Raw genomic sequence first — 144,179 nt, 5'->3', positions numbered from 1 at the left:
ATTTATACAACAGTGATTGTTATTTGTTATATAGATTAGATACACTTAATATACTATGTATCTTGATGATCATCAAAATCAAATGGAACCGAATCTTCATTATCTTCTACACTAGCTCCTGCTCCGGAACTTCCGGAAGCTCAGAGTTTGGTCCTTGCTAGGCTTGCTTAAACTTTGCGATCTTTGGTATTCATTTACCACATTTTCGATTTTGTAATCGATTGTTCTCAGGTTATAATAAAGGAACACCAATTTTTCGGAATTTTCTGGTAGCAGTCGATTTCTAGTATCAGTTATAGTTCGTTTACCAATTTTAAATTCTCTCTCACTGGCCACGCTGCTGAGTGGAGCTGTTAGATATTGATGGTCCAGCTTCGACAAATCTGGGTTTATAGTTGTCTTTGTTTTCCAATATTGTAATGGATCTTCATCCGGATCTAAAACAATATCGTGCATGTAACCATCTATTTGACGCGTTGTCTCAATTTCTATTGAGTGGTCTGAAATTGTCAGAGACTGGTTTTCAGTTGAAGTTGGATCATTTTGATTTTGAGTTGAAAGTCTTTCGATAGCCTCTATGGAATTCTTCCAGTAGGAACCACCAGTACTATTTGTTGCACGTGCGCTGGAACTGCCTGAAACTGAGCCTATCGAGATACGCTGAACTTTGTTCGGAATATCTTCATTTAATCGAATTTCGCACTTCTCATAGGTTAGAGATTTCAAACGATCCAATGCATCCGAATAAAGATTTTCCTCCCTAAACCACATTTTATTTTTAAATCTGGGGTCCAGAAGAGTTGAGATTCTATACGAATCGCTCTCCTCAATGTTGCAATATTGAACCCTTGTATCTTTGCCATAGAGATATTTCTCTAAAAATGTCATAAGACTATCTGGTGTAGTCTTTACGAAGCGCGCATCTAACTGTTTCATGCGTGAAAATAGTGCCTTTGTATGTGGAATCACTTCGCTAATGCAACTTGGTTCTTTTTCTGCCATGAGAGTAGTTTCGTAAATGCAACCCAATAATTCACAAAGCGGTTCAATTAGCAACCAATCGTTAGGTTTGAGCTTACTATTGCCAATAGATACTCCATCTGACTCAAGCATCCCTGTTTGCGGGAACTATTTCATCTTTAATTTCTATAATTCTTTTCAACATATAATGCGTGCTGTTCCAACCAGTTGGTTGATTTTTAATAGGTTGAAGTCTTTTCTTTCCTTTGTCCTTAAAAGCTTTTTTAGAGCTATTTGGAAATGCACTTTGTATGTGAAATCATGAGAGACTAATACGACTCTCGCCATTATATCCTTCACTGCTCGTTTATCTAATATTCCCTTCGTGGCAACTAGATTGAGGAGATGTAGGAAACAGTTGGCATTATCTATTTGACCGATTCGCATTGCTGCAACCATGTTTATCCCCGAATCCCGAAGGGCCAAGTGCAAAGATTCTCTTTTGAAACCCCACTTATTTTGAATGTGTTCAAGTGCTTCATTAATACTTTGGCTGTCATTTCGAGTGTACACTGGCTTACACTCCAGCACTGCCATTTTTCTAACCCACGTCGGTTTTTCGATGTAGCGTACCACGAAGCTCAGATATGAATGGTGACTTGCCGACATCCACATGTCGGTATCGAAACAATACCACTCCACATGTCGGTATCGAAACAATGCCACTCCACATTTTCAAAAATTTGCTTAATTTCCCATTTAATCTCATTGTAAAGCAAGGGCATGGTAGACAACCTTAGCTTCCCTTCATGGGGCATAGAATAACGATGAGGATACTGATTAAGAACTTCAATAAAATGTCTGAATCTGGGAGTGTCAAATGTTAGAAATGGCAGTGAAGCGTCAGCCAACCATGAAACCAATAGTCTATCAAGAACGGGACTTTGTCTTGGTTTACTGTAATAACGATTAATAGTTCCAAAGTCATGTCTTACAAATTAAGTAGTAGTAGAAGAACACTGAGAAGAGCACGGGGAAGGTGCTGGTGATATAGTTGAACCTGGATTTTCATTTGGATCATCGTCAGCAGCGTCGGCTGAATCAAATTGTATTTCTTTGAAATCTGATTCATTCTGAATTTGTTGTAAGCTACTTAATCTGCCGACACAGCCACTTCTATTAGGTACATTAATTTCTTGTCCTTGACTTGTAGATTTGCCACAAGAACTTGAAGTAGGACTACCAGTAAATAGATTGTAAACTGACTTGCTTTTTTGCAGTGTTCTTTCTTTTTCCTTTTTCTGATTGTCTGAAGCTTCCCTAGCAGTCTTTTCATGATGTGGATGAAGTCGTTTTAAATGGTCCCAAAGAGATTTAGTTGATGAATGTGTTATTGCCAGAGTCTTACTACAGTGCATACATTTTGCCCAATTTTTGTTGTTAGGTATACTCTCAAAATTATACAAAATTACAGATAATTTAGGCGCCATGGTATTATAAACCGTGCCGATGTTCCTTAAAGATAATTTTAAAAAAAAGTCCAAAAACAGTTGCACCCGACGGTCCCGACGTGTCGACTGCCAATAACTACAATAATTTAAAGATAACCGGAGTGAACGGTTGTGCCGGCGACAATCATATACCTATCCTACCCTAAAAATAATGAGTATTGCCCAGACTCCTTTTCGAGCAGGCGCAACGAACACTGGCTATCTGCGTCAGTTTCTTTTATTAGTCTAGACGTTTAGAAAACGATATTTGTTTTTTCAAAAAAATAAACCCCGACTTTTCTAAAAACCCCGACTCAAAGATTTCCCATCCCAAGCCGATCGGGGACAGGGATGAAAACCCGGGGATCCCCGACTGTCGGGGTCTGGGTCGGGGTCCCCGTACGATTCCTAGGCCAACTGAATATGTTGTTACGTTGGGGTGGACGGATTTGTACTTTGTAGTTGCGACTGCTTCATTTTTAAAACCAGCTTTTACATACTTATTCTTGGAAATATCAGTGCTATGAAATATTGCTTTTAATAAAGTTTCATTTGCTTCTTTCCTCCTTTTATATCTGTCCAAACTTAGATTCTGTGATTCTATCCTCGCGCTCAGACCTCCACAGTAGACAGTTTGATTGTTCCAGAGTCTCAAACTCCAACGTTATGGCATTTTCTAATGTCAGTTTAAACTTATCAGATGTTTTGGTCAAAGTGTGTGCAATGAGCGCCGTAAGATCTTCGTTTTCCGGGATTTCAAGTAGCCCTCTTGGAAGAGGAATTTGTACTACCGTAGCAACCGTAACTTTAGGAGTTACTTGTTGAGTGCGAAGAATACCAGGTCACCAGCAGGAGTGAAATTGTTTTCTCTTGAATTCGAGACAAAAATGAGTGTTTGTTCTGCGATTTAAATCTTGAAGTTAAGCTTTCAATGCGCAAGGCAATGGTACGATTGTCTTCAATAGCTTCATTTTCATCTAACTCTTTCAAACAGCAGTAATTTTGTTGGTTTATTGATCTTTCTTTAAGCGCATCACTAGACTTCCCAGGAGTATGCCTAACAAAGTCAAGCTCGTTAAAGGTTTTCTTACTGAGACTCCCTTGGGTTGTTGGAGCACTCCATGTACGTGCTTTTTGGGTGCAGGCTTGGTCTTCCGGAACAAATGTTTTTCCAGCCCTTTTGCAGTCTAAAATAAACCATAATGCAGCTCCTACGTGTTTACACACTCCTCCAAATCCGGCTTTACAACCACACCAAGCTGAATCTACCACACCCGTGTGTGTATTTATTTTAATTTGAACTTTCAATGTATAGTAAAAGACCCTTCTACTCGAGGGGCAATAACAATTTGGTACTAGATAAATTATGCTTTTTGCTTAAAACGAGGGACTCTTAGAAAGTCTGTAAATCGATTACGCCAGATTACGCTTAGATTAGCACTGCCAAAGGCAGGGACTTACAAGATTAAGCGTTATCCTATTAGTACAGTCAAAGGTACAGCTCTGTACACCGATTACGCGGAGTGATCAGCCCCTCGCTTCTACTTTGCTCTTGATGTATATACTTGTAGGAGGAGGATGTGTAATGCTTGTACTAGGTAGATCAGCACCCAACCCTGTGCTTAATAGTACATTAGACACTTTACTAGCTTGGAACATTTTATAGGCTAACGTTAAATGATTTTGGGATTTCGAATTTCTATGATGTTTCGTAATGGTTTTCTTTAAACATCTTGGGCACTATTTTCAGCTGCTTGGTCCAATTTCCAATAGCTATCACAAACTTGGTGTTGATTGCCTTGGGTTTATCACATTGTTTCTTTTGCCTTAGTTAAATATAATAAGCATTTTAAAAATAACTTTAAAAAACATTTCGGAAGAATCTTACTTTTTAGTAAGTCAATTTTATAAGTAGCCGTGCAGAAACCAATAGATAATTTTTAAAAAAACTATGACTAGGATTTACTTTCTTGACTAGGTAGCACTAAATGCAAGCGGCGAGGCACGTGTGGCTAAACTGCTTAAGGTTTAAAAGTTTTTATTTTGCTACGGATACCACGGCCAAAAATAATGATAAAAGTTGGCCGTGATATGACGATTTTGTGACGTCGAAGTACCCATGTTAGACAAGTTGAGTAAGCCCCAAAAATTTATAGAAAGAACTATTCGCGGCGTTTTAAGGTGTTCCAATATTATGTTAGAAATTTTTAATTTTTAGGTAAATGGATAATTTTAAATTTAAACAATACTAAAACAGGCATTTTTTACTCGTAATTAAAATTCCCCAAAAATAGTCGCGTGTTGCTTGAAATATTTCGTCGCGTAATTTTATGTAGCTCTTTGAAATTGGTATGACTGTACGTGAAATGATGTTTGTAGGATCTGAGAACTTACATAAGTTTGTAATAATATTATTAAAAAAACACCATTATAAAACGTGTGTACTGTACTACTGTTGCTACTTTCGTTACACCAATTTATGAGAGAAGATGTCGTTGCTTGAAATAAAGCACCGATTATTTAAATTATAAATGTGTTTAAAAATAATTATAATTATTTTAAAAAAATTGAGACTTTATAGCTTTGGTATCAAATAAGCAGTGTCAGGGGAATCAGTTGTTTCACACAACCCCTATGTATATAGGGATTGTAGTGTATTAGGTTCACTGACAGTGTAGTCCGCCGCCGCCGTTCGTTCGATTACTCTCGAACCGTTTTCAGTACAAAATCAAACGATACGTCAGTCGATTAGACTTAGAAAACCCTCGTCGCCAATTATTTTTGAATCGGGTGCTAAGAAGTTGGTCATTTGCCCAATTTAGTGGAGCCCCACGCTTCTTGGCGATTAAAATTTGAACGGATTTAACGTTATTACTCTTAAACCGTTAGCGTTACAAAAACACCAAATAGGCCAATCGATGGGGATTATTAAAACCTAGCTGCCACTGTTAACAATTTTGAAATTGAAAAAAATTTGCACTTTCCAATGGGACGGATCCAAATTTCATTGAATTTCGAATTTCCCGCAACACCCAAGATAAACCAGATAGCTTTTAAAGAGGTATCAATTAGGTGTTACTAGACTCTTATTTATTTTACGTGTTCCTGTTAATTATTTTATCTGTTCACGTTTTGCTTCTATTTTTGTTTTTGCTATACACGGTGGTTGTTGGTGAATAAGAAGGGCGTTGTAATGATTTTTTTTCTTTCAATTAAATAGTCGGATTTGATACCATTTTTTTGCACAGGGTGAATATTTTATATCGGGCTGTGATTATTTACTGTGTTGGACATTTTCTGGTGCGAATCTTCATACAGGGTGAATTTTTTATTCGGACTGTGATTTTTGAAATCTGGGACACGGTGAATGTTTTATATCGGACTGTGGATTTGGAAATCTGGGACATTTAATAGTCTGATTCGATACAATTTTTTTGCACAGGGTGAATGTTTTATATCGGGCTGTAAATATTTACTGTGTTGTGGACTTTATGGAAATTCTGGTGTTAATTTTGATCAGGGTGAATGTTTTATGTCGGTCTGTGATTATTTACTATGTAAGACGCTTTCTGGTGCGAAATTTGATACAGGGTGAGTGTTTTATGTCGGACTGTGATTATTGGCTTTGTTGGGAATTTTATGGTGCGAATTTTGATACAGGATGCATGTTTTATTCGGACTGTGATTTTTAAATCTGGGACAAGGGTGAATGTTTTATTCAGACTGTGAGGAGTTACACATCAGCAGGATTGTGTGTACGGAAATGTCTTGGACATCTTGTTTATTACTTGAACACTTACATTACAGCTACATTCCACTAAACCGGGAACTCCCAGTAATGAGGGGAATAATCTACACAATATCATATATGTTAAAAAATTCAGTACCGCCCACCTTTTAAATGTATTAACTTGTTCGTCCTTCTTCACAACGCGAGGTAGAATTGGATCATCTTCCTACTTTTTTATAAAAATGTTTGATACAGAGATACTAAGGACAACTAAAATGTTCAAATAGACCTATTTAAATAATGATTCTATCATTTTTTGATTGTTATAATTAAATTTACTTTAATCGTAGGCGTGTTTTTTCAAGGGCAAACGGATTTTGTTAGAGTAAAATAAGTTGACATTTATACCAATTATTTAAAATGACAATCATAATATGAAATACTTTTATATTTATACTATTACAAATTCATTTAAAGCATTATATAAAGATACTGCTGTCTTTAAAAGTTGTCAAAGGCTTTTTCAAATTGTGATTTACCGTTTTGTGAAGATTACACATATATCTCTTTTTAATTCATTATTGCCTCAGTAGAATTAAAATCTTTTATTCAATAATCTATTGAACAAATTTACTTCTACAGTTTTTACACTGAAAAGTGTCACTAACGAGGAACTAAATTTTGACAGCGCAACTCGTCATTTTTTTTTATTCAAAGAAGAAAAGGCTGATTGAGTCTGAGAAGACCGCGAGCCCGGCGAAAACACCAACTGATTAATCAGGGCGAGATATGTGGAACGGCCACGCCAACGGGGGGATACGTGGGGACAGGGGTGGGGACACCCGTGGCGGAAGTATTCCGACCACCCGTTGGGGGATTGGTGGTCGTCCTCACACGGCCATCCACAAACTCTGCGCCCGAACGCCTGGGATTACATGAGTGAGCCACTACTCCCGGCAGCGCAACACCGCGAAAGCAGTTCTTCCCTCAGTGACGATATTATTTGTGTGGCCGGTACAACGAAGACCAATTACTACGAGACAGTCTATGAACTAACTTCACAAAGGAGGCGAGAGGAAAATCATGCCGTCCAGGGAAAATTGCGCAAATTACTATAATAATATTTTAGGTGGCAAGGCTCTATTATTTAATTTTTATTTAAACAGATTTAGTAACACACCGAAAGGTACAAAAATTTGGTTTCATACAGTTCAGTTTCTCAATACACGAGCCATTTCTCCATTGACATTATCTATATTATTATGATAGTAATTTAAAGAACTCTCCAGCGTAAAATACTCCTAGCAAACAAGTATGGAAATTTAACGGTCATTGCTTACAAAGAAAGTTAATAAAATGTTTTGAATTTGTGGTATGGATTCCAAGGGACTTTTCTATTAAATTTCCCGTAACCATTTATCTATCTTGGCCAAGTTGATCCATTATTGAAATTTTAATGGATCCCATAGCTGCCTATTAACCGATTCAACTTCCAAGTTTAATATTTAAAAAATGAATGTAACATCGAAATGTTGACCATGAAGAACCATTTTTATCGTGTCAAGGGAAAGAACACGGTTCCTCTTTGAATTTGTATTTAAAATGACAAATTTTTTGACCTGCAATGAACCTTATGGTTTTCTTTTCAATGAAAATAGGTATTATTCTGACAGCCTTTACAATAGAGAAGCATCCAGATATGCGCTCGGGTGAAATATTAGAAAGGTCATTCAACGTGTATTTACCGAAAAGCTAAATTTTAAAAGCTACTCCCAGTTAAATTATAAAAGTTATTAATCGGAAGCCGCATTAATTTACAAAAAAAATAGTTTCGAGCCTGTTTAGTGCAGATTTTCCTAAAATATATTGCAATTTTAAAATAAAATTTTATGTTTTTAAAGAATACATTTAATTATTTGTAATATTAAAATAAGCATATCAAGGACTTTTGAAAATTAAATTTTATGTTTTTTAAGAATAAATTTAATTATTTGTAATATTAAAATAAAAATTTTATTTCTGGTGTCAGAAGTTGGTAAAATAATTTATTTCTTAGATAATGTATTCCATAATTGTCTCACGGCTTCGTTACTTATACTAAAACTAAAATAATTTTTTCAATTTCAACTAAACTAATCACAATCATATAACTATCAAAACTAAATGTAAACTAGGTTATTATGCAGGATGTCTCAAATTGATCGACCAGGCCATTTTTTCAAAAACTATTTAATGAAAAATATTTAAAATTTCAGGGTTTTGAATTGGTAAGGGAACTCTTTCATTTGTAAATTTCAGCAAAATTTGACCGCTTTAAAGAAATAATTGTTTCAACAGGAAGCGTTGGACAAAAAGGTTCAACGAGAGAAAGTTGTAGAGACAACTGAAAAGTAAGGAAATAGAGTGGCTTCGACCAAAAATTGAAAATTTTCATTAAATTTAGAGGTCAGGGTAATATTTGAAATAGTGTTATGTGGTTTTTTCCAAAAAACATTGTTTATTTTAATTCATAGGTTCCAGTAAAATAAAGAAACACATGTTTTAAACTATTCTATGTATGGTTTCTACCTGAACGCCACCGGAATAGTCAACAAACACTTTCCGTTTAAAAGACATAAAATAATTAAATTTCCTTAAAAAATATGGTTTTAAAGAATCTGTTTCCCACTGTTAAATTCTTTTTAATTGATACTTGGCTCAAGAGTCAGTAATATAATGTGTCTTTAAAGTGTAACGTATCATTTATCCAATAATTACCAGATATTTCTTCAAAATCAAGTCGCCTTATTCTGGTGAACATAGTGTCAACCCAATTGTGTACTTGAAATTAATATTATAGTATTATGTTAAAATTATTTTTTCCCGAATGTAATCGTAATACCACTCTAATAAGTCAGATGTTCTCCAAATGCTATTTAAAGAGTAGAATTACTCGCAGCACCATTCACCGAGTTGTACGAAACTTCAACAACACTGGAAAAATTGACCCAGGTATTGTCGACAGGGGTTTAATAGCTTATCTGAAGTACATCGGTATTTACTGCTATTAATTTTAGCACCCGATGAATGTTCTTTTGTTAAGAGATGGCCCGTTAATCATATGGGCAATGATGTAAATCCACACTTTGCATTTCCTTACTAAACCTTTGTGCAGGTTTGTTCGGGCTTGGAGGAATAAAACAAGTATACAGGAGTTGCAGAGAGCTGCGAAATCAGTTTCATCAGTGACCGTGAACTCGCGCAAGACGGAGGGGTTCAAACGCGACTAGCGCCAACTGCATACGGAATTTGGCAGCTATTTATAGCATTGTTTTCGCGTCGTCTGGTTTCGCACGGAAGTCTCGATAATAATGAAATACTGAATTATAAAGGAGCATAACTATTCCAAAATAGGTAAGTATTTAATTCATTTTATAAATTCATATTCTTTAGATTTATTTATTTCGTTTTTTTAAGGATGTATTCAATCCACAATATTGATTGTAAAGCCCAAGAAAAATGAACAACCTAAATCAGTCTCAGACCAAGTTGTTCCAGAATCTTTCTTCCTTGAAAATTTTGATACGCTATTTGAAAAAGCAAAGGAAAAGATGAATTCAGTTGTTTTATTAGCGTCAAGTCCTCAATTTAAAGTATAGTGTTGTACTGTTTTTTTAGGTTTTTTAAATTATTTTGTTTAATGTCATAATTGTATTTTTTAGCAATGTGTAGGAAAAATATTGGAGGACAAAACAAAAATTCAATTCAGTTCAAAATGTTTGGAGTATCTGAAGATGTTTCATCAGAAGAATGTTAAAGATTGTACAAGTTACATGACTTGTGTATTAGATTTGATGTTGAATCACAACTTTGTGGAGTCACTTTCAGATTCTTTCCTAAGCATTCAGGTATAAACAAAGGAACAAATTTTCACCACTAATGTTATATTTCCACTATTTTTTTAAATTGCTTAATTTAGGAATTTTTAATATTAAATGAAAAAGAGAAATATCAAATATGTCAGTGTTTTTTGAGGCGCTTTTTTGATGAAGGTTTGATCAGAATGGTTTCAGATTTATGTAACAAAAATCCCAAAACATCTACGCTCACTACTACTAAACCTCCCAAATTAATGACAAAAGAAGCTGAAGTTGCTAAAGAAAGAAACCAAGTTCACCATATTGGTGGTTACATAATTCATCAATTAACAAAGCGCTATGGGAAAATATGTGATGGACTAATAAGCAGCTGTGTTATAAAAAAGGACTGTTTAGGTGAAATTAAAAACTATCAGAATTGGACAAACATGCAGAACAGAAAAAGGCTAGTTTTCTTAAGTGAACCAGGATTTTTTCTATTTTGGGAAATAAACAATGTTGCAAAAAAATATTATGATGGAGAATGTTCGATGTTTGAGCGTGAAAGAGTTCAGAAAGTACTCAATGCACTACAAAATAATAAAACTGTTAATGATTTGTGGGTGAAATCTTGGGGAGGTGAAAACTTAGAAAGCAGGGAGAAAGTATTAATAGTAGCATGCACAATTTTTGCTCATGTTTTAACAGCTGGTTATGTTAACTGGTTAAAAATAAAATATCAAACTGCAAAAAATCCCAATTATCTTCAACTAGTCTACGAAAGAGCCTCAAAAGTACAAAAGCATGTAAAAAATGCAAGAAAGATGAACCAAAATCAAAAAGGAAACGTATCACTAAAAAAGGTTTTATTTATTCAAATTGAAGTACGTGAAAACATGTGTACCTGTATATATATTTTTTTAATTCTTAAGAAACTGTGATATTTAATTTAATTTAAGGCTTATGTGTGATATTTGCTATTATCCTAAAAACATATGTTACTTCCCAGAATCTTAAAAAACTTGTGATATTTTAAATGACACTAGATCAACTGAAATGTTTTAATAAAAACCATAAAGAAACCATTTGCTGATGGCTTGATGTCATTGATTTAAAGAGGAAGCAGCCTGCGTCGATTTTGAATTTTATCTCGTTTTGATTTTGCAACTGTATTGCCTTTAATCGAGTGAAATACTAATTTTCCCACTGATTTGAGTTTGCACACATTTTGTTTATAATGGAAAACTGTTGGATTGTCATTGGATCCCGTTGCTGCCCTATGCTTACCAAAATATCTTTCAAGTGGATCTTGAGAAAATCTTTCAGTGAAAACAAAATTGGCACCCTTTTGTAGAAGAAATGGTACAATTTCTATAACAGAAAGAGCTAGAAGAGAAAAGTAAACAATTAATCGTATTCAATAAATCGTTGGCTTGGTTTAATCTAGGAGCAACAACCCTCCAAGGTTTAATAAAGTAGTAACTCTAATGTAATCGTAATGAGAGTTACCACTTTATTAAACCAAGCCATCAAAATGGTAATATATTTTTAATACAAGCACCTACTGGTTATTTTAAAACCATCTCGGGTTTCTTTGCTTAGTAACATTTTGCATTTATCAAACCCCTCTTCCTCTTCCATATCTTCAACTTCTTTTTCCCATCCCTCAAGATACCCCAGAAATTCTTCTCGAAGCCACTAACAAAATAAAAATACATAAATACGATTAACAATAGAAAAAATTAAAAAATTTACTTTTAAACGCCAGTCGTCAACATTTCGGTAAGGATTCAAATCGCAGTTTTGCTTATATTTCCCCTCTGTCAAGTTTCTTGTATTCATTAGGTCAAAGAAACGATTAAACATTCGAATGAATGTGACCGTCTCGGATGCCGCCTCTCCTAGTAAACTGCTCATGGCATTTGCAACGCTGGAACTCAACACCTGCATTACAAAATCTTAAAATAACGAAATATGTTTACACAAACTTCACTTATACCTGTACTGCATAGTTTACTTTCATTCGAGAAAATGAATTTAAATGTATGCGGTCCCATTTTAATTTATGCGCAAGCCTCAGGTTAGACTCCGAATCCTTTCAAAAGTTAGCCGAAAGTGATCCCATAATATATGCTTTCCATTTTTCATCAGGAGTCTTGTATTTTTCTCATTACCACTATTCTCAACATTATTACGTCCACTTTTCATAAGATGTGAAGGGTCTGATAAAAATTAGATGGGGTCTCCTTTACTAAAAATATTTTTGGTCTTATATGGAACCCCAGCTTCAACACTATCCGGCTCTCTACCAGCAAACATCTTCATTAGCTTCTGATTGACCCCTGCCTTGTCACACACAATTACTAAAACTTTGAAGCCTGCCATTTGCAAATTTTCAATCGCTTCCAATATGATAGCATTTTTAAAAATAAACTTCTGCACTTTTCTTTGCAATTGTATGGATTTTCTCTTCAGAGCAGAATTCTTTTTCTTGAGAGCTGCAAATTTCAGTCTTGTTTGATCTTCATTTAAATACTTGAACTTGGATTTATTAATGTTAATTCCATTTTTCCTACGCTTTATTTTTTTCTTAAGAGTTTGATGGAACGCAGAGCAGCATTTACACTTCTTTTTAGACCACTTGAAAAATCGCTCACCCTTTCTAGATCGAAGACTGTCGGAATTCCTGCAGTAAAATGCTGCAGAATGCTTTACATGCTTCATGTCTTCTTCTTTAACACCCCAACAAACATTAAACTTTTCAAAATGACTCAAACATTCAAGAACATCAGTGAAATTCTTTACATGAGAGAAACTTAAATTCAAATTAACTTCAAAGTTAAAGACAAAAAACTTCACTGCTTTCGATTGTAAAATTTCTACTCGCTTTGTCTCAAATTCACTTTCTTTTTGTAAGAAAGTCAAATTTTCATCTACCAAAATAGACCAATGGAAAGTTTCAGTGTAGTTTTTGTAATAATCCAAAGCATGATTGAGAATATTCTCAAAAGGTATTTCCAGAGTTTCATTTTGGTCGAGGGGAATTAAATTTTCTTGAATACCATTATTATATTTATCCTCCTGCAATTAAACCAACCAAGAAAGGTTTCTCTTATGAGGGGTTATTATAATATTGTAAAAAGTATATAAAAGTATACTTACATGAATAATATGTGTAATATTTCCAGAGCTAAATGTTTCGTCATTAAGTGGTTCACAAATGGGATTGAGTGAGATGACACACTGTTCATTTTAATTTAGTAAGTAGTTTGAGACCTGTTAATGTGTAATACTTTTGGAGAAACTGGATTCAATTCTTGATGGTAAGTATACTAGAAAACAGTGGATATCAGAAATACATATAGATTATTTTAAATTAAAAAACTCACATCTTGAATGGGATCTGGGCATTCATCACTTGGTCCTTTACCATTTAAAAAATGTAGGGAACAAACATAATGGTGTCGTTTGACAGTATTTTCAGTTATTGTTTCCCTATTAATAGATTGAATCCATCTTTGCAATTTAAATTGATTGTTAACTTTTTTTGGTAAAGCATAGAACTTAACATTTGTCATATGTGGTTTTCTCCGAGCTCTTGTATCGCTACGACATTTGTTATAGCAACAAATACGAGTCATTTTGCTAAAAGGCGCGAAGAATTTAGAAATGTTTCAAAACAAACCAGACGACGCGAGAACAATGCTATAAATAGCTGCCAAATTCCGTATGCAGTTGGCGCTAGTCACGTTTGAACCCCTCCGTCTTGCGCGAGTTCACGGTCACTGACGAAACTGATTTCGCAGCTCTCCGCAACTCCTGTATACTTGTTTTATTCCTCCAAGGTTCGGGGGTCTTGTTTTGGGCCGAACTTTTCTTTCAAATCGTTTTGATAGACAGAAAAACTAAATTTCCTTCTGATGTGGCATTGAATGTGATAATGTAGTTGGACCTTATTTTCTACCACCCAGGCTAAATGGTGAGGCATACTTACGTTTAAAAAAATTCGATTTTGTACGCGTTTGGAAACGGCGGCGTAATTCGCCAATGCCGAAACATGTCACGCGCCCCTTTTAAGGCAAATTAAAGTTTTATAGTGTACGAAAAAACGTTGTTTTTGAGTGATTTTTATTAATTTATTAGTATTCAGTAAATGTTTCATCGACGGAATTTCCGAAAGCTGAAATATTTATTTTTTAGAAATTTTTTATTTCTTATCAACATGTTCATTTGAAAGACAGGAGCAGTAAACATTCACATAATAAAGAGATAAAAACGGCAATGTGAATATTACAAATGTAAATGGAAAATAAACTGATAAACCATATTTGTTAAAGATTTATTCCTAGTAGCATTTCTGAGAAAAGGTTAATTATTATGGTTCTGCTACTACAACATGGCCTATCTTGCTTAAGCCTAAGACTATTTTATAAAGTAATTTTCTTTAAGCGAATTAATTTAAAATAATAATAAAAAATATGCCCAAGTTACCATAAAATAAAACTTAGCTATAAACAAATTTTTTGATTTCGAAACAAATAAATGTTTTAAGATTTGAAATTTATTAAATTAATTTAAATTTTAGATTACGCCAGCCAACAGCTCGCCACGATGACTATATCCGTTAACCACACCACGTTTCTATGAAATAAACCACCGAAGAACTCAATCGAAAAAACCTTCAAAGTAATTGCTTAGAGCGACTTAGGCCTCTCGCTTCATCAAAGCCACACTGGACGGAGTAGCTTTTAAACCAGTTCCACTAAAATGGGTGTACGGAATCGCATTTAAAAGCAATCGTTTAATTTGAGACAATTTCAGACATATTCCATCGAAATGCCCACTCAACACAATTTTTGCAAAATATACTAAAGACCAAGACATTTTTAGCACGAGGAAGATTTCTTATACTTACAGTTAGTAACAGACAGAGCAATTATCCCGCTTGTAGAAATCTATGGAATTTAAAGCTTATTCGTGAGTTTTCTTAATTTACTCGTCAAGGCTCTTTGTTAGTGTTTTGAAAAAATGGTCTAATTTTTAATAAAAGAAAACGTCAACAAAAAGTATTTTTAAATTTTAAATATGACTTTGACATTAAGCTTACTAATTTTATGGTGAAAAAAATATAATCTTAAAAACTGAAATTTTTTCCATGTTTAGAAAATATATTTCGTCGTGTCGCACAGCAATCTATATCATTTTTTCTTTCACATTATTTTTCATGCAACAGCAATTGAAATTGTAGCAATGCCTTATGCAATATATTTTATTTTATTATATAATTACATCATTTAGTTTAATCGAATGAGTTTTGATATTGCAAACCTTGACTACCAAAACCTATTTTTTACAAGAACATTCTTCAATATTTTTTATATAATTAGGGTTATTTTTAATAAATAACAAAATAAAACTTTACTTAAACCAAAAGTAACAAAGCTCTATTAAGTAAATCAATATTGCAACGGCACAGCCATAATAACAAATTCTAAATACGGGTTCTACAAATCCAATTTTCATCGGCTCTACATTGTTTAAATTATCCATTGTAACTCCCAAAGAGTGTCTGATTTTCCAAGCATCCAAAAGCATTTTACGTTTCGACTGCGCAGTTTCTACAAATCTCAACACTCTGAAAATAAAAATGTTTGATTTTTTATAGCCAGATAACATTCTTTTCGAAGAAGGATAATCAAATTGGATTCCAAAATTATATTTAGTGCGGAGAATAGCCAAATTTTAATCGAATTTGTTTTATATTTGATTATAAAAATGTATGAATTTAAACTTTAAACCAAGTTAAACGAGTAACAGTAGGAGGAAAACAAGAGTGCTACTTCGGCTTTTAGGTCTTCTGGGCGAAAACCAAATTTAAGACTAACGACCAGTTGTTTATGGAAATGAAAATTTCTTCTGCAAACTTGGATTTTCGGGAGAGCTATTTTGTCTCCGCGTTGACCGGACTGAAAGTAATTACGCATTTTTAATTAACGTAACTAATATTTATTTAATCCTTGAAAGTTGGTCCTTTCGGGACCGGCGAAAAATTACCCGCTACGGCAGGAGACCCCCTTTTATGGGGCCTGTGCGTTTCAACTTTTTGGTGACAATTGACCGGATGGCAGAGGTATTTAAAGGGGAGAAGCTACCCAGATTTCTCGACGGGTGCTTTCGCGAAATTTCGAGACGCTGGGTAAATTTCAAGGGTTGCGTCATTGCATGTGTGCTTAATTTATTTGCCAAGGAGTGGTTCTTTCAATTTAATTTTTTTAAAAGGTCTAAATATTTGTGAAAACTATATAAAAATATTAACAACTAATTCTAAGGTGAAAAGGCAATCGCTTTAGGGAAGCACCGGCCTGCTGAATGGCGATAGCGATATATTGGAACTGCCCGGGGACGCAATTTATACAATCAGATTGAAATTATCCTCATGTTAAAAAGGAAAGAAAACAGATTGGCTTTAAATAAAAAAATTAAATTTAATTAATTTATCATTAGGCAGTGTAGCCACGTTTTTTTCTACACAGTTGCCCTAAATTTGGACATTAGGTACACTCTGTTTGAAAAGTCTTCGACAGCTGAAATTTTTGCCCTCTTTTTAATTCTGCTAGAAAACTATAATAGATAGCTCGATGAAACCAATTGCAACTTTTATTTATTTTCCAATACCTTTCGTTATTTATCGGTTTCGTCCGCAAAAAAATAATAGTTTGGCGGGAACCGTCAAAACTCATTTTTGACAACTTTTTAAATATTGGTTCTACGGCACTGACTCACACGTTTTTGAATTCACAATGGTCGGTTCATATTTAGAAAGTGGAAAAATTATCCCTCTACCAACAACGGTTGAGAAGTTATCGCGTTTCCAAATTGTCGTCGAAGTTGCGTTATTTATAATCGCTTGATGCATTTTAGGTGTTTCCTTGTTTCGACGAAAGTTTGGAAACGCGATAACTTCTCAACCATTGGTTGTAGAGGGATAATTTTTCCACTTTCTAAATATGAACCGACCATTGTGAATTCAAAAACGCGCGAAACAGTGCCGTAGAACCAATATTTAAAAAGTTGTCAAAAATGAGTTTTGATGGTTCCCGCCAAACTATTAATTTGTGGCGGACGAAACCGATAAATAACGAAAGGTATTGGAAAATAAATAAAAGTTGCAATTGGTTTCATCGAGCTATCTATTATAGTTTTCTAGCAGAATTAAAAAGAAGGCAAATATTTTAACTGTCGAAGACTTTTCAAACAGAGTGTACTATACTTATTAACAAAATTATTGGTTGATCTATTGATAATTTAATAAAACTTTTTTAAAAAAAAGGTATTTATTGTGCGCAATCAAATTTTAAAAATCAGAGACCGATTTTAGTTACAATTCTCATGTTGTAATGCTTTATTGATGTTGGCATTAATTTCGTAATTATTGGAAATAGTTTCCCAAATGTTAGCTCTTTAAACATTCAGTTTCTTGATTATTCCACATTACTTCCTACACTAATGAAATGAATGCAGCTCTGTTAAAATGGGTCTTCTCCCGAGTTCCTCGGTTTACCCTGGCCATAAGATCTGGTCAATGTAGGAGGCTGTTGGCTAGCGTGGCACGAAAGGCTTTCCACCACCCTCCTACGCATTGTAACCCAGCCACCTGAATTAATGGCTTTAAAAGTCGCTTGATGACTTAGGCCTAAGATGGTGCCTTGGGTATTTGCAATGTCCTGGTTTTTATTCAAATTGTCATTATTTGCAATTTTCTGCACAATTTTGATTTCTATTTTTCATAAAACATTTAAGCTTATTAAAGACAAATTAATGTTAGGGGCCACACTAGTTCAAAAATATTCTTATTGAAATTATTTTATAATATAAAAAAAAATTACAGGTAGTTAAGTTTTTCCACAACATCTAGAGGTATTTTTCGGTTTAAAAGCAAATGAGTTGTTCCACTATCGTATCCCTTTTTTCCGATGTAGAGTTTCTTGTTTTGGTTGCGTAGTTGGTTGCGGAAATAAGTCGCAAATTTGCCGATGATGTTAGCCGATGACAGAAAAATGGCCGCTTTCCCGTCAAAGAATATTTCGGCGGCCTCGCCGATCCTATCGACGTATTGTCCGTCGTTTTCCATCCTATCCAAGAGTTGGCCGTAATAGTTATCCAAGTTATTCTAAATCAATTCAAGACATTCAGTGGAAGTTGTTTTAATTAGTAAGCAAAATAGACGCAAAAATCCCATTAAAAATCAGAAAAATTTATATAATGAAGATGTATTTTAGGGGATCAAATCCTTTTTGACTTAATACCAATTCAACAGAACTTCACGTATACTCCAATTCTAGTGTTCAGAATTGTTTATTCATTATCCACAAATGTTCCTATTTATTTAAAAAACGTTTATAAAGAGAATATCATTTTAACTTATTTAATTATGTTTTTTACTCAACCAAGCATTTATTTGAATAAAAGTGGTATTTATTTAAATAATTGTTGGTTTTATTTAAATAATAGGCTTATTCACTTTCAATTATTTAAATATTTTACAATCTTTATTCAACTATTGGTTATTTAAATAAATATTATTTAAATATAGCCGAGCTTATTTTATTCATGGATAAAAATTAATCGACTGCCGAACACTACCCAATTCGCGGAAGTTGATCTTTTGGTAAATTTCTATTGCATTTTGAGACCAGAAACGTATAAAATTATATTACAAATATTAGATTAATACGGCTTTAAGATAATAATTTTTTATAATAATAATCAGCTAGGCTAATACCTTAGGCCTAAGTCATCGAGTGACTTTTAAAGCCTTTAATTCAGGTGGCCGGGTTACAATCCGTAGGAGAGTGGGGGCAAGCCCTGCGAACCAACAGCTCCCTACACTAACTATTTACGTTAACCTCAACAAGTTTTAATGGATGGAGAAACCAAAGAACTCGGGGAAAAACCCCTTAAACCAGTGGGGAGATAACTTGCAAACTCAACGCGGAAGGAGTTGCTCCGAGTTTTCACCCAGTGCCACAAGCTGGGATCAAACCCGGCTCCTCTTGCTGCGAGGCGAAAGTGCTAACCACTCCGCCACCCCAAAGGATCACCGTAGTGGAGGACATTATTTTTATAAACAAGGGGTTAATAATTTACTCTAAACCGGACTAGGTACATTTCAAATAATAAATATATGAATAACATAAACAATTCTTGGTCGTATTAAGATTTTAATAGTGACTCTACGACAACAAGATAAATCTTGAGTTGAACCACTGTAAAAGTTCATTTCAATATTGGACGGCGAAAAATAAATTATGATAAATTTGTAAAATCTAAAACAAAAAATTCTAACTAATTAGATTGGGCAAATTGAAGGAAAAAGCAAGATTTTAAATCTATTTTCTTCCTTATCCTAACTTAAAGAAGGTTTGCACTTTCAAACTATATCGATTTATTGTTTTAAATTTCATTTTTAAGTTGGTTTTTCATTATACACATTTGAAATTGTGCTTTGATTCGAGGGATTCTAGAGCCTTTTACGATTTGGATTCAAGAAAACGTTTAAAAGATTTCGTTTCTTTTCAAAAACACGGTTTGAATTACCGTGATGCTTCCGAAAAATGATGTCGGAGTGATGACGATTGGCGCAAAATCACGCGTTTTCAATAAATCCTCGATTGAATCAATGAACGAGGACTGTGCAATCAAAATTTCGCTGTTTAAATTTCCGCAAAATGATTTCATTAAGACCATCGATGACAACATCCAAGAAGCAATAAGAACTGTTGTAGACGTAGTTCCGGCTCTAATAGAATTTGCTAAAATTGCAATTCAAAATTGATTTTAAAAGATATACACAATAACGTTATTAATTTTTAGGGATTTTGACTATATAAAGAATACTTTAACGATAACACGATTGTTCCAATCTGAAATTAATAATTTCAGCTAATCCGCTGTCTGTCTTTTTAAAACCAGTTGGTTGTTCTCTATCTTTATTTCGAAATTCACGGGTCCAAAAAGTTGAAAAATAACAACCCTGGTGACCACTTTAAACAAAATTATTCTGACCAACTTTAATCGATCAAAAAGGTTTACATTTTGTTGGTCTCACATCACCACTAAAACTAACCACATGTAACTTTCCGCTAAACAATTGAATAATATTTCTATAACCATGAGCTGCAGGATCAAAATTATAATTCATTCAAGAACTGATGACCAATCGAATGTTCTAAGATTTTAAAATTCGGGTCAGAGTAGTTAATTTTGGTTTTAAGATGAAGCTGATTCGTGAAGTGCTTTTTGTGTTAGTTGTTTCGGTTAAGTTATGAAAATATAATCGTGTGAAAGACTTAATTTGGTTTTGTGAGGTAAGTCAGGTAACGGAGCATGTGTGATGAAGGCTGAATTATGATGAATTATTAAAATCTGAATAATGTGAGGGGATTAATTTTTAAAATAAAGTTATATTGAAATTAAGAGTAAGTATTTAGTTGATATATCTAAATAACAGTAAAAATTAAAATATTTAGTTTAATAATCCTTTAACAACTTTTTCAAGTGTAGGTTTAAATATTTTACGACAAAGATCCTTTCTTAACTACTTATTACAAATGTAATTGTTGTTTCTTTGCACAGTATCCTGATACCTTTTTTCGTGAAATTTACTATATTTTTGCATATACAACTTATTGGTTGGCAATCCTCAAATACAAATCAATTAATTAATTAATTAATGAAATTAATTAACAACAATTGTTGGCCCGCTTATAATTTATCACAAGGGCATTTAGTATTTAGGAAAATAATGTTAATATTTTTGGCTTTGATTTTGCAGCAAGAGGAGCCGGTTTCGATCCCAACTTATGGCACTGGGTGAAAACTCGGAACAACTCCTGAGTTGAGTTTGCAAGTTCTCTCCCCACTGCAGGTTAAAGGGGGTTTTTCCCGAGTTCTTCGGTTTACCCTTCCATAAAAACTTGTTGAGGTTAACGGTAATAGTGAGTGTAGGGAGCTGTTGGCTCGCGTCATGCAGGGCTTGCCACCACCCTCCTACGCATTGTAACCCGGCCACCTGATTAAAGGCTCAAAAAGTCGCTCGATGACTTAGGCCTAAGGTGGTGCCTTGGGTATTAGCCTAGCTGATTATTATTATTATTATTATTATTATTAAAATACTTTTTGTCCTTTTTAAAAGAGTAGTTTTAATAATCGTAGCTTTTCTATCCATATTTACCAGGAGAGTCACTGGGCTTACCTAATCTGTATTATTAACGTGGACCGTGGTGTATCGTATTATACTGGTACTCCGAAAATTAAAAAGGCCGGTGAAAATAGTATTTCAAACTATTATGAACAATTTTTACCATTTTGTAGAATTTCTGATACGAAGTACCAAAGGCATTCAGATATATGACAATAGTTAATTTTTATAAGTTTTTTCATGAAAAACAGAACTATCGAGACAAACACTAGAAACACGCTGGTGAACATCCAGACTGATTGACTTAGCCCCAAAATATTGTAGTGATTACTCGTAGCGCCATGGTTATCTATGAAAGTTACTATCACTGTCGATGACGTATCAATCCATGGTGACAAAGTCAAAGCCTTCGAAAACGCTCCAGTGCTCATGCTACGTAGAAAAGTGTCCAAAATCTACAAACAAATACAAATTCCTCTGATATTACCCAAAAATATGTTTTATAAAAAAGAATGACTGTGTTGAGACATAATTTATTAGGTAGCACCTATAAATTTTTCGATTGTTTCTATTAAGGTTAAAATAGTATTTTCAATAACAATGTTTTTATTTATATTTAAGGAGAATGGTTATGTTGAGGTAAGTTATATAATTTCCCGCAACCCCTTTACGGTCGAAAAGTTGATTCCTTTATCCAAAAGAATAGAATCAGCTCGGTTTCTTATTGGTTTTCTCAAACTTGTCTACACTCAGTCATTATCTTTAAGTTTAAATAAATTAATTCGCAATAAAATATAATAAAACATTATCAATAACACTTTCATAGAGTTAAAACAAATGACACCAAAACATTAATTTTTGAGGAAAATCTAACTATAAACACTTGAAACCATTTATATATTTTTTAAATTAATGAAATGAAGAAAAACAAAACTTACATTTAACTATTACAAAGATAACATTTAAAACGCAAAATTCGTAGGTTAAAATTAAATTACGTTTTTGATCAAAATTATAGTATTGGTGTTAGTTATTTTATCTTTAACCATAGTGTCCATTGTTTGTCTTGTATTGAGGATTTTATCAAAAAGCACTGATTCTTTGGGTAAGATTGATGAAAAACTCAGAACTTCAAATAATATTATGCGTGATAGTAAAGATATTTTAGTTTTAAACTTATTGGGACTCTAAAAGTGGTGCTGAACTCTGCCTTCTATAAATTAAAATGCTCTTGCTAAAAGTATTTTGTGGAGACTATGTTATACCTCATTTTCTACAGCATGTACGAAATTCCACTCTTGATTACCGCTATCTGTCAGGTTCTTTTTCAAAAGTAGTTTCCCAATATCCAAAGGGTTTATCAGAGTTATTCTGTAAAACCAAATATTTTAACTTTAATTTTCTGTAAAATACCAACATTTTGTATAAAAAAAACGAAATAATTTACGGAAAATATACTACCGAAGTTTCTAAACATTGTAGCTTTAGATGATATTCAAATTAATGTCACCTAATTTTGACGAAAGAATAGAAAACTGCATTCCTAATATTTGTATCCTCAAATATAGTATATTTCGGTAAAGATCACCCAAAAAATGGACATACCAATTCAATAAGTTTAGGTACAGAAAAGTCTTATTACTGGGCGATTGATTTTTATTTCATATTTTTCTGAGCGCCAACGGCTTTGCCACCATACCTGTTACTACTGAGTACCACTGAAGGCTTAAAGACCCTTTACGTTATTACTCTTCGAGTCAAGGCTTTGGTATTTGACTTTGATATTTATGTAAAAACACACCACTACCTTTTTCACACATTAAATAACTAACGCTATACATCTAGTAAATACTCAAAATATATATTTACTGGCTACACATTGGCGGGAAAATGGAAGTAATTTTCAGTTGATTTCAACCAACGTTATTGGAATATGACAAACCTACCTCCTTTTTTGGGCTTCTAAAACTTTACTATTATTTAAAAAAGTTTTTCAAAAGTAAAAAAAAACAAAAACAAATTTGAGAGTATAACTATTAAAACTTTGAGTCATGGTTAATTATGAAAATAAAATCTGCTACTTCATGGCTTTAAATAACTTTTATTTAAATCGGAGAAGAGAAAGCTTTAGTGTCTGCTGCCGTCGGAAGGGGAAATTCGGAAATTGTATTCCCTCTTTTCGTAAAATGTTCATCGTTAAAGGGATGCTGAAGACGATAAATAACTTACTCTTATTCGATTCCCCATCTATAATTAAGAATATTTAAATATTTCATTCGTTAAAATACTTTAAATCCATTTTTTAAAAAAATAAAAACTTTACGAAATTCGGGCCTAACGCGTCGACCCAAAAAGTTCTCGGAAATTTGTGTATTTCGCGGCTGTACGAGCGTCCAATGAGAAGCCTCTTTCAACTTTTATAACACCAACCAATGAGAGAGCGAATTTAGGCGCGCGCTCAGAGCCACTGCATTTTGCGATTTTTCGCCTACTGTTTGTTATGACACTTTTCTTCATAAATAAATTCGGATGACTAATTTATATAAACGTTTTGATCGGTTATTCTACTGTAGAAATATTTTTTTACATCTATTCGTTAGGCCAGCAGTCAACGCACGCGATTTTATAAGGTAAACAATCATTTTCACCACGATTTATAATATACGAGGCCAAGACTTATTTTGGTTAATGAAACTTAGTTAAATTTAGAAAGGGTCCTGGCGGAAATTATGGCTGAAGAATTGGAGAATCTAGGTACCGTTCCGAATAAATTTGAGCCTCTACTTGTTGACCACCCCGAGTATTTAACAAATGAAGATGAATAAGAACAGCCAGTAGTAGCGGGAAATAATGAACGTATTGGAAATACAAATTGGTAAAAATGAATTCTGAATATTTTTCACGAATCATTATACTAATTTAAGCATAAACAATTTCTTTTAGGTGTACTTGCGGTAATTGCAGGTCAATGCCTACAGTGAGAAAAAAAATATATATTTATTGCCTAAATCTGTGATTGGAAATAAAGGGAAGAAAAAAATGCATAGACACTGAAGGAAATGATGGGGGAAATTGTGGCGAAAACGGCGGCGAAAATTTACTGTAGGACCGGCGTAAACTTGCAAAATTACAACCTAAAATAGGTGAAAATCTCGACCGCAGAGTAAAACCCCTGTGTGGCTCTCTTGAAAACCCTGATTGCAAAGCCTCCTCGTGGCGAGAGCCGGGCAACGTATGGCTAATAACCTGCGGCTGATTTGCACAGGTGTCACTGTCCCTATCCGGATTGTCCTTAATGGGGTCACTGGTGTCGTTCGCGGCTGCCGGGCCTGATTTCTGGGCTTGCGCGCCAGTTCGCATCACCCCCTTCGCCGCCAGCCGGAGGGGGGACGGGTGTGTTCGTGGTTGCTGGGCTCGGACTTTGGGTTCGCGCGATGGTTCGCTCCATACCTGTCATTTGATAACCTTATCGGGGTAATTGCAGTGAATGAGAAAGTCTCTCTAGCCCTCAGCTGTGCGAGGATGGGTTCTCGGGCAGGCCCATGGTGTCGCCTTTTGTTGGGCCGTGATGAGGGCGTTTGTTTGCCATATGTGAGCCGGTTTTTATAGCTGTCTCACTGGCCGAACGTTTGTTTCGCAAAGCGCATTTTTGTCCGGACCTGGTTGAGTGTTGTGGGCCACCGTAGTGCCTAGCGGAACGGCGGGGTACAAATACATAACTTCATGTGTGGACTGTCCCTATCTAGTGGGGTGATGGGGTCACTGGAGCCTGTGGGGGGCTCCATACCCGGCTCTCAAGGTCATGTGATCGGGGCGCTGGGTCACTGGAACCTCATGGGTGTTCCACACTCGTCATTCTGTGACCTACTAAGGAGGGTAGTTTGCAGTGGAAGAGGAAGCCACTCTAGTCCTCAGCTGTGCGAGGGTGGGTCTCGGGCAGCCCATGGTGTCGCCTTTTGTTGGGCCGTGATGAGGGCGTTTGTTTGCTATATGTGAGGTGGTCAAAATGGCTGTCTCACTGGCCGAACGTTGTTTCGCAAAGCGCACTTTTGTCCAGGGCTGGTTGTTTAAGGTGGCCGCTGTAGTGCTTAAGGCGGAGCAGCGGGGTACAAATACATATACTTATGTGTGGACCATCTTAAGAACGAGTTCCCTTAACGTTGGTTTGGCAGGAACGGTCACGTTCGATGGCCTGCGAGGTCTCCGGACCTAACTCCGATGGACTCTTTCTTGTGGGGCTTCATCAAAGCACAAGTTTACGTGACGCCCGTTGGGAACATCGAAGATTTCCGTCACCGAATCATTGCAGCCTTCGAACTTGTCACTCCTGATATGATCAGACGCTCGTTTCAAAACTTGCTTCATCGTGCCCAAACATGTATCGCGGCAAATGTACCATAGAAGCTCACTTGTAAAATTCTTATATTTATGCGAATTAAATGTCCAATTAAATCTTTCAGACATTTCTATCATTCACGTAAAAAAATTCGAAGAGCAGTTCAAAACACCCTGTATATGTTTCTTCAATTACAATCTATTGCGTAAATAACCCTCGTTTTTTTATGGTCCTTAACTAGTGGTTTTTTTTTCATAATTTTTGTTTTCAACGTGTTTACAGCTCTATTGACGAGTGTCACGTCGTGTTTCTTTGGTTGAAATCTAGTTTTTTCACTGATATTTGTTATGTATCGTAAACTAAGTACATTATTTGAAGCTTCTTGTTTTATTTTAATTTTAAAATTATCATTGAATATGGAACTTATTAAGTGTTTTGGATAACCCTTGTTAACTAACTGACATCTCTTTATCCTGAACAATGTGATTCGAAATGTATTCTTTTTAAGGTTTTGATTAAACCAACTTTTATGTTTATATGGTGGCCAAAATTTAAATTTAAAAACGATTTTGCATGTGTGGGTTTCAGGTACACGATCCGAAAGCTCCGATTTAAATAAAAGTTTTTTTTAAAGCCCTGAAGAATAATAATTCATAATCAACCATGGCTCAAAGTTTTAACATTTATAGTTCTAAAACTTTGTTTGATTGGTAGGGCTTCTTAGAAATATCTGTTAAATTTTAAACTAGAACTATACCGATGTCATTGGCCTGCCTTTTCGTCTAGATTTACGGCGGGAAAGTCGATTAGTTGGAGGGCCAAGGAAATTAAAACCATGCGTTCTTGTATCAGGGTGCTCTTCACATTTTTGGACAACGATGAACTGTCCTGTTTATTTTTGCATTTTAGAAATTTTAGCTTAATTTTAGACAAAATAAAATTGACCCTACAAAATTTCAAATATAAGCAATATTTGTTCAAATCTAATAACGTACTGCAGATCAGCAACTAACCGAAAGCTTTACGTTTTCTCGACAGGGTGTAGTTTATCATTTTAAGTCCTTTAAATCATCAATTGTGTTTAATTCAAAAGAAAGGTTGGAAGAAGCAATAACTTTCAAGGAAATTTTTTCGATCCTTGTCAAAGAGATAAGGTTGAAAAAGCAATTTTATTTTTAAATTAGTGACGATAACGATGGCCGATGAGAAATGTGTAACAATATAATAGGTTTTTTTTGGGTGGTGTGTTGTTTTGTTATTGTCTCAATCTTTAAATTTGGGTCAAATAAAAAGGTTTTACCTCAGGTTAAGATTTTCAAAAACAAATTTCCCCAACTTTGGTATTGAATCTCGGTATGTGTTGTAGGGGCAGTCGAATAAAATACATTTTCCACGATAGTAGTTCTGCAAATTAAAAACAAAGTTAAAGCAACTCTCTCTATTTCTATCTTTGCCTCCTTTATTATGATGATACCCTTGCTATTAGAGATGGCAATGCCACGTCGTCCGAAGACCAATGTAGAGTACTTTAATTAGACAACTTGTACTCTATTTAGTGGACCTTATGTATCTCAAATAACATTTATTGTTTAAAATAACTATAATTTAAGTTATTGTCCAATTTACAAGAGAGCTAATCAACGCAAGAGTTACTTTTATAATCCGAATTTTGGGTTAGAATGTAGCTTAAGTATCTTGTTTCCGCGCTAGCGACATCTCTTGAACAAAGAGCTACTTCACGTTGAGCTGACACTGGCTTTCACACATGTATTAACCGTATTTCCCAACATATGGGATATTTGTTTTTACACTTAACTTAATTTTATGCAAAATCTAACGAAAGGCTTCTCTTAGAGAAGTACGATTAGCTCCATTAGTATCAGTCATGCTTTAAACAACTATTAAATTAAACAACTATTAAATTAGCTCCATTATATCCTTTACTAAACGTTCGACTTTGTGTAAATGATTATTTGCTGCAAGGAGAGCTGTTGAATGACTTTTAGTTCAGGTTTCCAAATTTCATTCTAGCTCAGGCGAAGATTACGCTTTCAATGAAAATCCTGCGAAGCCTCTCATTGTGAAAAGTCATGTCGCGTTTAAAAATGAGTGGTTATTTGGATAAATGTGGAAATTATTTAATTGCGCCAAAATCCTAAACGCAATATTGAAATAAATTCGTACTAACTTTAAACCGTTGGAATTGCGTCTTTTATAATAACTTACGATTTCCTATTTTTACAAAAAAAAATAAACTCAAATATTATATATCAAATTTATTAAAAGCTAAAATCAGTTTTTAAAGCCTGTTTCTTTCAATTTGATGGGTCAAATCTTGAAATCAACCATCTTAAACCATAAGATTTACGTTATAACATTAGCTCTTCTCAATAAATCCGATGCCACCCAGTCATTGCGACAAAAGCGTAACACTTTTTTTAAAATTAGCACAGGTCTCGGGATTATCTTAAAAATTGTCTGCTAAATGATCAAGACAAAGTGGAAGGATAAATAACAAATTTCCTTTACTATGAATAAATTTTGTTTTTTAAATGGGTGGTATATTTGTTAAAACTTTGGCATTGGTACCAGCTTGTTATATTTCTGTTAGGCGAAATTTTGTTCACCATTACAAGTAAATACCTAACATTGGATTTATAAGCTCCAGGTTAAAGATTGTAAAAAATAATGCATTTATGTACTCGTTCAATTCTTGCATATGAAAAATATTTTTAGAAATGTACTTACAATGGGTAAAGCCATTTTAAATGTGGTGTTTAGTTTATAATCGAATTCTTCCGACATATTATAAAAATGATAAAAACGTTCCATTGCGGCCTAAAAATCAAACGAACATATAATATAATTAATTAAATCGTCATTTAAATTAACTAAATATCATCCAGGGTTGTATTATATCACTTATTTTATGGAATTCAATAAAAAATATTGAAATGGAAAATAGTATCACAAATTGCTTACAGCAAAAAGCGCTAATGTTGTGGACTAAATATAATACATTTGTAGGTAATTTTACTCACCTAACAAAGCCCTGGATTAAAAATTGGAATTATCGTTTATGATTAATTGAAAAACCATTTTTGTTTCAGTGTTAGTTTGCTTTATCGGTTTGAATATGACGTTACTAAAATTTTTCAAAACTGAAAACGGAAATCTATTTTGGAGCCGTCTGGCCTGTCTCGGGACAACGGAAAACGGCCAGATGGTTTGTCTTTAATCCCGTGGACCGGAAGGAAATCCTTGGTATGGGATTTCACATGTACCGATCCTCTCGCTCCTTCGTATTTGAGTTCTTCTTCAACAGCCCCTCTCTGGGCCGCTACCCAGGCTGAAACGAAGAAGAACTGCAAATACTCGGCGCTTGCGCACCGCTATATGTTTAAAACGGTGGCCATTGAGTTCCTTGGCTCCTTCGGCCGCGAGGGTTTGGCGCTGATCCACGCCATAGGCCGTAGGATTCGTTCCGTCACTGGTGAACCGCGCTCCGTTTTATACTTGATCCAGCGCATCGCGGTCGCCGTTCAACGCGGTAATGCCGCTTCGGTGTTGCACACCTTCCCGCCGGGTGCTTCCCTGGAAGACTATTTGGTCCACCTTTAGTTTTTTTTCTTTCCTTTTTTTGTAAATTTCAATTAAATAAATACAAATGTTTACACTCAAGATAAACTAACTTTTTATTCTCATTCTAAAGGTTCTTGTAATACATAAAAAAATATTATTCAAAAAACTATGCCAAATTTTCGTAAATATTTTGATAGTAATAATTATTATAATACTACACGCTAAAAAAGGTTGGGTTAAATATTCTGGGTAAAATTAATTTTTACCCAATTTGAGTTAATTTTAACCCATTTTGGGTTGTTCTAAAACTTCTGGGTTATTGTGAAAGGGTTATGTGTTTGGGTTATTTGCCGGATTTGTCTTATTGCCCAACTTAGGTAAAATGTACCCAAAAACTGGTAAAAGTACTCCATTGTGTCGTCTGCTAAACGTTCTGATTGTTTGAATGTTGAGTTTTTATTGGTTCATTATTTTAACATTTAGCCGGGAGTAGTGGCTCACTCCTGTAATCCCAGGCGTCCGGGAGGCAGAGATTGTGGATGGCCGTGTGAGGACGACCACTAATCCCACAACGGGTGGTTGTCATACTTCCGCCACGGGTGTCCCAACCCTATCCCCAAGTATCCCCCCGTTGGCGTGGCCGTAACACATATCTCGCACCTGATTAATTAAATGGACGAGCGGACTGTATTGTCCCACCCGTTACAATGGCTCATAACGAGCACAAAACAAATTAACGTTTACTTGCCAAATAGTCGAAACTTAAACTTTGTTGGCAAATGTCAGGAACTTTTTATGTTCCAGGAACGGTTTAGTTATAGTTTTAAATTCCACAAAACAACCATTGGATTGTACGGTAATTTTAAATGATTCTTAATTTAGTTATAAGCAGTATGAACTTACATACTTTAAAACATTGCATAATGTTCTAAACTACTTCTTATGCATTTCCTATACGTAATAAAGCTTAAACTAATTAACGTAATTACGGTTATTAGTTCATGGCTTAAAGTTATTTTTTTCAAGTGTTTAGGTCTTGTTTGATTATTGTGTGGAAATGTTTTTTACATCCAAACATCAGTAAAGTTTTACTCAGGTCTAGTTGTTTAAAAATATAAGCTTATATGAATACAAAATGTGAACTGGTTGGAAGTTCTTGAAATTAGTGACAGGAATTGCTCTTAAATAAAGGCAAACACTATGTTGTAATATCACCAATGTCATTAATGTGTTCAGTTTACAGGCAATAACTTACTCAATGAGTTTCTTGCTATAAGCATTTGAAACTCTGAATTGACAAACCAAGTTCTTGTAAACGGAGAGTAACGTTTGATTTTTTCACATTTCGTGCATTTGGCAAGCTAAATATTTGAGGAAAAGGTGAAACTGATATTTTTTCTGGACAGAAATGTGGTTCTGTATTTTGGAGAGTACGAGTGGAACTGGTGGAATTTTGACCTTTACGAGTCAATATTTAACAGATTTTGGTAAAAATTTCAACTTATTTTAGCGAAACAGAAATATAGCTAATTTTTAAAACATATTTGGTTGTTTTCTTGAAGTTATGGATAGGATGAGTACAAGTTGTGGAATTTTGACCTTTTCGCGCTGGCCTTTTCGAGTCAATATTTAACAGATTTTTGTAAAAATTTCAATTTATTTTAGTGAAACAGAGAAATATAGCTAATTTTCTAAACATATTTGGTTGTTTTCTTGAAGTTATGGACATGATGAGTACAATTGGTGGAATTTTGACCTTTACGGGTCAATATTTAACAGATTTTGGTAAAAATTTTAACTTATTTTAGCGAAACAGAAATGTACATGTAGCTAATTTGCTAAATATATAATATATAACATTCCAAGAATATTTTCTTTTCGTCTAAGACATGTCCACCTTTATGTTAGGTGATAATAGTAACAGACCACGTATACTCTATTTCCACTGTAATAAATTTCCTAATTTTGAGATTAATCTTTCCGTATAAATGTTTTTGTTATTTAGCTTAAGACCAAAATTTCGGACTCGTGTAAAACAATCTGTGATAAGAAGATTTTCATAGTTTTAAAAACTGTTTGTAAAAATTTCGAGTTTAAAATCAAATTCCATAAGTTTGTGAATTATTATTGTATATTTAAAGTACTAAAATAAAGTGTTTTTAACGGTTTATTTTCGAAAGTTAATGGGTACTTTTTAGATGCACGATGCAATTTTAGTGCTTAAAAACGTTATTTGACAAGGCCGTAACTGTTGCAGGGGACTATACATATATTATAAATACCCAGATAGTAGGCTTAATTGTAGATCTTGCCCAATTAATTGGTTCAAATGTACAATTTTAACCATATAAATTGGGTATTTTCAACTACCCAAATCTTGGGGTAAAATGAAATTTTTAACAATAAAATTGGGCAAAAGTCGCATTCGACGAATATTTTTGGGTTAGTAAACTATACCTTACTTTTGGGTTAAATAAAAAAACAACTATTAATTTTGGGTTATTAAATAAGTGACCCATTTCTTGGGTTATTAAATAAGTGACCCAATATTTGGGTTATTAAATAAGTGACCCATTTTTTGGGTTATTAAAATGCTACCCAACCGCTTGGGTAGTTTTCCATTGACCCAAGCATGAGTAATTTTTTAACCCCATCTTGGGTTGTTTCAAGTTTACCCAAGTTTCTTGGTAGGTGCAATACTTACCCAGATTTTGGTTAAAAATTAACCCAATTTGGGTAATTTTTAACCCAACCTTTTTTAGCGTGTAATTATAATACTAATAATAAAACACAATTTAAAAGTAAATTATTTCGAATTTGTTCTCGCCTGGGGGAAATATTTATTCACATCTCATTCGCTAATCTAATGCTCATCCTTATGAAGTCAGAAGATAAAAAGGATAATTATTTAACTTCGACCTATAGTAACTGGAAATAATTATGGAAAAAATCCCAGTACTGTCAAATATTAGAGTGGAACGAAAAATGGCATCGAGAATATAACAATTACTTTCTTATTCATAATTAGCTAGGCTAATACCCAAGGCACCACATTAGGCCTAAGTCATCAAGCGACTTTTGAAGTCTTTAATTCAGGTGGCCGGGTTACAATGCGTAGGAGGGTGGTGGCAAGCCCTGCATGCCACGCGAGCCAACACTAACTATTACCGTTAACCTCAACAACTTTTTTGGAAGGGGAAACCGAAGAACTCGGGGGAAACCCCTTAAACCAGTGGGGAGAGAACTTGCAAACTCAAAGTGGAAGGAGTTGCTCCGAGTTTTCACCCAGTGCCACAAGCTGGGATCAAACCCGGCCCCTCTTGCTGCGAGGCGAAAGTGCTAACCACTCCGCCACCCCAAAGGATCACCGTAGTGGAGGACATTATTTTTATAAACTAGGGGTTAATAATTTACTCTAAACCGGACTAGGTACATTTCAAATAATAAATATATGAATAACATAAACAATTCTTGAAAAAAAGTGCTTAGTAATCGCTGTTACTATGGAAATTTGCAGATTAAAGTTTAATTTTGAAAGATCAAGATTTTATTAAGATATATAATAAAATAATACGATACCGTTCAGCTAAAAGTTCAAATAATTGATAATAAAACTAAACCCATGAACTTTCCTTCACTAGATTCCTTTGACCTGTGTGTTTGCTTGGGTAGTAGCTCCGCTTATTGTTCCATCAAAACGAAATAGATACAATTTGATAATTTTAAAAATATTCATTTTAAGATTAAAGATATTAATTTATTTCAAAACTCAATTGAATTAGAGATTGAGCTAAAAACAATAATAATCGGGTACAAAAAAACAAAATATCCAATTTTTAGTTTCCCTAAATGTTGGTCTCCTCTTAGTTTTTAGCGTTTAATTTAAAAGATTTACCCTTTTTATGAAAATAAATAATCTGTAGATAGATAATGTAAAACAAAGCTCACTTCAATATGAACCGCGGCAATCCAGTCTAATGTGGTAAAAATTAAAAATATTTTGACAAATCATCCCGATCAGCAACGAAAGGGTTCTAAGAGAGAAAAAGTACATTTTGCAATTTTGAACCAGTTCAATAAGTTGAAGGTGGCGTTGCTCGAGGTACTTGCACTTTTCAGACGAACACCAAACAAATAGCAAACCCTCAACAAAAGAACCGTTCAAATATCGACAGTTAAAGCTAATTCGCATATCTTCAAATCTTTATAAGAATTACAAATAAGATTTTTGAAGAATAGAGGAATACACATTTGTAGCATACCTTCGAAAATTGTAAGCGTTGATACCAGCTGTTGATCATTGTCCTTGCTACGTCAACTCACGGTTTGACAGAAAATAATTCAAAAAATTAAATTTGGATTTCCCATCAAAAGATCACTCTAAATATAAACTTACCGAATATCACGCGAACTCAAATATTATCGTTCTAATTTTGCAGTTAATTGGTTCTTAATATTGAAATTTATCAGAATTTAGAAGTCTTTTCTTATAACAACTTTGAAATCTCGAATAAAGAAATTGTCGCATCAAACGAATGTAAAATTTCTGGACAATACATGTTATATCAATGTACTTGCGTAACTACTTTAACGTTACATGCATAAATATAATGGATAATAAACAAAACAGTAAGAACTATTAACCATAATGGTTTGACGCTTACTCAGATAATAAAGTATACCTTAAGAGTTTTAACCTATCTCAATTACCGATACACTAAATAATAAATACAATGCCCATAAATCAGGGAAAAGGCTTTTATTGTATATAGAGTGCATGCTCTGAAGATAAGAGCATTAATCATAAGAATATGTTATTTAAGAAAATTATTCTTTGAATAAAACACGCGGATTCCTAAGAGTGTTGTACTGAATGATAAATCAATAAATTTACCATTGCCTCCATACATGGGCTACACATTTAACTGGAAATTTAAAAATGAAAACATCATTTATCTATGATGTTTTTGCATAATAGTATTTAGAATTTATGGAAATAGTTTAAATGAATATTTGTCAAAAAATCAGGAGATATCATACAAGCCAAAGTAAATCATCTGTAATTACCAGTAATCGGGTTAAAGGCATTAAGGGTCACTAGATGACTTGGGTATTAGCCTAGCTGATTATTATTATTTATTGTTAGCACACTGCGAAGCATTTGTTTTCAAAACATCAAATTAGCCATATTATTTGTTTTTTCTTTCAAGATTTAACCCGGAAGCGAGTTCAAAACTTTGGAACGATAATATATTTCACTCTATTACAACTAACCCCAAAGACACAACTTTCCAAATTGAACTTTTTGCGCCTTATTATCAAACGTAAGCCCATCAAATTGTACTAAAACTTTAACTCCTTCTACGATAAATAAACCTTTACGTGCAAACAAGTTAGATAGTTCTAGAAAACTATTAGTAGTGGCACTTACAAGTGTTTAAAGGAAGGCTGATAGTTTTTGACCGAAATTTCTTTTAATTTTTTATTTGCATTTCATGATGTCTACTCTTTGACTTAACGATATGGAAATTTAATAAAAATGTAAAACTTGTTACAGTACTTTCATTAAATGTTTTTAATTTTTGATTTTATTTTAATGAATCAATGCAAATCTATGGTCATTTCGCTACTGAATCTTTTTTTCCTATTTATCCTCAACATTAGTATTCTTAGAACTTTCTTTTTGTTTCGTTGAACTTAGAATTTAAATGTTTTTCTCAACTTGTTCTACTAAACAGTCAAACGAAACTAAAAATTCAAAATGAACAACAATATATCAACCTGGGAAAGTTTTTGTGCTATTAAAATCAATATCAATTTATTTTAAAAATCGCAATCATTTATTAAGTGTTATTTCTTTGATACAACTTGCCGAATAATTTTCTCAAGCTTAATTACAGGAGCTTCGCACGTGATCGACGTAATCAGTGCCAGTCCGTAAGTTAACACGGTAAAACCCAGGAAGTGAACAGCCTAAAAAAAATGATAATTAGAAATAGTTCAAATAAAAATTAATATTTATCTTACGTACCACCATTGAGTTCGAAAACTTAATAGGAGTTCGTAACGTTTCAAAGTAAAAATTCAGAATTATCGGATGAACCAAATAAGCGCAATATGTGAGCCGACTGAAGGGAAACCAACATTTCCACGATAGAAACTTGTCAACGACACCTTGATTAAAAGAATTTAACATCAATTTTTTTATTTTTAGTTCAGGGGAATGATTATTATGAGACGAAGGATCAGAGAAAAAAAGTCACATACTGGGCCGATTGATTTTAACTAAGAAGAGGAACTTCAATTTCGAGATTGAGTTTTACCAATCGTCGTATACTAATCATTCTATTTAAAAGAATACTCGACATTAGCACAATTAAAAATAATTTATTACAATAAAGCACTACATGTTTCGACGTGCTCTCACGTCGTCGTCAAGTGCATACAAAATGCAATTGAACTTATTATTCGCGAATCAATAGAGAAAATTAAAAAAACATAATTTATGCATAAACAAAGAAGATGGCCCGAATTCGGTCAACGCTAAACAATATCTAACATGTCTGTTTTAATTAATTTTTTTAATTTTGTTAAACACGTGGTTTCATCCAACATCGACGGCGCGGCTCGACAATAAAAATCAGTTATGCACCTGTGCTTTATTGTAATAAAGTATTTTTAATTGTGTAAAAGTCGATTATTCTTTTAAATATCTATATACACAAGAAAAAATGCCATTTTCAATTTAACTAATCATTCTAAGTATTATTTAATACACGTTTGACCATAGTTGAAGTACTATTAAACTTAAAAGCAATTTCCACTAGATTATAGCATCAGTTAAGCGGCTCTAAATTTTTAGGGTTGATTGAAACGTTGTTTTCGACATCCTCATCTCTTGCATAAAATTCACTTTTCTTCGATTAAAAAACCGACAAAATTTTATACAATAGTTTTCAAATTCAATAATACTTTACAAAGTTACAAAAAGTAAAATTTTTAATTTACAAATCACTAAATCGATATAATTTTATGAAATGAAAAATTGGTTTTACTTACCTCCGTAGCCAGTAAGACATGAAAATATGACCCACCCAACTGCCAACGACCAGGCGGATCTAGATAACGCGTTATAAAATGCGCTCGTTGTAACGTCAAGTTTCTGATTGTAAAGCCCGTATACGACAGTCAAAGCAAGAGCGGCTGCGGCCAACCAGAAAATAATCGATCGAATCTGTCATATAGCATTTAAATATTAAATTTAACCAACCAAATGCTAACGTTTTCGTTTTAAGGCAAAATACGTGCATCGAAACTAAAGCGGTCGCCAATAATCATTTAAAAACCTACATTATTTGATCAGTAGATGGCGTAGGACGCCTGTCGTTTTATATTACTTTCGTTTTTATCAATACAGGTTTTACGAACTAGCTAAGATGGCTCAGAAACGGTTTCCCGCATTAAATCGTTTTACACGATTTTTAGTAGCGAATTTCACGACCATAAATTTAGTAATATACATTATCAGAGCTCTAACAATTGTAAATGCAATACAAACATAAATATTGGATTTTGGGTACAATTTGTACTATAATAAATTGGGTTTTCAACGATATGATTGGGATTCTGGATACCCTTCCACGCACGAGCATTTTTGGCTCATGTGGAAAGGATGATCGATGTAATATAGAGTTGATGTAAATTTAAAACTAAAGGCATCAATAAATTAATTAATTAATTCAAAAAATTAATTTTGAATAAAGGTGCCTGCTAAAATGAATCCCGGTTGCAGTTTATCAGAAGTAAAATGCTTGTGTCTAGAATGGCTGCTTTACTGGTTTTTTGAAACAAGGGGCTATTGCAAATTTTACTAAAAGACGTTATTGAAATAGAAAAGGGTGAAAGTCTAACCCGAAACAAAATCAACACTGTATTAAAATAGTTCTATAAAACCATAATATTGCAAACATACAGGATTCATTATTCTTTGAGCGTTTCCAACATATATGAATGCGGCACCTGTGAGGCATCCGATTAAGTACGGTCCAATTCTAGTCCAAGGTTTATCGTACAAAGAGTCAAACATTCCACCCAATACCCTAGAAATAGAAATAACGATAAATTGGAATTCTTGAATATTACGGAATTTGAAAATATTGGTGTCAAAACTTAAAATATTATTTTGACTACTGTTGTGTGTGTTGTCATGACCACTTGGTTCCAGGGAATTCTTTAGAAAATAAAGTACCTAAGAACAATTTATTCTCAGGAGACTATGAATTTCCTTGATATTATATTTTAATATTTATAGTTATTAGTATTTTTCATAACTGTTTATTATCAGAGACTTTGACATTCCAACTTTTTATCGGTTTTCCTGGAGACCAATTTTTATTTCGGACAAAGATAATCCCTGACCCAAATTGTTATCTGCGATAATGATATTCCCAGATATTTTTTTATCTCCGATAATGGTATTCACAGATACTTTTTATCTGCGATAATGATATTCACAGATAAATTCATTTTAACTGCTATAATGATATTCCCAAAAAAATGTTTAGCTGTGATAATGTTATTCCCAGATAATTTTTTTTATCTGCGATCATGAAATTCCCAATGACAAAGTTACGCTAGGATAAGGGGCATTTTAGTGACCCATATTCATATCAAATAATATGCTTAAAATTGCTATCTTAGACTCGCGCCTAAGACGGTTCACCTATTCATCAGTCCCTATCGAAAATTCTGGATACTAAACAATTTAGGTACACATTACTCTTGTTCCGCTTTCTGAAATTCGCTGACATCTCCAAAGCCGTGAAGCAAAGTTGGATAGTTGTTAGATTCGCTTATTATCCCGCTTGCAATCCAGGAAGCCAGAAGAATAGTTAGTAAAATTGAGAAGCCAATCCATCGCTTTCGTGTGCTGGAACTAAAACAACGAAGTAATTTTTTAACTTAATAGTTAACCAACTAGGATATCTGAGCTTGTGGCTCTCATTTCTAACTGTTTAAGGACCACCTTGATATTGCTTATCATACAACTATTTTATACTTTGTACAAAACAAACGCTTACCCCACTTTTTATTATACAATCAAATAAAATCTATTTGCCTTTCATAAATCTGATTTTTCATTAAACATTCATTCATCAACCGACTTTCGGTCGCAGATTTACAAACCAAATTTTGAAAAGTTTTTTAATTTAATGCTTAAGTCACTATTTTTTAATCATTATCACACGTGCTATATTACGCCGTAAATGAAGTGATTTAACACTGGGTACGGTGTATCTCCCTTAAGGAAGTAGTTAAACACTAAAGGGAGTAGTTAATTATCCTAAAGGGAGTAGTTAATTATCCTAAAGGGAGTAGTTAATTATCATTAAAGGGAGTGGTTAATTATCCTAAAGGGAGTAGTTAATTATCCTAAAGGGAGTAGTTAATTATCCTAAAGGGAGAAGTTAATTATCCTAAAGGGAGTAGTTTAACAATAAAAGGAGAAGTTACTTAAGTACTGTACTTGTAAATAAAACTACCACTCTTGCATAGAAACTTGTTAAAATGCAAGAGTGCTAGTTTTATTTATATAGGTAGTTTAATGCATAGGGTTGGACCAACCACCAAAGGAGTAGTCTCTTACCCTAAAGGGAATAGTTTAGCAATATATGGATTAGTTAATTACCCAAAAGGGAAACGATTATTACTAAAGGGAGTTTTTAATTACCAAACTGGAGTACTTTAACACTAAAGGGAGTAGTTTATTATCCTTAAGGAGGTAGTTAAGTACCCTAAAGGGGTAGTTTATTACGCTAAATAATTTAACAATAAAGGGAGTAATGTAATACCACACAATAAAGGGAGTCGTTCAGTAGCCGAAAGGAAGTAATTTAATACTACAATTTTCTAATAATGGAACCAAAAGGGAGGACAAAAGCACCCCAAACAGTGTAAATAAAAACCCTCAAAGGAAAAGTGTTATTTACGGTTTAAACTAACAACCTATATAGACCAGTTAATGTGTGAAATTTGGGACCAGAATTAAACATTTAAATGTTGGAGAATAAACGTTTTTAAGATTGTACGGTTCGGTTTCTTCAGGATAAAATTATAAATTATTATAGAAGTGCCGGTGTAGTAGATTTTTCATAATAATAAAAAGGAATTTTATAATTTAAAAACGTGAAGCTTGTAAAATACTGAATGTTTCGGATTTTTATATTATAGGTTCTATGGGTAATCTTTGGGGTAGACTAAATCAATGTCAAATAAGCAGGAGTCCAAAAGTGCTTGATCACAAATTTAAGGGCCACCGATTATCATCCCACAAAATAACACACGTAAAAACATGACTGTAAAATTTTTCTATTTAAATTAATAGAAGTATTGTAATCCAATAGTAATTTTAAAGTTATTTAAAAAGTACTTTTAAATTATCTTAAATGAATATTCTACGAAGCAGGGTTTGAACCATATGGATTTTAATTATTACCTTAAATTTATTACTTAAATAATATGATTTAAGGTTAACATGGTAGGAAATTTAAGTTATAAAATTTAAATATGTTAATTATAATTATTATTGTTGAAATTGTGACTTTGTCTCAACGTAAGTAAGATGTATCACTGTTTGTAAACATGCTCATAAAGACATCCGCTAAATCTGTGTACTCCCGGATGAGGATTACAGAATATTATACTTCAAATAGCATTTAATAGTCATAGATGTTCGAAATGCGCACGATAGAATTCAAATTCAAATTCAAATTCAAAAAATGTTTTATTTCGAGCTTTTTTTTTCATTTAGTTAAGAGAAAAGCAACTGAACATTACACGGAAACAATTTATTTCGAAAAACTAAATTCACCAATTTGGTTAGTTCGTAGTTTTAGAACCGGAGTTTCTGAGACTTATTTCACATGTATCAGCTTTTTCCGCATTGAATTAATAACATTCTTATACACCCTGTAAATGCTTATTATTGTATGTTATCATATAATTTCCATCAAAAACCTGCGGGAGGTTTGATCGAACATTTTTAAATACATGTTCTATGCTTATAGAGGAAGAAATCCAATAAAATTATTAGATGGAAATAAGGTAATTGTTCTAACCGATATCGTTAACAAATTAACTTATCCTTTGCCGGTTTTTATTAAATATACAACGTTTTGGATCTGTGGAGAGGATTTAACCTAAGAGCAATGCATTTTTATTATTGAAACCTAGTCCCGCAATAAAAACAATTTATTTGAAAAGCGGATAGAAAATGCAATTTCATTTTAAGCATTTTACTTTATAGATAGTTGATTTATTTCCCCACTTTGAATTGTTTTATAGTTTAACCCCCGTGGCGCGATTCTGCTTACCCGACTGGAAGTGCTGTATTAGATAAGAAGCTTCGGACTTGATAAGAAATATAAAATTAGTAAATCGCTCACCTTTTAAAGAGAGCAAGAAAAATGGGACTAATAGCAAAAAATTGCATGTCATTTGCGAGATACCATGACCATCCCATACACTAGAAACAAAGAAATAGAACTATCAGCTATAAATCCCTTAATAAGGAAATACAATAAATATAACCATCTAAGAACTGCTAAATCAAGCGTAAAATAACCTATTAATAACGCCGTGTGCTATTAAATTAACATCACATGGTATCGTTCGTACATAAAGAAATTCCAACCCTCATGTCATAATTAGCAACACCGATGCTTGTATAATTTTTTTAATTCCTTCTGGTCAATAAAGTTTGGAAATAATTGGGATAACATTTTAAAGCTAAGATTTATGGTGTATTACTAATAAACCAAACTTTTTCAAATATTCGACATAAATAGGTGGTAAAATTAATTGCAAAGTTTTCCTGGCTTCGGTAAGGTTTTTTAAGTTGGAGGATGAAAAAGGGAATAATTTCTTGGCAGCGTGACTACCATCTTCACGGCTTCACTTCGGTAAATCCTACCAATTTACAATTCTATGGTGCTTTATTAAAATTAAAAAAATTACATTTTAATTTAAAGATTTCAAAGTAATAGCTTAATTTATAGTTAAACAAGCAATTTGTGATTTGTTTATTGACCCGTGCTCCACGAGTAATCATGATTTACGTCTCCATAGTTATTTGTTTGCTATATTTTATTTGTCTCAGCTTCAGCAGAAAACCTCGCAAAATTGAGTCAAAAGTAGCACTTACCATATCTGCGCTTGGAAATAAGTTATTGATATAAAGTATGTTTCTCCACCAATAATGGGTACATTGATTTTCTTCTTGACTGGCGTAGTTCCAATACGGACCGTCACCGATAAAATTGAACATTGTTCCGAATGCGAAAAGTACCACCATGTAAACTGGTGTTAATCTATAAAAATAAAGTTTTAATAATTAAAAATAAAAAGCAATAACTAACAAAGTAATAGTTTTTAACACACAAAATATACTGTTGTGACAGTTGTTAAGATAACACTGCGTATTTTATTTCAATCAGCCAAGCTATTAGCACGGACCAATAACTGTATACACTTTGAATTCCCTGTAAAATAAACTCACTTTATTTTTGTATAGGGACTTGGCAGTGCTACGTCACAGTTTTTTTTCAATAGTTTTTATCGTGGGGAGAAAATTTTTTACCACAATGGCGGCCATGGCCAAAGCTACGGAGTGCCAAGTCTCTATTGCTTAGGTTTGGCCTTTTATATTTTTTTAATTTATTTGTTAAGTATTCAATAAAGATCCGGCCATATTAAAAGAGGCAACATATGTCATTAGCCCAGGGGTGCATGATGGCTAAATACGGCCCAGACCGTAGTAGGCAGTTGTAGTCATTTTTCTGGTCATCACGGATGGTTTGGTCTTATTTGTATCTATCATCAACAGTCTTGATCTTATTTTGTACATAATGACAAGCCCCAGGTACGATTATTCTAATATTGAAGTTGTTGTTAAATGACATCGATATATTGAACACATAATTCAGGATAAAATTATGTTTAATTTAAGAGCAGGTTTTACGTGACCATGAACACAAACATCAGATAAGAGGGGCGGTGGAGTGGTTATCATTTTGCCTCACAGCCAGAGGAGCCGGGTTCGATCCAAGCTTGAAAACGTTGAGTTTGAAAGTTCTCTCATCACTTGTCAGAGGGGTTTTCCCGAATTCTTAGCTTTCCCCTTCCCATAAAAACTTGTAGAGTTTACCGGTTATAGTAAGCGTAGGGAGCTGTTGTCTCGCGTGGTATCAAGAGCTTGCCACCACCGTTCAACGCATTGTAACCTGACCACCTGAATTAAACGCATTAAAAATCGCTCTATGACTTGGACCTAAGGTGGTACCTTGGGTATTATCGTAGCTGTTTATTGTTATTATTTGAAGTGTGAACCTTAAATCAATCATGAAAGTATTATAAGAAAGGCTAGGTTCAGAATAACGCCTAGTTTTACCTTGTCATAAGAAAGAGGGGAAGTTTCAATCGCGTCGTAAGACGTAGGAATTAAAGAACCAATGAGATATCAGTTCTGATTTGAAGAGGAGCTGCATATGGGACTTGCAGACCGCTGGATAAAATGAGGGTAGGCGAACACTCATTTCAGTATGATAATTTTTTTAAGTATTAATACATTTTTACATTATTTTACGCTTACCTTATAAATCTGTGGGTATACATTGAAATTAGTTTTTTGGAACTAAAATCCGATTTCTCTTTTAGAAATAGGTATGTTACCAGGAAACCACTACAAATGCAAGACAATATTATCAAAATTTTCCCAAACGTTTAGCTTGTATTTCGATATTTATACCTAAGAAGAAAAAATGTGTCCACGGAAAGAGTGGCGTTGGTTATAGCTTGAAAAGGCCACGTGTTAAATTGATTGATAACATCTACTATGTTTCCTAAAAGGGTAAAATAAAATATGATTAGCAATATTAATACGATGTGTGTAATTTAAAAAATAAAGCAATTAAATATCATATTGAGTTCTAAATAAAATATATAAGTCAATGAATAACGCAAATTATGAGAGTCCTGAAAAAATAAATAATTCTTCTCGATTGTTTTACAGTAGACAGCAAGGGGCGAACATTTACTTTTATTAGCTACGAGTTTTCGGACATTTGAAAATCCTGGATTTTTTTTTATGGTTTGGTCATATAAAGTCTATGGGAGATAAATTCTTGGATTTAGGATTTGTGGATTTTATCCAATTTTTTTAAGGGATTTGGCCCCTTGGTAGACCAGCTAATAAAATCGTCTCTGGCGCCAAAACATCTCGCGATGGCCCTGGTGAGTGTCTCCGCTGGTGTAAAAAAAGGGAAACTGTCAATCACATATTTACATATTTTACTGACGTCAAAAATATGTAACCATCTGCAAAATTAAATTCTCACGCACGTTTTCACCCCACCCTACAATTTTCTTTATAGCCGTGCGTCATCTACGGAATTCTATGTAATTTTACGCTTTAAATTACTTTAATTCGAAACGGTCACCTCGCAATGCAGTGCAGCTTTTACAGCCAATCCCATTTTTGTTGTTATTAATATATATTTTAAATAATAAAATATCATTTTTCGTAAATACGGGTTTTACTCAAAATATAAATACTTTGTATTGTCTAATTTAATGCTTCAAACCAGTTATGAGATAACAGCTACACACCTAGAAAATAGCTAGGATAGATCAATTATCCGATTATATGCACCCACATGTGTTATTAGATCAATTTATATGGTTCAAAATGGAAAACATATAGTTTAACCCAAACTGATCTGAATACATCTTAAACGAACAGAGAATATGAGCGGATTTCTGATGCCTTCAAAATTTTAATAACGGTTATTTTTTTATTTTTAATAAGTTAGATAACCTCTCATCTTCTGAAATTAATAATAGCAGGACAGTTCAGAACGCTTTCTTGATATAATTCATTAGATACAATTTGATATAAGATTACTTTGTGAGCAAATATAAAAGGTCAACTGATTACCTTACGTTATCTAAAACGTATGTCCTGAATAAACTGATCAGTTGGCATTTAAAGCATTATGTTAAGTTAAAAGGAACCACCTATGGACTGCATTGTAAAGGATTATATAATAAGCGAATAAGTAGATTAGTTCATTAAGAAAAGGGATAATATAGCTAAACCCTAAACAAATTTGAAGACATTTAAAAACTTACTAATAGCTCGTACCGATAGGTCTTCGAGCGAACAAAAATTACAATGCATTCCATAGGTGGTTCCTTTTAACTTAAAATTGCGTATATACTAATCTCCACCACTCTCCCCCTATTCGGCTTTCCGTTTCTACGCAACTCGTTTTGAAATTTTTAATATTTAGGTTTAGTTTCTCTATACGGTGTTATAGTCGCTAGCCAGATTTCCCGCACGGTTCTGACGAGTCCCAAATAGGACGAAACCAGTCTGCCGTTGGAATTTCTGGCTATTTAATTTAGTTTAGTTTTTCACTCGATGATCTATTTGGTCCGTGTTTTGCGTCTTTTTGTTCGCTCGAAGACCTATCTGTACGAGCTATTAGTAAGTTTTTAAATGTCTTCAAATTTGTTTAGGGTTTAGCTTTATTTTCCCTTTTCATAATGGACTAATCTACTTATTCGCTTATTATATAATCATTTAAAGCACTAGTCTAAATTTGCAAAAATGGATTAAAATAATGACAATAGAATATTCTTTTAACACCTAACAGCGCACCATTTCTTTTGAGTTACGTTATTTGTGAACAGCTCCTTGCATTAGCCGTTTTTTTCTCCTAGTTGAAATATTTTAATTTAACTGTACCCTACTACTGTCTCGGAAGTTTAGCAGAATAAAGGATACAGAAGAAATTCGTGAAATAGAATCGATGTGCAACTGGCTAATTTTCGTAAAATACTAAAAAAACAAAATTGGAAAAACAAACCAAAAACCCAGTTACAAAAAAATTACACAAATAGTGTATCCTACAAACAATAACGGGTTTTATGTAATCGTTCCTTAAACTTTTGATTTGGTAAAACGATGTTGTGATAATTCTCAATCTGTTTTCTCTGATAAGGAAAGCTACTATCCACATATGTAAATAATTTAAAAAAACGCTTACATCTTACCTGCTTCAGCCATTCCGAAATAGTAAGTGTGACCCAAAATGACCCATGTTATGCTAATGACGCGAATTCCATGAAGACAATTAAGTTGTCCTGGTCTTTCAGAAGTGTCAAGAACTGCTTTACAATTTTTCAGAGCGGAAAAACACAAGAAAATTTCTCCAACTAAAAAAAGAAATTTTGTTGTTTAAATTATCCTAATAGAAACCTTCATTAATAAATATGTTTTTAGGTGATAACTGCGAAGGATAATTACTTAAAGTTATGATATATTAATGATACTATGATTAACATTTAAACAGCAACAAAAGTAGCGTGGGTTGAACTACATTGCAGAACCTGGCGACTATGGCACTGAATCAAGAACCTTGGCCGTTTAAGGTCAGCGCCATGGGTGTACTTTCCTTCAACTACAGTAGCACACTCTGTTATGCAATGTTTACCACGACACTTAAAGAATAACTATCCGATCTCTTAACATTTGAAATATTAAATTTGAAATGACGTTCTTCCATAAACAAAAACCGCTTTCAATAAATACCACAATTCGGCCTTTAATCTATGGAAAATATTTCCACAAAAATTCCAGCATCAAAAAAGGAACAAACTGTGATTTTTTAAAATCGTGTAATTGTTAATTATTGCTTTAATAATTTTACCGATGTTTCTCTTTTTTTGATTTTCAGGAACCAAGCCAATATGTTCGTTGTTCTCCTGTTTCGAGCTCGCTTCACTTTCATTCACTGAGTTTACTGTTGAACTATTTTCTTGTTCTTTTTCTTCTCTCCTTGAATTTGAACTAGTGACGGGCAGCAACTCTTTCGGTTTATAATAAGTCTCAAAGATGTCATACAAGGTAGCACCTAAAGTTAATCCAAACAAGACCACTAGAAACGCACTAGCAAAATGCAATCATGAATTAGTCACATTTGTACACATTTTAAGTAAAGAATCAACTTACATACACCCTATTGCTGGCGAGCTCAGTTGAACGCTCTCTGGTAAACAAATGAATGATATTTGGGGCAAATACTTAACAAATTCATTCAAAATCCAAATTTTATCTGAAAAAGTAATGTGCATGATGAATATTAATTGGTCTTTAGTCATATTCACATTTGACCCTATTTCAGATCATTTTCATTCCGATCTATTTAAAGCTAAAAGAGGTGAGGTTAGTACAACTAAATGAAAGTAGATACAAAAATTCAGCCTTAACAAAGTTAGATCGAATTGTTGTCTAGGATATAAAAAGTGAAAGTAAATGTACTTAAAAAGTTGATGAATCCTGAGTAGTCTCCGTTCAACTCCTCTGTGCCGCAGCTGCTCGGGACACAAATTCCAGTTTTAAGAGAGGATTTCTTAGATAAATTAAATAAAGAACATTTTAAGTTTCAGAAAATAAAATTAGCAGTTGTTCAAATGACATTTTATTTGACAAATAGTTTCACAGCATAGACGACAGAATACCATAAGGACCACTCTTCATTCAGTTTCGTCACCTTTATTCAATTAATCTTTTTAAGCGAAATGTTATTAGTCTTCGGGGCCTCTAACTAAACCGATAGATAGGCTCAAAGTAATTGAAAATGTAATCCTTTTCAAAAATTAAATCAATTGAATACGAACATTGATAGGTGTAGTCGTTCGCTTAGATGTCCATATTCGTACACTTGTTGAAGGATTAGACTTACCTCACCAAGGCTCATAATGCAGTATCTAGTTTTAAGTCCATTTGTAAATCGCTTAGTTCTTGGGGAAACGAAAGTGGTGCACTCATCAAAATCCCCGGTCCAGAATAGCGCTCCTTTGGCAATTCCACTAGGTGGCTTTCCAAATGAATCAATCACTGCGTAAAGTAAAACATGATTGTTAGTTAAGGAAATTTCCACATTCATTTTAGAATTAGTAAGTTCATTCTAAGTGAAACAAATTTATTTTGACACTGCTTTTATTCATATCGATGTATTGTCACTTCATATGAAAATTTGAAGTACCTATAAAATATCTTATATCAAAATTTTAATAGATACTGGTTTTATTAAAAGTGATGATCACGTTCATCGAGAGTCTGTCATTCCTTTTGCCGTAATTTTCTGCAATAAATCATTTCTGAAATAATACCAATTCATAACGCGTACCACAAATCAATACAGCTCAAAATGTAATATAATGGTGAACGCACTCTTCATATTTTAAACCATAAATTTTACGTAAATCGTGGTTTTTGAAGACTGATAAACTAAAAGAATTAAGAATAAATTGCAAAGACATTTGCTTAACTTACGCACACGTGTCCAATTTTGAGACAAAGACTCTGTTAAATCCTTAAGATCAGTGTTGCACTGGTCGGCATTGCTTGAAGGAATGTGGTGGTATTTTGAATTTGTAAATTTCGAACGAAATGTCTGCCACATTTCAGGAACACTTTTTCTTAATTTTGAGAGTGCTTGTTCTTTTTTGCGGGCTATTTCTAAAAGATTCGGATGAATATCTGCTTTCGAGTCGTGTAACCTGTCGCTTCCATCCACTTGCGAGTTTTCTTTTCCGGGGACTAATGCTTCAGCAATGGAATTGGCTAAAAGGCCGATCAAGAACACTAGTAAAACTAGCATCGCGAATCTTCCATTATTTTCCCGAATTTCCATGTTTTTTGAGAGATCTAAATAGGAAATTATTAAAAAAAATTATAGCAAAGCCACATCAAAATAAGATTTCAATCAGATTGGTAATAAAATAAAAATTCGAACTATTATAAAAAATTTAGTTGATGCAATATTCCTAGAATTTGAATCGTAGATAATGGTTTAAAAGACAAGTATTCATTTCCAAATCGGATTAGGATGAACTCGTGTGGAAGTTAAACGAGAGATACCGGTAGAGATAAACAAAAAAGATTGCTCATTAAAGTTAACTCAGTCTGGATTTAAGAAGGTTAAAAACTTTTATTTTCAAAATCACGCCAATCATTTTGTAGCAAGGTATTTAAATAAAAACATATTTTTGAAATATGTTTAAAATTACTTTCTGGTTAGTTTTCTTACTCAAATGATTTTTCTGACTCACTTGTATATTTATAATTAGAAATTTAAAAACACCACTGCAGAAATAATAGCTGATAGTTATTAAAAACACAACCGACGTTACAAGACGACCCGCGCGTCTCATCGTCCGGTGTCCTTTTCATTATCAGAAAAAGTTCAAAATAAATTGTTGGTTAAAGAAAAGTTTACAAATAATAGAAAACAGATAAGCAAGAAGGTGTTTAAGGTATCTCAAATGAAGATCGCTACATAACAGAAATAAACTTATAAAACCTTATTTCAATTAAAATTCTGTTTGATATCTCTGAATAGGAATATCTGTGTCTCTATCGAGTCAAAAAAGTTCCTGAACGGCGATCAATATCTGCCATGCAATAGAAACAAATGAGTGCCAAATAATGCGGAATAAAGGTATACAAGAGCACTATGGTATTGATTAGCCGAAGTGATAAATAATATTTTAAATATTTTATTTATAAAAACATTTCAAGAGAAGTATGTCAGCAAATGAATGTCACATTTTGATAACTGTTTTTGTTTTGTTCTTTGGCTAAACGTATTCTATTTATATATTTGTAAATTAGTTGCTTAATAAATTAGATTCTTTAAATAAATAGCCAACTATAAGGAAAACCTAAAATATTCTGTATCCGGTGTATTTAACTTTTTTTCCAATTATGGCGTTCATGACCTTTCAAGTAAGATATCTCGCCCGCATTGCAATAGATCATCTGTAGATTGTGAACAAATGAATTTGAGCTGTTGGAAATTTTTCAACGTCTCACTAGCTGATTAATGTTAAGATTTTTTTGCAATACAAACTAATAATTGGCCGATTATAATTGAAAGCTAGATATGCCTTCTGAACTTAGATCATTTTCAACTTCATTGTGTAACAACTTAATGAACGGTTTTTGTTTTTTTCCACATTTTCTTATACTACTGGTGTTTTTTATGCTATATTAATTTTCATTATTTCATATATTACATAAAAATTTGGTAAGTATTAATGAACCGAGTTTGTGAATTGTTTGTAAAACCAAAGTTCATCCTTGATTTAGTAGTGACACCGTTGTATGGGGAACAAATAACAATTATAATTATTATTATTTAAAGTTTAGACATTGGTTTTTATACTCTGTCAAAGAAAAATAAATTAATTTTTCATCTTTCGAAATTCAGTAGTTTAGCAGTAGCGTTTTCCAGACTTCCAAAAAGGTTTGAGGTCAAAGTAACCTGGGCAAACTAATACCGCCTCGCGTAAATTGCATTCGAAACGAAAAATTACTTAATGAAAATCGAAATGTTACCAACCTTTTCAGCGTCCTAACGAGGCCGAACCGTGATTTTAAAGGAACTTTTATCTTCGCTCGCAACGATGAGGAAAACAATCGATTATCCGATTAAAAGATAACGCCTTAAAATTAGTTGGTGAAATAAGCAACGATCACGTGGTTTCTTTCCTAATAGTTGTCCGGGAAACTCCCCTTTTAAGTATATTGTTAAATCATACAGGCTGTATCATACAATCGATCAAATACCGAGTGTTTCTGACATGAAAATAATGACTCAGATTAATTGTTTTGCTTAGTGGAGCAAAGAAAGGATAATATGTTAATGGCCATCAACCCTCTAAGGCTGTGATATTTGCGGGTCTGTGACTTAAATTTCAAAACAATATAGTTTCATAAACATATAAAATTACTTTTTTTAAAAGAAAAATATTAATTTGGAATTTTCTTAAATTTAAATTTGAATCAGATACATAAGACAAAGATATTTTTTATTTATTTATATTGTTTGGTTTATTTAATTTAAATTTAGATAATTCCAATTAAAATTAAATATTGTAATTAAAAATATAATAATTTAAAATACTTGCCGTAATCGTTTTGTTTGTATTAGGAGTTAAGGTCTTGACAAAATGAAACAGATTTTTGGCCAAAACAATTTTAATACCGATATTTTTAAGATAAGAAATTTGATTACAAAACATAACTTTCTTCGTTTAAACCTGAATTTGTTTGTGCTTAAATTATGTTACTTGTAAAGAACCACAGGATGGATGAAACCCACAGAGAAAAATCAATTAAAAATAAATAATATTTAATTTTTAAATATTATATGATTCTACGCCTGAATTGTTTTGGTCACAAATGACATTTTTCTGGGAAAAGTTGATAATTTTCCGGATTTACTTTTGGTTAGGTTAAGGAAGGTTAGGTTGGGTTAGGTGACCAAAAACGGATACATTTCTGACCAATGCCTAATTCTGGTACATTTTGTTTTTTGTCGGTATAAAGGTGGCTCCAAATTTTCTGAGGAATCGAATTGTGAAAATACAGCTCAATGTCGGTCTGACTATTCCAGAATAGCTAAAACATTTATACTTTTTTGCCAAGGAACATTAGAAATTATCCAACTACGAAACGAACCGTGATCTGTATCTCTTTCATGATAGGTAGTTTTAGTAAGATCTGATGGATATCGTAATTGTTTCTATACGATAACAATTGTGTTCAGTAATATTTCAATAATACAAAGTCTTCAGAAATACCAATATTTATTTTATTATTCGTTCGTTTTCTATAAAATATTCACCAACTTTATGGTGTGAGATCTCAACCAGGCACAAGCAATATTTTGGGTTTTAATATAACATGTAACAAACATTTATTGTAACTTAAAGCTCCACAATAATTTAAACACAAAATTATATTTTAAAAGTCAGATATCAATTATCCTTTACCCGTGTTATAGAACATGTTATGGTGCACTTTTCAAATCTGCTAAAGGTACTATCTTGATAATCTTTGACGAACCAATTTTTCGAGTTTGATCACGGGAGCTTCGAATGTGACGGACGTCACAAGTGCCAGTGCGTATGTTAACAGAGTAAATCCCAGATAATGGACAGTCTAAAAGCAAACAATGAAATAAATGAATGATACCAAAAAATACAAGTTGGAATGTTAAATCATTAACTAGAATCGGTCTTTCAGAAACATAAATTGTTTACTACTGTTCAAATTGGGCAGTAAATTTATTTATTGTGGAAGCCAGACTTTTACAATATTTTTCATTTTATTGGCACAAGCATTATTCGCCCTGCCAACATTGCTTAGACCCTTTCCCGCGTTAACTTCGGTCCCTAAGACTTTCTCCTTGATAACCCTTTACCACTCTAAAAAAAAGAGTATGGAGGAAATAGAGATAAAAACCCGGGAGAGGTCCGCAACGAAACGTTGACCACCGAGGGGGTTGACAATGGGGGAAAACCTTTGTAAACCGAGCTTCAAAATAGCTACCACAGCGCCATTTCGGGACTCTTGTCCTGCTTTTCGTTTTGATTTGAATTTTTTGGTAGATTTAACTTTGCCATATTTATGATCTAAATTCATTTTCAAATTTAAAAGGTCCTCTAAGAAAATACCAAGCGCTATCAAAGAATTCTCTTTGGCGCTATTGTTGCAATTAAATTCGCACCTTTTCGATTTCGAAGAATCCCGAAATGGCGCTGCGGTAGCTATTTTGAAGCTCGGTTTACAGAGGTTTTCCCCCATTGTCAACCCCCTCGGTGGTGAACGTTTCGTTGCGGACCTCTACCGGTTGTTTTATCTCTATTTCCTCCATACTCTTTGCTAAAAACCCATGGATGTAAATCACAATGCAATATTTCATATTATTACAACATTAAGATGTAACACCCTATTTTATTTTTTTTTAAAGGCTGAAAACATCAGCTTTTGATTTTTTGAAATAACGCACGCGCGCATCTGACTAAGCGTGCAATAATTGAAAATAATTGGTACGGCATACAATCGCAAAATAATACTCAGTCGCCTATTGATTAACGCCATCTTTTTGTCGAAAAACACTTCAAGAAGATCAAATGGTAGCGTCCATTTGATTTAATATCGTGTCAAACCATTTAAATTAAATTGAGATAGTTGTAACGATTTTATATAAATAATTACTTTTTTAATTGAATGGATAGTATTACACGCACATTTAAAATATAGTAACTTTATAAAATCAATATTTACACTCAAAATAAGAATGAGTATTTAAAATAATGGTTTATATAAAAACATTAATTAAAATATGAGTGTTTTCAATTCCTATCTTAAAATTGAATCAATCAATTCGGTTATTTCGCTCTCCCTGGTAAAAAAAATAAGCGAAACCATCTTCCCTTCAGACTTAAATAGGTAAAGCAATAGCAGATATATTTCTTAAATGGTCGATTTCGTAGTTTTACCTAGACCTACTATGATTATATTGAATTTTGAAAAATATTTATCTTACTGTATTCGAAGTGGATAGTAAAGGCGGCATCCGCAGCGATTGGTAATAGAAAAGCATGATCAACGGGTGGACCAAATAAGCGCAGTAAGTGAGACGACTCAACGGAAACCATAACCTCCACGACAACAACTTGTTAATAAAACCTAAAACATCAAATAAAGAACACTTCAAATAATATACGGTAGAACACCTGGAAAAGATAATAAATTACGCATTTTTCAATGAATCACACAATCTACAACCTACCAAAGAAATCAGAAGCTGGCGTTAACAGCGTGAAACATGCTATATTAATGCAGTTATTTATACTAATGAAAATAGACAACATTAAGACGATACTTGGTCACAAAAGGGAGAAGAAAATACGACTTGGAAGCGTTGGTTGAAAGACATCGGTTTAAATTATTTATAAGGGGAAATCTGTGGTTGATTCAACTACTCCTCAGGTACCTAGGCTTAAGCTTTATTAGTGCCCTTGACCTCAGGCCAGTACCTCTTCTTGCGGCCCTCTACCTTTGGGCTTGCTCAGAGCCACTAGCCTTAAGCCTACACATCCTATCCGATAATCCACCACTGGGCCAAGAGATTTACTCTTCGAGCATGAGGGGGATTAGAAGCAACACTAGAAATATATCAACATAACAATAAGTATTAATAAATACGTTCTTAGTATATGTATTTTGCTATAACGTATGTTTATAATACTTAAAGCTGGAAAACAGAGTCTTGTTTTACTTAGTATACTTAAAATATAATTATATTATCTTTTGCATCAAAAATAGTTTGAAACACAGCTGCACAGTTAAAATCTTTCGAAAATCTTATATTTGTCAGAAGTATAACTACTTTAGGCCAAAATAATCCCGGATGCGATCCAGAATCGAAAAAAATAACCCTGAACCCCTGAGGTGAGGCCGCCATTGTTCCAAGATATGTCATATCTTTTCACCTCCATCTATTATTGCACGTGTCTTAGAAATATCCACGCCGTTAAGTTACCCTATTTTATGACTGACAGTGGAAAACGGGTACTATAAGTAAATGTTTGGACTAAGATTTGTTGTTGTGTCTTCTCGTCGGGTAGAGTTTGTTTTTCCCAATCGATTTTACTTGTGGTACGTTAGTCTTATATTCGTTAACATCCAAAAAGGGCCCATTGTTCCGCAATACGCTGCTTTAAATACAGTTTGTGGAGCCGGAAATGTAAGCTTGGTGTAACACGCGAGCTTCGTCCGTTGACATTGAAAAAAATGTGAACACGTTTGGTGATTGATTAACTTTGATATTATCACATGAATTGAGTTTGATAAAAAAAAAGCTCAAGAGAGAGAAGCGAGAGCGGTAGTGTGGGTTGAGGAAAAACGAAACTGTGCACCAGGAATTTATATCATCCATCCCGAATATAAGTGACTGGGCAATGGCTAGCGACTGTCATCAGCGCACCCAGTTTTCCTGTTAACGTTTTTATCTTAACACTCACGCTTCTGCCGGTTTGACATTTATTCGGCTGGTCTCACCAAACCAAACTTCAAACAATCTCATCACTGCCATGATCTGCAAAGAGCCAGCACCAACACATTGCTCTACGTTTTCGTATTCCAAAAGGTTTCATGATTTGTATATAATATTTTGTATAGATCTCGGGTTGCCTGCGTTCAATATGTTTTATATTTCATAAATTTATAATCTAAGTCATTTAAAATGATAAGAATACTTCCGCTGTAGTGTAGTTTTATTATGTATATTTGTTTGTAATTTGTTTTAATCGTATCACTTAATGTTTTCCATATTTAATAACATTTCACCAATTTGGTTGTCTCGGATCTTCGTTGTCAGTTTATTCTAAGAAGAAATTTATTCATAAAAACGTAAATAAAAGTTGAACTACGTTAAAGAATTCTTAACTAACTCCAATGTCATTGGTTGTTACGCGAAATCAACATAGATAAAAAATGCATTTAAATATTTTAGAACGAGGCCTTGTATGTTTGGGTGAATCAGACATTCGCAATCTGTTGGATTGGAGTTAAGGACTTAAATCGCAACAAATACCCTGTTAAAAGGCCATGCATTTTCTCATATTTTTCTTGTATTGTAATTTTAAATTTTGTGTTCTACAAAGCTGCAATTAATTGCTAGACGTCTTCATTAGTTGAAATAACACGAAAAATTAATTAAATTATATTATATTATTTTCTTTTGCTGTGACATTTATATATCTCTAACAGAAGCAGTTTCCATCTCCCAATACCACCAATGTTTGCCCGTTGAAATTTTTAAAATATACTATCCTCATGCAGTTAATTATATTTACCATTTTTAACACTCAGTAAAGTTGTGTTATATATATGTAATAATCTTCTAAGTATAAATTAAAGATTTAAAAATTGATACTTGACCTCCTTTTCCATCAAGACAAGCAAAAATGACCCAAGCAACAGCCACGGCCCAACATGATCTCGATAACGAATTGTAAAATGCACTAGATATCAATCCAAGTGGGTTATGGTAGAGTCCGTAAACGACACTCAAGCTGAGGGCTGCAGCAACGCACCATCCACCCAAAGCAAAAGTCTATAAGTAAAACAATTAGTTTATTAGTTGATAACACCACTTCGGTATTTAATGTGGCGTCATCTACGTTGGGGTAAAAGGATATGAAAACCTCAGCTCGTTGGGCCAATTTGAGGAAAGATTAATATCGGTGTACACCAAATCGATTTTTATCAAATTCTTTAGATGGCTATTCTGATCCACAAACACGAAGTATCAATTTCCATAAACAACCATTTAGCAGTTTACGATATACAGTGTGGGGGTACTCATATAGGTATTGACAATCTACGTCAGAATAGGGTTATGAAATCAATGACTTGAAAAGAAAGATTTGGCCATATTAAAAAAATTACGAATAACTTAGAGATCAACATCCAAAACTCACTCTTCTAACAAGTCTTGAACCTCTCCCAAGACGCACAACGACAATACCCAGGAGGCAACCAGTTAGATAGGGTCCAATCCTTGACCATGGCTTGTTGTAAATTTCGTCGTTAATATCTTGCTCACTGTTATTATAAATAAAATTACTCTCATTAGGTAGGGTAACACACTTGGGCATTGCTAGTCGTAAAAGACCAAAAAAGCAGATAAAAACATCGAAGTGAGGATGAAATGGGTTTGATCTCACTTTCTGGCACTTAGTGAAAACTCGGAACCACTCCTGAGTTGGCTTAACAATTTATTACCCCCCCCCCTATTTAAAGATGTTTTCCCTCGAGTTATTCGGTTGCTCATTTCCTAAAACTCATGTTGTGGTACAACTCGGCCATCTGAATTAATAGTAGTAACAGTAAGTTAAAATTTACTCCAGCAGGTGGTTAAAGTAAAAGTATAAAACCCAACCAGCCAACTGCAGCCTATGGTTGTTTTTACTTATAAAATTGTAATAACATAAAAAATCGCTTTAGTTCGGTTGAACACCAATTACTATTAATACAACCATTGAGAAATATCGAAAAACTTTTGTCGTCTTTTTTCCCCATAACTGTTACGCACCCAAACTATTTTTAAATAAATAAATAAATATATAAATAAATGTATAAATAAAACTTACATGGCCATAGCTTTTTCAAGATCTTTAGAGCCTACAATATGATACAATGAAACTGGAAAATGCTTTAATACGCTAATTACTCCAGTAGATACCCAGGAAACCAAAAGAAGAAACAACAGCACTGATAAACCAATCCTACGCCTAGTTCGTTGAGTGCTGAATATAAAAAATAACATGAAATAAATAAGGGTACATTTTCATGTTAAACGTTACATTTTCATTTTCGCGAATCCTCGGCTTGGATTAAGCATTCTAAGCTATCCGTGAACCAAACTCATATAACATTAAGTCCTAAAAACAGATAAACAATATATCTTACCTTTTTAGAAGAATGAGGAAAATGGGACTTATAAGAAAGAACTGCATGTCGTTGGCCAGGTACCAGGACCAAGGCACACACTGAAATGAAAATAAAAGAACTATGCATTTTCCAATAACCTAATAGTGAACTTTCCACATTTAAGCCCAGTTACGAACACCAACAGAGATTTAGTATACCAAGCGCATCTACATTATTTCTGTATACACACCATTTCAACAGTCGGGAACAAGTTTTGAATATAAAGTACATTTCGCCACCAGTATTGGGTACACAGATTTTCAGTTTGGTCCGCGTACCTCCAGAAAGGTCCGTCGCCGAGAAAAGTAAACAGCGTTCCATGAAAGAACACCACAGCCATGTACACGGGAGTTAATCTATAAATAATTTTTCAAATTTGGATAGTTAGTTACTTCTTTTTATTTTACGTAACTATTCTTTTTGCATTCGCGTTAGTCACCAGGTCACTTGAAGTAGAGCCGCTTTGCCATTCCTAATAAAACTTTACTTAAATAAGTTGAAAGAGAGCACATGTAGAGACAAAAATAAAGTATATTTTTCACTTCAGCCGGATTTAATTTCATTCAAGAGCCTGATTATTTAAATTTACGTTAAAGTATGATAAGAGTAGAGTAGAGCCTCTAAAGTTAAAATTTATAGAAATTACAACGATGGTTTTCTATTTTAAAATTGGAGTAAATTAGTAACGAATAATAAAGGACTGTATTGAACTGCAATTTTTATAACTGAAATTATCATTGTCTAATTGTATTTTTTGTAGAACTACTCCAGATGATGAGATTAGCGAAACCCCTTGCACCCATACGTGCTCCTTACCTAATATATCTGTGCAAATAAAAAGGCCCCAGTTTCTTTATGTTGAAAGCAGATCTTTCTTTGAGAAATAAGTAAGTGATCAAAAATCCACTGTGGAAACCGGAAAACCAAAAATTGTGGTTTAAAATGTTTTCAAGTTGGAAATCGAAAAAAATTAATACCTTAGTAAGAAAAAAGTGTCGACGGCAAACTGGCCGTTAGTTACAACGTTGAATGACCAAGAAGATTCCAAAAGGGTCAAAAATTCTTTTATATTTGCTGTATAAATTTAAAACGTTAGCCTTAAACAGAAGGGAAAATATTGCTAGAATACTTTTACTAAGGATTGATAAATTATTTTCCGATAAATTCAGAATCCTTTTGATCAATTGTTTTCCGATAAATTAATAAAGTAGTAAACGGTCGAATTTCTGTATTTACCAAACTCATTCATTCCGAAATCATAGGTGTGTCCAAGAATGATCCAAGTCATGCTTATGACTCTGATTCCATGAAGACAATTCAACTGCCCTTTCCGTTCTGAAGTGTCGAGAACAGCTCTAATGTTTCTGATAGCAGAAAAGCAAAGCAGGAAGTCTTCAACTAAAAACAGTTAACGTTTAAATAGAAAGAGTCACCGATGTGAAAGGTTCCGTATAGGTCAAGATTAGATTATTTTTCATGCAAGAATTTTTCGACCAATGATATTTCAAAATGCATTTCAATAATGTATTCATACGAAACATTAACACAAGAGAAAAAAGTGAAACAATCAAAGCTGTTGTCGTCTTATATTTAAGCAAATTCGCCAATCGGTATCTTTAAAGTGCGTCTGGACAAATATGTGCAAATATATTATTGATGAATTACGTTTAAAGTTTTATATTAAATTGATATAGATTTCTAATTTTAAAATTAAGTTTCTGGTATTTGCATTTAAAGAAACTGTCGATAGTGAAGATTAGTCGTCTCTAAAAAATCAGTTGGAGAAAGTGCATTACATCTCCTTAGTTGATATGCTCCAATTTTAATTTTCCAAGGGGACCATAGACTGAAGTACCTTTAGAATAAGGCAAAATTCATCTTAAATCGGTCATTTAGAAAGAAAAAAACACAAAGAACTCGATAATCAGGACAAATTTCCCATTCATTAGAGTTATGTCCTTTGAAACTAAGGACCAAAAATCCATAAAATAGGATAGACAAAATATTCACAACAGACAAGCGCAATCCAAATATTAGTGTTCGTTTATTTTTTCCCAACTTTTAACCTTTTCAATTTGAGAACCACAAACACTGGTGTTGTACATGGTTTATGCCGTGGTTTAATAACCAGCAACGTAAAATGGGCTTTCTAAAAGTTTTCTTACGGACTTACCAATATTTAAAGTAACTGATATATTTTTGATTGCTATCACCTCTTTACTTCCATTTTCAGCGGTAAGGATATCATTATTTGCATCTTTGTTGGCCGCCAATTCTAATGAAGGAACGTTTACGTGTGGCGAATCGTGTGAATTTTTAAGGTCGTACAAGGTTCCAATTGCCGTTAATCCAAAGACTAAGGCTAGAAAAACACTAAAAACGACAAAATTTCAACGAATCTCATTAACAATAACGTCCCTAGATATTTTCGTGAAAATTAGTCAAAAGTAATGCTTGACTGCATTCCAATTTTATATTATATTTTTTTTAAAAACAAAGGCAGATTATGTATAACCTAAGTTTTATAGTAACCTTGTGTAATATAAACTTGAAATTACCCAAACAAAATCAAATAAAACACTTCAAAAATATACGCAGCAATCAATTCGCGAAATTCAACGAAATCGAAAAGCGTTGCTTTGTTTAATTGTTCCTTGATAGTAGACCCAAAATGAAAAATTAATAAAAGGTTTAGCAACTATGCGAAATCCAGTTGTTTAACTTACATGCAAGTAATTGCCGAAGAGCTTAAGTATAACGTTGCTGGTAAGCAATCGAAAGATATTTTTGGAGGTTTGTTGCCGAATATTTTTATATTCTCAATTTCACCTAAAAATCAATTAAAAGCATTTCATTCAAGTACTAAAATAAAAATACATTAATGATTCTTAATAATAATCAACTAAGCAACACCCTTGGCCCAAGTTATCTAGCGACATTTATTGCCTTTAGTTCTCCTAGCGTATCTCTAACTAGAGAAGTATTCTTTATTCTATGTTACTAAAATCATGTTGGAAGAAAAAGTGCGAGGAAATACATCATTACTAATGCATATCTAAATATTTTTCAATAATAAAATATCTATAGGATGTACGATGTAGAGTTTGTACATTCCATCCGTGATGCAGTGCACTTAGTCACCGTTTTAAAACTTGGAAGGTATGTGATAGTTCTCAAGTTAGAGATAGAGGATGACTGAGTTTGCTCTACCAGGCCATTTTTCTAAAAACTATAATAAGTAGGGTTCTTAAATTTTCTGTGGTTACGTATGAAGTTGGGAATTTTAATTAGATTGTTTTTGACTGGTAGATGAGAGACGAAAACTTTTTCAGGGAAAGTCATAGATCATACTTCATGCTGTACAAATAACGTAAGATGGGTTGAAAAAGACCCATTTTTCACAAAGATAAAAATAGAAAATTGCTCATATGAGTCATAAGCTTTTTCTGGCACATTAATGAAAAACATTTTTAGCATAACATAAATGTATCAGAGGTTTATTTTTTTCTCATTCAAGAACAGAAACAAAAAACAACAACCAAAAATAAGTGTGGTTCACATCGACCTACAGTAGATGCCATTTTTATGGGCTATTTTGTTGCATACCCACGACGCAGTATCAGGAGTGCAAGTAATGATATAAGCTAAACCAGGAACTAAGTCTGGAGGACTTCCATCAGTCTTAAGCAACTCTCAACCCAGCACTTCGCGATGGAGACACAGATCGTCGCTATCACTTCTGTAACTGGCTGAGCATCTTGACGAAAGAGAACCCGGATTTTCTAAATCTACTCGTGAAGTTCGATGATGAATGTTTTTTCCAGAGATAACTTTTTCAATAAAAAAAGTTACACGTGCAGGACGATGTTATATCTCATTGTAGATTCGCTCACCATCATCGAGTCCAATTTTGACTTAACGTACAGGCAGGTGAGGTCAAAGATCGAATTATTGACATGAGCTATTGTAAACCGAAATAGCAATGTGTTGGACGGCATTCCTCTGGCGAAATACACGCGACTATTGTTTCAGCATGATGGTGCACTACCACATTAAAATCAAGTTGTTGTAGCTCAATTTAAGGCTGCATTCCTTAAGCGATGCACTGACAACAGCGGTATCCGTTTTGTGGCCTCCAAGATCACCAGAACTATATAACCGCTCAATCTTTTTTATCCGGGCTTCATTTAAGAGACGACTATTTCGACCTCAAAGATCTGCGCCAGAGAATCATTCATGCCTTCCAAATAGTCACTATCAATATGATACATCGTTCATTTTGAGACCTTCTTCAAGGCGAGTGAAAATATTGAAGCAAACGAACGTATAACTGAGTCTCACCTATAATTTGTAGGTAATGTTGTTTATGATTAAATGAAATATTAACAATTGGAAAATTTGTGTTATGCCTAAATTAAGCTTTATTTAATTGGAAGACTAACTAACTAACTTGTTTTTTCACGACCTGAATTTTTTCCAAAATATTTATATTTGCCGACCGTACCAACTCTATTTGTACGTTTTCCAGTATGCTCTACAACCTTCTCTTTGAAAGTTTTTGTACATCAACATGAAAATCTTTATGAAAATACGTATGTCCTGAAAACTTCAAACGGTACATATTATAGTTTGAGAAAAGTGCCCAGTCTGATCAAATAAAGACACGCTGTATATGTTTGCTATACAAGGCGAAAACTATTTGCCCCTCCACCTGGTACAGTTTTGCGGCAATTTTAATTGAATAATCTGCGGAAACGATAGGGACAGAATAATAATTTCCGATTAGCCAACATTTCCTGCAGTCTGTCAAAATAATTTGGGCAGGTGAAAAATATCTGATTTGACAAGATTTGTGGCACAGTCTAGGGAAAAGAGATTCAGAATAACAATTTACGTTTTAACTACTTTTGCTTACCACTCTTAGGAATAACAGGATATAATTTCAAAAACTATTAAATTGCAGTATTTGCAAAACTTTATTTTCAAAGTAACTCAAATATGTTCCTTTTTAGGTTAAAATTTGAATATCTTGTTTTTAGACTTTTCTTCATATTTTCTTTAGTATATAACTAGAGTAAGTCACTTACTTAAAAGGTTTGCCAAAGTGGCTTGGTTTTCATTTAGTTCGGCATTTCCGCAGCTATTAGGAACACATATTCCAGATACCAGTGAAGTGAATATCTTGGAATAAATAAAACGTGAACATATTTAAATGATAAATAAATAACAAAATTCCTATAACAACTATATTTAGTTTACTTAGTCTCTTTTGACCAAAAATGTCATTTGAAGTAAATATTCTTTTAAATTAGGGCTAAATTACATTGTTCTAGAGAGCCCCTCGTGGAAGGGTATCAGAACAAATCATGCATTATCTCGCTAGTCGGCGATCGCTATTTGCTTCATTAAGTAGTTCAAGTAACGCGTATCACTCATCGATTTTTGAAAGCTATGCCGTAAATTGGAGTCATACTATTGCGTTCGACGGAACCAAGAGTTTCAGTGACCACGCCAAAATAAAAAGAATTATTTCCCCCAAAAGACTGTTGCAATGGTAGAGTTGTATTTAGGATAATTTTTAAATGTTTAAACAACACACTTATATATTGATTTATACACTTTAAAAACGAGATTGACTTAAATTCCAAATTTTCAATATTATCCGACTTTTAAACTTTAATTCTAGTACGAGATTGACTTAATTTCAAAATTTTCAATATTATCCGACTTTTAAACTACAATTCTAGTACGAGATTGACTTAAATTCCAAATTTTCAATATTACCCGACTTTTAAACTTAAATTCTAGTACGAGATTGACTTAAATTCAAAATTTTCAATAGTATCCGACTTTTAAACTTTAATTCTAGTACGAGATTTACTTAAATTCCAAATTTTCAATATTATCCGTTTTTTAAACTACAATTCTAGTAGCAGTGGTGCACCCGGATTTTTTTTTATAATTGTGTGGTTTGTGGGAAGCTCGAATTAAAAGTATTAAGTTAAAAAATAAAAGTAAATATAACATTGTACTTCATTTTTGTAATCCGCAACGGAATGGAAGGGAAACAACATGTTTCAATGAATTTTATTTTGAGCTAACAATTTATTCTGGGTTTGCGGCTTCCTGAAATTTCACTTTCATAATTTTTAGCAATACCGGAATCCTAATAATAATATTATAATAATAATAATAATAATCAGCTAAGCTAATACCCAAGGCACCACCTTAGGCCTAAGTCAGCAAGCGACCTTTAAAGCCATAAATTTAGGTGGCCGGGTGGTAATAAGAAAAATCAAGAAATGTACGGGAGTGGGAAAAATAAGGTCGATTAAAATAGTTATGGATGGGCCAACAACATTTAAAAGGAAATAAAATGTAAATGTAGTTTTTTTAAACGGAAATTATAACGTTTCTGCTTCAAACTGCCATGGAATTTGTTTATATATGAAAAATAAATTTACGACTTGTATTCCGAAGTTCATAAGGCAATATTGTCCTTTAAATCCATTTGGGAATAAATCGGTCTTAGGTGATCTGATACTTTGGCATTGGTCGAAGTCACCTGGCCAGAAAACTGCTCCCTTGGAAATTCCACTGCTAGGCTTTCCAAAGGAGTCAATTACTGTAATAAAGAATTATTTTCCGGTATATATACTTATGGAAATAATAGTGACTTTCAACTTTCTAGAAAACATAGTTTTTGAATAAAATCACTTTTTCGAGGAAAAAAAACATCCTTTTTAACATATGTCTAACTAGTGAGCCAAGAAGGCGATAATATTATTTCGTATTTCGAAGCCCATGTACCATTTAAACTCGACAATTGAATCATAAGGCACTATATTTCCCGTTCAAGAGCGACCCTTAAAGGAAGGTAGAATTCTAGATTCTCAGTCATCTAAATACCTTACTACCTCTTGGAGATTTAGAAGTTTATAAAGTATTAAACAAACCCTGGAAAGATTAACCATTACCAAATACACTTTTATCAAAAGCGCTTCAAAATTTTCATTTCGAACGCATAACCTTTGCCAATGCAATACGATTTTTAGTAAGCGTTCTAAATAACGGACCTAGCAAATAAACAGTTACTAGGAGGAATTAACGCCAGAGCTCCCAGGTATTTTGACGTCCCATCGCTCAAATTAAAATGAATGTATCCGCAAACCAAATCTCAACTGTTACGCGAATTCCAGACCATTATACACGATATAAATACTTTTTTCTATTTTTTTTACATAAGCTGCATTGTACTATGAAAATGAGAACAATAGGGGCGCCAAATCTCCCAAATGGCCCCTCTGACTAACGAGTCTGTGATCTTCGAAGCATTATGGTCAACCCCCGCCCCGCGTCCCTCCCGATTTTGGTCGGCAACGGAATGAAAATTGAAACGCGAACACTCCCAGACTCAAGACGGTTTTCAAAGAGTGCGATTTTCCTGCCAAGCCGCGAAGTTGTACTACACTTCAGGATTACCGTCCGTATAACCCCAGGTGCTGGGGAGGTTAAATATCAAAATTAAAATTTTAAGTGATATTTAAATAGTAAGCCACTATAATCTGTAAATATATTTCGCAACGCCTTTTCATTCTAAAACAAGGTGTTTTAAAAATCAGCGAGAACCTTTGAGGGTAGATGTTGTACGAGAATTAGAGGAAAATAAGTATTTAACAGAATCAGAACCAATCACACTACACACTCTTGTTATTAAATCCTTGATAAGACCGGTTTAACCACAGTTCTTCGCAACACCAACTCGCAATTTTTAACTTAATAGCGCAAATTATTGAAATAAAATTTATTTAGTTTTATACAAGGCGTTAACAATAAGATTACCGAAACGTTTAAGGCGAATTCTATGGGTCTCCATGAGATAAAACTGTCTTGTGAACCATGGATTTTAAGTGACACGTTTCAGAGTTAATAAGCCTTTAATAATCGGCCTAAAATATCGATTTCACCGTAAAAGTGAAGTCAGTTTTCTTCCTTAAACCCAATTGTTTCCATTAAATGATCGCTGTTTCTTGGCAATAAAATGATAAAAACAATGTCGGATATCAAAAGATCATAAAGTTTGTTCGGAAGTATGCGATATTGATGGCACGTTTTTCTAACGCTGAATACGCGGATATACACTTGTTGTACGGACGAGCCGAAGGAAGAGGAGAAGTGGCCTGGAGATTGTACCAAGAAAACTTCCCTCTAAGAAGGGTACCTAATAGAGTAAAGCTTGAAGCTGTGGACTGGCGCTTACGAGAGAGTGGGCAACTTCAACCTTCTCGGGAGATAGTGCAAAACCTTCATCTTGACATGGCAGAACAGGTAATTAAATAAATTCTAACTACGTTTAAGTTGTTTTTTAAAACTTTCAGCTGCTTCCACTTTTTGTGAATGAACAATTTCAAAAAGTAGGACTTAAACGATGCCGGCTATCCACGCCTAAACAACTTCTCTGTCAGTGTTTTGTGGATAAAGTACAGAACGATCCAAAGTTTCTTTTTTTCTTTATTTTTGCTAGGCTAATACCCAAGGCACCACGTTAAGCCTAAGTCATTAATACAGGTGGCCGGGTTACAATGCGTAGGAGGGTGGTGGCAAACCATGCATGCCACGCGAGCCAAAAGTGCTCAAGTATCATCCTAACAGCCGATGAGGGCAATTTTTATTGCGTGACGGAATACTCAATTTCCCAAATCATCACCAATGGTGCCAAAATAACCATCGTGGAACTATTGTCGCAACTGTCTTAGACCAATTTAGTGGGACCCTATTTTTATCCACGTAGGCTAATTGGTGAGTCGTACGTATGATTTCATGAAGAATTAGCTAAATAACTAATTAGCAAAAAATAAAATTTCAATAATAAAAATAATTTCTTTGGTTGAGCCAAACTTAAATCTTTCGAAATTAAAAAAAATTCGGTTTACTGTTGGTCTGTCTGGCTGAAATGTTTACTTTAGTAGCACAATGATCATGTAAAAGTTTTACAAAATCACTTAAAAGTCGGTACCGAATAGACGCAGAGCGTTTTTTCTAAAAATAAACTACGTCAAATTTGATTATTGTAATAAGTTTGCTTACATGGAAGAAACCATTTCTCAGAACTTGATGCCAATAGATTCTGCAGATCGGTGGTGCACTGAGTGACATTCTTCACTTCGGTTCGATGGGAGATATCCATTCCATTTTTGTTTCTTTGAAAAAGAGGCAATGTGCCTCCTAAATATCTAATTCTCGAAACTAACTTCTCAACAACAATATGTTAATTTAATAAAAGTTCCGTATAATCTTGCTCATTTTCTAGGATGCTATTTTGCAACGCAATGTTTTTGTCAGTTTCTAAATTGACACTGTTGGCATCGAAAGCTTCGACGGATATCTTTTGTAAAAGTCCTAATATTTTCACAAATATGAGCACAAAGCATGGGAGTCCCCTACGAATAATCATAATCCTAGTTTCTTATACCAAACGAACCTGCAAATTAAAAGTATTATGTTTAAGGCCTTTAAATAAATTTGCCTATAAGGTACGAAACACTAAATTTAAAAAAATAATGTTTGAATTTCAGATAGCTCTACGTCTTTTGAGGTTTTAACAGTTTCGAAGGGCTAAATATAAATTAAACCAAACATGTTATTACCAAAGCAATGTAAAGGCAGATAAAAGGTAGGTGGACTAACAAGGAGACGACCCGAGGTGGTTCTCACCGATTTTGTTCAAAGTTGGGGGATTGTTAGACCTAGATGTAACATGAAACCAGTTAAAGGGAAAAGTTACGCTGGGCTTCCGTTTTGCCATGACAACCAAAAATGTTTTTGACAACATAAAATGGGAAAAATCTATGTAAAATAACACATGCGAAAATGATAAATTCTTAGGGTCCCCCCTGTGCAAAACTTCAATAAATCAAAAATAAAAATATTATTAAAAAAATTAACAAATAGTAAATTTTACATTTTTGGATTACTTTGGACAAATAGGGGGAATAAAAACCATTTTGGGCGAGCTAATTTGAATAAATAGGTGGAAATTTTAGGTATAATACAAAATATTTGCAAAACTTATGTCGTGATAACTGCCATATATTTTCGCTGATAAATCTTAAAATTTCTAAATTACATTATTTGAACGATGTTAACAGATTTTTAGATTTCGAAAGAAAAACAACGCCATTTTATAAAATGGCGGATACAAATATAAATCATGGTGCAATAAGTTAGGTAATTTGTATCCGATTAACCTGAGATTTTCTACGTTACATTATCTGCCCGAATGAATTCGTACTATAGATTTTAATAGAAATCGGACACCATTTTGTAAAATGGCGGATATCAATAAAACTCATCGTGCGATAAGTCCCGTAAATATTCGTCGATTAATCAGAAATTTTCTACGTTTCATTATCTGCCCGAGCTAATTAGACCTATGGGTTTTCCAATAATAATCCGACGCCATTTTGAAATATGGTGGATATAAATGTAACTTACGATGCGGTAACTGCCGAAATTATATGTCGATTTACGTGAAATTTTCAACATTACATTATCTGACCGAATAAATAAACCCTTTACACTGTGATAGAAATCTGACGCTATTTTACAAAATGGCAAATATCATAATGCGATAACTGCCAAAATTATTTGTCCAATTACTTGAAATTTTCTACTTTACATTACCAATTAAAGATAATTAATCCTATAAATTTTTATATAATTCGAGGCCATTTTGCAAAATGGCGGATGTCAAAATGTCTCACGGTCATATAAGTTCCGTAATTATTCGACGATAAATCTGAATTTTTCTGTCTTATTAAATGATCGAATAAATAAGTCCTTTCTATTTTGAAAGAATTCCGAAGCTATTTTGCAAAATGGCGCATGTCTGAGAAGTTCCGTAATTATTCGTCAACTATTCTGATTTCTGAAATTTTCTTTTTCAGACCTAGTAAATCAGTCCTATTTCTTTTGAGAGAAATACGCCGTTTTTCCAAATAACGCACATCACTGTATCCATTGGTGCGATAAATTTCGTATTGTTATAAAAAAATTATAAGAAACTTCATATATAATAGGTAAATTTTAATACATTTCGGCAAAATCCAATAATATTGGGTAAGTTCTTATATCATCGGATTAATATAAAATAATTATGGTTAAATTCATCATTTAGGCATAATTTGGGTAAATTTAAATATTATTAAATTAGTTCAATTGGCATTGTAGAATTATTGGTAATTCGGGAAATGTTTGGTAAATCAGAAAATGGTTGTAATTTGGGATATTATGGGTAACTCGGGAAATTATGGGTAACTCGGGAAGTTATTGGTAACTCGGGAAATTATTGGTAACTCGGGAAATTATTGGTAACTCGGGAAATTATTGGTAACTCGGGATATGATTCGTAACTAGGGAAATTATTGGTAACTAGGGAAATATATATTTACTAATTTGATTAAAGAGTAGTAAGGTTATGTGTAGACCCCTGAAATAGCCAATCACTTTATCTTCTCCTTCCCACAATTCCCTAGGAAAATCGTTGCAAAAATTTAAAAGCTGATTTCTTTACTCGTCTATTTACAAAATATAATATACCCTTTTTTCGATATTTATATTAACCAAATAATATATTATAATATAAACTTACCAAAATTATTATAAGTCGCCCAATGGTAAATGAACTTACACTATATAAATTGGATTTAGTGAAAATTAATAGACTGTAAACAAAATTATATGAATTTTCTCAATATATTCAAAAATACACAATATTATTTCAATTTACCAATGTTATATAAATAAACACAATACTATTATTTCAATTAACCAAATATTATTTGAATTTACTCAAAATTGTTCCAATGTAATCAAAATTACTCAATATTATTAAAAACACCAAATATACTTTGTATTTCTCCCAATCTATATGAATGTCGACAATGTAATTCCATTCTATCCAAATAATAAGTATTTACCTAAATGTATTCCTTTCCAAGTTTAATGTAAAATTAACCTTAATTATTTCAGTTAACCCAATGATATAAGAACTTATCCAATATTATTTGAATTTGCCGAAATATACCCATTTTAAATAAATTTTCCGAAAATTTTTCTAATAACAATCAAGAGATACATTGTTATGCGCTATTTTGCAAACGGCAGATTTCAAATTAATGGACAAATAATTTCGGCAGTTATCGCATTTTGAGATATTGATATCTGCCATTTTGTAAAATGGCGTCAGATTTCTATCACAGTGTAAGGGGCATATTTATTCGGTCAGATAATGTAATGTTGAAAATTTCACGTAAATCGACAAATAATTTCGACAGTTATCGCATTGTAAATTATATTTATATCCACCATATTTCAAAATGGCGTCGGATAGTTATTGGAAAACCCATAGGTCTAATTAGCTCGGGCAGATAATGAAATGTAGAAAATTTCTGATTAATCGACGAATATTTACGGAACTTATCGCACGATGAGTTTTATTGATATCCGCCATTTTCCAAAATGGTGTCGGATTTCTATTAAAATCTATAGTACGAATTCATTCGGGCAGATAATGTAACGTAGAAAATCTCAGGCTAATCGGATACAAATTACCTAACTTATTGCACCATGATTTATATTTGTATCCGCCATTTTATAAAATGGTGTTGTTTTTCTATCGAAATTTAAAAATCTGTTAATATCGTTCAGATAATGTAATGTAGAAATTTTATGATTTATCGGCGAAAATATATGGCAGTTATCACGACATAAGTTTTACAAATATTTTGTATTATACCTAAAATTTCCACCTATTTATTCAAATTAGCTCGAGTTCATCCAAAATGGTTTTTATTCCCCCTATTTGTCCAAAGTAATCCAAAAATGTAAAATTTACTATTTTTTAATTTTTTTTAAAATAATTTTATTTTTGATTTATTGAAGTTTTGCACAGGGGGGACCCTTAGGATTTATCATTTTTGCATGTTATTTTACATAGACATTTTCTCATTTTATGTTGTCAAAAACATTTTTGGTTGCCATGGCAAAACGGAAGCCCAGCGTAACCTTTCCCTTTAACTGGTTTCATGTTACATCTAGGTCTAACAATCCCCCAACTTTGAACCAAATCGGTGAGAACCACCTCGGGTCGTCTCCTCGTAAGTTGTGACCTTTCAACGATCGAATATTAATGAATACACATTCAGAGCGCCCTATATGCGAGTTCCTACACAGTACTGATGAGCCGCAAAAGGGCGGAACCGGTCTACTGTTGGAATCTCTGGCCTAATTTTGACTTTTGATTTAAATATTAATGATATTTTAGATTTAGATTTTTTGGGAATAATTGAAAAATAATGTATATTTTAGGTTCTTTCATAAATGTTTGAAAATAGTTGTATTAAATTTTTTAACTTTTTCGTAAATAGATGTACATATTTATCAGATAGAAATGTTAACCCTTTTCTGTAATTTGAGCCTTGAAACCGTAAATTGATAAAATATTAAATTTTAAAGTAGTGCGTGTGTACGTCGGGGGTTGATATTTTTTAGGGATTTAGATCTAAATTTCAACAAAAATTACCAAAAATCAAAGGAATATTCCTTCTGTGAAGTGAAAAAAACACGGTACACTCGATTAAAGTGGGAAAAAAATAGATAACTCTGGCCGAAAATTGTTAACATTTTTTATTAAATTATCGTTTGTAAAGTTTAAAAAAGCACTGTAGAATATTTTTTATTATCAATTGTATATTATTAAAATTGTGTCGCCTTGATAATATCGTATTTGTACTAAAATTACTGATTGCAGCAATAACATACGTTTTAGATAATTGTATTAAATTATTATTAAAATTTAATATTTTTAACTGATAAAATTGTTGAAAATCCCCCTTTTACGTTACATGCTTTTTTTGTTCTTCGAGAGTTCTAATGTATATACAAATATCATTTTATAAACAATTTTTGGATTTGACGGTCTGCCGTCTTTCCGCGAAATATTTATCAACAAAAAGATTTTTGTGATATGGTAAAACTCGCGACGCAAATATAAATATATAAAAAGATAGTGGACGTAGCCATAAAAAGTTCAACAATCATAGATGGCGAAAGCTGCTTCATAAAATAAATTATTTTCTACAATATCTTTATAAAATCATTATTGAAATAAACAAAGGCTATAATCATACGTAAATGAACATGGGTTATGGAAATTGGCTTGAAAACTGGAAGGCATTTTCTTAAAGGAAATCTAGTTAAGACGAAGCTATATCTCACATAATACATTTCGTACATCATTTTACTTTAATAATTAGAACTTGATTTATGACTATTTTAGTATCATCAAAATTATTAGCCCCATATTTAACGCGTCATATCTCGTTATCCACCAGGTAGACCACTCTGAGTTATTCGTATGGTTGTCTACTCTAGTAACTCAAATTATTGCAAAAATAATTAGCCAGAGACAAACAATTGTCAGGCTTAAATTTTTGAAGTCCAAATAAAAATTTAAATACACTATGTCAGTTAAACTTCGTCAAGTTATGAAATTTCTAGGGGGATTCCCGTTGATGTTGTTAGTAAGAACAATTGTGAATAGGACTTCTGAATCTTTGGTGAGAAAAATGCTTAATAAAAAATTAAAAGTCTTAATTTTTTATCGGTCCGACTATTAACTTTCCTGCTTTTGGTTTTACTAATTTTACAAATAGAAAAGTTTGTTGAGACCTTATGTAACTCAGCCCTACCAGGCTGATTTAATTATAAGATAGCCTATGTGCACCGCGTGGAGTACAAATATAACCGCCTCACTTCTTGAGATTGGTCAATAGGCGCTTTAATAATTATTTTCCAGCAATACTTGCCGCTTGAGCTTAAAACTTTAGAAGTCCACAGAATAGTTTTAAAATTTCTGGTAGCAGCTCTTTCCCTGACTGGACTCAGGCATATCTTACCGAATCCCAAAACTTATGTAGTCCCACCCTTAAAATTCAAACGATTCCGTGGTCACTAGAAATGCTGGTTTTTTAAATACCGTTATCACGAAAAATGCATTAGACCTAAAATAAGATGGTTTTCTCTACACGCTAGCCGTCGCGCTGTTTTTGCCTTCCTAAGAAATGAAAACCTTTTAGAAAATAGTTGCGCCTATTTAGGGAATTTCGAATCTAGTGTACTTAATTGTAGTTTGTCTTATCTGGTAATCGAACAACTTAAAATATTTTATTCTTTAACTTCATGCACATCTAAGAGATAGAGAAATAATTATTTTTAATGAAGCTACAATTTCAAAGAATACTGATGTCATTGCTCTGTGCATGATCATTATTAGACTTAATTTTCCAAGTGCATTCATCAAAGCAGCAATCTCAATTCTGAGAAACACGGGAAGACGCTTCCAGCAGAGCAAGATTGTTGTCTCAGCTGATCTAAGGAACTGCTAAGCGTAAATTCAGTCTATCAAATTGTTACATCGTTATTAAATAAAATTTAAGTAATATAAAAAGATAAAAAATGAGTTAGGATAGAGCAAGTTAAACGCGATAGTAAAATAAAATTAGAAAAAATATAATAAAAGGATACATTTATATATAATTTAGTTGTTATTAATTTAAATCTAAACCAAATTCTACAGTACCGGTCTACTGATGGTATTTCTGGCTAAACTTTGTACTTTGGTATAAGACTGATTAAATTAAATAGATACCAAAAATTATAAGAAATAACATTACCTGAGCAGGATACAAAAGTGATGTACTCTATTATTAAACGTTTTAAATTGTATAGTAAAAAAATTATTGATTAAACATATCAAAAGGTTTATCTTCATTGTTGAGGCTTCTGTGATAAAATGATCTTATCGTATTTCGAGTTCCTCCCTACTGTCTCTCACATACTTCAACCGAAGAAGCTTCAGATATTGACTGTGAAAGAGAATAATACAACAATGACCATGAAACATTTCGGAAAAAAGCGGGAATAACGTCGGTACATTGCGAAATGATGTGAAATTCCTCTCATATATCTTTTTATATGATCAGCTGGGTAACTGCGCAAGGAAAGCTGTTATGGGGAAGGCCAGTCACTAATGAATACTAACTGCATAAGCAACATAATTTGCATGAGTATGACACTGAATGATTTAAAATATGAGTATATCGTGGAGTGATCGGAAGTAACAGAAATTGAAACTTGTTACTGACAAATTTATATCCGGGCTATTGTGAAGAGCGTCAATACGAGCAAATAACGCGTTAAGGTCTCAAATCATAAAATAACTATCTACAGATATTACATGTTCTGATTCTGTAAAAAGTAAAGCCATCCCTCAAAAATGTGTATGTGAATTTTGATGGAGTGTAGATGTAGCTTAATTGTGTACATTCTTAACTTTTACAAGTTCAATTTATCATAATTGTCAAAAAAAAACAGATCTTTACTTTTTAAAGCTTTTCCATTTTCAACAAGCCTTAGTTAATTCGTCAAAAAAGGCATCACAACCTGGCAGTTCTAAAGACTAGTAACAACTTACTGACAGTTGTTAGTCCTAAGCCACGTAACGAGTTATATATACATCCCGTCGGTGAATATATAATTTTATTTTTTTCACGTTTTAAATAATAATCATGTTACATTAACATGATCAAAATGAAATTCGAAAAATTGTATTGTAATAAAGGGTGCATCAGCAGCAAAACTAGAGATCGCAGTAGTGTAATGAAAAAAAAATCCGAGCTCCGACTATTTTGAGTCTCTAGTATATTTTTATGTTCAGTGGTCTTTTATACAATATTTGATTTACGGAATATTGGTTTTATACACTATTTGATTTACACAATATTTGATATATACAATATTTTATTTTTCTTTTAAAAAATTAAATGTTACAAAGATCTCTGGCAAATATCTTCTTAAACCTCCGACAAGCGGGTCTACAAGATTTTGAAAATTTATAATAATCTGCGTTACAACATGGAATCGATCAGGTATAAAGTTGCCTCGCATTGTAGAAGATTCTAACAAAATAATTTATTTTCACTAAAGGAGTTTACTAAATCGTGCTACAATCTATAATTAGAAAACTAAAAGCCCAATATTACTCGTTTTATTTTGGCTTTTACGTGCCGTTGAAAATAACCTCCATGTTTGGCTAAAACTTGCATGCTTAACTTTTATTAACTTAATGGAAGCAGTTGGCCGGAGCGTTAATATAATTTTTTTAAAGTGTGTCCTTTTGTTTAAAATTAAACAAAACACATTTGTTTCTCAAAAATATTTCACGTTATGCTCAATAAAATCTGAGCCTTTACACGACATAAAGCGGGAGATTTAGAAAGTGTTGAAATTAAGCTGAAAAGTTTCATATGCTATGGCATTAGAATTTGTAATCCTCGGCTTGAAAAGGGACCACGGTCCGAAAGCTCGCCCATGTAAATAAATAAATTTTAGCCATGAAGTATCTAGTCTTTGTATTACGGAATTTTATTTTATTTTAATGTTTTTAAAGTTTAAAAATATGCTACAAATAAGATCGCTTGAAATAAGCTTTTTTACAATCCAGTTTGACTGAATTTTTCGACTGTTGGGGATAAATTCGACCATAATGCCCGCTACTTGTTTAAACAAAGTCGTTCTTCCCAAACATAAATACACACATTCTTGATGTATCAAAATGCAATTGTATCCGATATGAATGATTTTTAACTCAATAGTGTCTTAACAATTTTGATCGCAAAAACCTTGTAGACGCAAACTGATTTGGGCAGCGATGAAACTATTGTATGTGATAAAACTGCTGCGATACCAGATTAATTTAGTTGTTATGTTTTAAAAACCTAAAATAAATAATTTTGGAAAAAGGACAATAGTTCATTAATTTCGAAAAACCCAAATTATCTAGCCAACTACCTTTGTAACATATGTAGGAAGAAAATTACAGTTACAAATATATCGTTCATTATTTAAAAGATGAAATTTTTTAAATACAGTTTCCTTCTTAAAATACAAAATTTACAGTTTTTTAAAAGTTCTGTTTTTGATTAGGTTTTTAAATTACGATGTTGATCTGTTTTTAAAAACTTATATTTTGATCTGTATTTATTTAACACAGCAAAAATTCGGTTGACGTCTCTTTAAAAATACTTTAATTGGAGAGTTTTTCCCGTATTAGTTTTTCTAGTTTAATTACAGGAGCTTCCAACGTAATTGATGTAATAAACGCCAGTCCATAACTAAGCACAACAAATCCAATGTAGTGTATCGCCTGAAACATAAGATTTCAGGGTTAAGAGAAAGCCATTAAATATTTTCCGTATGTGTATCTAAATTAATAATTAAATGAAAATACACTGTACACTTCGCTCATCCTTCCTTAACTGCGATCAAGATTCCCTGACACGGGCACACAATCGATTTAAGAAACTTACCAAAGGTCTAGACACATTGCCTCCTGAAATTCGTAATGAGAAACTAAATGTTGATACACCTACGCTACGCCACGCTGTTAATGACCTTGCGCAATTGTGGTCCATGTGGTCAGGTTACTTGGCACTAGACCCAAAAACGTTTTTTACGTGTGATACCCTACGCAAAACTAGAGGCCATAGTGCCAAAATTATTAAACCGCGGGTGAAAACGAAGATCCACCAATGGCATTTCACATTCAGAACTATTGCCAGATGGAATTCACTCCCTGAGAACGCCCTAAAATGTGAGAGACGCCAGTCATTCCGTCAATGTGTGCGCGATTACTTTCGAGCGATCCCTGATGTATAAACCGTATTATTCTATATATTCTACATTTTTATTATCCTTATATATTATATCATTTGTCAAACTCCTGCAAAACTGCCTATCAGCTCTAAAGCTTAGTGGTTTGTAATATGTTAACTAAATAAATAAATAAATAAATAAATAATCTATTTAAATAAAATCCTCAACGATTTTATTGAGAACGTTAATTATTAAAAAAATGTGTTGTATTCGATATAAATAAAATACCAAAAGTGACAGTTACCAAAACTGCTAAAGATTTAATAAATGATGCTGTCGAGATAGATAACATATAAGATAAGAATAGGAGGGACCAGCGGTTCCTAAAAGGTGTTCCTGCACGGAAGGGTCATAAATCTATGTATTTGTACCCCGCTGTTCCACATTAGCACTACGGCGGCCTACGAGACTAAACAGGCCGGGACAGAAAATACGCCTGCGAAACAACGTTCGGCCAGCGAGACAGCCATCATGACTGCCTAACATATAGCAAACAAACGCCCTCATCATGGCCCACCAGAAGGAGACACCGTGGGCTGCCTGAGACCCTCGCTCACTTAACTGTGGACTAGAGTGACTTATTCTTCCACCGCAAACAACTACTAGCCTCCTTAGTAGTTCATAGAATGCCGAGTCCGGAACACCCCTGAGGTTCCAGTGACCCAGCGCCACGAGCACAGGACGCCCCAAAGACTCCAGTGACCCAGTAAACAGGGTGTGGATCGCCCCCCATGAGCCCTGCAACCCAGAACGCCAGGTGTGGAGCCCCCCAAGGACCCCAGTGACCGCATTCAATCACTAGATAGGGACCGTGGGAACCGTGGAAGGGTCATGTTGTCAGAATTTATAGCCCGGTGTACCGGTAAGAAAAGAACCAAACCACCGGAGGCCTATCATCAGAATGCCCTACGCCAGCGTCCACAAGCCCGGACAACCCAGCAGAAGGTGCAACAATGGGATGACCAGCCCCCACTTCGCACACAGCAGTGGGATAGAGAACGGATGCTCTAGCAACTCCGGCCGACACCCTACCTAGGAAGGCAGGGAGCCAAGCCCATTGGAAAGAGCTCCTAAAGGGGAACGGCGGGCACACAGCAGCCCGCATAACCCGGCACAGCTGGCACCGGAGATCCCGGTGTGAGTCCAAAAGGCCGGGAGATGGGTCCACCGTGCCCTCATACGGAGGCCCGCAGCCCCACAGCAGGCTACCCAATCCGCCGAGGCGGCCAGTTTGCCCGGCCCCTCTCCATTAGCCTGGGCCGAAGCCCAGTATCCAGCCCACACCTGACCGAAGTCGGAGGTTGGAGATAGGACCCTTTGGACGGAGCTAACATCTCCCGTTGCGCCACCGCCCGTACGGGTTACAAGAGCCGGACCCCGACTCCCCGGTAAAGCCACCAGTGATTGCACACTCCGACCCCTTGTCCACGGGGGTTCCGAGAATTCGAAGCGCGGCCATCTTTCTCCGTGTCAAAAGTATTTTAAGATAAGTAAAAAATTAATTGGTTTTCCGCCAGAATAAGGTACATAATTTAGGGTTCCTTAGAAAAAAAAATGGGAACCGCTGGGATAGAAATTCACTTTATAGTTCATTCTTTCATGTTTTGAACTTGAATGTAGATACATGGCGGTAACGTTTCGAGTGGCTTAAAATCAAGAAGCACACTAACCTTCTCTAGTGCCACCTTAGTTCTCAAACCTCACACACGGCGACACTTTTTCTAATTATTAAATTTATTATCTCCTCAATGTATTTCAAACTCTCTTCCCCTTCAAACTTTTACTTCGCGAGTAACAATCATTTCAAAACGCTTTCATTGTCACACTTTTGATAATAATTATTTGCCGCCTAAGGAAAATGACTTGATCCAATTCCCAATTTCAATCCAACTAAGAGCCAAACCCATCCAGTTTAAATCCAAAATCCATTGGATTAAATAATGTTGATCAGTTGGAATAATGTTGATTTTCATACATTCTAACGAGAACAAATTTAAATATAACACATTTGAGTCACAGTCGAGTTTCGATTTGCTCAATTTTAAATATAAATTTGGAATCAAATATCATCCACCAATTTCGTAATAATCAACAGTATCAACATGTAATACAATTACTTACCAATACTACGTTTGACATATAAATCGGAGCTCTTAATGATTGATAGTAAAAGTATATGACAAGAGGATGCGTCAAGTAAGCGCAATAGGTGAGCCGACTCAAAGGAAACCATAACTTCCATGACAAAAACCTGTCTATGATGCCTGCGCGAAAAAGAAATACATGTAAAGTACAGTTTGATTACTTAACGTAAGTTTATAAGTAAATTGATTAGGGGCAAAACAAACATTGAGTGCTTATCCATTAGTGGTTCGATTGCAATGCACATAATGTATGGAGCTAACATACAAGTTTTCGCGGTTATGGAAAAACTTTCTCGATTGATTATCATGACACCTTTTAACACAATGTTATATAAAATTTTTAAAAGTATAACTCAAACAATTTCGGCATCATAAGTAACCATAAACATAATATTTTTAGTGGCTTTCAAATAAATTGAAAATGTCTACAATTGAGATTGTTATAGAAATATGGTAAGATTTCGGATAATTACAAATCGGTCAATTATTTCGGTTCATTGGGTAGTCGAAATAAATACTGATAGCTACTCATAGAGTGATGCAGATTTCACGTCATACCCCAAATAATTTAGACCTTTATCGTGAAAAATATTCATCTAAAAACACAGTTTTACGCCTTGGCACGGATCTTTCCACGAGCTCATTCTCACGAGAAGTCAAAGAGCAGGCATTAGGCCTAACAATTTAATCTAAAGCTCAGAAACGTTTTCTTGTCATCCTACGAAAGGGCTGTTCACTGATGACGTATTGCAATAAATTAATTTTTCACATCCCTTCCCCTTGCAACGGTTAGTAAAATTTAAAGGGCCCTACCCCTATACACGCGGAAGCCTTCCATTGTATTTTAAGTATTTTGAGATATTGGCCAATGAAACCAGAAAAGAAAGTTGATATTAGGAAACTACTTTTCCTATGTTCTTTTAAGAAAATATGTATTTATTCTTAAGGATAATGACTTTGCAGATACGATTCATGGACATGATGGTCTAATTTGTCCCCAGCACGAGAGGGGGAAAGGGGAAACTTCATAGGCGTGCACATTAATCAGAAGACGACAGTTTTAATGAAATGGGCTGATTTGATTTGGGGGGTGGGACAACGCAAAAAATCGCTACATCCTACCTATAAATAAAAACATTCTTGGTGTTTTATAATAGACAATGGGGCTGAAGGTTCCATGGTCAATGTCTATATCTTTTATCTTAGTAATATTCGATCAACAAGCAAAGCACTAATGATATCAATTGGTTTACCTCCGTTTCCAGTTAAACATGCTAGAATAACCCAGGCGACCGCTAGAGACCATGCTGATCTGGATAAAGCTGTGTAAAACGCGTTCATGGCTATTGTTAAATTTGCATTGTAAAGTCCATACACGTCAACCAGAGCCAGTGCAATTGCCCCACACCAACACACTATTACTGTAATCTGAAATAATGGTTTTTTATTTAACAGTATTGTTTGATTGCAAAAATAAGGGTAATTAAACTAATTATTTATTTTGCACGAAGTGGTGGTAGCCTCAATCTTTCGTATGATGCACTACCCTGATTTTAACCTTTTCTATTATGCACTCCCCTATACTTAACCTTTCATAAGGAACATGTGTATCAATCCTTAACCTTTACTTTTTTATCAAACATTTACCTCCATACTTAACCATAATAATTGTAACAGTGTTTGTAGCTGTTGGCATTGTAACCTGGCCACCTGATATAAGAACATTTAAAGTCGCTAGCTTACTTGGGCCTATGAAGTGTCTTTTTAAATAATTATTATTATCATTATTTTTAAACCCTTATCTAGGAATATGAATTAAAAGACTAAAATTTTAGGTAGTTGATTTGACTAAGCCGTTAATGATCAGACCCAGATAAAATGTATCTTACGGGTGCCAAAATCCTTCGAGAGTTTCCTAAATAAATAAAAACAAAAGCGGTAAGACTTCCGATCAGGTAAGGTCCAATTCTTGTCCACGGTTTTTCATAAATTTCGTCGAATATAGCTCCTTGTCTAAAAAATCAAAAAGGAGCTTAAATATTTTCTTGAAATACATAACACTAAACAAAAAATTGACCACATAATCATTCGGGGTTTTGAGACAATTAGCATGTATAATTTTGATTTTAACTGGAAACAAGACACATTCAGTTGCAATTAGATTCTGTTTTGATCAAGTAGAAATAAAGTTGAATTGCATACATTGTAAATGGATAATATACAAAACATTTGTTTTTCAAAAAATTCCAAAATTTGGAATTCAACCCGTTAAACGAAATAATTTTGGAATCTAATTCGATCCATTATTTTCGTAAGGATTGGTACTGAGATGGCTGAATTGGGGAAGCGACTCGAATATCCCTCAAAACCTTTGAAATGTTCGTCTGTGGCATGATGGGACCAGGAATCCATAACGCTACTTATAGTAGCGTTATGGATTCCTGATGGGACATAATTACTCATCCATCGCAACTTGAGCATCTGTGCCTTCTCCGATATCATTGAGCAGTATTGGAAAGTTTTTCACTTTAACAAGTACCCCTGTGTAAATCCAGCAAATTAGAAGAAGAACTGCAATAATCGAAAATCCAATCCCTCGTTTTAGGCTTTTAGAGCTAGAAAATCATTTATCGGTATTAAGATCTAGTTTGATTTGCTATCGTTATTTAAGTGAAACACTGCGAAAATGGAGTTGTCTGATATTTTGGAATCCATTTTGTAGGCACTTAAATCATGATACGTTTGTTAGTTTGAACAACAACATGCACTATAGGTTACAGGTGGATTGAGTATTTTTATTAATTTCTTAATCATTTTGTTCAAAAATCCTAAATATGGTAGCGAAATAATAAAACCCAAAATATTAGGGAATTTTCTAGAAACCTTTGGGTGAAACTGCTCTGAAATAGAAGGTAGAAGTATCGTTTATTTCGTTAAATAGATATTAGACTTAATAATTTTTTATCAAATATTTTATTTAAGCATTTCAATGGTGAACTTACATGGTTTTGATATGTATGCCCTTAAAATAAAATTATTTAATGTTCCCAATCACTCTTTCGACACTATATCATTTAAATTTACATTCTTTACGAAGGAAATGGTAAATATTTAAAAGTTGAGATTTTAGTAGGGTACTAACTTGCCTAACAAGGAAATACAGAGTGTAGGTGTGGGTGCGCATACCCTTTCTAGTGTGAGACACCAGAACAAACTAAGGCTTTCACCTTAACAAAAATTGCTCACCTTTTTAAAAAAACTAAAAACAGTGGACTAATTAGAAAAAACTGCATATCGTTTGCCAAATACCAAGACCACGCCATACACTAAAAGCCAAAAAATAAAATAATGTCAATACCAAGTTACTTCAATTGATACCAAAACATAAAATTCTACCATATCAGCAGTGCCAGTGAGATTACTAATGTACAGGAGGTTACGCCACCAGTATTTCGTGCATTGGTTAACTTGCTGAAACGCGTAACTCCAGTAGGGGCCGTCACCAATGAAATTAAACAGAGTCGCATAAACAAACAGAACCGCCATAAAGACAGGTGTTAATCTAATTAATGAAAAAAAAAATTAAAAAGTTAAAGACACGTCCAACAAAATGTCAATTATTATTAATTAATTATGATAATTGCTGTTGGTCGATATCGTAGTTTAACCGAATCTATATCGTTATCGAGTTTTATTTTCAACCAAAAATTTGTTACGTCAAATTTCAAAATTTCCATTTTCTATTGCGTCTTTAGGTAAATCAGTTAAACATTATCTGAAAAAATCGGTATGTGGGCCACGAAACGATTAATCAATAAAATCAACATATCGGTGACCGATACCAATATCATATCGTTTTGTGCTCAACATTACTAATTATATACGTCCCAGGAATAAGATATGTTAACGATTCAGTGTAAATAATAGACCGTTCTATAAAATCATCAGTGAGAACTTTCCTCGTTCAATCATGGTTGCTACGTTACGGGCTCTTCACCAGTTACACACAATATCCCCCCCCCTCAAAATAAAAATTAATAATAATAATAATCAGATCGGCTAATACCCAAGGCACCACCTTAGGCCTAATTCCTCGAGCGACTTATATTGCCTTAAACAGGTGGCTGGGTTACAATGCGTAGGAGGGTGGTGGCAAGCCCTTCATGCCACGCGAGCCAACGGGCTCCCTAAGGGACACTAACTATTACCGTTAGCCTCTACAAGTTTCTATGGATAGGGGAAACCGAAGAACTCGGGGGAAAACCACTTTAACCAGTGGGGAGCAGTGGGAAGAGAACTTGCAAACTCTACGCAGAAGGAGTGGTTTCGAGTTTCCACCCAATGTCAAAATCTGAAATAGAACCAAACTCCTCTTGCTGCGAGGCGAAAGTGCTAACCACTCCTCCACCCCACTCAATTAACAATGATAAGGACCACACCTTCTAAATTACGAAACAAAATGTCTATTTGAAGAACTCCATCAACCTTAAATTATTAAATTTATTTCCAAATGAAGTCTATCCATAACAATGACATATGACGTTACCTTTGGGCGGACCCTCTACCTCCCCTTGGCCTTGTAACACTTACGAGGAGACTACCCGAGGTGATAATCACCGATTTTGTTGAAACTAGGTGGGTATGAAGACCTTATGGTAAAATTAAATTTCACCAAGGGAAAAGTTGCAATGGGCATTAGTTTCGCCATGGCAACCGAAAATGTTTTTGACAACACAGTACGTATATTTTATCTTTGAAAATATCATGGGAATCTGAGCGCTTCTAAGGGTCCCCCCAGTGAAAATTTTCAAAACCAAAAAAATAGATCAAAATTGACAAATGAAATTAATTTTATGATATTTTGATGAATTTTGGTCAATATGATCAAATTTTATCAGAATCGGTAAAAATGGAGAAAAGCGTAATATAAAAATAAAAAGTTGTATTTACCAACTAATCGCCAAATCGACGGTGCTAAATGAATTTTATCAAAATTAATAAAATATAATTTAGTTGTTTGAATTTGATCAAAATTATTAATTTTAATTAGAATTATTATTATTATTTTTTAGAAGTGCTCAGATTCCCATGTCATTTTCAATGGGAAAATATACATACTGTGTTGTCAAAAACATTTTCGGTTGCCATGACAAAACTAATGCCCATTGCAACTTTTCCCTTGGTAAAATTTTTTGTTACCATAAGGTCTACGTACCCACCTATAGTTTCAACAAAATCGGTGATTATCACCTCGGGTAGTCTCCTCGTTAATAAAACTAATTCAGCCTACACTTTCCTTAACTGCGTTAACGCAGTTAAGGAAAGTGTAGTAGCGTAATAGTTATTAATACGAAACTTTAAAAAAAATTGCTAAATTGTTTTAAACAAACTCCTTTATACAGTGCATTAACGAAAGCTCATGCATTGGGTAAATATTCTATTAACAATATTGTTTTATTTTCAAATTCGTTATCTGCACCTAGAGTACCATAGCTATAACCATCACCTTAAAGCTTTAGAAATTAAGGTACCAACTAAATGAGAATGAACGTTAGTTTTATTGGTAAAACCAAAACTTTACCGAATCGCAGTTACTATTGAAATTGAGCTAGTAAAAGTGTCCAATTTATCTAGCAAGATAGGCCTAATAATCTTCTACATGTCATTGTAACGATACTGTAATCGTATCAAACCTCACCTTATATATCTGTGCAAGTAAAAATATCCCAGTTTCTTTAAGTTAAATGTAGAAGAGTCTTTCAGGAAAAGGTACGCGACCAAAAAGCCACTAAAATAAAAAATATATAATTATTAAAATGAACAACGTTTAATTGGTAATAACATTACCTCAACAAGAAAAACGTATCAACTGAAAATGTTGCATTTTCAACGGCTTGAAAAGGCCATGTTTTCAACTGATTAAAAACGTCTAGTAGATTTGCTAAAGAACAAAAATTCGATATCAATGTAATTTTAAGAAAATTAAAATGAAATGTTTAATTAATAACCTTTATAATACAACCAATAATACATTTATTTATATTTAGGGGGAATGACTAGGATTCCACAATTTTTAGCGTGTTTCGTACTCCTACTCATACTATGCTAATCGTCTCCTTCAGATAACTCTCAGACAAATCGATCCGGTATATCATTGATTGCCTAAAACTTCCGGCTTCCGAGGTCGGAGAACACACGTTTCAGGTTCCAGTGTTAAACTACACAATGGTGACCGATGCAAGTCATTCTTCTTGGTAAGTATAAATATATACATTCCGGTTGCAATTAAAAATCATAAACTGATAAAGTATTTAAATACGCTGTTGCTATATGCAAACCTATTTGTCCGATTCCAAAAACGTAGGTGTGTCCGAGGATGACCCAGGTCATACTGATGAACCGAATTCCGTGGATGCAGTTTAACTGACCAGGTCGGTCTGACGTGTCCAAAATAGCTTGTACACTCTTTATTGCCGAGAAACACATAAGAACTTCTCCAACTAAAAAAAAAGTAACTTTTAAAGTTTTAGGTTATAGGAAAATCTGAAGTCAGAATACATTAAAGTCATTTATGAAGTCATGTTTGCTGAGAATATATGTCTACCTCATATTTGATGAAAGAAAAAAAAACACGCTGCTTATTTTACAAAAATAGTTTCGTAATAAAAATTACTTAAAGAGAGGGTAGTTACAATGTAAAAAAACTTAAACAATTAAATACTGAAAATATCGTTTCAATAAGTGCATATTTATTTTGCATCGTTTGACGGTTTATTAAGAGCCGTGATGCAGCGTAAATTAGCTTCCACTTAAATGGGTTGGTTGCATACTCTTTTCGTACGAGAAAAAACTTCTGTAAGGATCATGCACTATTTTACTAATAAGGGATTTTACTGGATCAATCGCTTTGTTACTTAACTATTAAGTAACCCACCAGGAAGGATGATAAAATTAGTTATTTGAAAATATCTCGAACATGCAAAGTTAGATGTTTCACTTTAGGGTGCTAAAAAATTAGTACTTTCGTAAGATAAAAATTAAATTCTTCTAACCAAACAAAGTTTCAGCACTGATCAAACTTTAAAATTACCAAAACATTAAAAATAGCGAACAAAGGACATCGCACTTCTTCTATGGGATTTGGCTTTCGATCGATTTTTTTCAAATTGAAACATGTTGTTGGGCTTGATCAAAGGAGCAAAATGGTCTATTGCCATTTTTCCCTAGCTCCTATAGTTTGTATAGTATCAGCGGTAAAAAGTGGACGAAACTTAATACAGTCTTGATGTTAAAAGAAGTCACGGCCCATCGGTTAGCGCTTTACGCCCGCGCGTCGCTAGTCCGGGCTCACTATCAATAGAGTTTTCTTGCCGAGACTTGGGGTGCTTCCCAAGACAGAGCGCGGACAGAGCGTCGGATTTGGTTTCGTTCTGATCGCACTATGAACAAACTCAGTAAATAAATAATTAAATATTGAGTTTTAACTGTCGTGTGACCGTGACTTTAACCGACTGTGTGACTAAAATCGATAAATAAGTGTTTGATCTGTTGTGGTGTGACTGTTTCTTTCGTATCAGCGAGTGTTGAATGTGGGATTCAACGAAACGGTTAATCATATAAAGAAATACTTTAGAAATCAGAATATATATATCTTTTATTTTATTACTGCTCATAAAATATTGAATAATAAATAATTCCACGTACGAAAATTCATCGAATAATAATTTTCGAGAAAAGAAATAATAAATATTGAAGTAGAGGTGTAAGAATCTTGTTAATAAAACTCTATTGATAGTGAGCCCGGACTAGCGACGCACGAGCGAAGAGCGCTAAACGATGGGACGAAACTTCTTTTAACAAATAGTCACTAACTAAGTTTCGTCCACTTTTGACCGCTGATACTAGACCAACTAATGAAGCTAGGGAAAAATCTCATAAAAAAAAGTGCGATGTCCTTTAGCTAACACGGTCGGTATAGATAAGGTCAAGAACAGATCGAGGCAACAAGAAACAAATACAAGCATTGGGGTTTTCTGGTCAGATCTACTACTTATTTTTCTAAACTAGACAACTATACATTTTGGGGGGCCTTTTCTTGTCTGAAAAAAGAAACCAGTTTTTTTTTCAAATTTAAAGTATAATATTAAAATATATTTAAATGTATTAAATAATTTCAATGTTACACTTTAATATAAATGCTGATTATTGGTTATATTATCTTAAATATAAAGATTAATTATTATTTACATACTAACTATAAAAAATTATTAATTTGAATAATACTATAAAATAGTATATTATAATTATTACGGAGTGTCTATTTTGGCCCGTTTTTCGGGCTAAATTAGCTTGCCGTCAAATGCTTAGCTATTTTAGCCCGAAAAACGGGCCAAAATAGTCTTCACCGCGCGGCGAACATTATTTTGGCCTGTCTCTCAAATCGGGGGAAAATAATGTGTGACTGAGTTACCACTATTTTGGCCTGTTTTTCAGGCTTCGACTTTTTTCCGGCGAAATTAGTCCTGACCGCGCGGCGTACACTATTTTAGCCTGTTTTTCGCGGCAACGAATTTTATGGCTTATTTAATTCTTATAGAGTGGAATCACTATTTTGACCCTGGTAAAACGGCGAAAAACAAAAACAGGCCGTGACTATTCCCCCCCCCCGCTACTTTTTTATTCATAACTGTTTTTTTGTTGCGGGTTATCTACAAAGAACGTCAAACATCTTGTTAAACAACCTAACCTATAGAGCGTGGGTGGTTCTAACACGAGCTGCTAATTTTCCGACAGGTTCGAACCGCTTATGTGGTGAAATCGTTTATCTTTGTTCTTAGCTAATTTATCTCATTTTTAGTTCCACATCGATATATATCGAAGGGGGACTATTGCTATGGTCGGAATGTCGTTAATTAGTTCCACATCGATATATATCGAAGTGGCGTACGCGGGGAGGTGGGGGGATATCAAAATTTTTATTTAGCTCATCCACTTTTCAAGTTAGAACGACCAAATTGTCCACACTTGTTCTCATTTCTCTAGCGAGTAGCACTATTACTCCAGTGGCACACCCGCTAATGAAGGTAAAAGATATGAAGTGAGACCATTTTTAAGGTTTGAAGGCTGTAAAGTGGTGAAATCGTTGTCATCGTCGTCCAAAATCTGCAATATCTCTCATAAAAGTAGGTGGGGTTGGACATGAAATTCATTTCAAAGGCCTGGGTTTACTTCTGCCTGTCACCCTTTAAATTTACTTACATGCGAAGCAAAAATCCTGGTGGTAGGCCAACGTATTCTGCGGTTGGCATGCCACCATTGTACTCGTTCAGCGGGAAGTAAACTTAAAGGGCGACCAGTGCCGACCTTAGGGTTTGCGAGGCCTGGTGCAAAGTCAGCTTGCGACGAATTCCTGGCTACGCCACTGGGGCATATAGACCGATGAAACGCAATACGATCGAAATCGATGTAGTCAATTTACAGTAGTCATGTTTGCGACCTTAATTCATTGCAGATACGTGCAGCCAATTGTAGCTTTATTCCAGACCGATAGTCACAAAGCATCCAAATTTCAGTCAAATTACAGCGTTTTATTTTTACACTCTTAGAAAAAGGCTCCATAAAGGTCGGATTAGATATGCAAAAACTAAATTTCCGAGCTCGCACTCTTCTCTTTCCCAGTGAGTAGTTCGAGCCCGCGCTCGCGCTCTTCTCTTTAAATACAAGAGGGGGAGCCCGCGCTCGCGCTCTTTTAAGGGGAAGAGCTAGAGCTCGTGGTCTGCTCGTAATGAGAAGCGCCCTCTCTCAGAGACCGATAGATTCTGGGAAATTCACATTCCGAAAAAGCACCACGTGATGGGATTCGTGAAGAAAGGCGGGAATCAATTGTTTTAAATTTCACTCTCCTCTCTAAGGGCGGCGTTGAATTTCGCACTCGAGCTCTTCTCTTTTATTCTTAGCGGCTGAGCCCACGCTCGCGCTCTTCTCTTTTCTCCGGAAGAGTGGAGCTCGCGCTCTCGCTCGCGCTCTTTTCTCCCGAAGAGTCGAGCTCGCGCTCGCGCTCTTCTCTTTTATCCGGAAGAGTGGAGCTCGCGCTCTTGCTCGCGCTCTTTTCTCCCGAAGAGTCGAGCTCGCGCTCGCGCTCTTCTCTTTTATCCGGAAGAGTGGAGCTCGCGCTCACGCTCGCGCTCTTTTCTCCCGAAGAGTCGAGCTCGCACCCAAAAATAGCTCTCCGACTCTTTAGAGCCCAGAGTCCGCCGATCTCTGGGTCGGAAAAAGGGTTTTTAAAAATGTCCCTTATTTCGAACCCTTTTTTGTTCTACTTAGATCCCAATTTTAAAGGTTTCATTTGGCATCACCAAGGGTTTTTATCTAGTTCCCTTACGGTTTTATTTAGCACTGTGCCACTGTCAGGGGTTCTACCTGACGCCGTCTTGGGTTTTATTTTACACCCATCACGGTTCCATATAACAACAAAATGAGTTCTTCTTCAAAACCTTCACGGTTCTATTTAGCACTGTCATGGGCTCTTCTTCAAAACTCCATATTTCTATCTAGCACCATCAGGGGTTCTTCGTCAAACCACTGTTGTTCTACCTAACACCATCAGGGACTCAATTTTAAACCTCTCACGGTTTTGTCAAGCGCGTTCAGGGATCCCCCTTCAAACCCCTTCGGCTCTATATACCTATCACCGCTTGGTTTTCGATTTTAAACCCACCACGGTTCTATCAAGCACCGTCAAGGTAATAATATATTAGATATTTGAAATTTTTATTACCACAACTACATATAATATATGTTCACTATAAGTTATAATTTAAAATGTTATTTATAATATAATATTAACGGAATACCCACAATCAATGGTCTACCTAAGATAAAAATGTAGATTTCTAAAGCGGGCAACCATTCCACCGTACCCAATATTACCAACTGGTTAATGACAATTTTATCCATTTGCCTTTTATTATAGTGTCTATATAGAAGATTGCTTTTAAGAAAAATTTCATATTTTAAGTTTTTTCGTGTGTATGCCTTTAGAATTAAGAATTTAGGTCTTTTGGCAAAGATCAACGTAGAGTATCTAATATATAGCGGATATACCTAAGTATTAAATGAATTCAATTAATTAAAAAAGTTTTCCGAACTTAACCGTCGAAAACTCAGTCAGGGTAGATAGTAGAGACGAGTTGAGCCCCCGATTTTGTCGGGCGTTTTCGGCCCGACCCGCGCCGCCCCGAGCCCGTTTCGCGTCGCTTGGGGTAGAAAAAAAATCAGATTTTTATGGATCGGGTCGGGTAGGGTAAAAATAATTTTCTACCACTTTACGGCCTTTAAACCATAAAAATGGTCTCACTTCATATCTTTTACCTTTATTAGCAACTCTAGTGGTGTTCAATGAGCACAAATCCCCCGCCCCCGCCACCTAGTGCGCCACTGGAGCAATTGTAGTACTCGCTAACTTAGAGAAATGAGAACAAATATGGAAAATTAAGGTTTTCTAACTAGAAAAGTGCAAGTTGAAAACCATAAAATTCAATTAAAGGGGCTCCAAAGTTCGGTGGCAAAAAGAGAAAATTGAGCATGCTTTTCATCCCCCCCCCCCCCCAACCGTCACTCGGCCTTGGCAGAGGCGGGCAGAGTCAACCGTAAATTTCGCACTTTACTGACTTTACACACATTTTGCCACCGAACTTTGGAGCCCCTTTAACTCAATACTCCTTTCCCTCCCCCTCCCTCCCGACCGCTAGAAATGAGAACAAGTCTGGCAAATTTGGTCGTTCTAATTTGAAAAGTCGTTGAGCTAAATAAAAATTAAGTTACCCCCCCTCCCCACTTCGATATATATCGATGTGGAACTAATTAACGACATTCTGTCCATAGCAATAGTCCCCCTTCGATATATATCGATGTGGAACTAAAAATGAGATAAATTAGCTAAGAACAAAGATAAACGATTTCACCACATAAGCGGTTCGAACCTGTCGGAAAATTAGCAGCTCGTGTTACGACCACCCACGCTCTATAGGTTAGGTTGTTTAACAAGATGTTTGACGTTCTTTGTAGAAAACCCGCAACAAAAGAACAGTTATGAATAAAAAAGTAGCGGGGGGGGGAAATAGTCACGGCCGCGCGGCGAGCACTATTTTAGCCTGTTTTTGTTTTTCGCCGTTTTACCAGGGTCAAAATAGTGATTCCACTCTATAAGAATTAAATAAGCCATAAAATTCGTTGTCGCGAAAAACAGGCTAAAATAGTGTACGCCGCGCGGTCAGGACTAATTTCGCCTGAAAAAAGTCGAAGCCCGAAAAACAGGCCAAAATAGTGGTAACTCAGTCACACACTATTTTCACCCCATTTGAGGAACAGGCCAAAATAGTGTTCGCCGCGCGGTGAATACTATTTTGGCCCATTTTTCGGGCTAAAATAGCTAAGCATTTGACGGCAAGCCCGAAAAACAGGCCAAAATAGACACGGCCTAATTATTATACATGTATAAACAAATCTTAAAAAGCAATATACTATATTAAGGTGCAATATAATAATTTTTACTATTTATCATAAGTGGATCATTCTCTCTAAGTATACAAAACGCTATGCTACCTATGACGTCGTTGTCGGGGTCGGTCTGGCAGCCCTTTACAACTGCCCTATACTGTGTATCACCTCAACTTCTTACATCTCTTATGGTACGTTTCACGTCTGAAACGTGTCTCGAGCGCCCGAGAGAGAGAAATTTTGGGGGCTGGCTCCTCGAATTTTTACCCCAAAAAACCTATACCATATTTGTTCAAGGTCAGTTTCAGATCCAATGGTAGAGTTTTGTTCAATAAACGCCCCTTTAGTTGCCGTATTGACCACTCGGTGCAGTCGGTGGCGCCTCAGCCGAAATATTTTCAAATTTTTTCTCTCTGGAGTTTGCTCTCTATAAAAGCTCTGACGTCACGAAACCCAGACTAAGATACCCGACCGAGACCCGGAATTTGTATACTTAGAGAGAATGATCCACTTATGGTATTATTGATCCACATATGGCGTTTACGACATATTGCCCAAATAAACTCCACCAACAAAATTTGAAAAGAGTGCGCCGTGGAAACGTGTAGATATCGGTTTGATTGTTCTCAGTTGCTTCGATCCGAACCCAAAATATAACAAACCATAGAATCATACATAAACCTAATATAGGGTAAAGGATTATAAATATTAACAAATTACCCATATTTGATTTTGATGACATATCCGGAACGAGTGTAGTTTGGTCGTCGTCATTAATGGAATTATCAGCGATTCCGTTAGTAAAATTGTCTTCGGCAGAAGCATCGACTTTAATTGATTCCGATTCTTCAACCGGTACGTCGATCACAATTAGAGACTTTTTGGATTTTGCGAATCTTCCGTAAAGGTCAAAGAGTGTACCAGCTGCGGTTAATCCAAACACAATAACCAGAAAAACGCTATAGGATTAATAGTTGTTTTAATATTTTGAACTAATAAATTAAACCAAAACTATATGAAATGATAAGCTAAAACATTGAAAAGGCCTTTGTTGCACAACAATGTTTAACAATTTAGACTAACAATTGTAAGTGTTATCAGAGGAGGTCTTCGTCATTATGCCCTACGCCAGCGTCCACAGTCAGGACAGGTGACAAAAAATGCCATGGTAGCAAGATGAACCTACTACTGACGGTCTCACCTTAAACGCAAGCCGTTCAACCCATCAAAAGGCGCAGCAATAGGTTGAACCACTTCGCGCACAGCTGTGGTAATAAGAGCGGATGCTCTAGCATCTACAGCCGACACTTAAACTTTATGGGTAGAGTAGCTAGCCCTTAAGAAAAGGCTCCTAAAGAGGAACGACGGGCACACTGGAACCCAGTGTAACCTGGCACAATCGACACCGGAGAAGTTGATGGGCTCCAAAAGGCCGGGAAAAAGGTTCACAGCGCCTCATACGGAGACCTGCCGCCCCACAGGAGGCGGCCAGTATGCCCGGACCCTCTATGTTAGCCTGAGCCGAAGTCCAGTTTCCAGCCCATACCTGACCCAAGTCAGAGGTGGAGATAGGACCATTTGATGATGTGCAGCTAACATCTCCTAAAGCGCCACCGCCCTTTGGGGTTACAAAAGCCGGAACCCGACTCCCCGGTAAAGCCACTAGTTATTGCACTTTGGGACCCATTAATTGACAGTGTGGATGGACAGTCTGACACTCCTGTACAATCCTAGGTTGTCTATCTCTTTGTTAAATTGGATCAGTAAAAGTTTATTATGATTAAAGTAATTGTTAGTATTATTATAGCATCTGTGCAGGTGAAGAATATCTTTCGTCAATTAAAAAAACCAAACTTATATTCAAAGTGCATTTTGAATGTCTTCGGCCTTAAAATATTATTAGGGCTGTGAGATGATTTTGAATCAATAACAATGAATAACCGTTACTAATTACGCTTATTACATGTATGTGCAAGTGTGGATGTACAGGAGTGTCTTCCCCTTAGCAGGAGAAAAGGGGAAAGAATACAAAGCAAAACGCGAAGGGCCGTTGTTTTTCTTCCGGAAATCGCGAGGCGAAGAGTGTACTTTCCAAATATTATCTCTTAATCTGAAACCATTTTAGTAGTAACTTAACTTGACTTATCCTTAACCTAATCCTAAATTGAAAACCACACCTCTAGTTTAATTTTACAAAATTTTATCTAAAATAGTCAACGTTAGCACTTACACACATCCAATTGCTGCTGAATTCAGAGGCACATTTTCTGGTAAACAATTGAAGGTTACATTGGGTAGTTTGGCGAAGTACTTTTCTAACGGTGAAACTCTCCCTAAATAAAGAAAAAATATTGGAACTTAACTAATATAATTAACTGAATTTTTGGGATCAAGAGTCTTTCTCACAGACTAGGTTTACTGTAAGTGTCTAAAATGCAAACGACCATATTCAATGAAGTAAGATAACATGACATATTCTAAGAACTATGCGATGGTAATGCCAAATGATAATACCCAATATTCAAAGTACGTGAAAGCATTTTTCATATAACCTAATATTAAAATAAAATTACTAGAACTAAAAAAAAAACACAGAAACGATTAAAATTCAGAAATATTATTTATAAAATGACAAATCATCATTTGTTTTATCGGCTATCACGAAGTATCGAAAGGAAGGAGTTACCGGAAATTCAGGCCGAATATTCAAATCCTCCTTCGACATTAATATAAACCATACGCCTTTTGGCTCGTAATTGTACGAAAACGATTTAGTCTTCGCCTCTACTACTACTCAGAGCAGAAGTCAATCAAATAGTGATACTTAATTTTTGGGAAACAAATAGAGAACTAGAAGCCTCAAGTATTTTAAGTTTACAATTACATATTGGGTTTGCACAGTTTCTTTAAATTCAAATTCCCTGACTGTTGAAGGTCTTCCTTGCCTGTTTATAGAATTTTACCCTGACTTTTTAAGCCGAAATTAAAAATAAAATACTAATAATTTAGCAAAATGTGTTTCATTTCAACCAAAATTTACTGCCCGTTCCCCGACGGTTTTACTAATTCTTCATATTCCTCGACTTTTAGACTTATTTTAAAATTCCCTGACTTTTTCAGGTATAGTGGCTACCTCACATATAACTTAATTTTTTTAATTAATTTTAACCTTATTTAAGGACACTTACATTATTTTACTTTATAGCTATTATGGTAAATATAAAGCAAACAAGAAAAGCGGATTACTCGAGTTGGGCTTAAATTTTGTTCTCGTCTACCGATTATGTAAAATAATTACTGATAAGTTTGGAAAGTGATGAAAAATCCCCGTTCAGCTCATTTGTTCCACAACTTTTGGGCACACAAATTCCTGCGGTGATTGATGTCAGTCCCTTAAAGTGAAATGTGGATTGTGATCAGTGAAAGTTCGTCTAGACGGTAAAGCGTAACTTACATTTCCTATTCCCAAACTCATGAGGCAGTATCGACCTTGTAGTCCATTCGGAAACAATTTGGTTTTGGGTGACACGAAACTCTGACATTCGTCGTAGTCGCCGGGCCAAAAAAGGTCACCCTTTAATATTCCACTTGGTATTTTTCCAAACGAATCAAATACTGAAACGAGAGTTTTCGTTTATAAGTAATAACCTAATCAGGGAAAAAAGGCTTAGTGCGAAATACATTCAACCATAGAGTTATATAAATCTCAAATTGGAGATTTTGAGATTCCCTGTTTGGACCATGACCTTTTTTTTCTAAAAAAATTTTTGTAAATGTTTTACATTTGCTACCAAAGTAAAAGATATTATTACAGTTTTTTTGTCTTTCATAAAATGAAGGTTACATTAATTTAAAAATTCCTGACATATCCCTTACGCGTAGATTTACTTTTTTAGATTGTATTGCGACCGCCCTGTTATAGAAGAACACGTATACACGGATTGTGTTGACGTTCAAACTTTCGGGATCTCACTTTAGAATTAATATCCCAGACGATGGTTTACCAAAAGAATTTTGAATACACACGTATTTAACTAAACATTCGAATTTCCCAGAAAAAAATTATTGTTGCAGTTTGCGTTGGTGAAATTTTTATACTGCACTATACCACTTTACCAACGAAATTTATGGCACATAGTTTGGTATACTGACGTCAATCTGCCAGAACGAAAATTGGAAAAGTTCATTTTTGGCTACGGTAGAGTACGCGAAGGTAGAAAAAGAATGTTGGACTAAACTAAAGAAACATAAGTTTAACTGTTATATCCCATTTCTACTAAGAAAATGACGAAGGGAGAATTAATAAATAAATAAATAAAAACCTTGATTCTCATTAAGGCAAAGATTTATATAAATATGGAGTGCGTGTGGTATATTGACGAGAATTTTGATGGCAAATATAACAAATCTTTGTATGATCGGAGTGCCTTGATTTTTTAAATAAAAGTAGACAGCAATTTTAAATACACAATTAAATATAACGAGATAAAAATAATTTTAAACCACCTTTGTACAATAATTGTTTTTTATTTACATTCGTAGCGAATTTAAATAAAAAAATTATTGTACAAAGGTTGTTTTATGTACAAGACTGTCTCCATCACTTATAAATATAACCAATTTATATCTATTTAAAATCATATTAATTTTTCCGTATTTCTTTTAAATTATAATTTTCAACGCGGCACATTTAATTGTTGCTAAAATTTATAAAACTTTAATTATCGCCTATAAATATTTCGAAACATTCTTACGGTTGAAAGTCCAATTTTGTGTAATTGAAAGTGTCAGATCGAAAAGATTCGTGTTGCACTGGTTGAGCAGTTTCGTTCCATAATTAAACTTTTGGTACGAGTGCCTTTGGTTATTCCTCGTATGAGACAGTATCCACCCCACCTCAGGAATCTTCAAAACCAATTCCTTGAGCCCTTCATCTTTGCTCAGCATAACTTCGGATATGTACGATGGCACAACATTTTCTTCATCGAGATCTATGACATAGTCGGTTTCATTGTCGGCAGTTGATGAAGAAAAAGTACACGCAAAGATGAAAACCAAAGCAAAGATAGATTTAACAAACACGTTTCCAATAGACATGATTTCACTACAAAAGAAAAATATCATTAATAATAAATGAATTGGAAAGGTTGTATCGTGTTTTTATATTGATGCATTTATGTAATTATTTTAACCAAATTGCTTAAATAAAAATATTGGTTTCGTGGATCCGTTCACGAATTACCTCAATGAGTTTGAAAATTCTCTATATTTTAGTATTAGAACAAACGGCGATTTTTCATTCGTATCAATATTTTCCGAGTTAGTTATGGGTTGTGGCTAGTATTTAAATATATCAATAAATTATCAGGTTTCAAACTGCTTTGTTTATAATCTCAACATGGGTCGCATAGACTCTCTTTAAACGATACAATAGAAAGTGGCTTTAAAGTAAAAATACACATAGCAGTTGGAAACCAGGTTTTTTAATTACATATTATACACTTCAGGTTAGTTGATTTTAGATTAAGTAGCCACAACCCATAACTAACTCGCAAAATATTGATGAAGATTAAAAAATCACCGTTGGTTCTATGGCCAAAATATAGGGAATTTTCAAACTAATTGAGCTACCTCTAAACTTTGCTCAATTTATCCGAGATTTCTTACAAAGTATGTTTCAAACCAATTTAGTAGGTCAGACTTCAACATTTCAGAAATAAATAAAATAACGAAAACCCTCTCCTCTGTAATATTTGGTAGTGTTTGTACGAGACTCATCCCCCCTTACTGAGTTACATAATTTGTGGACAGCCCCAATAGCGAGGGGTTACTCAAATGTTACGTATAAAACGTCATATTTACAAGGGAAACCAAATAATCAAAACGATTTACAGACTTGTTGAACTCATTTACAATAGTTTTATTAGTTCTCTATAGGAAAAACAATAAATAAATGGGCTAGTTAAAATTTAATAATTTTAAGGGGAATGGAACTATTATCACATCAATTGTTACTCTTCGTTACGAAAGTTGGTTTTTAGCTTTACAAACCATATGGTAAAATTGTAATAACAAATTCGGTTTAGATTAATCTAAATATTTTATTAGATGCTATTAAATAAAAATACGCAATTAATAGATTTATTAATCGTATTATTTATAAAATTTTCATAATTTTCCATTACTTTTGGTGTAATGTACACATTAACACCACACGTCTAGTATAGTTTTAAACATTTTATAAATTTTTTACTCGGGTGTCCCGCTTTATTACAATTTGATAAAATGGAAAATTGGTTTTCCTTAAGCTCATGGAGGCAGCGGTTATTTCCTAAAAGTATTTGAACGTATAATACTTACATTATAACAAGTATTAAATATTTAACTATGATAATTTAATTTTTGAAGAGAAGCCATACAAAAATTAAAATAGTTACAAAAGAAGGATAACACGAAAGATTGAAACGAGCAATTTATAGAACGTTGCGACCGAGACATTGTAACACGAGAACTGGCGGTATGAAACGAACTGGTAAAGTAGGCGATAGTAAGATCTGAAATTCGTAGTTTTGATGGAAAGACCACAACAAAAAGTTCAATGTTATTTTCTTTTATCTACGGAATTTAGTAATATTTCATACTATTTTTTAAATGGTCGATTTCATTTTTATAGTGATAGCAAATTACATTTGTAGCATCATAGTAAAGCGTTAACGGAGAAACCCAACAACTTGCTAAAATTAATATATCAAATCGTAATGAAACTAACCAACAAACAAACACGATAAACTTGGAAGCTACATTTATTTTAGACTAGTCCTTGATCGGGACCAGTAAACCCTGATGCATCCAATTATTTAAATATTCCTTATAACCATGCCTTATTTATTTATATAATGATCTCATTAAACCATTTAGATGTTGTCCCAAGGTTTAATTAATCGATTGAGTTTCAGGTGGTATTGAATTCTTTAAATATATCTACGTTCACTGTAAGAAATAGGGGCGGTACACAAATTACGTAACTCAATAACCGGGAGGAGGGTTTCTATAAGGATAGCTAATGTTAAAGGGGGAGGCGTCACATAAAATGTTTATACCGGAAACTAAATTATCAAAAATTTTACTTTTAATTTAATACTTCTTTTTCACATTTATGTGTGATTGGTTTCCAGGGGTCAAATTGTAAATAATTAAGCAAATAAAAAATTAAGAAAATATATAAAAGAGATTAATACATTTTAGGGTTTACAGTGCTATTTTAAATCAGGGGGTAAAGTTACGTTATTTAGGGGGTGGTGATCTTTCCAATTGTTTCTCTTCAGGCAAAAGCAGTGTTAATTAAAATTCGAAGTGGAAGTTAACAAGGAATACAGAAGTCCATATACAGCCAAATCGGTGAATTTTCATTTTCATAGTTTAAATTAACAAATAATAAACTGCTTCCGGGGTCAGTCATTTTGGATAAAGAGCTTTCCCGTACAAGTGAGTGGTTTTTAAGTAGTAAAACTTCCTTATGATATTTTATTGAAACTAATCATTAAAAATATTGGTCGATCGTTGTTTTTAATACATATTTTTCAAATAATTATTTACGGAACTGGTTATGAGAAAGGTACCAGATGTTGCTTGTCATTTGATATAATTTTTTATCCAAATAATTAATGTCTGATTGAAAACACATTAATAAAAATAATTATTTGCATAACTACGATATATTTCCAAGTTCCTTCGTTCTTGACATTTACTAAAACAATTACCTTTACAACAATTAAGCCTTGGAATGTCAATAGAAAAACCGATGTTCTACGTTGGCATTATTAATCAGATGTATTAAATAAACCTGATGCCATAATATTGTGGTATATTAAAAAGGAAGAGACTTACATTTGGAACAACACTTTATGAAAATACTCGCAATTCTTTCCGTAAATGAGCTTAAAGCTACAGCGAAGAACAAAGAATTATTTTTCCATAATTGGTACTAAAAATAACGAGAAGATAAAGCGTTTATCTGCGAGTTTTATTACTTTAAGATAAAACGCGTCAATGCAGGCGAAACGAGGAAAGTTTGTACGAAGTGTAGATGCTCTGCGGCCACTCTTAAACGCTTCAAGGCTTCTGTCTCCCTACAATTCGCGCTTACATTTTCTATTGCAATCGCAGCACGAGGAGAGCCGTTTTTATCGTTTTAGGTTAACTATTGTACAACGTTACGAAACATCAAGCCGGTTAAACAGCTGAGACTGTAGAAATCGCCAATCGCTTTACTGATTCATTCTGCGTTGTTTGAACAGGCATCTATACTTTTTGAAATCAAAAATGAATGACGTTATACCGAAATGATGACTCAGTTGCCTGTGATGATATAGAGTTTGCTGTTGGTATTTTCCATACTATACCTCGCCAGGAATGTATTTATAGTTATGGAGAATGACTTAATTGAGTTGAACGACATGAGGGGTGTGGAAGCAATGGCGTCGGAAGACGTTAGTTTGAGGTAACCAATGAGATATCGGACTGATTTGGTTGTTTGTCGGGGGAAGGAGTTTTCTTAGAAACTCATGTATAAACATATACATTCTCCACCTCACAACAGACTTCTTAAGAAGATTTTAAAGCAAGAAATACCATCTATAAAGGTATGCTATTAATTGTTTATTTAAATCAATTAAAAATCCGATAAAAAATTATTAAAATTTTGGTCATGGTTTAAAACGAAATATTATTATATTGTGACCTACATGTACGATTCAGTTGTGGGAATTCATTTCATATGTAGCGTTCTGGCCTTTCTCGAGTGCCGTTAAAATATTTCCCTATTTAATTACAATTTCACCATGTAAGAAGATACCATAGAAATCTCATAGAATGCTGCCGTCTAAGGGGGGGGGCTGTTTACCAGGGGCCGTTCAGCCAATGAGAGGCGATAGAGCGACGACGCTACGCCCGACGCGTCATTTTGCAGATGATGATTTCGATAGCCCCACTCATAAATTCCCATAGGATTATGCTGGGTATTTCGATTTTGAGATCGTTATGGAAAAATAACGTAATTATAACGAAAATAAATCAAGTTTATTATTATGTTTTAATGGATAAAAAAATAAGGAACATTTGGAGCCATTTGGAAGAATAAAGCTCCGTTTCAAGCAGTGGCGTAGACAAGGGGGGGTTTCCGTGTCCAAACCCCCCCTTCCTTCGGTCTACCTTTGACTGTACTAAATTTCCATCCCCTTATCGACCCCCCTCTTAACATTCGCATACTTCGACCCTTGAGGAATTTCTATCTACGCCACTGGTTTCAAGGGTTTATTTCATTGCTGCGCTTTGTAAACACTAGGCCTAAGTCAATCTGCCTTCCTGGCAAAACGATCTTTTATCGGGAAAATAGTCAATATCTGTTTCATAGATTTTTCAAACAAATATGTAAATTTTTATAAAATAAAGCAAAATATGCAAATCTTTTGATCATTATATTGTTATTGTTATGGTCTACATTCTTGCACTTTTTGGTTAAATATGAGATCTGAAAAAGTGGTATTTAAACTTGGTACGGTACCGAATAAATGCAGCATTTAAATTGGCTAGATACCACCACATTTGCCTGTTTTGATTATAGAGATGGAATCAGAATGTTTAAAGAAGATTTGTTTTCTGTATGCAATTATAATTAGTTGAACACACCATCACAATAAACAGATAAATTATTAATTTTGCTTTTAATAATTTATATAAATACATTTTCTCGTATTATCAAACCAAACAAGTTTGCAAAAAATGAATTTAGAAATCAGAAAAGACTGTGTAAAGGGGAAACAATTTCGCGCCCTAATTAAAGGACTAAACTTCAACCATTTTAATATTCTTTGAATTTCGGGCCAATGGTGGTTATTTACACTGAGATTGAGAAAATGTTAGGGATAAGGGCTGCCTAACAAGAATGCGTTGAGATTTGTATGATATATACAATTATAATTAGTAGAATAGAACACAACCTCACAATAAAACAGGTAAGAAATAATTTAGTTTTAAACAATTACTGTAAATACAATTTTTCTTAATATCACATCCAAAAAATTTGTATAACCTGCGATACAGTCCCGTTTATGAGACAGTTTAGTGCTACGTTGCTTATTATAGCTACACTACGTTTTACATAGAGGAAGTTTCTCATTATGTATTTATGGTTTAACAATTCCCATCTGCTTGCCAGGCACACAGATAAAAATTTCTATATGTGCCATCAAATTCCAAAGACATTTATGGAATCTATTCCAGTTGGGTTTACTGAGTCTTCTCTCCAACGCACCAAAATCACAACAATTATAAGGATCATTTTTCTTTCAGCAATACCAGCTTTGGGCATTTATTTTGTAATTAAATTTAAAAAAATTTAAATCGTTCTGCGTCACTTAAATTGAACTCCGTATAAATCACCCGCCGTTTCCAACCCAAGTACTATATCACTATATTATGATATTACCTGTGCAAGAAACATTCGCACCCTATATATTTTTTGCACGTTGGAATTATAAATGAATGAAAGTTAAAATTATTGAATAAATAGTTTTTTTTTATCTTATCGCCTCGTCGGAACAATTTGATCACCCGCCATATTTTACACATCGATAGCGTTATTAAGTGATATCGGCCAATCAATTGCTGGTTCTATAGTGACGTAATTTATTATTATAAAGTACTCAAGGTAGATGGCACACGTTACCGGTGGTAGTCGCTTTTTTGAGTTCAGGTTTGTTAATATTGATAGATCGTTTGCCACGGCTGCTTTTCTATTTCTCAGTTACGCGGCAGAATTCTAGGTATCTATGAGATTTCTATGGAAGATACTTACATCAGATCCTCAGCCACCCCCGCAAATCACAAAATCGTTTTTAGTTGGGGATAATGTAGTGATTTTTATTTCTATTAAGAGTTGGCGGGATGGTCTAGCCCAAACTAGCACTTTGACCACAGGTTCATTCTGTTCCCCAGGCCATTTAGACCTGACACTAACAAGGAGACTACCCGAGGTGTAACACACCGATTTTGTTCAAACTCGGGATTCTGGTAGACCTTCATGTAACTTGAAAAAACTTAAAGGGAAATATCTCCATAGGCAACCGTTTTGCCATGGCAACCAAAAATGTTTTTGATAACACTAAATGGAAAATTTCCCATTGAAAATAGCATGGGAATTTGGCCAATTTTAAGGGTAACCACCTGTGAAAAATTAGACTTTTTGAAAATTCAAAAAAAAAAACACAGTGCAAAAGTTCGAAATTGGTTAAAATTTTTACAGGGGTAGTCTCCTTGTAAGTGCAAGATGGTGACCTAGAAGTTTTATGGAAGGGGACACCGAAGAGCTCGGGGGAAAACCCCTTAAACAAGTGAGGAGAGAACTTGCAAACTCAACGCAAAAGGAGTTGTTCCAAGCTTTCACCCATAGCTGAAGCTACTTGTAAGAATAACCGAAGCTGCGACTACCATTCTTGTTCAGCATCATCAAGATTTCGTCCACCAGGGTTCGAAAAAATCCGGATAAATTGAATAAATTCCCAACCAGTGGCTTTTTTGGATTAATCTGGATTTATTTTCGGTATAAAACAGATTTTTAGTTTAGCCTTATGACTACATGAGGTACTTCTTATGTCTAGCTCTTATTTGAGGTACGGCCGCTTGGGGCTCAATCTCAAAGTCGTCTGCTAAAAGGACTTCGAAAAACCAATAAATCACTAATAAATGACTTTTGATCATCATTTCTTATTAGGGATGCACCGATATGGGTACATATAAATCGGCTATTCGTCCGGTCCGGAACGTGTACATTGCCAGGTACCCCGAATGCCATTTGATAGGCATTCTGAGCATTAGAGAGGGATTCCAACTAATTTTTACAAAATGTTTAGGAGAAATAAAGTAAGATTGATAGGCCTAAATGCCTTGTTCTTGAGATAACTAGCTTTCGTGGGCTTTGGAATGAAGATAGCCTTAAAATTAATTCAAGGGCCTGGTATATTCCTAAGAGCAATATAGCCTCCGTTGATTCTGCATAACGCAGGACAGAGAACGCCAATTCCGTCCTGCAGAAGGTTCGGAAGAATTGTTCCTGATCCAGGATCCTTGTCGGGCTAAAATGACTTAATAGCCTAATACACTTGAGATGAGTGAAAAATTTGTTGGCCATATGAATTCAATCTTTTTAGTTCTATTGAACCTGAGAGGAGGATCATAAGAGTCATTCGTAATAATGACTTAATTGTCTGGAAAGTAAACTCTCATCATAAATGTTAGTGTCTCCTTTCCAGAGCTAGGTGGGGTGGCGGAGTGGTTAGCACCTTTGCCTTTCAGCAATAGGACCTTGTGGAACTGGGTTAAAACTCGGAACCCCTCCTTCTGCGTAGAACTTGGTTAAAGGGGCTTTCCAACGAGTGCCTCGGGTTTCCTTTCCCAAGAAAACGTGTACAGCTTAACGGTAATAGTAAGGGCAGGGAGCTGTTGGTTCGCGTAACATGAACGGCTTGCAGCCGTCCACCTACACAATTTAACCCGACCCACCTGAATTAAAGGCAATAAAAATCGCTAGAATATTTAGGCCGAGTGTGGTGCAATGGGTATTTGCCTAGCCTATTTTAATTATTATAAGAATGAAGTTTCACTTAGTTCCCCAAGGGGGCCTAACAAACCATATTTTCGCTTCCCTTGCACTATTTAGCCATCAATAACATACCTTACACTTCAGCATTTAATTAATTAATTTAATTTCTTCGCCATTGTCTCTTCGAATTTTCAGCGGTGTTTATTGCATTAAACACCAGATTAACAAATTTCTGACTTTCATAAAGTTACACTACCCTCCCAATGGAATTCAAAAAATATATTTTAGCTTGCCCAACTTGTCACTTTTTCAAGTCGTATATTTTCAGTGAAAAAGACGTCTATTTTTTCGCGTCAACGCTATTTGTACGTTTTCGGTGACGCTCTAAAATTTTATCGTGGACCTTTTTCTTATAGCACCTAGCGGTTAAAATTTAAATTTTCAAAAAACGTGAAAATATTTTTCGATTTAGATGCAATTTTGGTAGAAAGTGTCCCCCGGCACGTATAATGTACAGTACAAATTTCAACTTTCTAGAAAACATAGTTTTTGAGCAAAAAAACGCCCTGTATAATAAAGGTTTCTTACGGCAATGTGGCGTAAAAAATAAAATATCAAAATACGGCGAAGTAAATATGTTCAATCAGGTCAGAGCAAGTTTTATTTTTACAATTGAACATATTTTCTTTCTTAGACACGATTTAGGGGCCCTCAACCCTGGAAATGGTAATCTTAATACATTAAAATTTTATATTAAAAATAATTACTTAACTTAGGGGCCTTTCAAATTGGAAATTGGGGCAATTTATAGCCATATGGGTGACACACGATCTATAGTTTTACCTTTAGATCTTTCACTGTGTATATAAATGTACCTTCATGATATTTTAGAATAAAATTTATTACGATAGCGTCACAGGTAAAAGTATCCCAAATGGTTTTACTACGTGGGAAAATGTAGAAAAGTGAAGGTAACTGACCAAATTACGCCAACTCTAGATTTAAAAGGGATTTAGGTTGAATTTTGGTTGAATAATGTAAATTTGGTTGTTGCCACTCTAACAAATGTCCAGAACCCCTTCAAAAATGACCGCCACTTATTCATTTTAGGTTTGTTGCTGTTATAGACGTAACTGCACGTTGGAAACTGTTTTGAAATTTAGGCACATTATAGAGCGGGTTATTGCCTATCGGACGGTGTATTATTTATAATGGTAGTTTGAATACTCGTGGCGCCACCTATAGATGAAATTAACCCTATGAGGGCCTTTTTGGGATTTTGTTATTTGTTGAAGGGCATTTAATTTCTTATTCAAAAATACGTTTTATCTTTGCACCACCTAGCGGTTAAATTCTGCATTTATATTATTAATCTATAAATATTTAAATATTTTATTAGAATTATTAAAACTAAAATTTATAAAATTGTAATTAATGTTCAACAATTAACAGATTATTCGAAACATATAGATAGTTAAATTTATTAAAAATAGACGGCTTCTTACGTATTTGGTAATGGATAAACAATTAAAAACCATCCCTCCTACTTCGCCTCCCTTCCTATCCTCCTTGGAATGACCTACATTAAAATTATTAAAATGACGAATTGCAGTTGGAGAATACCTTCTGGGAATCATCAAAATACAGGCTACAGTTGCGCCTACATATTCTCTGCTAACATAAATACATTGCAGAAAGTATTTGGAAATAGATAAAGCTATTTTTAAAGATATTACTCGCAATCCTGCGAATTGCCCGAATTGCGATAATGTAAGCCATGTTCGTTTAGGATGGTAATAAAGTTAAGATTTTAAAGAATTATAGCATTTTCGGGAAGCTAAACCACACGCATTTATGAACGAGAACGTCAAGGAACCTTAATCGCAGTTTCGAAGCCTACATGTAATGTACCTTTCGTGTTTTCCTTAATCTCAGTTATGAAAAACTGGAATATTTTATGTTGCACCAGGTGTTACTCAGTCTCATAAGTAAACGTATAGTTAAGTCGAAATTTACATATAACCGTCTAAACGACAAGTTAACGTGATATTTGGTTATCTTTGCAACAATATGTACTCAGCTTGGGATAACTTTATTTTAAACGACGCCCTTCTCCATACAGACACGAGTGATAACCGAATTCTGACGAAATGAATCAGTTAAAAAGAACGACGATACTATTTTATAGATGCTATCTGTTTTTTATTAGACAATACTTATATTTTAATCAGATTTTTAAGAAGAGTAGAAATATAAAAATATTCGGCTCTCATAGAATAGGTTTCAACATTTTCTTCGCTTAAATTGCTTTCGTGCGTTTGCTGTCACATATCAACAATTCAGTTTCATAAATACAGGTATCTATTGATTTTATATATTTTACAATATAATTCCAAACAAAATGCTGAATTCAATATAAAATTAAAACAAAAATGCTTTTACCAAAGCAGTTATAAAGGCAGATTTATGGGAAGGGGCTAAGTTGGGACCTATAAAGGATCAGATATTTTAGATTTAAAGCTATGTTTTTGGGGAATCATTTTAAAAATAAGATATATATTTTAGTTTATTTTATAAATTTTTGAAAGTAATTATAGTCAATTTTCGTCACATTTCGTAAATTGATGTGCATATTTAGCAGATGGAAATGTATATATTTCAAAACCCTTTACCAAATTTGAGCCTTGAAACCGTAATTATAAATTAATAAAATAATAAATTGTAAATTAGTACGTGTGTTCGTCCCGGGTTGATATTTTGGAGAAACTAGACAAACTCAGTTTGTAGTTAGCGCGCTTATATACCAAAAACCATCCAAACGCCCCCTTTTTGTGGTCGTTGAAAACTAGATATGTAGCGTATAAGCAGACTCTAGATTTCTGTTATGAAAAGATTATATTTGGCCCTGTTGTTGGTGACATTCGGGAAGTCATCGTCCGCTACACTGTCATCACCCAATTGAAGACTTTCCAGCTGTTTTGTGTAATAAATAATTTACTTTTATTGCGTTTTAATAATATAATTATCATGAGTTTATAATGAATTAAAATAAAAATTGTGTATAGTTAAACGATTAAGGAGTTTAAAAGTTCTACAAGTGAATTTAAATTTAGGTATGTATTGAAATTTAATGTAGTTTTAAAGCTGATTTCAAACGCCGATTTATTTATCATTTCTGTTTCATAGTGTTTTATAACATTTCATTTTGAAATTCATTTTACAATTGAATTGGTGTTAATAAAGAATAGTTTTTTAAATTGTAATTTTTTTGGTATTTTACTACATGTAGCAATCGGTAGATTCAAGTCATTCCACATATTATGTTAAATGCTTTCTATTCCTTTATGCAAAAAAATAGACATAAACAGAACGTCTCGCATTGGAGGCAAAGTTCGCGCCATGTAATCTTAGAAACTACTTTATCCCCTTTCCTCGGTGCTGACCCCCTTCGCAGATCGTTAAAAATTTAGGGCATTGCACAAGGTACATGCGAAAACCGGTTTTAAAAACATCGATTTCCGCGAGAACGCACACGTGTGGCAAAGCTGTACAAAAATTAATATTTTAGTTTTTTATGACAAAATGGAAATTTCTAGGAGAATTATAGAGTTTATTATTAAGAATTACCCTGAAGATGATTTTTTCATAACTGATTCCACTGGTAAAAGAAAAGAAACAGTCGATTGTCTGATTGGTAATGGAAGTTTAAATGAACTTATTGAAGACATGGTTTCTCAATTTATATTGTTAAAAGAAAAATATGCCGTCGATAACAATAGATATTCTGCATTCTTATATCGGTGGAATAATTGGCTATACAATTTGGTTCTTGGAGATGATAGGATAGATCCAGTTATTGTGTGTGATCTAACGTTATATGGAGATGAACTGTCCAACGTTATTCACTGGATTGGGTGGCAAGTTTTTGATGAAATGATGCGAGAAAAAAGAACTGAAGAAATTGAAGAAAATAATTCTGTCCAAGAACTAAGAAAATTTCATAAGGAATACCAATTGGATATTACACAAGACAAAGCCAAAAATTTAAATTGAGACACCTGAAAACAAACCGGCTTTACACCATTAACAGAATTGTTGAAGGTGTAATTGGCGAGATCTGGAAAGTAAATAAGAAGGCAATGCAAGTTAGTAAGAAAATTGAACAGAAAAAAAACCACTAAGCCAAAAACAAAGAAATAAAGCCCATACGTTATATCGTATATCTTTTTCGATTAGAAAGAAAGAATTGTTGTAAAAAGACATTCCACCAGCATAAGAAAAAATAAATAAGGGTGGTTTATTCGTAGCTGATACGTCTCTAACTCCATACGTTAACAAACTTTGCTAAATAGTGGTAGACGAGTATCGTACATGGTCCACCGGCCTCAATCCTGGGGAAACTATAAGTAAGTTTTTTTAACTTTGTAATTTAAAATTTTGTACGAATTTTTCAAGTTGATTATTTTCCATTTTAGAAAAAACCGTGGCAAAAGTAATGGATGTCAATTTCACATCCGAGTTTCATAATTTATCTTACTCTCAGTTAGAAGAGTTTAGATTAGTCTTAAGAAAACTTGTTCACACAAAAATTGCCGACTTAATAAGGGGTAAGTAAAATAATAATTGTAATTTGTGCAGAGATAGCTACTGGCAAAAATAAAACGACATAATTTTTTTTCTCTCGTCTGCTTCGCAGTCTGTTTTTATAAATCAGGGCAGAAAATCCGGACTATTATTTTAGAGGCCGATCACCACAATAATACATTTTTAACAAAAATAACACCAATATTATAACAAATTAGCTGATATCAGAAAACGCAACGAGAGGAGAGGAAAAAGAGGAATGGGAGGACAAACATTAAGATGTTTTTTATATTCTGCATCAAAAAAAGAGAAACTAACAGTGAAATATTTGAAGGCGCCGCTAGTCAAATCAGCAAAATCGACGAGAAAAGGAACCTCCCAGTTCAGAAAGAAACTGAATGCTCATTTGTAATGAGTCCAAAACCATCTACATCCAAACGAGGGAGGCAGATTAGAAAAAACTTTTCAAAAGATTTTGATTATGAATTTTAAATTTGTAATGAACTAAACCCATCTTTCTATTTTTCAACACGCAATATAACTGTGATAAACCAGTATTTTAAGTGCAAAAAGAAATATTTTATGTCTTAAACTGTTTTTTAAACATGGTTATGACCAGTGTTTCTTTCAGAAAATTTTCTTCGGGGGGGTTTCCCAGACATCCGGGGGTGCCGGTATCCAGTGGCGAGCGTAGCACTCCATGCACGCCTGGCAGTGGCGTCGGAAAAAGGGGAAGCTCCGGGGGGGGGGGGCGTTAGATTTTTTCCGGGGGGGCTTCGCCCCTCGTAGAGATGCCTGAAAGAAACACTGGTTATGACAAATGATTTTGTAATTATTTTAACTAAAATTATTTAGGAGGCGGATACAGCATGGTTAAAAATCCAAAACTTTTTATTAAAGCGTTACACACAACGTTTCGAGCCCGCACACTCCTTTTCAATTGTAAAGATTTTTACTGTTGAAAAGGAGCGTGTGCGCTCGAAACATTTCGTGTAAAGCTTAAATAAAAAGTTTTTTAATTTTAAACCTTGGTGTATTTGTCTCTTTAATGATTTTAGTTGTTTTATTTTTAATAGTAAGCTAATGCACACCAAATGACATTACTAGGTATTAAAGTCAACTGATATTTTCTAATAGTAGTATAGTTCTTGTGACTTAATTTTTCTATAACATCTAATCCTACTTTACGGTAAGAAGCTTCCGCATTTTGAGAGGTTTTTGTTACATCACTAATCAGTAAAGCTCGTCTCGAACTTGCATAGTTTAAACTGGTAAGTTTCCCTTGCAGCGTTATATTTCATTTGACTAAATAAAGTTTCGACTGCTGAACCGTTGATCCTCACAGGGTAGACATACTTCGATGGATGTCTTCTTGTAAAGTCTTCAATAAAATCAATGAAACCGTACACAGAAATACGCAAAAGTTCCCATGTTTGCCATGACAAAAACTTAGGATTGTTTCCAATTCTTTCGGTCGCCCAATTTTCAAAATATTGCATTCCCTTAAGCATGGATTGAATTGGAGGCGAGTCCGTATTATATACTCTATCTTTTGAAAGTAAACCACATTCAAATATATCGTGACATGCTTTCAGATAATTATAACACACCATCACATTAGGTCTATCTGCTGGTTTATATTCATACATTGGGTTTGCATAATTATACAACTCGCCTAATACTGGCAGTTGTTGCATAATTCTGGCGGGTGTGATATTCAACTTCGACCGAGGGTCGCGATCTATATGGGATTGCAAAAGACCTTTGACTTGTACTAATTCACCCGCATCACTTCTATCATCTTCTCTCTTTTTTACGTCTTTAATTTGCAACCAGCCGAAGCGAACACTGTCAATGGTGAAATCTCTGGTTCCATTATCTTGCGAGTGTTCTAACGCATTTATCATGTTCTTAAGTTGATGGCTCGGGCACACTATCCAATAAATGCAGGTATTTATCACATGTGGATTTTAAAATTTTGTTTCAAACCGAAATTGCAAAGTACCATCTTCTTTAATAGAATGAGTGTAGGCACTTTGGAGCCCCAAAACTTTGGCGGATTGACGCAGCATTGCAACTGCCACCATCGCAAACCAGACTCCCAACTTCAAGGCCAACAGAATGGAAAGCAAACAGACATCTGTACATCGAGCTTGTTATAGTGGAATGAGTAACTGGTTTTGAAAACATAAAGTACGGTCCAATAATATCAAATTTGGTTGTTGTGCATCTCCATAAAAATTGCAGTACATATTCAGCTTCAAGCAATTGAGTGACTTTTTTACATTTATACAAATCTTCTAAAGAAGCAAACTCGCTCCGGTTCATAGCACAGCCTACAAACTCTCCACTTCTAGAATTCCATATCAGTTTTCCTATAATTTTAACCTCATCGAAAATTAATGCTCCCTTTTTGATGGGATTGTGGTACTCGGGGTGGTTGTCTACAAATTGGTCAAAGCGCTGGGACTCATTTGTCAGATGCACTAAATCAATACCTTGTTTACTTGGAATTTCTCAGACTTTAGCTCTCAAAGTATGCACACTTGGTAGTCTCAATACGTCAAACGATGCGAGTGCTTCATACGCTGCTGGTGGTCGAGAAAAAACACTAAGAGCAATTCTGTACGTAAGAGGGCTCCACCTATTTCCATTCGAACCATTCGTACAGCGTTCCTGATCTTTTAGAAATTCATTTTCTGTTGGTGCTTTACTATTCATTTCCCAAGCTTTTTTTAACGCATGTCCCATAATTTTGTTTTTCTTTACTGCTGTTTTGAAAATATCTTCCAATTCTTTCTGTCATTTAGAGTTGATTTCTGAGACAACCTCCACCATCTTTTATAATGGTCATCACTTAACTGGATACTTGTTTCCAGTAGCTTTTTTTCTAGATGTTTAATTTTTTTGGCTAACGCAAATCTATTTCTCTTGTTATTATTAAGTCTTTTTTTTTTGGATCTCGGAGTTAGATAACTGATTCTACATCGAGAGTTAACAGATTGTCTTTTTAATTTTCGACCTGGTGTAGCTTGCTCTTGCTTCTTTTTTAAATCCGTTATATACCTGTAAAAACACATAAATAGATACATATACTTAGAAATGTATGGTCACAAATTCACGTTTATTATTATATCTTACCAGTTCAGAGTTCGGCAATTGGTGCATTGATAAAGCTTATTTTTAAGTAAACTTTTATTGGCATTAGTTGGAGGAATAAACCATGTGAGACATTTAATTAATTGGTAAAGCTCAAATGGATAATGGAATTTCTCTAATTTTTTTGTAAATTCCATTCCATGACATATATCCTGTAAATAAACCAAAACAAACAATCAAAACATGAAATATAAAATAGGCTTTTAATATTGACAATTTACCTTATCCAAACCAGTGCAGAATACAAATTTATCTGATAAAATTGACAAGAGTGACGATATTACATCTTCATATAAACAGTCATTTTCAAAATCGTAGAAGTCCACGGTAGTAGACATTTTGAAAGGCATCAGCGTAGTTAGCTTTCCAGTTGAAGAAAAAATCCACTTGATTGGTGTATCATAATAACATGATATAGCTACTAGTCCATTTTCCAATGAAACTTCTAGATGCTCTATAACTCCATCATATCTTTTCATGGGTTTCATAGAAATCCCACCTACAAAAAATATTTGTATATTAAGACAGAAATAACTAGACCACGCCACGAATGCAATAACGCTAACTGAGAATATGCAACCTTGTCTTGTTCAACCATGCATCACATCTTTCCACAGTTAAAGCGGATTGCATAGCACACGTTTTCTCTCCCAGCATGCAAATAATATATTCCAAATGAGGCAAGGCCATAGTTCAACGTGCATAATCTTAGTTATCATTAATTCGTTATTCATAAGGTTACCTAAAGTTTGATAATAATTACTAGTATTTACTGTTGTAATGTACTTATTAACAGCCAACAACACTGGTGTTAAATTGTCAAGGTTTTGAGGATTCAAACCATTCAAAGCAGGTCTCTTTGGATTTGGTTAAATTTCCTCGTCCACAGTGAAAGTCTCCTTGTCAACAAGTAGCTTACGTTTTCTAGGATTATCTGTGAACCTATTTATTTCATCCCATTTACTTAACGGAATTACAAATCCAAATATTTCAGTGTTTGTTTCTTTCTCTTCAACAGATTTTGGGGCTTCTGGAAGTTCTTGTAGCACAGATTCAGTCCTTAAGCCTAGGTCTAAACTATCTAAATCTTCTAATGCTTTACTTTTCTTTAAGATGTGTTCACTTTCTACGAGTTCAGTTTGTACTCCAGTTGTAAACATCTCTTTTACTTAAAATTGCATTGACTTGCCTGGTTTTTAGGCATTAATGCCAATTGAGCTGGGTTTTTTTTCGAGGCATCTTTAATCAATGCTTTAAACCTAAAATTAAGCGGACCTTGGAGGAGCGGACGACCGTAACGGCGTAAAAGCTTATATAATATCCCGCCAGGATGTTTAGTATCGCCAAACACTATTTTCACAAATTTCCGGCAAAAAATTTCAAATGCTTAGAGGCGATTTGATTGGCTAGCACTCAATGGGTGGGAAGCATTGGGGGTTTGCACCTTAGATCACACGGATACCGAAGAGAAAGGTACAGAATACCTCTAATGCGAGACTTTCTGTTAATGTCTATTTATTTTTGCTTTATGGTAAAGCTTATGGGTATTCATAAATCAATTTTCAATTAATTTTTGGCATTTGTTGATACTTTTGGATTTTTGATATTTTGTAAAAAATTAAATAGCGAAACACACGTTACGTTCCAAAATTAATTTTACTAATTAACTCTTTTACCAAAAATGTACGATCTGAAACTATATATACTGAAGGATATTAGATCTTTTTGGTTTTAAAAAGATTAATTTTAGTTATTAGTCACAACTAAAATGACAGTCAACATATTGAAAATAAATGTTGTTATTTAACACATAATCCTTTACAATTTAATCTGTTATCAATTTACTTTTCTGGTTTCTAGGCTCAGATTTAAGCAAAGGCTTTTAAGATATACATTTCTAGCTGATAAATATGTAAATCAATTTACGAAAAGGTAACGAAAATTTACTTGAAATATTTATGAAATAAACTTAATTATTATTAATTTTTTAAATTATTCCCTAAAAATATCTCTTTATTTAAAATATTTCATCCTTTATAGGTCTGAGCTTAGCCTTATCCCTTAAATCTGCCTTCAAACTGCTTTGTTTTAAGCATTTTTAGTTTAATATCTATCTCTTTATTCTAACCCACAAGTCATATTTTTGCCATTATTCGTTAAAACCACGAATAATTAGAATCTTGCCAAATTCCAGGGAAATTTGAAATATTAAAAAACATTTGTGAGAGTTAAAAATTACTTCTACATTCTCTCTATCATTTCTAACTCTAATGCTAAAATATTTACAGTTCACTCGTAACCTTAGTAAAAATTGTTTTTACTACACTGTATTAACCGTATTTGCCCCGATTTAATTTTTTAAAGCTCAAAAGATTAAATTAAATTAATTTGAAGTTTAAAATAGAATTATATCATGTAATAATTAAGCGTACTTATTTGACCTACATTGCAGCTAGCGAAGCGCGGGACTAGTAGTAGACTTTAAATCTGGCGTATGAGAGTTTTTAAGATAACTAGGGTTGTAGGTATAGCCATTTCTCCTTTAATCCACTTGGCCCAAAAGTTGTATAGTAGATTCAACTAAGCCCTTGTCAAAAATTAGGGGTCAAAACTTGATTGACATGACAATTTGCTTTTTTTTTATAAATATCATCCCAATAAATAATTTTTTTAAATGATTTACAAAGAATTACCTCAAACACAATATTATACATGGGAAAATAAAATTTAAGCAATACCTTCGAATTTGAAGCAAAATTCTCAACAATATATATTCAAAGCCTTTAATCTACTGTCAACTAACCTAAATTAAGTAATGCAATTCTATTAACTCGGGCAGATTGATTAAATATTTAATTAAATTTGCAATATAAAAAACACTTTTTAAAAATGCATATCAGCCACAAAAAACGTAAACTGACCTTTAATATATTTTGTATAAATGTAGAGCCCCGCCTAATATTTTTTACTTTCTATTTGCTGATAAAAGTAACACAGAACAGATCAACTAAACGCTACACTATGACACGCTATTATATTTTTATTTTTATTTTACATATATTTCTATATTACATAACATTACATTACGTTACGTTACGCTGCGTTGCGTTGCGTTACATTACATTATTTTTCTTTGCTTTAAAATAATTCACTATTTTTTAGACATTTTGAGATACACATATTTCGTATTTTTTTCATTTCAAAAGACTTCTAATGTTTGATTATTTTTTTGCATTTTTAAAGCCATCACCCAAATTTAAATTTTCAAATGGAATATTGCAAGTTATTTATTACCCACGTATTGATACTCGCTATTCTGGGCTGTTGGGTGACAGCGAATCTCGTGGAAATCAATAAACCGGAGAGTGAAGATGACCAACAAATTGAAGAAATAATCAGTGTCTTAATGCGACAGGATGCTGAAAGAGCGGAATTACTCTGGAGGGTTCCTGACATGAAATGGATAATTCCAGATGCTCCAAGTCCGCAATATGAACAAGAAAATGAAGTACAAAATAATACAACCAAAGATTTTCAATGCGCTACGGATCTGAACAACCTTAAGACGTCAATAACGCAGAATTGGACACTTGGATGTGAGTAACAAAAGATTTCATAAAAAGTGGGGTATCGAAGTTATTAGTTCTTTCGCCTCGCAGAAACAGTTGCCGAGTTCAGAACGACTGCTTCTGCGTAGAGTTTATTAATTTTATCTCTCGTCTGCACTAGTTAAAGAGGTTTTCATCAGAGCTCTTGGGTTTCCCCTTTCTGTAAAAGCTTGTGGAGGTTAATAGTAAAAGAAAGTGTAGGCATCTGTTTGCCTGCGTGGCATGAAGGGCTTGCTACCACCCTCCTAAGCAGTATAACCAGCCGATATATGACTTGGGATGGTGTGGTACTAACTTATCTAAGTATTATATTATTATTTTATAATTAATATAATAAACTTATGTGTGACACTTTTAGATCTGTCCATATGTGTTACATTACTGCATCCAAGAAATATTTGATACTACTTGAGACACTCAGTGCATGGTGATTTTAGGGACCTATTTTTTACTCTTCAAATTATTTAAAAGTTTCACACTGTTTTTGAGTTGTAAAAATTTGTTACGTTTATCAAAGAATAATGTTTTATTTCGGAAAAAAACCGATACAGTTTATTTCGGGTACAGAGTCTCGTAAATTTAAGTTGGTTTCATGACGCTTGGGTTAGTCTTTTAACCAGGCCCGAAAATAGAATTTCCCCCGCCAAAGTAATTGTAGGAAAACCTACCTTTAAAATCCGAACCCTTCGAAAGTGCGGGCTTAAAAGCAGTCAGGTTTTTATTTAATCAAATTCGTTACTATTTTCCTAAAAAAAATTGTTATTGAAAAATTCCTTACATTAGCCTACCTGGCTTAAGGCGGATTTTTACTCAGTCAAAAACTTCGCGGCAGTGACCGTTGACGCTAAATATCTCGGTTAGGCCAAATACAATTTCTTTGTGGTGACGCTCACTGTCAGAGTTTTTCCATAAACAGATTTATATACACAGTTAATAATTCTTAATATTTGTTGTTATTTTTAAAATTTCTTTAGTGTTGGATTCCTTCGGTAAGCCTCCTAGTGGAATCATGAAGGGATATACTATTTGGCCAGGAGACTTCGAGCAGTGCAATAGTTTCGTTGCTCCAGAAACCAATTTGTTCCCTTCCGGATTCAAAGGACAGTACTGCTTCATGAATCTCGGATTTACGAATGTACGTATGGGTCATTAAGGTTAAAAATGTTTTAAGAAAAGCTGCACGATTTTGCTCATTCGTTACTTCTTCACATATAGGATCTCATAAAGCCAAGCTGCTTTGTTAGAATCAATTGATCAGAAGTAATCGAATGCTTCTATCATACACTCTCTTGACTAAGAAAGTGATCATAGAATATAATACTGAATTACAGTAATGGTTGAACAACTTAGAACCAAATCTGTCATGTTTTAGCTTTTTAATTGATATCGCGAAGCTCCAAAAAGCCCAAGTATTTACGTTGTTGAGCCCAAACTAGTTACATATTTGGAAAAACTCTTGTTTTTGAGACCATTTCATAATTAATTCCGTCCTATACTATTTCGAAGGGTTTCTTCTACTTCATACTATTGAAAATTTGTAATAACAATCGATTCGACCTATTGGTCTTTAGTTGTTAGATTTTCTGATGAGTGAAATATTTTGTGCTCAATATAAGGCGAATATCTGTTCCAACTTGGCATGTTAAACATTCAAATTAGAGCATTTATTTTGTTGTGCAATTTAATTCGTGGCAGAAATTATGCACTGTAGGTCGAAAATCTGTGCTGTCTACACTTTTCATACGTTTTCCCACCAAAGTTTTTCCTTTTTTTGTTAAAAAAAATGTGTGAGCTAACCTTTGTCATTCCCTGTCAAAAGCCTCTATCATCGAAAGTTAAGGATTAGTGATTCCAATCCAACTTGAAACGTGTAATTTTTTCACGTTCGTGGTGATGATGCAGTTGTGTTTTTTATTGCTATTTTAAAAATAAGGAAAATTAGTAATTTGTATTTCCGTTAATTTTTTTTAACTGTAGATGGCGAAATAATAGTCAAAATCTAGAAAAATTAGTCTAAAAAAGTTTTGAATGTTAAGTATCTATCAAATAATTAAAAATTCAAATAATAATTTTTATATTTAAAACGGTATTGAAATATGCGACAAACGGTTTTTGAGTAACTTAAACTTAATACGGAATATAAAAATAAAGTATTTTTGAGTTTTCCTACATTTATTTACAAAATGGTTTTTCATTCTTTATATTCGGGTGGTGTTTTTTTCTGGGCAATTTCTGACAACATTCCACAATTTTCAAAAAAAATTAAATATCCCTAAGCTTTTAAATGATCTCACAACGAACACAACTTTTAAATTTTAGCAAAGAAGTTTGATTGATTTCGATGTGTAAAATCGTAAAATATACTTATACTTCGGATTACATAACGCTTCGTCCGGATTGCTTATCGTGACGAAAGAAATTGATAATCTATGAATAAGAAGTAGTTTCAATCGCCACTTTTAGATTCGTTATTCTTGAGACATTCTTAAAATGAAATAAAAAATTGTTAAAATGTGTTTTTGAGTTGATTCATAATTTGTTTTAATAACTAAAGTGTTAATCGAAAATTGTATCTGAATAAATTCGAAAATATCTCGATCATAATTTTATTCTCTTAAAAATTATTCTCCCGAAAACCATATGACAGAATCACTGATCCTAAAATGACATAGTTCTTAATATTCAGACAGTTTCCTTTTAGAATAAATTTCCTTCGAAACGTCTAGGTACTTTGAACGATCTCATTAATACTACTAAACTTATTTAAGACCTGGAATTAAAAAATTTTGTTAAACTATAAATATCATTTAATTTTAGTCTTCAATGTTAATATCGACTGCAGTATGTGTGCCGAATACCTGTGGTGCTTCGCAATTGAACGATGAGATCAGCACACTTGGTGATATTTTGAGTAAGCTTTTTTTATATCGTTTTTCGCCTATTGGTGTATGTTACTAATGTGGGATTCTTCATAAATTCAATAGAAAACATGACTTTATTACAACCTTACTTAAAAGCACTGCCGAAGGTGTCATTCAATTGCTTCCCGAAATCTTCACCCCTAAACGCGTCGTCAATCGGATGCATGTAAGTAGAAAACCGACTTTTCAATTACAATTCTAGTGAATAACTCCTATTCATAAATTTGGAACATAAACATGTTTTCTTTGGGATTTTAAATTAATCAGAGGTTACCAGTTTGATGTTGCAAACTCATTCAGGTTATTCTTATAGAAATTTTGAAATCATTCATACATGTTTACTATCTAAAAATTCAAACCTAAATGAGCACGTGAACAAATTTCTGTTGGAGTAAATTCGCTCACACGTTTCTAACTTTTACACATTATTGTATTTATGTGTAAGATATTTTAGAAACATTTAGAACAAGCTATAACATGATTATGTTTGACTAAGTGTCTCATTTTTTATGAGCCAAATCAAGCTTTCGATTAAAACTCTTACATGTTATTCTACATAGATTATACAACTTTTAATGAAAAATGAAAAAAAAAACCGGATATTTAAATAAAGTTATATTAAAAAACGTTATTTATAATACATTCTTCAAGAATTTTAGAAATTAAAAAACCTAATAACGTTGTAGCTTAGCATTTAGGACACGCAACGTTAAAGATTTGTTTTTCGCTTTCTAACCGGCTCCGATCAAATTTATTGCTATTCGCATGCAGTTAAGAAATCAAATATTTGAATATTCAAGATTAAACATGAATTTGTGCTATGTGAAAATTTAACTTTAGAACACGTTTAAAGATGCCTCATTCAAAACACTGCGGTCGGGGATACTGTGGGTACCCATCAAAAAGCTATATTTGATCTGAAGACGTTTTCAATAATTTTGTATTGGAAGCTTCATTAAAAGTGTGAAAGATTATTAATTCTGTATATATTTTCTTAAGCGTTTTCTTAGGAATAGTTTTTCTTTTCATGGCGGTTGGCACCTCCTACGACGTCGTTATATCAAACTTTAAAAACGGCGGCTCAGACATTGAACCAAGAAAATACACAACGAATGGAGAAATATCAAATGGAACGTCAACTGAAGAAATCACCAACAACTGCAATAACGATATCGACAGAAAGGCTCAATTCCAATCAAATTTCAGACAACCAAAAAACAAACGTAATCAAATCTGATTTTGCAATACGGATTGTTTCGTTACAATACTTGTCAAATACATTATGGCAACCGGGACACATTATAATTATAAATGTTTAATTTTTTTAAAACTAACGACTGAAAGTCCAGGTTCTGAAGCACACTGCATGTCCATACGTTTTACGAATTCTAAAACCTAAGGTAAGCTTTTCATTATAGAGCAGTACATTTTACATTTATTTTGGAAATTTGAAAGTTGTAATGTTTTACATTAGAGCGTTCTTTGTCATCTAACGAAAAACCTTTCCAACGAAAATAAAATATGAAACACCATCGTATTACTAACATTTTAAAATTTCTATATGTCAACATCTCAATTTATTTTCTGTTAATTATAATTTATAAATCTTAATTTTAAAAGACATCGGATAATTTCATTGACCACGCGTAATGACCACCGCAGGGATTGCAGTTGGGCAGGTGGGATGGTGCAGCAAGAGGAGCTGGTTTCGATCCAGGCTTGTGGCACTGGTTGAAAACTTGGAACTACAACGTCTACGTTGAGTTTGCAAGTTATCTCTCCAATGGTTAAAGGGGTTTCCTACGAGTTCTTTGGTTTCCCTTCCCATAATATTATTATTATAATAAGGAAGGGTTAGCAGCGAAACCCAGATAAGGATCAAACAATCTGTTTGCCTGTTAAGGTCTTGCTGGGTCACTACACTATTTAAAAATGATATTCTGGTTTTTCAGTCGGGCAAATTTTGTTGTGTTTCTCCGCTGTGAGAAATGGTAAAGTTCTTTTGGACACGTCTGATCGGCCAGGACAGATGAATTGCCTCCACGGAATAAGGTTCATCAGTATGACGTGGATCATTCTAGGGCATTGCTATGTTTTCGGTGTAGCACAATATGGTAAGCTGTTTTGAAATATTTACGGTAATACGTAGAGTTGGCTGAGCAACGAAATGCAACGGAATCAGTGCAAAAACTCGCACAATTAAGGAAATGGAACGTCATAAGATAAAAATATTTCAAAATCGTTGTAACAAAACACATCACAATTTTAAAAATACATCGCATTTTTTTTAAATATGTATTTAGTAAAATAAAACAAATTTTACAGTATACATAAGCTTAGAATTCCTATTACATATTTTTATTGCAAATAAGTTTCAGTTTTTATTACATAATAATAAATGCTTAAATTCAAACTACTACCACACTGCTTAGTGCTTTAGAGAAAAAATAAATACACGTGAATCTTTTGTAATAATAATAATAAAAATAATTTCTCAAATAAGGAAATTTTTTTAAACCGGAAAGCTCCATATTCAGAATCGGCTCTCTTAATTTGACTAAAATCAATGGACAAATCTTAATTATGAAGAAATGGAACCAATAATTAACCCCATTTCCATAATTATAAGGTGGGGTACAATTAAAATAGTCAGAAATACTAAATGGCCCCACTTTGGTAGTCATAATAACAATTTTCAGAAAGTAGACTTCGCGTTCTATCGAATGAGACCTTTTCCAGCTTTCTACCTTATAAGTTACTTAATGGGCGTGTCAGACGGTGACGTAATCAGTCTGATATGACGTATGGCCCCACTTTGTCCATCTAACTTAATAGTTTTGTTAAATATACACCAATGACTAATAAATATTATTCGGACTTCTTAAAAAGATTGTACTTATGTAATTTGACATTAGCCAACAGATTAGACATATTTATGCTGTTGAAAACCTGGACATTTCAAACAGTTATGAACGGAAATTTTGCTGTCGATACATATTTTTTGTTGAGGTAATATTTTAAGCTTAAAAATTTGATTTTTTCTGGATAAGTACTTGATTTTCTATCTTTAGTGGTTTCCTTGTCACTCACCTTTTCCTCAAGGAGAAATCATCTTTTACCATTTGGAAGGTGGCACCACTTTACTTGCATCGCTTCATAAGGTACTTTTCGGATCAAATGCATGTACTTTAAGGCCGTTCACAAAAGGGGGAAAGAAGAAATCACTGAAATATGATTCGCCACATATCATAAATTTACACAAAACATTTTAAAGAAAATCAGCTATAGAGTATAGAGTAATTGTTAGGTATATATTTCGAGATCAAATTAATTTAGAGCTAACCTAATCTTGTAGGTATTTTAATAAAATGCGTGTTACGTTGTTAAAGGAGTGGGGTCTTTTCCTTTTCAATTGCTATTCTTTGTCACAAGGCATGAAGGCAGTCAATTACGTAATTTGTCAACTGCCCAATCGAGGTGATGATCTTTATGATCAATATTCCAATGACCTAGCTGTGTTGAGAGACAATCCAAAGAAATCACCTAACGACTAACTTGTAGAAATTCAAAAACAATATCTTCAGAGATCTCTTAAAAATTGAGTAGAATCAGAATTGTAACAAGTGTTTAAACCCATTTGTACCAAAACTAGCACCAATTATCCCTAATTTATGTGGACTCAAAAATACGAATCTCGTTAACCCATTTAAAAAATTAACTTTATACATTGCCATCTCGACTTTGAAAATCAAATCAAATCTGAAAATGAAAAATTGCTCTTATAAACCGGGTTCTTCAAAATAACGATCTTTTAATCGGAAATATTGATTTAAATAAAAAAATGCTCTCCAAAAACTACAATAATAGACGTACATAATAAACACGGACGTGGCGCTTTGAAGGCCAAACGTTTAAATATTTAAAGAAATGTCATAAGTTATCTTGGTTTTTAAGACTCATAAGAATCATTGAAGGTCATTTTTGAAATGATCGCTCTTCCGTGATGCCAAACTTTCCAACTGATCGAAGTCAATTGGTTGTAATATTTTTTAACTGTTTTCAGATTGACTCCTGTGTATATGGCGGCAGTTTTTGTAAATACGACTTTGTTTACCTTCATCGGTGACGGCCCTTACTGGCTGTATTCAGCGCAACAAGAAAGTACGTGCACGAAATACTGGTGGAGAAACCTCCTTTACATCAACAACTTATTTCCGAGTTCAGATATGGTATGTTAATTTACTTTGCAATAATAATAATTATTATTACTATTCATTGTACGATTGAGCCATCGTCTCGAAAAACGATACTTTAAAACCAAATGAGATAACTACAAAATATCTTTTGAATTTGTTGCTACTGCCCGACGGAATGAATGGCCAGGGGAGGGGGAGGGGGCGAAACTAACGTATGCTTCAATCGTGACTGCAGACGTCAGTTTTAAGGATGTCTCTTTTTGTAATAAAAGCTATTTCAAGTAATAAAGTTACGAACCCTTCACAGATACATTGTGAAGGTGTTTTATGGCAAAAAAAACTTCCACGCGTTATTACCTGCGCAAAATCTAAAAATTCAAATGCTTTTCTACTAACGCTAGAAATACTATTCTTTTTATATGTTTGAATTATATTAATTTTATACTTTACTAATCATCATAAAAACTATTTGTTAATAATTTTGATGCGTATTTTTTAGTGTTTTGGACACTCGTGGTACTTGGCAAACGATATGCAGTTCTTTCTACTCAGCCCAATATTTCTAATTTTCTTGAAAAGGTACGATTTTGTTTCCTAGAATGTTTTCGATGGGATTGCGGGTTATTTTATGTGAATTCACTCAGTGAAGTCATTATGTGTTCAGCGATTTCTTTTTATTTTACGCATTTTTCTTTACTTTTTAATACAATATTTTATAAATTTTGAACCGAAAATAACGAGTAGTGTTTAACCAACACCGAGTTCGCCCTTTATGACAACAAGTTGACCAACTTTCTATCTCTAGACATTACACTTCCAAAAACATTTGCTAACTGAGTTTCAATAACAGTAGCCGCATCTAGTGAGCGATATGTAAACTATTTCCGATAAAAATTATGGGATGTAGGATGTTACTTTGACATCACGTACATATAGTCGTTGCGATTCTTGCGAATTTGCCAACTTTACTTCTAATCTTCACTTTTAACTAATTTAACGGAGAATTTAAAATAATAATAACAAGCTAAATAATTTCCATAAGTTCAATTTAATACACCTATAAGTGGTAATATGGTTGGAACTCAGTGTTGTGTTGTAGGGTGTCACTCCAATACGAAAAAACACAAAGGCTTAAGTTTCCATAAGTTCCCATCAGATTTAAAACTAAAAAAGAACTGGATTAAATTTATAAATAGCAACATTAGATATGCTAATTAGTCTAAAATCACAGTTTTTTTTTTCAAGATGACATATGATGATAAAGTACCCACATTATTTGAGAAAAATAAGAACATTTAAAAAAAAATGTTACTAATGTACAGACAAAATACTGAGTCTCAAAATCAAAACCCTTTGCTTCAGATAGTGATAGCACCCACAATAGGCGATATTATAAAGTCAGATATGCTTGCTCAACTTGTTAAAATGGGAAAACGAAATAGTACAGTTAAAGCCTACGGATGAACTCGTAGGCTCTTTGGTGGGAAAGCTAATGGAAGCATAGTGGAAGGTGGCCTTTCCCATCAAAACAAGAAGGCCACGTTACTTTATTATATCGCCTATTCAAATATATCTAGTCCGCGTGCATCAACTATTTTTAGTCCCCGTTCTCCAAATATTCTGAGTTCCATTTTCAGCCCAAATATTACTAGCTTAAATCATCTAAGCTACAATGATTGTGAACTGTAAAATCCATTTGGCGTTTTTATTAAACAACAATCGTGTAGACAGCCTGAAACAAATAATAAATCAAAATCACCAGTATTGTCTTCTGAATTAAGCGAAAGTTTTTTACAACAATAACTTAAGTCCCCAGTTGTGGGCAACTGAAATCGGACAATATCAACACCAGATAGAGTCTTACCTGTTATGTGTACATAATCCCAAAGCACTATGTATAATGAAGGTAAGTTTTTTTGCACTAGCTTAACCTGATATTCTAGAACTGGCTGAAACATTCTATGAAAAAGAAGAGTCTAGCGGGCCTGTAGTTCAAAGCAGTATTGGAAGTTATCTTGTGGGTTAGTTAACTGGATAATTTTGTAAACATATGCAAAATTTTGCATTATTTTCTTTTGTTAGAAATTGAGCACTGGAAATTAAAATAAACAGAAGAATATCATCGAGCTTGAAGCGGAAGAAGAAACTATTAAAGTCAAAAATAGTGATCTCCAAAGAAATATTGGCAAGCTAATATTTTCATATGAAAATTTAAGTGATGAACAGGTGGACTTCTATGCTGGCATGACCAAAGAGACATTTGAACATCTCTTTGATTTTCTGAAAAGCAGATTGTGATAAACTACTTTAATTGCGATTTAACCACATTGAAAACCGGGGAAAGAAAAAAAGGAAGACCAAGAGCGTTATCTTGGGAAAATGAGTTGCTTCTAGCTTTGGTTAGATTACGCCAAGGATTATTGGCTATGGATTTAGCTTTCCGTTTTCATATATATATTCACAACTTGGATTGACTTTTTACATAATGACTTAACACAGCTGCCTATTTGGCAAACCAAGCAGAATATTGAAGAGACGATGCCAACCTGCTTTGTGGAAAATTACCCTGATACCAGAATAATTTTAGATGCTTCAGAAATTTACATTGAGACACCAAGTTGATTTAGCGTACAAGCTGAAACTTACTGATATTTCAAAAGTCACAATACAGCTTAGGACTAATAGGAGTTTCCCCTGTTGGATTAATTACATTTGTCTCTCACCTAGCACCAGGTAGGTCATCAGATAGAGATCTGACTCTGCGCTCTGGAATTATTGAAAAGTTGGAGAAAGGCGATGCCATTATGGAAGATTTATTAAATTAGAAGGAAATTCGATTAAATATACCACCATTTTTAAGGGGAGCTCCACAACTTACAAAAGAACAATGAATTTCTACAAGAAACAAGACATCTCTACGCATACATGTAGAGATAACTATTCAGTGAGTAAAAGGATTTCGAATATTAAAGTTTGTGGTTCCCACTACCCTGGCTCCTGAATCAAATACAATATGGAGAGTGTGTTGTTATTTATTTAACATAACTTCTGACCCTGTCACTGTCAAAGAAACTCATTAAGTTTTGGTACATTTTATTATGGCACATGTAAAAAAACACTATGTAAATAATTTAATCTGTATAAAAATTTAAAAATAGTAACAATTGTTTTTTACACATTAGAAATCAAACGTTACAGCTTTTATTTTGGCTAAAATACTAGATTTTAATTTTTTTATCACTCGTTAATATTTTTATTATAGCTGTTAAACTTAAATTCTATTTTTCTTTAAATTCATCTGTAGAAAATATTTCATTTAAAAATAACATCATAATTTTGAAATAAAAGTCATTTAGTTTAGTTTCAATATTTTCCCACAAGAATTTGTCTGGGTAAATACGGTCAATTAATAAACCCTTTGGGGTCCAAACACAAAAATCACAATAGCTTGCTTTAGAAATATGTATCTGACCTTGCACCTGTCTATAATATTTGTGAGATTTCTGTAACTTCAGGGAACCATTATCATTTTGCACATAGAATTTACGATCCTCAGCTGCAGCTTTTTGAGGACTAATATCATTTTTAGACTCGGGGGACTTAATTTCTAGCACACCTTAATCATCAATACCTTCCTCAAGAATAAGGTCAGGTGGTGAAGCAGCAAGGTTCAAATTTACTTCTTCTTTTATAAGACCACTTCGAAAAACTTCAAGTTGCGCACCTTCTTTTGCTTTTATAATTTGTAGGCTTCTATTGCATTTCTTTCATTTTCTTTCCCCCATATAACTGAAGACAATTTCAACTTGTTAACCTTTCTATTAACTTAGTAGGGTTAGTTTTCTTTTGTAATGAAACAATATCTCCAAAGTTTGATGAGGTTAACCTCAAATTCCTTTCTCTGCACCATCTTGGTGATTCACTTTGTTCACGAGTTAGTTTTTCAACCAATATTACATCAGTCTCCATAATATATCAGGTTGTAAATTCCACATATAACTAGAATTTTTGGTGGCAGAGTTATTCTTTTGAAATAAATATTTTTGAACTTTTTCATAAAAAAAAAGGAAGTTTTGGTAACTTCACAATATTGACCACAGAAATTGGACAAAGTGATTTTAAAATTAATCCACTCTCATAATTATTTCAATTTAAAACTCCATAAAACACTGGAAGCCTCTTTTCTAATTTCTCGGAGAAAGACTTTTTTTTTGGGAAGATACTGTTCTATAATCTTTAGGTAGAGATGAATATTTGAACGAACATCCACATTATTCACCTTTGTTTGGCGGATTTTTCAGTGTTATATTTATTAAAAGGTATTTCATCAAAATATGTTGTAACTGGTTTTTCTTCTTTCACTATAGGTCTATTCCATTCACAGGGTTCACTAGTTGATGAAATATCGACTAGAATTAGTTTGCAATCGCTTTCTTATAAATCAACACACCGGTATAATAGAGCGGCAACATGTTAGCACTTTCCACCTAGGCCACTTTTACATGGGCACTGTGCGTGTTCTATTTCTCCATTGCTTTTTAATAACCATATCACTGTGAGATACTTCTGACCTTTCATAGATGCAACAACTCAAGCTTTTAAAACACAAGTTTTTTCATTATTTGGCATGACTAGATTTAAATTGCCCGTAACCTTCATTTGAACTATCCTTTATAGTAAAATATTTGTATATAGTATCCATACTAAAGCACTGTGGTAATTCTTCCAAAGATAAACTCCAGTAGTCTATTGGCATACATTATGAAACCATTTTTTTTTTCATAAATTCATCCGCTCTTAAAAAGAAAATATTTTTAATCAATATTGTTATTATTTATTGAGATAAAAATAATAAAGAAAAACATACCTTTTTTGCATATCTTGAAACATATATCTTAATCCCTTTACTAACTTAAGCCTTGTTGAAGCCGACGTCGTTTCACCGGTGACGCGATGATACTGTTGGTACGCTAGGTTATTCTTAGATGGCGTTACTACCGCGTACCATCTCCTATCCGACAATCCTTTTCACTAAATTTAATTGAAACTGGCTTATTAGAGTACGGAATTCAATGGTGATTCCGAAAAATATGTTAAAAGTAGAATTTTAATTTTAATGACCCACAAAATTTTAACTGTAATGCAAGATCATAAAATGTATAACACTATTTAAGTTTCATTTGCATTTCTATATCTTTTTTTTATAAAGCACCCCTAGCGAGGCCACTGGGCAACTTAGGATATTTTAAAAAGGAAAGTTATTCAAATACCCCTTTTTTATAAATATTTACCTTGTTTTATGTCATGGCTTTTTATGAATAATTGGAAGTAATAAAAGAGACACGATACTACAGGACTAAATCTAGTTAAATTTAAAACTTTAAAAATTTACAAAAATTGGCAAGCTTTTTATTAGAATAGATAAGAGTTAAAAATAAACAAAAAAATTGTAATCGGTAAATATTTTTAATAACAAATTGATAAAAGTTTTGTAAATCGGTAGATATATTCAGTTGGTGTTAAACACTGGCCTGACGAGGAAGTATGGTTCGAAACCTTGCCGTTTTTAGTAAAATTTCAAAGTATAAAAAAAATAGATTTAGTCATGAAGTATCATGTCTCTTTTATAACATTCATTTACCTCTTTTTTCTCCTTCTTAAAGGAATTAGTGGGTTTTTTTTAATATAGATTGAATGATTTTTAATGGTAGTTAATTTTGAGAGTTTTCTGTAGTGTTTAATACTTTTAAATGATCTGTAACAAGCGAAAGAAACCCTTATTATTTGGAAGAGTTGAATTCTTGACCTTAAAAACCAGCATCCTTTGGGGTGGCTCAGTTGGGGATGAAGAAAGAATACATTGGGGAGTATTGATATTTCCCTCACACTCGGGCCTGACCTTTAAGAGCTATTTTTAAATAACGTAACACATTTAAGCTTTAATACGTGTTTCGTGATATATCATCATTATAAATTTTAAGATACGCTTAAAATTTTATTCTGATATTTATCAATTAAAAAAGTACGATTAGTTTGCTAATAGTAAATGCAATCGACTAGTTTTAAAGTTTGTGGTGCTTAAAGTAGAAACGAGGGATCTCTTGAGCAGACTAAAATACAATTTAAGTTGTCAAGTTTTTAGCGTTGAGAGCTAACGTAGTCCTTTAATGCGGGGGGAAGTTTGTTTGAGAATAGTACTTTTGGCTTTCTTTAAAATTTTCAAAGTTTAACAAAATACTGGTGTTGTAGATTAAAAAATTTATTTTCTTTAGTACAAAAAAGACCAAGAAGTGGATAGGATTCCTAATTTTGATGGCTCTTCTGATCGCCTCTTGTGTAATAACTGGCGTTCTTACCAAAAATAATAACTTTACAAATATGCTACAATCACTGGGAAATACTGGGTAAGTTTAGTTACTTCCTTACTTATAAACTCGTATGCCATCTAAAGTTTGCTATTTCGAACAAATTATCATTTTATCAGTTTAATCATTTACACTCGCGAATACCCGTCACGACATCAGCAGGGGCATAACTTACGCCTCATCCCACAATCCTTGTCGCTATTGCACAACAGATATTAAACAACACTTATGGGTAGAGCGGCTCTCTCATTAGCCCTAGAATAACCAATGGCCACCTTTGTCAAGCTGTAGTTTAAATGCGCTTACGATGCCATGAGTAGACCAACACCTCATATTATATTCAAATTCCAATTGGAGAGCTTCTTCAAAAATAAATAAATGTGTTCCTGCCTCAACGGCAGACTCGTAGTAAGGCAATTTATTTTCTTTCTATATTAATTTTTGTATATGAAGAATTGTTTTAACTTCTCTTAGAATAAAATAGTGAAGTTCAAATAACGATGAGAAAAAACTTACTCTTAATAATTACACTTTATTTAACTCTTTTATTTATGCAGGACTGACCAATTCTTTGACATTATCTACGACAAACCCTGGACAAGGATTGGAGCATACTTAATTGGTTGTCTTTTGGGCTTAGCAATTAAATTGGGTATCTCCCGTAAATTAATGAATGTGGTAAGTTGTTCTTCATTTTCCATCTAAAGTTCAGCATTCGCTTTAATTCAGCGCAAAATTATCATTATTTGGCTAAAACAATTTTTTTTTACTGTTAATATCGTATTCAACAAGCCTTTTCCAGATCCTTTAAATATGACACTTTGCAACAGCAAGAGTACAATTCTCAGTTTAAACCGCATAATTGATTATAACTTACTAAATTATCTTACTTATGAAAATATCAACAAATATTGGGATACGTTTCTTTTATTCCAAATCTAGTCAAAGCCACATATTTTATTTATTTTGATTTAATGATTTGAGATAATTCGTATTTACTGTTTATAAACCAGTGATTTGTAGCAGGATAATATTTTCATTTTCTCAATTCTCAGTGACGATGACATATATGTGTAATTTGTGAAATCTTATGGGAACATTTTTGAGATGCAGGAATCCGAATACCAAAATCTTACCATAAGATTAATTCTTATCGGGGATTCGTCCGCCATCTAAAATTTTATATATTTATTTCCGAAAAATCGCTATAGTTATATACAAAATGATTTCGACGTCAAATAATTTTCTTATTTTCACGACAACTTGATGTATAACCTAAAAATATAAGAAAACAATCAAAACCTAATAAAATTGAGAAAAAACTTAAATCTTAATAAAAATGGTAATTAAATTTTTCAAGGAATTTAACTGTGAACACAGATTTTTTACAGGTAAATTTTTTGTTTTGCAATTTTTGATTTAGCCACAGTTTTTGATTTGTGATCTTTTATCGTACATTTAAAAAAACATTTTATTTTACATATTATCAAGCGAATATTTTTGTTTTAAGCCTGTGGCCTTGTTCGGTTGGAGTGTGGCGATCACAATCAGTTTGTTGGACATGTATGGACTCTACGACAAAGAAATTACACTGATGACAGCCATAGTTTATTTCGCCTTATGCAGATGCGCCTGGGCTTTCTCTATTGCCTGGGTGGTTTACGCTTGTGTAACTGGTTATGGAAGTAAGTTGTTGGGGTATCCTACTGTGGGTTCGATTCCCATTGGATCGATTAAAAAATAAAAGGTCCCCATTTTGCTGATTCCCAATGAATCGAATTCCATTAGAACGATCCCATTCGGATGAATGTGGCATTTTACAAATATAAAGCATAATCTGTTCTATAAATTTTATTAGATAGGGAGGAATTAAATTATTGAAAGTTAGATCGGTTTCCTTTTTGATGGTGTTGTCGTAAATTAATATGACGGTCAGTAACAATAGGTGAGGTTAAGTTAAGATTGGCTTTGCTAAAATTATCTTAGTCCTTCGTAGTTGGTTTGGCGGTAATGGGATTTTATTAAAAAAAACCGTCGACCGAATGGTTCTTATCGACCGAATGGCATTTGACTGAAATTGTTAGTGGGATAGACCCAAACCGCTATCGGGCATTCTCAAATTACCAAGCTTAAACTATTTTTTTCGGACTACTAATAAGATTAACAATTAGATAGACTAAACCCCCTAAATAGCGTAACAAATCATCTTGCGTTTTCGATTTAGTTTAAGAAAATTAATTTTAAGAAATATCGGTATATTTTTTTGAATAAGGACATATTCTATCTTAGAAGATACATTTAGATCGTTTCTCGTTAAAACTAAACTATTCGAATAATTGTCATAAATTGGGTTCCCTCGATTGGGTCGCCAGACAAAAGTGGTCAGCCTAAATTACTAAACAAATATTATCATCCCTCAATTAAAACTGTACCATAAACCTTAAAATAAGTTTATTCCATATACATAATTAAGTATAATTTTTATTGTTTTATCTGAAAATAATTGATAAATTAGTTTGCAGTGTAGAATAGTGAAATGTGACGGATCATATTTAAGTGACCTCTCACATCTGTAACAGTTAGTAAACCTGGTTCGAACCAAATCTCCCCTCACTGCGTTGCGCAATTTGACTAAACCTTTTTTATTCTAAATTACGTATGCATAATTACATCGCAGTATAATTATCTTATCCACGATGCTTTTAATTTAATTGACAATTTTAGTTTTTAACCACGCAATCAACGGTATCTGAGACTACTAACTTGGTTGGCAGTTGACTGAACAACAGATCGCGATATTCGTTAACCGTTTCTCGCCATTTTTAAAGCAAGTGTTTTCGAAGAAAAAGTGGATATACTAGTTAGTTTCTTATAGGGTATTTTATTAACAGGTCAGGTGGGTATTTAAGAACTGGTTTTTCATATAGCGGTTTGGAGATCTCAACGTTTTGGTATGCGGGCTGCCTATTATAGCTACGAAACTGGGGCATGTTTAGAGCATGAGCGACCCCTGGGCAAAGCAATGAATTTTCGCGCCCACCCAAGAGCCAATTCAATAACACTGAAGGGGCTTTACGTCGTATAACCCCATTTGTACCTTTCTAATGACGGTCCTAAGTCTGAGCTTATACAGCAAATGCCACGTACGCCATTTTGGCAGATTCCTCGGGTCGTAATCGAGCATGATTCGTTTCCCTAATTCGTAATAATGGTCGTAAGGATACATTTTCGGTGCCTTCAACATTCGCCATTTTTGATAGCGCTGCCCGGCAAATGATTCTTAGCCAAAAAATGGGCAAAGTGTGGCCCGATTTAGTCTATTTATTTTGCAATAAATCCATAATTGCGATAAATATGGAAGTTGGATTGAACATTTTTGGCGTCATAGTGCCTTGGCTAAATCCATAAATTTAAGCCTTTTTCTGATTTCACAAAACCTAAACCAAATGACTTACTTAACCGGTCACACAAAAATTAGAAAAACTCGAGGCATGGCAGTAGATCCTACCAATCCATTTCTAGAAACTAACACGAGAAATCCATGAAATTTAAACATTATTGTACCCTTTCAATGTTAATGATGCCTATAATATTAAGATATAATTTGAATAAAATTTTGCCAATTTTGTGTATAATTTTTTAGTAAATTATGAATTTTATACCGAAAACAATATAATAATCATTCTATCTATTATAAAGAACAACCCTTAAATGAACGTTAGCGCCATTCTTCGGTTGCGGGACGTCACTGATGAATGAAGTGACGACGTAACCGGAAATGTGAAAAATCGTGCATAAAGAAACCCAACTAAACTTCTATTCAATGGTTAGTCCGTTGAGGGTAAAGACATAAGCCTCATTAAAAAATGAACCCTGGGAAAAATAAAAAATAAATATTTTGAAAGCTTACTCAAACTAAAATGGGTTCAATACATTTATCTTAAAGGTTTCATTGATAAATTCCTGTCCTGGAGGTTTTGGCATCCGTTGAGCCGTTTAACATACTGCGCATACTTGATTCATCCATTGATATTGTTCTTTTACTTCCAATCACTTCGACAACCGATTCATTACAGTCACCCTGTTTTGGTAAGATTATATGGTCAATTTTTCCAAACTATGTTTTATTAATTAATAAAATGTTAAGAACACGATAACCAAAGGTTCAAAGTATCTTTTTAAAATAAGCAAAAATGTGAAATATATACAAGAGAAGTATTCATTTTCCTACCAATTTATTTCCTTAAAACAAGACTACCCAAATGGGCGACCCTCAAAATGCTTATCTTGAAAATAAAATAAACTATAGACTCAGTTTTAATTTCGGGACTGAACACTCTTGGGGAAAAACCAAAAACTTTAGTTTCGCAATTTTTAAGTAATCGATATCTATTTAAATATGGTTAATATTTAATTTGCGTAGGGAACGTATCAAAGTTTAATTAACATAAAAGAGGAACCCCCAGAGGTAGGCAGAGGTTAATTAAACTACATGTGAAATAATAAATTAATTTGATTTTTTTATTTATTATATATAACTTAAAATAGAATACTATTATTAATTATAATTAAACTAATGAATTTACATTTTTCCAGACGATTCACTTCATAGGTTTTACAGTGTTATCTTACGCACTCGCCCTGATTGTGTCCCTGATGTTCGAAGCGCCGGTAATCAAGCTGGAAAAACTTCTTCGTCAAGGCTTCTCAAGATAAGGTGGTTTTTGCAAGGTGACAATAGCAAGACATTTTATAAAAATGATAAAGCTCTTACTCAACCATGGAAATTATGTGAAATTTTCTTCAAAAGAAAAGCCATTTCAATAATAAATATATATACATATATATGACTAAATATGAACCATTGATTAGACTAGTTAGTGAAAAAGAGCTAATTAGCCTTTTCAGTTTACCTATAGCCACATAGAGGTCAACGAGTAATCTGAAAAAAAAAGCTGTATTTTCGTCAGCTGATCAGATGTTTTGTAATTAATAGAAGCAGACAATAATTCATTAATTTCTGATCTTCTCCGGCTGGCTGGCTGCTACAGTACTGCTTAGAACAAAGTTCGCTAAGCGAGCGCTCGCTTATAGCGGCGCTTATGGGGGAGACACATGAGCTAGGGCTGCTGCGAGACCCCCGCTTCGCTTTAAGCGAGCGCTCGCTTAGTGAACTTTGTTCTAAGCAGTACTGTATGTGGCTCTCTGCAAACTGAAAAGCCAACTAGAATCCACATTGAAGTCATGTAGTTTCGACAACCGTCGACATAGGAAATTATGTTAGGTCAAAAAAAGGCGCTATTGGACCCTTCCAAGACAAATGGTCACCCTACCCCCTTAGATTTCTTTTAAAACACATTTTTTGGGTTGTAATTTTGTGAAAAAGCCGCTTTCCAAAATATAGTTGGCATCCGATGGAAAGTCTTTGAGATATTAGACAATGAAAAATTGGGAAAAAAATACGTACAACGCTCTCTAGAAGCACCCGCTTCAGTCTCTCTTACGATATGCGCTGAGTTCGCCAGTGACCCGGCTACGGTCTATACTTTACTACGCCAAGTCCTTGACATCGGTCATACTGACCCCGCCATTACTGCTATCGCGTCTTATACACTCCGACGCAATGAACGAAACAAGTACTATCGCCTCTCGAAAGCGATACCTACCATGTATTTTTCCGAAGTGGAAAGCTCGTAATATAAATAATTTTTCCTTTTTTCAAGCACATTTACTCAGATTTTTACGCTTAACTTAACTATATTATTTTTAATGGTTTTAAATTCTCTAGTTGCGCATTTTAATCTCGTAGACGCATTTCGTTCCTTAAAATCATGGAAAACTCTTATCCACTCGTCTTTGCGTGCGTTCTTCGATTCGTCTTAAAAGTCTCCGTCATAAACCGTCTTTTTTTCGATCATTACGCGGTACTTAATCAATTCTTTGACACCTTTCCAATCCCTCGTTCGCCACCTTCTTGGCGTATGAACATTCGTTGTATTAAAGAATAACAATTTATACCAGAATCTAGTGTTATGCTTGTGATTATTATAAGCTTGAAGCTACTTATGCGGTCTTGGAGTTCTTGGTGGTTTTGAAGTTATTAATCCTGAAATAAAGTCGTTTTCTTTTGGCATCGTTGCAATACTCGTGACTCGGCTGCTATCGGTCACTATGAGGCCATGGTAGCCGCCCATCCACCGGTTTTGTGGAAAATCAGCACCATAGTGAGAACCTTAAAGATATCTTGCTCAATAGCTCCATGGACTCTCTTATTCACCCGAGAGAATCCTTTTACAATTGCATTGACCCCCATCTAGAGACTTCTATAAACTTGACAAAAAGGCGGTGATCTCTAACATCATCCCAGCAGTCTACGACTCGAATGGCGTTACAGTATATGACCCTGATAACATCCGCGAGGTGGTAGCTGACTTCTTCGGTGGCCTTTTCTCTAGATGCAATGACGTCAACGAATCTGGGATCTCCAGTGTCTTGCCGGATTAACTCCCTACACTGGACGCCAGTCAATCCGATACGATCTCCGGCGTTATTACTCTCGCGGAGACTACAAGCTCTTTAAAAGGACTTTCGCGGCAAGGCTTGTGATCTCGATGGAATCCCCGTCGGGTATTACATAGCTTTTGGAAAAAAATTTAAGCCTGATTTTAGTTAATGTTTATAACGATTTATCCACAACCCGGAGTTACTCGAAAAATTTATGTTAATCCATCGTTTCCATTATCCATAAAACTGGAGACTTGATGAATCTGGCGAACTGGTGCCCAATTTCTCCAAAGAAGTCAGATCTACGCTAGAATTCTGACTTACCTTTTAAATGCTATGATTGGAGCGCTAGCTCAACTTTCGCAGACGTAGTCCATCCCGGTAGATTTATTTACAATTCTCTCTCCGAGCTGCGTGACTTGATATCCATTGCTAATGCAAACCGCGAAACCCTCGCTATTGTAAATACCGATTTTCGAAAGGTGTTTGACCGTGTTCATTATCTCTACCTTTTAAAGTTCTTACATGTAGTTCGGTTCGGCATTCCGTTTAATAATTTGGATTGCCTTAAATTTGTCTACCCAATTTCAGATTTTCGCGTTCGTGTTAATAACAAAATCCCTTTCTAAAGTGGCATTGGACAGATTGTCCACTCTCCGGTCTTCTATTCGTTTTGGCCCTTAAACGGCTATTATGCTCTTTACGCAGGGCCGGATTAACCAATAGGACGAATAGGCCTGGACCTAGGGCACCAAGCCTACAAGGGGCACCAAGAGGGTTCGAAAAAAATAAAAGTACAAAACTTTAATCATTTGCTTTTCACAAAATATTTTCCAGTGTAATTTTAGTTAATGCGTCCACCCCTTTGATTGTCACATTCTCTGACATACTCCCGTCTAGCCCCTGACGACATACTAAATCTGGCAGAAAAATGAATTTTCCTTCTATTTCTCAATTATAAATTGAGGAAGCACCTAGCTCGCTTCGCTCGCTATTGAAAAGTGGCCTAGGGCCCCATAAAGTCTTAATCCGGCCCTGTCTTTACGTCCAACTATCCGCCGCCTTCTTCAACCCACCCATACCGCTATCGTAAACACAACTTTCGCTGGCGACTTAAATAATTTTCTCCGAAGTCCCTCGGAGTTTTTCGCCTTCAACGATTGCCTTAAGGCATATTGTTCTGTCAGTACCCCCCTATCGTATGTGTTACAATTTGTTATAATATCGATTTCGTTTAGGAAGTTCTCAGAGTTAGGGTCAAACGCCATGATTCCCTTTATATAGACCAGAGTTAGCTAATAATCGTATTTTCATTACAGAAATAAATTTGTCTATTAATTCGAAATAGGTGGACCTCATCTGGTCTATCAGGGTTTTTGCTTCAGTTTCCCTGGTCGCCGTTGTACTTGTTACCACAATATGTTTTAATCTCCTGTTAGGGATAAATTTATGTTTCCGTAAAGCTAATGGTTCGCTGTTACGGTCAGGTACTGCAAATAAAGACTATTCCGCGAATTTAGTAGCTACTTCCCAAATAGAATCAAAGCGTTTAGAGTTTCTACACTCTTCTAAGGTCTTGACAGTTAAGCTTGGCAAATGGCAACGGCTTCCGTAAAAATCACTATGTTACTTTGTAAATATTTCGACAGGGAATTTGTTACACCTAATACTTCGTCTAATGCAATGACTAATTTTAAGTTATCTAATTGGGATATATACCCATGACACTCGGCAGCCTCGTCGGGTTTTCCGTTTTCAATCACATTCTCTAAAGTTAAAACTACGGATTCGAGTCTATTTCTATAATAGTGAATCACCCTTTTTTGCTCCACCATCGAGTGTCGCAACTGTGTGGCATTTTATGTATATCGTAGCCTAGATCTATTTGGGAGTTTTCAAATTATTCACTTCTAATGACCGAATTGCTTTGAAAGTTGTAAATGGCTTGAACCAAACCAAGTAATTCCCTAATTGTCGATATTTTGGAGCAACAGTCAACCAAAACTAAATTTAAGCGATGGGCGTAGCAATGAACGTACGGACAATGGGCACCTACTGCTTCTTCTACTTTCACCCTCACTCCTTTTACGTGTCCACTCATTGCACTAGCCCCATCATAAGTCTGTGCAACACAATTCTCCAGTTTGAAACCACCCTCTTTCAAAATTTTTACAACTGCCAAGCTGATTCTCTCAGAATCAAACTTGTGAAAATTTGTGATTCTGTGAACCCTAGAAATCGTTCTATACGACACCTATTTCTGCTTGAGTATATCGAATACAAAACTTAACTGATCTACTCCCGCATTGTGCCGAGTTTCGTCAGCTTTTACAGAGTGGAATCCACCGGATTCATTGACCTCTTGAACAATAATTTTTCTCACTAAACTTGCCTTTGGTAGTGTACTCAGGTAATATTGATTTCGAGTATAGGTGGTTCAAAAGATAACATTTTGTAAGGGCCATTTAGGACTATTGGAAATTGAAATTGAATGGGATTACTTTTTAGAGGGCTAGATGACCAATTTAAAAAAAAATTGAAAATCATTTTCGGTCACATTTGGAGGACAAAGTGGTTATTTTTTAAAACTTTTAGAGGCCCCTTAAATAGGCCTAAATTTTTTCAACATAGGCACGTGCCTACTTGTGCCTACTGCTGGCGGGGGCACTGTGTTCTGTCTCTGGATCAATCGTTAACTTTCAAAAATCTTTTGTTCTTTGGTTTGGCGAATGGCGGTCTAATCCGCCACCAATCACTTTTCCATTTCCATCTAACGCCGATGGTGGAAAATTCTTAAGAGTCTATGTTGGAAATTCTCCAACCTACGAGCTCACACTTTGGCCAGAGCTCTCGATGCGAATTTCTAGGGTTTTAGGGTGATGGCTTCATTATATACCTCTGTTCTCGTACGGTACGAATCTTGTTAATGAACTTACTTGCATCTTCTATTTTATGGCCTCGACTCAACGTTGAAACCCCCCGATTTCTTTTCTTCGCGAAAGGAAATAGTCACTGATCAATTTTCTTTGGACCGGAGTTCATTGGGTCCCCTCTCTCGCAATACTTATATCCCCAAATCTAAGCAGGAGGTTAAGGACTTGTTTACGTCGAATTAAAAACTGGCGACTGGTACTGACGCAATTTTCTAGTTTTATCTACCTCGCTTTCGCTCACCTGTGGCAATCTTAGGGGACTAAACGAGTCAATTCGCTAAAATCCCCCTTCACTCTTCGGTACTATCTTTTGGGTTAAGCACGTCATTACGCGTTCAGCCAACATTTTGTCCCGCCAGGAATTTTTAGATCTGAAATTTGTTAATTATCCCTTTCTTAAAGCCGTTGAAGATTGAAACCTAAAGAACGACGAATCTGAAACGCAGACTACTCGGGGGTTAAATCGTCTCGCTGATCTACTGGACGGTAACGGCAGGTGTCGCAACAGAGACTAATGAATTCACGGGCTTCGTCTAGGCTTTTTGTAAAACAGCATACGCAGGTGATCAACGCTTTTATCCACACTTTGCCGGAAGTTTTTAATAATACTGGTATTAAACCTGACGCTTAGTTCGAAATTGAAGACCTTTTGTCGATTTTTGTTGAATCAAGGTGTGGCCCTAAGACCTCTCGCTTTATGCTGACTGATTTATCAATGTCTAGTAAGTTGCGCCTTTCCGGGAAAGCCGCCGTCTCCTATGAACAATGGTTTTTTTTTTCAGTTCCTCGTAGGATAGCTCTCCTCGATTAGTCAACTGGAGAGCGCTCGATCTCGCTCTTCCAGCACCCGCTAGGCTTTCTCATATCGTCGAAAGCTAAACATCAAATTCTTGTCCTTTTGGCCCATCGAAAGGTACTGTGGCCCACTACTACTTTTTCTAACGCGGTGGGTGAATTGATCCTAAAACGCGTGTATAGATATGTTGGTCACCGTCACTAACTGACAGACATCTGGACGCTAGTGAGTGTCCCCGACAACCACTGCCTCAGTAATTTTATGTTTGTGCTGTTGAAGGTCGTGTTATCACTCTGATTTTTCATAACTTTCATCAGCAACTAACCCCTTTCATAACTTGACCAACTATAGCTTCTGCGTCAACTATCGCACCTAAACCAACTATAACATCTGCGTCAACTAACGCACCTAGACCAACTATAGCTTCTGCGTCAACTATCGCACCTAAACCACTATAGCATTTGCGTCAACTATAACATCTGCGTCAACTATAACATCTGCGTCAACTATAACCTCTGCGTCAACTATAACCTCTGCGTCAACTATAACCTCTGCGTCAACTATAACCTCTGCGTCAACTATAACCTCTGCGTCAACTATAGCCTCTGCGTCAACTATAACCTCTGCGTCAACTATAAACTCTGCGTCAACTATAAACTCTGCGTCAACTATAACCTCTGCGTCAACTATAACCTCTGCGTCAACTATAACCTCTGCGTCAACTTTAACAGCTGCGCCATTTTCGTCATCTGCGTCAACTATAACGCCAGTGTCAACTGTAACATCATCTGCGTCTAACTTTCCAGCATTGTCGACTATTATAACCGTGCCTCCTACATCTCTTGCTTCTCGCGCTTTAACGACTACTGTGTTAACCTCTTCAGCTACAACACCCATGTCTAACGTCCCAACTGCGTCGACTATACCTACTGTGTCAAATCTTCACTCATCATCGGGATCTCGTATCTTCAATTGTTATGTCTCTAAACACTTCAATTCTTCGACCAGTTCTAGTGCCACCCTCGCTTTACTAACCAACATTCAAGGCTTTCGAAGTCCCTATAAATTTTTGGAACTTCAAAACTTAGCTCTTACGTCGTTAGTCAAAGGGCCCAATTTGTCGCCTTAACGGAAACGTGGCTTACGCAAGACACCTTAGACTGTGAACGTTCCCTATTGCATTATTACCTTTTTCGCAAGGATCGGCACCCTTTTAAAGACAGAGGAGGTGTTGCCCTCTACGTCTCGAGTCTTTTTTCGGTCTCTTCGGTGGACTTATTTGATGATACTGTGTTATCTGACTGGTCTCTGAACTTGGGTCTAGAGTTTTAAGTGTCTTGTGTTCTAACGGATTCTCTTCGCTCCTCGTCGGTGTTCTCTACCGTTCCCCTAGTTTCTCAAGTCACGAAGAAGTTCAGCAAATTTTAAAAACTGCTTATGACTATTGTACGCTTCATCATTATGGAATATTAATTCTTGGGGACTTTAACTATTCCAAACAGGACTGGATCGCTTTTGAAGCTGCTCCTGATGCTACTTAGGGAGCAAAAACTTTCCTTGAGGTTGTCTCTAATGCAGGTCTCTATCAAACGGTTACTCTCCTTACTCGTGCCGGTTCATCTCACGAACGTGCGAATGTTCTAGATCTGGTTATTACTTCGGACCTGAGCCTGGTTTTTTATGTCCGAACTGCACCTCCCATGGGTTCTTGTGACCATGCTGTCGTTGAATTCCTTATTGATTTCTCGCCTACGCCCCAAGATAATTGGACAAGAAGCTCTCGTAATTATTTCAAAGGGAATTATGACAGTTTCCGAGCTTATTTAAATAATATTGACTGGAAGGCTTTGCTTTTCTTCTGGTTCCATTGACTCTAATTGGAAGATTTTCTGCGACGTAATTCTTGATGGCACTTCATGATACGTACCGTTTAAACTACAGCCTCGTCAGCGTATGCCTTCCTTTGTGCGCTCTGATAAGTCTAAGGAAATGAAGGATTCTGCTTGGAAGCGGTATGTTCGGCTTAAACGTCAGCAAGCGTCTCATAATTTACTTCAGGAAGCTTACGATAACTACAAAAAGGCTCGGAATGCTCTAACGAATGCCGCTCGGAAGTGCAAACGCAAACATAAAAATCAGCTGGCCAACTTGATTTCAACAAATCCGAAAGCTTTTTTTGCGCATATCAATAGCAAAAGAATAAGTCGTTTTAAAGTCTCCCTTCTTGAAGATGACTCTGGGAATGTAATCAGGGACCCTGGAGACATAGCAAATCTACTCAATGATCATTTTGCGAGGGTTGCGTCTAATGTTCCATCCTCTGCCCAAGGAGTTTCCCCTGCTGTTGCTTTTGGGAGCACTCGTCTTTCCACTTTTGCTTGCACGCCTGATGATGTTTTTAAGCAGCTCAACAATTTGGATTGTTCCAAGTCTGCGGGTCCCGATGACATTCACCTGTATCTCTTAAAAACACTTGCCATCCCTCTTTGTCACCCTCTGAATTTATTATTTAATCAGAGTTTTTCTTCTGGCGTTGTACCTCAGTCTTGGAAAATAGCTAATGTTACTCCAATTCATAAGAAAAGGAAGCGTACCTATAAGGCCAATTATAGACCTATTAGCCTACCTAGCCAAGCCTGCAAAGTTTGTGAGCGCATAGTTAAGTCATTATTGGACCGATTTTTGAATGAAGTGGAGTTCTTTCACCCGTCCCAACATGGGTTTCTGCACGGAAGGTCTTGCAGCTCTAATCTTCTTCACGCGACCTCCGATTGGACTAACAGGTTGGACTCTGGTTTGTTTGTTGATGTTTTATACCTCGACCTTGCGAAAGCCTTTGATACGATACCATTCGCTGGCCTTGCGGAAGCGATTTGTTGTGCTGGTATTATTGGTCAGGCGTCTGACTGGCTTGTTAGGTTTTTACTGATTGATACCAACGTGTTGTTTTTAAGGGCTGTTTCTCGGAGAGTAAAGAGTGGCGTAGCGGAGTCCCCCAAGGCTCTTTTCTGGGCCCTTTACTATTTAATATCTTTATAAACAGTTTGCCTAAAGTCATTCGGAACGCAATTATTCTATTTTTTGCTGAAGATTCGAAGCTTGAGATGGCTATTACGAATGATATGGAATGCGCACGCCTACAAACTGACTTAAACGCGGTACTTAATTGGACTACTGACCGTGGTATGCATTTTAATATCTTTAAATGCGAAGTCCTTCACCTTGGCTTCAAAAACCCAAACTTTACATATACGATTCATAGTTGCGCAATACCTTCTGTAACTAAAGTGAGAGATCTGGGCGTAATAATTGATGACAAACTTAAGTATCAAAGCCACTCTGCAAAAGTTGTTGCTCGTGTGAACTCTATTACCGGTCTTGTACGCCTAAATTTTTGTTTTTATAGTGAAGACTTAATGAAAACTATTTACACTTCCTTGATTTTTCCGATCATAGGCTATGGCTCCGTTATCTGGTCCCCTTCGCTTATAACTCCAATGACCCTCATTACAAAGGCGCATAATCGTTTTACCAAATTAACGCGCAACTTCCAAAAAAATGCTGCCAGCGCGATGCCAGCTTAAAACTTTTGGCTCCGTCTGATCGCCACCGTGTCAACGATTTGGTTTTTTACACGACATTTATCATGGGAGGATTGACCCAACTTTAAAACAATTATTTGTGCCTTCGTCTGTCACATTAACACGAGGGCATCATGCAAAATTGCGAAAACCCATAGTGAAATCGTCTGTCAAGCAACAACATTTTTCTGTACGTGTGATAAAGGACTGGAACAATCTTCCTTCCGATCTAATTTATTTAAGATCTTTAAGAGCATTCCGAGGTCATGTTACTTCATGGATAAAAACTTTACCTACTTGTGTAACTTAACTCATCTTTTTTTCCTCTCCTTTGTGATTATGTTTATGTGTATATGGGTTTATATGTGTGTGTCTATGTATATATATATATATTTAGATATATATCTTGTTTGTGATGGCTACAGACAAGCCTTTCGGCTTAGTAGCTCTACACACCATGTAACTAAATAAATAAATAAATAAATAAATAAATAAATATGTGGATACCACAGCTTAATCTATCATTAATCGAGAAGCGGCAAGGTACCGTTCAGCATTAAAATCTGCAAAATCTTCAGGTGATCTGAATTCTCGTTGGAGTGTCGATGCAGAACCAAATTGGTTCACCCCGTGATATTTCTGTTTTTATTGTAATTAGTGTTTTAAGTGTATCTTTATAGTTTTACCTCACCTTTTCTTTTTTCTAATAAGCTCATGAACCTTTTTGTACTTATATGCTTAATAAAGCTAGTATTTAAAAAAAACACTCATTTCATAAGGATTACCTTAAAGATATCTTATCTCTCTCTCTTCTCTCTAAAAAAATAAATAATATACATCATCAAAATTGGAAATTTTCGCCACTTTAGCGCCCCTGAGTGAAGTGTTTTAGAACGTATGTTAAACTTGAAATTATTGAGTAAAAAATATAAAACATGCCATGACATATATGGCCTTGCACGATTTCCTAGGCCAAAGACAATATTTCCAGTAATTACGATCTCAAATAATTCCAGTGGGATACCACTCCTTTTATGACGTCTAAAGGTATTATTGTCTCTTCTTTTTCCTATACCAAAATGTAAAGCTTCTCTCAGTCTCAACCTCAAATCGACCAAAAGGTAAATAATCATTTCTCCCTTTGTTTAGTTTAATATAAATTATATCAGACGCATCTCAAGAAATGTTCATTATCACAAATATCATCATTATAAAAACTTATTTTAACTGTTTAAATTTGAATTTTTTACATTTATTAGATTATTCGAAACATTTGGATAATTAAATTTATTAAAAATGGACGGATTCTGACGGATTTGGTAAATTTATAAACAATTTAAAACCGCATGTGTTACGGTAAAGAATGATTTTAATTAAAATGACGACTAGCAGGTGGAGAATTCCCTCTGGGAATCATCCAACAGAGGCTATAATTGCACCTATATACATATTATCTGATGTATTTAGAAATGGTTAAAGCTATTTTTAAAGATATTACTCACAATCGATTGCGAATTGCACGAATTGAGATAATGTAAGCCAAGTTTGTTTCGGATGTTAATAAAGTTAAGATTTTAAAGAATGCTAGCATTTTCGGGAAGCTAAATCACACGCATTAATGAACGGGAACGTCAAGGAAGCTTAATCAAAGTATCAAAGCCTATATGTAATGGTAATTCGGGTTTTCCTTAATCTCAGTTTTGTAAAAATTTTATATTTTATTTTGCACTAGGTGTTACTTCAAGTCACGTAAATAATGAATATCTTACATATTACCGTCTAAAAGACAAGTTAACGTGCTATTTGGTTATCTTTGCAACAATATGTACTCACCTTGGGATAACTTCAATTTTAAATAACGCCCTTCTCCATACAGTCACGAGTGATAACCGAATTCTGACGAAATGAATCAGTTAAAAAGAACGACGATACTATTTTATAGATTCTATCTGTTTTTGATAAGACAATACGGATGTTTTAATCAGATTTTTTATAAGAGCAGAAATGTAAAAATATTCGGCTCTCATAGAATAGGTTTCAACATTTTCTTCGCTTAAATTGCTTTCGTGCGTTTGCTGTCTCAAACAAACAATTAAGTTTCATAAATACAGGTATCTATTGATTTTATACATAAAACATTTATGAAATAAACTTAAAAATTCCTTTTTTTAAATTATTCTAAATCTAAAATATATGATCCTTTATAGGTCCCAACCTAGCCTTACCCTTAAACCTGCCTTCAAACTGCTTTGGTTTAAGCATTTTTATTTTAATATCTATCTCTTTATTCTTACCCACAAGTCATATTTTGCCCATTATTCGTTCAAACGACGAATAATTAGAATCCCGCCAAATTCCAGGGATATTTTAAATAATATTAAACATTTTTGAGAGTTTCGGTTTTATTCGTGGAAATGATGCCACCGTACTACCACATTCTCTCTCTCATTATATCTAACAGTTCACTCGGAAACAGTAAAAAAACCTGAGAATCGATAAAAATTGTTATTACAACACTGTATTAACCTTGTTTGACCCGAATCTATTTTTAAGTAATGAAAATAATAAATGAAATATAATTTATTTGAAGTTTAAATTTATCTTGGAAATAATAGAGCTATGTCAAGTAATAATTAAGCGTACTTAATTGACCTACATTGCAGCGAGCGAAGCAAGGGACTACTAGTAGACTTGGAATCTGCCGTATGAGATTTTTTAAGATAACTAACAAGGAGAGTACCCGAGTTGTTATTGCCGATTTTGTTCAAAGTCGGGCGTAATGCAGACCTATATGAGACATGAAATTTCCCAAAAGGAGACGTTGCACTACCCATTCAATTTGCCATGGCAAACCGAAAACGTCTTTGATCACTTAAAACAAAAATAAGATTTTTTCCTTATTTTACCCAAAAAAGGTTACAATTTTACCTCAAAATGGTTCCAATTATCCCAAAAATGATGAAATTTAC

The 144,179-nt window shown here is 34.2% G+C and overlaps 6 protein-coding genes across 6 annotated transcripts; 1 reads left to right on the top strand and 5 right to left on the bottom strand.

The window, feature by feature from the left end:
- Positions 1-111: 111 nt before the first annotated feature.
- On the bottom strand, positions 112-1,113 carry LOC149939204 (E3 SUMO-protein ligase ZBED1-like). Its single transcript, XM_090179044.1, has one exon. It carries the CDS (start codon positions 1,111-1,113, stop codon positions 112-114), a length of 1,002 nt encoding a protein of 333 aa, XP_090035170.1.
- Positions 1,114-34,951: 33,838 nt separating this feature from the next.
- On the bottom strand, positions 34,952-49,641 carry LOC149939203 (O-acyltransferase like protein-like). The gene is made up of 16 exons (XM_090177809.1): positions 49,603-49,641; positions 47,532-47,906; positions 46,939-47,093; positions 46,515-46,605; positions 46,206-46,308; positions 45,904-46,142; positions 45,248-45,409; positions 42,939-43,032; positions 42,783-42,872; positions 41,337-41,502; positions 40,579-40,658; positions 37,914-38,069; positions 37,107-37,233; positions 36,194-36,368; positions 35,166-35,308; positions 34,952-35,107 (listed from the first exon to the last, which is right to left on the bottom strand). Exons 2-16 carry the CDS (start codon positions 47,890-47,892, stop codon positions 34,985-34,987), a joined length of 2,265 nt encoding a protein of 754 aa, XP_090033935.1. The 5' UTR covers positions 47,893-47,906; positions 49,603-49,641; the 3' UTR covers positions 34,952-34,984.
- Positions 49,642-50,871: 1,230 nt separating this feature from the next.
- On the bottom strand, positions 50,872-58,126 carry LOC149939202 (nose resistant to fluoxetine protein 6-like). The gene is made up of 10 exons (XM_090178269.1): positions 57,786-58,126; positions 57,527-57,623; positions 57,366-57,455; positions 56,740-56,905; positions 56,529-56,608; positions 56,210-56,365; positions 55,538-55,661; positions 54,996-55,170; positions 52,597-52,739; positions 50,872-51,206 (listed from the first exon to the last, which is right to left on the bottom strand). Exons 1-10 carry the CDS (start codon positions 57,835-57,837, stop codon positions 51,087-51,089), a joined length of 1,203 nt encoding a protein of 400 aa, XP_090034395.1. The 5' UTR covers positions 57,838-58,126; the 3' UTR covers positions 50,872-51,086.
- Positions 58,127-58,669: 543 nt separating this feature from the next.
- Positions 58,670-65,965, bottom strand: LOC149939201 (uncharacterized). The gene is made up of 5 exons (XM_090179043.1): positions 65,637-65,965; positions 63,014-63,174; positions 61,637-61,730; positions 59,276-59,378; positions 58,670-58,922 (listed from the first exon to the last, which is right to left on the bottom strand). Exons 1-5 carry the CDS (start codon positions 65,734-65,736, stop codon positions 58,670-58,672), a joined length of 711 nt encoding a protein of 236 aa, XP_090035169.1. The 5' UTR covers positions 65,737-65,965.
- Positions 65,966-74,547: 8,582 nt separating this feature from the next.
- On the bottom strand, positions 74,548-97,904 carry LOC149939200 (nose resistant to fluoxetine protein 6-like). Its single transcript, XM_090178008.1, has 16 exons — positions 97,853-97,904; positions 94,720-95,069; positions 93,420-93,580; positions 93,264-93,357; positions 92,196-92,298; positions 90,686-90,924; positions 83,806-83,967; positions 83,315-83,408; positions 83,166-83,255; positions 80,864-81,029; positions 80,714-80,793; positions 79,927-80,082; positions 79,357-79,480; positions 78,721-78,895; positions 77,445-77,587; positions 74,548-74,814 (listed from the first exon to the last, which is right to left on the bottom strand). The coding sequence occupies exons 2-16, from the start codon at positions 95,060-95,062 to the stop codon at positions 74,695-74,697; spliced, it is 2,250 nt and encodes a 749-aa protein (XP_090034134.1). The 5' UTR covers positions 95,063-95,069; positions 97,853-97,904; the 3' UTR covers positions 74,548-74,694.
- A 14,296-nt stretch (positions 97,905-112,200) lies between these two features.
- On the top strand, positions 112,201-132,220 carry LOC149939199 (nose resistant to fluoxetine protein 6-like). The gene is made up of 16 exons (XM_090178317.1): positions 112,201-112,238; positions 113,550-113,902; positions 114,889-115,049; positions 116,732-116,825; positions 116,899-117,001; positions 117,835-118,058; positions 118,788-118,949; positions 119,751-119,844; positions 119,907-119,996; positions 120,899-121,064; positions 121,531-121,610; positions 127,304-127,435; positions 127,954-128,074; positions 128,907-129,081; positions 131,343-131,485; positions 131,993-132,220. The coding sequence occupies exons 2-16, from the start codon at positions 113,575-113,577 to the stop codon at positions 132,110-132,112; spliced, it is 2,193 nt and encodes a 730-aa protein (XP_090034443.1). The 5' UTR covers positions 112,201-112,238; positions 113,550-113,574; the 3' UTR covers positions 132,113-132,220.
- The last annotated feature ends 11,959 nt before the right edge of the window (positions 132,221-144,179 follow it).

Source organism: Leiobunum rupestre, chromosome 6, assembly GCF_980474605.1.
Source record: "Leiobunum rupestre chromosome 6, qqLeiRupe1.1.hap1, whole genome shotgun sequence".
NCBI classification, from domain to species: Eukaryota; Metazoa; Arthropoda; class Arachnida; order Opiliones; family Sclerosomatidae; genus Leiobunum; species Leiobunum rupestre.
Note: the sequence above shows the minus strand (reverse complement) of the source record. Positions and strands in the feature narration are given on the sequence as shown.

Coding starts and splice junctions, on each gene's coding strand:
- LOC149939199 (XM_090178317.1), top strand. CDS start 113,575: ATGGAATATTGCAAGTTATTTATTACCCACGTATTGATACTCGCTATT. Junction 117,002..117,834: donor GCGTCGTCAATCGGATGCAT/GTAAGTAGAAAA, acceptor TATTTTCTTAAG/CGTTTTCTTAGGAATAGTTT. Junction 118,059..118,787: donor CAGACAACCAAAAAACAAAC/GTAATCAAATCT, acceptor CTGGTTTTTCAG/TCGGGCAAATTTTGTTGTGT.
- LOC149939200 (XM_090178008.1), bottom strand. CDS start 95,062: ATGTCTATTGGAAACGTGTTTGTTAAATCTATCTTTGCTTTGGTTTTC. Junction 93,358..93,419: donor TGAGTTTGGGAATAGGAAAT/GTAAGTTACGCT, acceptor TTTCACTTTAAG/GGACTGACATCAATCACCGC. Junction 77,588..78,720: donor ATGTTTAACTGGAAACGGAG/GTAAACCAATTG, acceptor TTTTTCGCGCAG/GCATCATAGACAGGTTTTTG.
- LOC149939202 (XM_090178269.1), bottom strand. CDS start 57,837: ATGACTTGGATCATTCTTGGACACACCTATGATTTCGGAATGAATGAG. Junction 55,171..55,537: donor GTTCAAGACTTGTTAGAAGA/GTGAGTTTTGGA, acceptor TTTTACTTATAG/ACTTTTGCTTTGGGTGGATG. Junction 51,207..52,596: donor TACTATCCACTTCGAATACA/GTAAGATAAATA, acceptor GTTTGCTTTTAG/ACTGTCCATTATCTGGGATT.
- LOC149939204 (XM_090179044.1), bottom strand. CDS start 1,113: ATGCTTGAGTCAGATGGAGTATCTATTGGCAATAGTAAGCTCAAACCT.
- LOC149939203 (XM_090177809.1), bottom strand. CDS start 47,892: ATGGAAATTCGGGAAAATAATGGAAGATTCGCGATGCTAGTTTTACTA. Junction 45,410..45,903: donor TCAAAAAAAGAGAAACATCG/GTAAAATTATTA, acceptor TTCTTTTTTTAG/TTGGAGAAATTTTCTTGTGT. Junction 43,033..45,247: donor TTTCGGAATGGCTGAAGCAG/GTAAGATGTAAG, acceptor TTACCCTTTTAG/GAAACATAGTAGATGTTATC.
- LOC149939201 (XM_090179043.1), bottom strand. CDS start 65,736: ATGGATATCTCCCATCGAACCGAAGTGAAGAATGTCACTCAGTGCACC. Junction 61,731..63,013: donor TGAACTTCGGAATACAAGTC/GTAAATTTATTT, acceptor ATTTATTCCAAG/ATATTCACTTCACTGGTATC. Junction 58,923..59,275: donor TCTTCGGCAATTACTTGCAT/GTAAGTTAAACA, acceptor TGTCGTTTTTAG/TGTTTTTCTAGCCTTAGTCT.